General features: G+C 44.1%; 3 protein-coding genes across 4 annotated transcripts; 1 reads left to right on the top strand and 2 right to left on the bottom strand.

Moving 5' to 3' along the window:
• Positions 1-299: 299 nt before the first annotated feature.
• On the bottom strand, positions 300-96,569 carry psmd1 (proteasome 26S subunit, non-ATPase 1). The gene is made up of 25 exons (XM_083648151.1): positions 96,430-96,569; positions 95,967-96,010; positions 94,844-94,917; positions 92,836-93,005; positions 87,502-87,710; positions 86,591-86,734; positions 85,076-85,302; positions 83,760-83,820; positions 83,482-83,610; positions 81,793-81,881; positions 81,600-81,678; positions 81,325-81,498; positions 80,328-80,439; positions 78,954-79,150; positions 76,711-76,806; positions 75,511-75,575; positions 41,683-41,797; positions 36,288-36,404; positions 32,032-32,134; positions 21,486-21,655; positions 17,835-17,927; positions 17,378-17,470; positions 12,345-12,524; positions 7,018-7,180; positions 300-479 (listed from the first exon to the last, which is right to left on the bottom strand). The coding sequence occupies exons 1-24, from the start codon at positions 96,443-96,445 to the stop codon at positions 7,034-7,036; spliced, it is 2,904 nt and encodes a 967-aa protein (XP_083504277.1). The 5' UTR covers positions 96,446-96,569; the 3' UTR covers positions 300-479; positions 7,018-7,033.
• Positions 57,657-69,737, top strand: htr2b (5-hydroxytryptamine (serotonin) receptor 2B, G protein-coupled; the record flags this gene model as incomplete). Its single annotated transcript, XM_083648154.1, has 3 exons — positions 57,657-57,927; positions 65,947-66,147; positions 68,683-69,737. The coding sequence occupies 3 exons, from the start codon at positions 57,657-57,659 to the stop codon at positions 69,627-69,629; spliced, it is 1,419 nt and encodes a 472-aa protein (XP_083504280.1). The 3' UTR covers positions 69,630-69,737.
• A 746-nt stretch (positions 96,570-97,315) lies between the features above and the next one.
• Positions 97,316-102,085, bottom strand: LOC310786838 (uncharacterized protein C2orf72 homolog). Of its 2 annotated transcripts, none has more exons than XM_083648155.1 (3): positions 101,195-102,085; positions 99,778-99,891; positions 97,316-98,325 (listed from the first exon to the last, which is right to left on the bottom strand). In XM_083648155.1, the coding sequence occupies exons 1-3, from the start codon at positions 101,952-101,954 to the stop codon at positions 98,228-98,230; spliced, it is 972 nt and encodes a 323-aa protein (XP_083504281.1). In that variant the 5' UTR covers positions 101,955-102,085; the 3' UTR covers positions 97,316-98,227. The 2 variants fall into 2 exon arrangements, with proteins under 2 accessions (XP_083504281.1, XP_083504282.1); XM_083648156.1 differs by having other exon boundaries at positions 101,472-102,085.
• Positions 102,086-121,896: the final 19,811 nt, after the last annotated feature.

Raw genomic sequence — 121,896 nt, 5'->3', positions numbered from 1 at the left:
TGTATTTATTTTAGTGGCATTTAAGGACAGAATGGTTTCTTTATATGCAATCTAAACCCAAAATCTATTCCTGCTTGCCTGAAGGCAGGTGTGTGGTGTGTTGTTCAGTGTTTCATGCAGACTTTTGATATTCAGTCTCCTGTATCGAGGTGCTGATCCACACAGGCTGTTGCTTTAAGTGCTGAGAATGTAAACCAGTCTAAATGTCTGGGATTAGAGAGAGATTCCTCAATGCCCACCTAGTGAAATATGGCAACTAAAATAAACACACGTGCTCCAGGTCTCTAATATGTCTTTTTTTTATTGTACGGACAGAAAATTATACCATTTTAACAAGAGAATGTAAAACATTCCCTGTCTGACAAAGGAGGGGCCAGGACAGGGAAGGAACGTGTAAAAGAAAGAAAGGGGAGGGGAGGGAGACAGACAGAGGGGAGACATGCTGGGATCTCAGTTCTTCTGATGCCTGGGGACGCCACCTGAGGAGAGGGAAACACTGGTTAGAACTGATGGACTTTACTTGAGCAATCCACACAAAACCCACTCCAATCAGGAAACATCTTCCAAGCACTTAAAGAGGACATGGAACATTTGATCAGATGACTAGTTCATTTTCATTTAGACAAGACAGGACACTGCTTTCAAGTTTGAGATGTACCTAGATTTGCTAGAAAGATGAACATTTCAGTTTATCGCCAGCTAGGGCGCTGCTAGAAGATGTCACTACATGTACTGTAGGTTGACTGTACAGTACAGTGGTAAGAAGGACTTTTTTTTGATTAATCAAAACCAAGTCAGAAACACAACAGCACATATATATATATATATATATATATGCTGTGAGCCTGTTAGAATTCTAAATCCTTACGAGTAACAATTAACTAGCCTTTACTCCACTATACTGTACAGTCAAGCTAGTGATGTCATCAAGCAGCGCCCCTGGCGAAATGTTCATCTTTCTAGCAAGTCTATGATTCTCAAGTGAACGAGCTATATAGGTGTTCAAGTTCAAGTTCAAGTTTATTCATATGTCCCAGAAGGGCACTTTGGGTTGCAGCAGAGCAAAAAACAAAACAGTCAAAAAATCACACAAGGCTCGAAATAAAAACATGAAAACAAAGTGCAGACACAAATAGACCATAAAAACCATAAAAGACCATAAAACCATAAAAACAAAATGGAGACACAATAGACCACGACATAGTGCAAAGTAAGTTCAGTTCAAAAGTGCCAGTGTAGTTTAAAGTGCATTAGAGGCCGATAAGTGCAAATATGATAAGTGCAAAATGCAAGGCAGTCTAAAGGTGCGTTCACACCGACCTATTAAAGTTGGTCGCTGGCGTCGAGTTTACATACAAAGTCAATGCAAACGAGCGATTGAGCGTATATTCGCCTGGGAGAATAATCGCTGGGCGTCCAAGCGGCAGAGACAGAGCGACAGGGAGAAAATACGCTCGTCGCTCAAGATGAAATATTCCAACTCGAGCGAAAATACGCTGGCATCAGTCGCTCGCTGTTCAATGCTGATTGGCTGCTGTGAGAGCGAGTCAAGGATCACTCTGGCTTGGAACAAACCGCTGGTTTATTGTGTGGCAACAAACCGCATTGACAGCCTGACAGCTGACATGAAGTGAAGTCTGTACTACCGGTATGCAGCTCGCATTAGGAGCACGCTGATAGGCTTAGCTTGTAAACAATGACGGTGGCTCGTAGTGGACAAACAGCATGACATTGCGTAACGTTATATCCCCCACATGTCCGTCATTTCGTGTGCCTGTTGATGAGCGATTTAAACAGAGCGACAGAGCGATTCCAAAGGGTTGACTTGAGCGACAGAGCGAAAAATAAATATCTCGGTGTGAACACAGCTTAAGAAGGAGACTTAGCCACACAGCGCTACATATTACAGAAAGAAAATGCTACAATATAACTATTGTATAGGAGAACACAAATAAATAAAAACATCAAATAGATGTTACATTACTGTATATTCTCTTAAGTAGCATTTAAAGCTCGAATCGAAGCAGGCACAAAGGAATTCCTATATCTATTTTTCTTGGCCAAGGGAGCACGAAGACGAAGGCCAGATGGAAGCAGCTCATATTCAGAGCACAGCGGATGGGCATTGTCTGAGCAGATAGCCCTTGCTTTTTTCAGCAACTGCAAGTTGAAAATGTGGTCTAGGCTCCTAAAATGGATTCCGGCTATTTTAGAAGCCGTTTTCACGATTCTCCCTAGGGAGTTCCTATTCTTGATGTCGAGGCTGCCATACCAGCAAGCAATAGAGAAGGTGATCACCGATTCAATGAAGGCGCTGTAGAACAATTTCATCAAGGTCTTGTCTACCTGGAATTTGGCAAGTTTCCGGAGACAAAAAAGGCGCTGCTGACCCTTTTTGCACAGCGACTCTGTGTTTAGATCGAACTTCAACCTGCTATGGTGGCAGGTGGCATTTCTAGGTAAGAAGTTGTAATTAGGCTGTCTGAAACCAGTTTGATACATAAGTTCACTGAATTTGCAACCTTTCTAGGTACCTGGTTATGGATCATTTCCGAGGAACCATACCATGCACACTTTGACCTTCAAGTGTAAGTGGAGTTTGTTTTAACCGTACTTTATTAAATGACAAGCTGTGTCATTGCTTAAGTTACGTTACAAATTTGTTGGTGAAATGCAACGTTCTCGTTAGCTTGGTTTCACGCTTTCAATTTGAAGGCCGAAACGGGAAATGGTTTGAGTAGATTGAATTGACACTGGTCTGTCAATTCTATCAATTCACACATACCATTTCCCTTCTTCGCATTCAAATTAAAAGCGTAACAATGAAACATTCGCCTGTGAAGCCTCGACCTGTTTGGATTATAATAACATTAGAGAAAACAGCCATCAGCCATGCAGTTTTATACTAATTTATTGCGAGGAGTCCCGCACACTGTCAATTACTTGCAGTTAGGTAACTAGATGATATTAAGCTTCCTTGCATTACAGACAACCTATGTAAATGTCAAGACTTGAAAGCAGCGTCCTGTCCTGTCTGAGGTGAAATGCAAATGACCTCGAGTCATGATCAAATGTCTCATGTCCTCTATGTTATTTAATGAATGCCCTTTCAGCACCATGAGTACCATGAATCTGCAGTGTGAGAACACTGTAAACGCATTATTAGACCCTTGACACAGCTGGCTGCTTTAAAGAGGAACATACAGTAAGTCAGATTTTTGCTGCCTCATATAGCACAAAATTACCATCTGCAAAGATCAATATCAACCACTAAACAATTACTTGGCCAGTTACTGAGATTTCCGGCAGTTAAAATCATTGTCTGACCCAGACTCCTTGAAGAACACATGCACCAGTTGAATGGAGCCCTGCCTCTTTAAAACCGATGTGCATTCAGCTGATTTTGAACAAATCAAATAATACAAATAATGAATTTAACTGAACAATTTAGGGATGCACGATATTGTATTTTTTTTATATCCGATATGCCGATGTTTTCCAACTCGTTTGCCTGATTGTCGGTGCCGAAATGTGCACATCTTTCCCACCTTATGCCTACTCTTATTGTGATGGCCCACTGGCAGGTGCAGACATAAATATAATGCTTTTCAAAATGCCCCAAGGACATGGCGTCAAGCATGTAGTCACGCACCGAGCATGTGGGTATATTATAGCGTCATTTTATCGGACTGTCATATCAGCAGAAATATTAATTTCAGGCCGATTTTTCATTTGAAAGCCTTTATCGGCCAACACTGATGACATGCCGACATCATCGTGCATCCATAAAACAATTTGCCACTTATGTTATGAGCAGTAAACAGAGCTGCACCCTTTGACCTTTCAACAACAACATGGTCATTCTCCCCACTTGGCCAACCTGCTGCCTTCTTCCACCAGTACAATTTGCAGACGCATACAGAGCTAATCCATGAAATGAGCTTTACTATGATCTCCGCCATTGTTGAATTTGTCGCACTGCACTTGAACCTCATAAAGGGATGACATACTGTGTAAAGAAGCCCTAATTTGGTGGCCGACACCTCATCTGTCTCATCACACGTACCAGCGAGTTCCTACATGGGAGGCAGACTGCAGCCAATCCAAACAAACACAACAACGAGCCAGGAATGGTTGAGTATCTGGCGTCATTGAGTGTACAGTGAGGAGGTTTGTCCTCTGAGCTAGCGTTCAGCGATGGCAGTGATGTTTACATTCCTCAGTTAGTGATGAGTGAAACTAGGTTAGACTTGATGTGTACATTCCTCAGTTAGTGATGAGTGAAACTAGGTTAGGCCTAATGTTTACATTCCTGAGTGAGACTAGGTTAGACTTGATGTTTACATTCCTCAGTTAGTGATGAGTGAAACTAGGTTAGGCCTAATGTTTACATTCCTGTTAGTGATGAGTGAGACTAGGTTAGACTTGATGTTTACATTCCTCAGTTAGTGATGATGAGTGAAACTAGGTTAGGCCTAATGTTTACATTCCTGTTAGTGATGAGTGAGACTAGGTTAGACTTGATGTTTACATTCCTCAGTTAGTGATGATGAGTGAAACTAGGTTAGGCCTAATGTTTACATTCCTCAGTTAGTGATGAGTGAAACTAGGTTAGGCTGCTGCTTGATGTGTACATTCCTCAGTTAGTGATGAGTGAAACTAGGTTAGACTTGATGTGTACATTCCTCAGTTAGTGATGAGTGAAACTAGGTTAGGCCTAATGTTTACATTCCTGTTAGTGATGAGTGAGACTAGGTTAGACTTGATGTTTACATTCCTCAGTTAGTGATGAGTGAAACTAGGTTAGGCCTAATGTTTACATTCCTGTTAGTGATGAGTGAGACTAGGTTAGACTTGATGTTTACATTCCTCAGTTAGTGATGATGAGTGAAACTAGGTTAGGCCTAATGTTTACATTCCTCAGTTAGTGATGAGTGAAACTAGGTTAGGCTGCTGCTTGATGTGTACATTCCTCAGTTAGTGATGAGTGAAACTAGGTTAGACTTGATGTGTACATTCCTCAGTTAGTGATGAGTGAAACTAGGTTAGGCCTAATGTTTACATTCCTGTTAGTGATGAGTGAGACTAGGTTAGACTTGATGTGTACATTCCTCAGTTAGTGATGAGTGAAACTAGGTTAGACTTGATGTGTACATTCCTCAGTTAGTGATGAGTGAAACTAGGTTAGGCCTAATGTTTACATTCCTGTTAGTGATGAGTGAGACTAGGTTAGGCTTGATGTTTACATTCCTCAGTTAGTGATGAGTGAAAATAGGTTAGGCTTGATGTTTACATTCCTCAGTTAGTGATGAGTGAAACTAGGTTAGGCTGCTGCTTGATGTTTACATTCCTCAGTTAGTGATGAGTGAGACTAGGTTAGGCTTGATGTTTACATTCCTCAGTTAGTGATGAGTGAAACTAGGTTAGGCTTGATGTTTACATTCCTCAGTTAGTGATGGGTGAAACTAGGTTAGGCTTGGGAACAACAGCATAGACCAGGGGTTCCCATCTTTTCTATATTCTATCTCCATTTAACTGTATTCAAGCCTAAAATTAGGAGCTGGACTTAAGATATGATTTTAGATAATATAATTCAATACATTTTTTGCAGTCATCCTTTATCGTAGAATTTGCAGTGGAAAGATGAGCAATGAGTGAGGGATGGGATGATGTGTGATAAAGCTCTTATGTCAGGTTCAAATCCATGATGTCACAAGTACATGTCATGTGCACCTCAGTGCTTCTCAAAGTGGGGTCCTTCCAGGGGGTCCCCAGCAAAAAGGGGAATAATTTATTTTCACTTTAATTCTATCCATAAGTAACACAATGACAGAATGTTTCACTATTTTGGTCATGGGTTTCATACACTTTCTGTAATAAAACATCTAAAAGCAAAAATCTTATCAGATGGGGGGCCCTGGGACAAAACCTTATCAAATGGGGGTCCGTGGCCTAATGATGAAAGGCTGGGGCAGGGTTTGTGCGACTGTGGGTAAACGTATCTCAGTGAGGTTTGTGAGACTGTGGGTAAACATACCTCAGTGAGGTTTGTGCGACTGTGGGTAAACGTACCTCAGTGAGGTTTGTGCGACTGTGGGTAAACGTACCTCAGTGAGGTTTGTGCGACTGTGGGTAAACGTACCTCAGTGAGGTTTGTGTGACTGTGGGTAAACGTACCTCAGTGAGGTTTGTGTGACTGTGGGTAAACGTACCTCAGTGAGGTTTGTGTGACTGTGGGTAAACGTACCTCAGTGAGGTTTGTGTGACTGTGGGTAAACTTACCTCAGTGAGGTTTGTGTGACTGTGGGTAAACTTACCTCAGTGAGGTTTGTGAGACTGTGGGTAAACTTACCTCAGTGAGGTTTGTGTGACTGTGGGTAAACATACCTCAGTGAGGTTTGTGTGACTGTGGGTAAACGTACCTCAGTGAGGTTTGTGTGACGGTGGGTAAACATACCTCAGTGAGGTTTGTGTGACTGTGGGTAAACTTACCTCAGTGAGGTTTGTCTGACTGTGGGTAAACTTACCTCAGTGAGGTTTGTGTGACTGTGGGTAAACATACCTCAGTGAGGTTTGTGTGACTGTGGGTAAACTTACCTCAGTGAGGTTTGTGTGACTGTGGGTAAACTTACCTCAGTGAGGTTTGTGTGACTGTGGGTAAACGTACCTCAGTGAGGTTTGTGAGACTGTGGGTAAACATACCTCAGTGAGGTTTGTGAGACTGTGGGTAAACGTACCTCAGTGAGGTTTGTGTGACTGTGGGTAAACGTACCTCAGTGAGGTTTGTGTGACTGTGGGTAAACATACCTCAGTGAGGTTTGTGTGACTGTGGGTAAACGTACCTCAGTGAGGTTTGTGAGACTGTGGGTAAACGTACCTCAGTGAGGTTTGTGTGACTGTGGGTAAACGTACCTCAGTGAGGTTTGTGTGACTGTGGGTAAACGTACCTCAGTGAGGTTTGTGCGACTGTGGGTAAACGTACCTCAGTGAGGTTTGTGTGACTGTGGGTAAACGTACCTCAGTGGCAGTGCTTCTACTCGTCGACATACTCAAAGGGCTCTGGGGGCTCGGGCTCTTGCTCCTCTTCCTCGATCTTGGGGCCGTGAGCTGAGACAGGCTCCACCAGCTCCTCCTCCTCCTCGCTGGTGTCCTTCATGATGATGATGCCCCCGGTGGTCAGCTGGGGACAGACAGGAAAGTCACCAAGAGCACAGAGCCACCGTGTCATGTGCAGCTCTACCAACGCCTGCTTTGAGATGTTGCGTTCCATTTGTATTGAGAACTAGGAATTTACAAGGTCAAAGGTCAGGAACGCCCCTTGTAATCAGACCTCAAAATTTACTTTTTGACTCACCGGCCGGTAGATCCACAAAATCCACTCGCCAAGCATATTTTTTTTACTGTCCAAAATAATAAATAGCATTTTTGTGTCACATATACATATATCCATATATTAGTGTTGTCACGATACAAAGAGTTTACCCTGCAAAACTATACCAGCCAAAGTATCACGATACCAGGTAGTATTATGATAGAGCGGATAAATCTATATATATTTTTTTTGTTTTATGAATGTGCAATGTATTTACCTACACAAATTATAATGTAGGCATGGGCCGGTATGAGACTTCGATGGTATGATAACCTTAGGCAAAGATAACATGGTTTCACAGTCATGGCCCGAAATTAACTTTTTGACTCAGCGGCCAGGTGACGGGTAGATGGAAAAAATCCACCCGCCAGGCATATTCTTTACCGGCCAAAATAATATATTGACTGTTTGTCACATATACATATATCTACGGTTGTCCCGAATACCGTATTTAGAGTGTCGCTGCTTCGGGGAGATCAAATCGATCATAATCATAATCTCCTACAGTCCGGGGAGGGTGTTACAGACAGAGGAACAAACAAACATCAACGCTAGTATAAGAGAGAAGTGGCAGGAGCGCTGCTGGACTCCCTGAAACCACCGGTTCAGCGCTAGTTTGGCGGCCAGTTTCAAAACAAAACGTCACTATGAATGAAGTTTGGCAACATTCAGAAGCTACACTGCGGCCAACTTCAGTTAGATGTTCATATTGTTACTACTGCGAGGAGCCGATGGCTGTACCCGGTCGGCATTTAACGTTAGTGTTTTCTCACTGTCAGTAGGGTTGACAGATACTAGCTAGTCCGACTGGTCACACAGCCAGCGCTCTCAGTCCTCGCTGCTCGTTAAATATTTCCAAATAGTATATTTTGATAAACTGGTCTCTCACACACACACACACACACACACACACACACACACAAAAGGGAGCAAGTGGGCAATCTCTGTTCTGTTTACATTTTTGTCCCACTGATGATGTCATAGGCATTGTTTATTACTTCCGTCATATTTGTGTCTCATTAAATCAGTAGCAGACACAGTGCTGTCTAACTTCCATCTGTGGACATGTTGCTATCGTGTTTGTATGCACAAAATACCACAAAATGTGTTGTTATCAACTGTTATTGCTAACAATGCTAGCCTGGCTAGAGCTAAGCCTGGCTGGTTTCCCATCTGTGTTACTGGAATGCGGTCAACTCAGGTGCGGTGTGACTCAACTGGTAGATTCCTAGCTCCCAATACAAATGGAATGCGCCATAACTCTGGTTTAAAAATACCCCCGCTCCCAAGTCAATGGAACAAGCTGCTCTCTCTCGCAATTGTTTAAATCTCACCCGCTCTCCACTGTCAACATGGGACTGCTGCTTATGCAATAGTTGGAAAAACTGAACCAAGCATTGGCGGAGGGATGGAGTCTGGGTAAACTAGTGAGCAGGCTTAGTGAAAGTGCCGTTTTGTTTAATTGCAAGTAAAAGGCAAAAAAAACAAACAGTTTAATGTGCTTAGGTGATGATGGCAGTTTGGCCTGAGGGTAAGATGATATTGAAGTAGTTCAGCTCCAGTGAAATGTGATTGACAGGTACTTCATATGAATTAAAAGTGTCCCATCTACTTTTAATAGACCTCTTGTGAATAGGGGTGGGAATCGCTGAGTAGCTCACGATACGATATCGTCACGATACTTGGCCCTCGATAACGATATATCACGATACTGCGATACTGCGATACTGCGATATATTGGAAGACGATACATCACGATACCTGTGTAACAAGTGAAAAAAATACCTCTGAAGGCAAAAAATCATGTATTATGCATTTATTAGCAGAATTGACATGAACTCTCTGAGTTCACTCACTCACTCATACCATTTTCGATACCACGGAGGAAAAGTTACACATTAAGTCTTTTTATTATTACTATTAAAACAAGAAAACCTATATAACCTACCTACCTACCTATATAATTTCTAAAAGTAGATATTAATGATCAAACATTTCCATTCATGTAGCCTACAATAGTTATGTTTTTGTTTCAACTACAAACATAAATAAAGTCAACTTGAAACTATGTTTCAACTACCACACACAGCATAATATTTTATCCTGTTTATTAAAAAAAAATAAAAAAAAATAAATAAAAAAAATAAACATATCGATACTTGGCGCCAGTGTATCGATAACGTATCGCGGGTGGAAATATCGCGATAACGTGGGTATCGATATTTTGTCCCACCCCTACTTGTGAACAGAAGTGAACAGATTTAAGGATAAAGCTTGTGAACTCTCTCACTTATTAACCACATCTATGAATGGAAAAAAGACAACAGAAGAAGAAGAAGAAGAAGAAGAAGACAATTGTGGCACTTGAAACAATAAGCCAGACAGTGTTGATCAAAGAATCAAACTAGGGATGCACGATATATCGGCAATCATATCGGTATCGGCCAGTATCGGCCGATTTTTTAACATATCGGTCATATCGGTATCGGTCAGATGTTGCAATGTTAATATCGGTTATCATTATCAGCCAAATTCTTCACATTGATATGAAATAATGCAGTAAATCTATGATTTATGGGCTTTCCCAAAGGCTTTGCAAATAAAGAAATGCATAACTTTTTCAAATTCAGTGTTAACATGTGTTTTTCAGTATGTACAAAATGTGATGATCATAAAAATGTGGTTTTATACAGATCATATCGACATCGGTAAATATCGGTTATCGGCCATAACAGCAATGTTTATATCGGTTATCGGCATCGGCCAAAATTTTCATATCGGTGCATCCCTAAATCAAACAGAGGAGCGACTCCTCTTTTATAGGTCCGGGATGAGTGCAGTGCACATCTCCTTACTATTTACTGTGGAAAACTTGACAGCAGGACCGGAATGGGCCAGTTTATAGGCCTGAGGAGTGGGGAGTGTGTGTGTGTGGGGAGTGTGTGTGTGTGTGTGTGTGTGTGTGTGTGTGTGTGTGGAGAGTGTGTGTGGTGACAGAGGTAGATGTCCAGCAGAGGCAAGAATCAACCGAGAGTGAGAGAGAGGCTGAAAGATTGATTTCAAAGTTAAAATGCCCCGTTGGATATTTTACACCGAGTTATTTGTCTATTTGGTGTTGTCATTTACTCACTTTCCCTCAACCTGCCTCGTCTACTTCTACTTACGCAATGATTTCCTACATTTCCCAGAATGACTTTCAACGACCCCCCCCCCCCCCCCCCCCCAAGAGAAAGCTTGTTAAGTTGCTGCATTCAGCTGTGGGTTAAAGTCCATGTGTGGATGAAGTGAGCAAAAGCAACAGTAAGAGCAAGAAAGCCCCCAGTGGATAAAATGTGAGTTGTCCCTTATGCCAGGATCAGAACATGCAATATTTGTGTCTTTCACAATGTCACCATGTGAGACAGGAGAGTGGCAACGCTACAAGTCTGATACCGACCAGGACTGCCGACTAGTGTCACACAGAAAGGAGGTAGGAACAACATACAAGTCCATTTTCTCACGCAGTGAAAAACAAATTTGTAACTGATAAACTCACGGAGCGAAAAGAGGACTGACCGTGCACGGGCAGACAAGACAGACAGCACAGCGCTACAGCAGCACCATGCCGAAAGTGAGAAATATATAGGCTACAAAATCTATCAATACCCGGTCTATTGTAACCTACAATGTAATAGATTTTGTAGCCTATATTTCACGCATTGCCTGTATGCTGCTCAGTGCCCTCAGCAGCTCTTCACAGCAGCCTACAGCATCTCTCCCTCTCCTCACACGCAGGAACCAGGAGTGAGTTACTATGGTTACTGGGGATGCTCTGTCTCTCTGCCCCCCCGAAAACAAGCCACACTTCAAGCTGAAGTCAAAAGGCAGTCCTGGAACACCTCGTAGGAGCAGATGGAGCAAACAGACTGGCATGCTAGACCTTTCCTCGGGGTGGTCTTTGATGATGTCGCACTACAAGACGTAAAGACGCCTGTTCGTCATTCTCCGACCTTCATATTCGGGCCCGACGCTGTAACTGTGTCGGCCGCGACCAAACCGTTTTAATATCGGGTTGAGTTTGTGTAGTTTGAGCCCGGCATGAGTCAGAACACATCTTACTGCCGCATTGCATTCTGGTCCATTGAGGCATCTACAATGATTTCTCCGTGTATGATTGATTGTTGTATGATTGTTGCATGTTGGTGCAAAATGACGGCTCAAGACAGAAGAACCTGTTCTTTGATTCTGAGGGACTGACACCAACATCTGGTGCTTACTGTTGATGTTTATGATCGCTGGAATCGTTGCTGCTATCAAACTCCATTCCTGCTGTAAATATCTTCACATGACCTGATGTTGTCTTTTTGGTCAGTTATTCGAAGGAAAAAGAAAAATACATCACCAGTGTTTTAGGGTGGAAGAGTCACTGACTCAGAGTTGCATAGTAGGGTCCTTCAAATGTACTATTTTTTTTTAACATATTAAAGTCATATTCTTGAAGACTAGAACTTCTAGATGAACTGTGCTCTTTTAATTGTTATTATTGCACCATAACTAAAAACACAAGCCTGTTTTGCTGCAAGGTTTACAAAAAATTAAAATGTTAAAAAAATGTTTAGGGCTTTCAAGTACATCTAAAACTCATTTTTAGCTCTTACAAAAATGATATTTCTTGTATCAAGAGCTCTGTGAGAGCTAAAAGATACTTTGAAATGCAAAAACAGAAGAAGAAATGGAAAAATGTGTTTAAGTTTGAAGGGCCCTAAAATAAAAAGCCAAACAGTACTTATTACCGTAGTTGTTGTTTTAGTTACTTTTGACTTTGTTATCTGTAAAGCATTAGAAATAAAATCACACTATTGTGATTGATCTGAATTTTGGTTGGAATGTCCTTTGTTATTCTGTAGAACACATTACGACAAATTACTTTGGAAAGTTCTCCTCCTAAATAATGTTGCCTTGAGACAGACAGCAGGACAGAGGTGTGACTTACCGGTTTGAAGGGCTGATATCGGCAGGTGTCGGGCATGCTGAGGACCTTGAGCTGTGCAGGCAGCACCCTGGCCGGGTTCTCCAGCAGCTGGGAGCTGGGCTCTGGCTCCTTCTTCTTCTCCTTCTCTTTCTCCTTCTCCTCATCCTTCTTCTCCTTCTCCTTCTCAGCCTCCTGGACCTCCTGCCACAGCAAACCCACAGGCCATCAGCATGCACTGCATCAGGCTCATTCTTTCTGACGCATTAGCTTTCCCCACACTCGTTTTTGTACCGTTCTTGCAACTTGCCAACATTAGGTTGTGAAACATAGGGAGATTTTCTGGGGTTTGGGCAAAATCATCCATTCAGATATATTGAGGTCAGAGGTCAAGGGACCCCTTTGAAAATAGTTTTTCCCCTGGCAAAAATTCTGCCTAACTTTGGAGTATTCCTTAGCCCCCTTCCTGACATGGTTGGTACCAATGGATGCCTTAGGCCAGTGGTTCTCAAATGGGGGCCCGGGGACCCCAAGGGGTCTGTGGCACTTTGCCAGGGGGTCTGCGAAAAGTTTTCAGTTGAATAAAAAAATATATACCGGTATATATATTTTTTGCAAAAGCTTCATAGTTCAACGAAACTACTTTATGCTTTATCTAAAATGGTTCATGGATTACATTCTAATCTAACAAACCTATAAATTGAAAAGTCAAGCACGTTACCGTGGAAACAATTAAGCTTAGCCCAAAATCACAAATCAGAATGAGGGGGTCTGGTATATTTTCCATCTTGTAAGGGGGTCCAAAAACATTTGAGAACCTCTGCCTTAGGCCATGTAGTTTCATGTGATAGATACTTTACTTAGGCCATGTAGTTTCATGTGATAGATACTTTACTTAGGCCATGTAGTTTCATGTGATAGATACTTTACTTAGGCCATGTAGTTTCATGTGATAGCAGATACTTTACTTAGGCCATGTAGTTTCATGTGATAGCAGATACTTTACTTAGGCCATGTAGTTTCATGTGATAGATACTTTACTTAGGCCATGTAGTTTCATGTGATAGCAGATACTTTACTTAGGCCATGTAGTTTCATGTGATAGCAGATACTTTACTTAGGCCATGTAGTTTCATGTGATAGCAGATACTTTACTTAGGCCATGTAGTTTCATGTGATAGCAGATACTTTACTTAGGCCATGTAGTTTCATGTGATAGCAGATACTTTACTTAGGCCATGTAGTTTCATGTGATAGCAGATACTTTACTTAGGCCATGTAGTTTCATGTGATAGCAGATACTTTACTTGGGCCATGTAGTTTCATGTGATAGCAGATACTTTACTTAGGCCATGTAGTTTCATGTGATAGCAGATACTTTACTTAGGCCATGTAGTTTCATGTGATAGCAGATACTTTACTTAGGCCATGTAGTTTCATGTGATAGCAGGTATTTTACTTAGGCCATGTAGTTTCATGTGATAGATACTTTACTTAGGCCATGTAGTTTCATGTGATAGATACTTTACTTAGGCCATGTAGTTTCATGTGATAGCAGATACTTTACTTAGGCCATGTAGTTTCATGTGATAGCAGATACTTTACTTAGGCCATGTAGTTTCATGTGATAGCAGATACTTTACTTAGGCCATGTAGTTTCATGTGATAGATACTTTACTTAGGCCATGTAGTTTCATGTGATAGCAGATACTTTACTTAGGCCATGTAGTTTCATGTGATAGATACCTTACTTAGGCCATGTAGTTTCATGTGATAGCAGATACTTTACTTAGGCCATGTAGTTTCATGTGATAGATACTTTACTTAGGCCATGTAGTTTCATGTGATAGATACTTTACTTCGGCCATGTAGTTTCATGTGATAGATACTTTACTTAGGCCATGTAGTTTCATGTGATAGATACTTTACTTAGGCCATGTAGTTCCATGTGATAGAGGATACTTTACTTAGGCCATGTAGTTTCATGTGATAGCAGATACTTTACTTAGGCCATGTAGTTTCATGTGATAGCAGATACTTTACTCAATTTAAAAGAGCCATTTGATTGAAATCGGGAGATTAATGAGATAAATTACCAATCAGGAGCACAGCAGGAGAAATGGTTAAAATAGGGAGACTCCCGTGCAAATCAGGAGTGTTAGCAGGTACTGTATGTTCTTGTCCTTGTTGAGTTTTGGTGTGATTGTCATTTACTTTCTGTAGTCAAATTAATTTCTGTCATTGTTTATCATCTGGATTTTTGTTCCCATCTTTTGCTGTTATGTTTTTATAGGTTTCTTTCACTCACAGAGTTTATTACTTTTTCCCTTTCTCTTGCTTTTTAAAGGGTTTTGTCATTTGTATGGTATCTGCAAATAAACATTTAAAAAGTATAAGTTCTATTCAGAGTTAAGGAAACCTGCGTCTCATTCACAGCGATGAGGAGTTTCACCCAAAGCACTTATTATTCCAAAGGTATTTTTCCATTATACAGTACATGTGAGATTCTTAGTTAAGTTATGAGTAATAATAACTATAGTTCTTCTCCCTGTTGTGATCCACTCCTTTCGTGTGCTGGCGCCCTTGGTGGCAGGTGATTTGTGGGGCTATCGAGCGGACGCTGGGAATGGCGGACGGGCGATAAACAAAGCGCTGAAGGACAAAAGGCGCCAAGGGAGCCGGCCATAAAGAAATACTCGTTTTAAATTTCCAAGAGGAGCCAACGACATCATCCTCTGGAGATGCTCGGGAACACGAGCAGTCCGACCATCACCTCTCCCCGTGCTCCCTCCCTCCCTTTTGGATGAGTGGATTCTGTAGGTGCAAGAGCGGTGATGGAATCTCTATTTGGCCAGGCCAGTCTGGCTGTTTGGGACAAGGTGAGGGCTTTGATTCCTGCACAGACTCTGTGCTGAAAGAGCTGCTCGCCCTGACTATATGTGCGTTATTGAAGACCATCTGACTGTATGTATTTAAAGGTCGATAGTACTTATGTTGGCTATCGGCAGCCTCAATGTTTTGGTACATTCAATAGTGCCTTTGTTGCCATTTCTCAATCTGTGTGTGTGTTTGGGATGTGAGAGTTGGAGTGTTAAAGGTGTGAGTTCTCCTTGGGGATGATTATATTGCCATATTAATACACATATCAGCGTATTAATCTCTAAAAATAATATTTTTGCTTCCATTTAGTGACTTTGAAAGAACTTTGTAACAGTTTTGAAAAGTGGTTTAAAAAGGTATTACGATGATGACCTGTATTGCTATTATTATTGCCAGTTATTGTTTCTTGGTCTTTACTTGACAATTCTTCATATTCTCATAATAACCTACTGCTTGCCACCAATTTCATATTGGATATATTTAAAATATGTTATTTTTTTTAATATTGTATATTGCATCATATAGATATTTACATATATAGTGTATTTTTCTTACATTGGAAAACATTTCTTCCCAAAAATATTTTGCTTCATGCCATCTTCAAAACTGTTATTTCTTTTGCACACCCCAATATTGCTGTAATTCATACTTTTCCTGTCCATACATACATTCGACTTAACATGTTCGAATGATAACACCGTATACATGTACAGTATATGAACCCCATTGCTATATTGCTTATATTCCAATTTTCTGTTCCTACTCCAATTTTGCTTTATCCTATAACTATTAGCAGCTGCAACAACCCAATTTCACCAAAATATGGCCCCTTTTCCTTATCCCCACCCCTTTCCCTTAACACGCGCCCCCCCCCCCCCCCCCCCCCCCCCCCACACACACACACACACCCCCTAGCAAGTCTCCCTACCCACTAGTGATGCGCGGGTCACCCAGAACCCACCGGGTCCCGCGGGCTGGGCCGCCCCGCAGGCGGGCTGGGTTGGCAAATTATGAAAATATCACGGGTGCGGGCGGGGCAGGCTCAGAACATGACAAAGCAACATTATTAAATAATTTAGAGCAGTAAAAAACGCAGAGTAATAAACCTTAAAGACGTGAACTCTCTCTCACACGTAGGTACACACAATCAGACAGACTCCTGCTGCACTCTCTATAGCCTACATGGAGTAAAGAAACGCTTCAATGAGGTAGCCTATGTGCTCTCAAAACAAACATTTTGGAAGGATTATTCGCTGTAATTATTATTTGAAGTGTCCATAAAACTAATGCCACCGCAGATTTTCTGTTGTGGACTCGACTGTGACCTATTTGTCAAATTTACTGCAACGTGAGTAGGCTGTGAACAATTGAGAGCGCATGAGGTAATTAAAAGAAATCAGACAGCGAGTCTGGCCGTATCTGCAAGCCGTGTGCACACCTGCTGCTGCACTACTACGTTTAGTAGCCTACTACTGCAACATGGCCAATTGAGAGCGCATGAGGTAATTAAAAGAAATGGGGAAGAATAAGAACTGTTTCTGTAGCCTGCCTAGTCTACCTCTATACCTGCTACCTCCATTTTAAACACTGCGGTCACGCCATCCGCACTTTGGGGAAGCGTAGTCGCGCTATCTGAAGACCATGGATTAATTGAAGAAAGACCGACATGAAAGCAGCCGCACAACTCATCCAGAGCAGTAGGCTACAACTGTTGTCGCGCAGGCAGCATGTGAGTGTCTGTGTGTGTGTGTGTGTGTGTGTGAGAGAGAGAGAGGGGAGAGAGACAGAGTTATTAGCTACTTTGCACACCTTGGAAGCTCTGCTGTGCTCCTCCTGAGTCTGGAGACATATTACATTAAATTGGCCGTTGCGGGCTGCTGGGTTGGGCTGGGTTTGGAATTTTCAGATATTTTAACGGGCTGGGCGGGGCGGGCTGGCTCCTATGACGGGTTGGGTTGGGGCGGGCCTTAAAAAACCCTGACCCGCGCATCACTACTACCCACCCCTCAACTCCTGACTCTCTAAGACTTATTGTGAGTATATCCACATCGTCTTTAAACCAATGTCGGCATCCTTTTGAGTCTAGAAACCCCTTCAATATGGAATCCTTAAAAATAATCTAGTAAATCAAATTGGGGAGTGGCCAATGCGAGGGAGGGAAGGGTGTTTCCACTCACCACTTCCATCTTCTCCTCCTCCTTCTCTTTCTTTTCCTTCTCCTTCTCCTTCTTCTTGGCTTTGGCTGTGATGGAGAGAACGGCGGTGGAGACCTGCCATGCGGGGAGAGAGATGTTTCCACAATGAAAGACACCACCAGAGACACTCAGGCCTTCTAAAAACAGTGCTTAAAATGTACGAAACTAACCAACCACAAAATAGCCGCTGCTCAATGCTTTGTGCTTTCATTACATTCTCCACATGCATGTGGGATTTGTGAAATTAACCAACTGAGAAAATAAAGCAGGGACGCTAAAATAATAAACATAAGAGGCGAGAAAGCCTCACAGGGAGCATTCAAAATTATTCACAAATCGATATGAAGGGGGACAGGCTTCGACCTCAGTAAAAACCTCAGTGAAAGGAAAACAAAGCTGAACGTTTGATGCGTGTGTCGGCACCTCCTTCGGCTCTCACCTTCTCCTTCTCCTTCTCCTTGGGCACCTCCAGGGCTGGGGGGTAGGCGAAGGTGGAGGGCTTACAGTTGGAGCGGTACTGCACCTTGGGCATCTGGACAGAGAGGTAGAGGGAGGCTCAAGATACATGTTGTTATGCTGCCTGTCTGACCCATGTCTTGGCTAGGTCTAACATGTAAAAGAGGTTTTGATCTCAATGTGACTTCCTAGTTAAATAAAGGTTAATAAAGGTATATATATATATATATATATATATATAAATGGCATACATCATTTTTTTAGTTTTTAAAATGTGCTTGTTGTCATCAATTTAGACGGCAGAATTGTGTGTGACATTATCCTCAAATTCCCATATAATGACCATATGATTCCATTGAAAGGCAATGAACAATATTGAATTGACATTGAATTATCACCCAGCTCTACCTCTAACTTAACTTAACTATTTCTACCTCACTCATAGGTGAGTAGGTGGTCCTTCAATATGTCCTGAGGGCGCATCAGAATGCATTAGCATTCACACTACAAAAGATGTGTGGCCAAATGCATCACAGACCACCTCGGCCAGTGGTTTGCGTGATTGGATCACAATGCGTCTTTGGTGGTTGTTTACACTTATAGAGCTGTCCACTTGTGATCCGATCACCCAAGACACTTTCCATGACCACTGGCCATAAGGGGAGCGTGGGCAAACACAACACATTGCTTAAAGTCAGTGTAAAGAAAAAAATAAATGCATTTTGAGTTTGTCACACCACAGAAATGTGTTATTAACCACCCAGCCAAATTTGAACGAAAAATGTCGCCAAGTATATTAAAGTAGGTTTCAAAATCATGAAAAAAACAACAGCACTATTATCTGCTCTGAAACTCTGGGGGCGTGTCCGCTTAAGTGTCCCCAGAATTTAATTTGCACTGGCTTGAATGTAATTTTAATGATATAAAAGGCTTTTAAGACAACTGATAAAAGGTAATGAGCAGGATTTTCTGATGAGAAATTATTTTCTAAGCCAATGCTTCCCAATCAAGTACCCACTGTCCCTGTCCAGACAGTTGATCCAGTCAAGGGCTTAAAAGTTTGATTGGCTGAACAGTAGAATCAGATCTACCAAACAGGGCTGGAATGAAAGTATGGAGCCTTTAATTGGATCAGATGAGATAAGATGGAAGATAAGAAGAACAACAAGAAGAAGAAGATGGTAGATTGAAGAGGGTACTACTCCAGGTTTGGGTTGGAGATGTGGCAGTAGCTTAGATATGAGCAAAAGGTTGCTGGTTGAAATCCCCAGAAAGGCTGTGGAATGTGGCGGCTGCTTAGAAGAGTGCTCAGTGGTAAATTGTACCAGGCAGCTCCCTCCCTGTGTCAATTTGAACTGAGAATGAAGCAGGCTGATTCTGACAAAAAGTGTGTCCTCTGTCAACCTTCCCTGGTTAACACATTCACTGCCAACAACGTGTAAACACGTTTTCAGAATCCAGCTGTTGACTGCCAACAACGTGTAAACACGTTCTTGGCATCGATTTTTTTTTTTTAACGGGGGGTTGTGCATCTAACCCTTTTACATATCTTATATAAGTATTGGACGTGTACAACGTGTACAACCCATTCCACCGACCCACTAAGTGGTGACAGTGCTTTCCTGACTAGAGGAAGGCAAGCAAAAAGCAGTGTGACTGAAGCCATTCTCATGAAGGTGGATTGGCGAAGGCGCTTTCATTTCGCGCTGATTGCTGGCGGTGCGGGATTGCAGATTTGCATAGTGGATTGCGGGTGGGACACACTTTGAAACACGCAGCATAAATATGACCAGAATCGCAAAAGCTTCATCAAAGCCCTCAACCAAAACTCCAAGAAGCAAGCGAGTCTAACCAGACTTCCTCAAAGAGCGGCCGCACAGACAGGCTCACACCCGCACAGCAGCAGCAAAGCAAACTGGTGACAAGCGGGGACTGCCCCCTAGTCCGACACCAAATTGGAAACAAATCCCATTCTAAAAGGCTTTTAGAATGGGATTTTCAACCCATTCTTTTTTGTTTCTTTTTCGCTATAATTTAGAGTAATTTAATTTCTATTCAGAAATTTATTTGAGAGGTCGAGAGTATGAGAAAGTGCATTTGCAAAGGTAGGAAAGTGCTTGTGACATGGCGCTGCAGCCAAAAAGAACGCCCACAGGAGGGAGGAGTTGAGCAGAGGGAAGTTTACTGCTGTTATGGAGGAAATTACTGTTCAAAACTATTGTTTAGGTCTTACTGATGCCAAAAATGAATGGTTAAAGTGACAGTTCTATCGAATTTCACAAAAAGCCGTTTATCTCTGAATATTTTTTCTGACGCTAAAACCATGCTGTATTCAACTGCTAATGCTTACATAACTACTAACTCTACAAACTAACTCTTTTAGACAGAGAAAGTACACATTCTATTAGTACTTTTGAGATATTGTATGTTCACAAACTCCAAGCAGAAAATAATCCTCGGCTCTTGTAAAATGAGCCACAATCCTCAAAAAACGGCTTGGCAGAAGCTACCTACAGCAAAAAAAAACGGCTGGCAGTCAATGTGTTAAAAGTAAAAGTAAAAGTAAAAAAAAAAAAAAAAAATCCAGCCCCAGCAGCACAAGATGCTTTCTGTTTAGTGTGCCTTTTATAATCATCACAACAGTGCTCTGAACGTAAACAACTCGACCATCTCTGCAGTGCAACAAAGCAGCACTCCAGCAGCACAGTAAGTCACTTTTCATTTCCTATCACTTCATAACTCAGTCAGGGGCAGAATGGGAGAGCTGCGAGCCTTTGAAGTGGCTCCCTGGCTGTTAGTGTGTGTGTGTGTGTGTCTGTTAGTGTGTGTGTCTGTTAGTGTCTGTTAGTGTGTGTGTGTGTGTGTGTGTGTGTGTGTGTGTTAGTGTGTGTGTCTGTCTGTTAGTGTGTGTGTCTGTTAGTGTCTGTTAGTGTGTGTGTGTGTGTGTGTGTGTGTGTGTGTGTTAGTGTGTGTGTCTGTCTGTTAGTGTGTGTGTCTGTTAGTGTCTGTTAGTGTGTGTCCCTGCTGTCAGGTGCTGCTGATTCAGAGAGTAACATAAGAGGTAATTCCCAGCTAACGTCCCTCTGTTGCCCTGGGGGTCAGCGTGACATATTGGGGGGGAGGCGGCCAGGACGGCCTGTTTGTGGACAGACAGACATGGCTCCTACAAAGGCAGTGAACTAAATATTTTGCCGACCAGCCACGGCGGCACGTGCATCCTAACATTTAGCAGCCACTTTCAACATTTCACCCGTCAACTGTGTTTTTAGACAAACTTACCAGTCACAGGGAACATTTAACTCAATCTGTCTTCGCGATCATTTTCCAATCTGGTTCCTACACATTTTTCCATTTCAATATTTCAGTTTTCCCCAGGCCGTACTCTCTCAAAAAAGGGTTGAATATTTTAGTCTGCTTTCAATATGACATATGCAGCTGGGTAATATGGCTATCACAACATATAAAATCACAGTGGGTTTACAGCTTCATAACATATTGTAATCAAGATAAGATACCACTTTATTAATCCCCTTGGGGAAATTTGGGTACATCAAGACTGAACAATTTTCCCATTAATTTTGTGCAATTCTCACATTTTTTAAGACTTGGGAATATAGGAACCCTGCTCATGTACCTTGAGGTCCTTGTTGAGGCCGATGATGGCAGTGGGCGTGAAGGCCAGCGACAGGAAGTGGGAGAGGGGGAACCAGAACCAGAACTGGGTGAAGACCAGCAGGCCCACCACCGACGGCATGTGGGTGTGTCCCGTCCTGGACTGCAGGGATATGGTCACGTTACGGCCACCTGGATGGAGCACAAGGGGACAGAGAGGGCTTCAGTCTTCTGGGGAATCAACAGAAGATCTAACCGTTTCATATCGGCAAAGGCCATCACTGCAATATGACTGTCTCAAGGTTCCTACACTATCTTCCCATCTCCTTAGAAAATTTCCATACTTTTCCCAGACAACCAGTTGACAGGATTTGGAGGATGTGGTTGGTGTTCGATATGATGTACATGGATAGAGCAGGGAAATGTGAGTCCTCCGCCAAGGCCAATAGTCCAGTCTGCTCTGCACATGTGCAAGAACAACCAATATACAAGTCTGGGAAGCGGCTCCGCTCCAAAATGTAATGGGTTCATCCTTGGCCCATGCTATATATACCCTAACTACCCTTCCACCAAGTTTCATGGAAATCGGCCCAGTACTTTTTCCCCGTTATCAAATACATGACCTCCTTGGCAGAGGTAACAATGGCTCTGTGTCAATCAGGCCTCTGATTGGCTGTACTTCCTCCACTGCCTAGCTGGATAACTTATAACGTTAGCTGGAACTAATGTTACTCCCATGTGCAGAGTTACTTCATGAACGTCAAACTTGATCCACTGTAAACGTGAGTGAGCAAGTTTTAAATTAACTGTCTCTTTATTGAATGTTCCACATACTGTAGTTCATGGTACAGTACCAGTAAAAATTATTCTTGGCAGATAAATTCTCTCTTTCTTAATTAAGTGTCCCTACTTTTTAAGACAGGGTAATAAGTTAACGACTAACTAGTTAGTGACTAACTTTTCCTCCCGTCAGGTGAAAAGAACGCCCGGGACAGCTTGGCAGGGGGAACTGCTGAAGTACAATTGGGGAGAAAACAACTCGGAGACGAAGAGTCATAAGATGATGGAGTAGGAAGCGAATGAGTGTCACCACCCAGAGGAGGTCATCTTTTGGCCTAAGTCAGTCCGATCTGTCTTCAGCCACGGCCAGGATTCAAATTGCCGGGAGATGTTGGCAGGTCGGCAGAGGGATGTGTCAAACCCAGGAATCCATTGTCCACAACTTCCTGCCTTTCAGTTGAGCTCTAATAAAGAATAGGCTCTGCTCATTAGATGTGAGCTAGCACAAAGGAGATGAGATAATAGATCTATATGACACGAGCTGTGTCAACTGTTCCTAAGAGCCTGTAATAGAACTAATCCACGCCTTTTCTCAGCAGTGCTGGCAGCAGTGACACAGTGACGGTATTCATATAGAGCAGGGCTTCTCTTCTCAACCTCTTGTAACTTAAGGCCCACTTCTGACTGTTAAAACAGTTCAGCGAACACCTTCTCAGATCAATGAAAGAGTGAAAAAAATAATTGAAATGATCCATTTTAATTGGAAGTTTTTGATCTATATACTTTTTAGATATAAAAAATAAATAACTAGCTGTAATCACACTTTTTTATTTTTTATTTGTATTCATCTATTTGGTAATACCACTGGCCTCTGTGGCCCACTACACTGTGCTCTGAGGCCCACCAGGGGGCCACGACCCAGTGGTTGAGAATAGCTGATATAGTACATCAGTGGTTGTATTAGCATTAATCAGTAATGGTACAGAAAGCATATCGCCTCTTTCCTAGAACTAATTGGTTGACGACTCTAGCAGCCACTTTGGCAGGCGACCATTCATCTATGGGATAGTAGCCTAAAACATAATGAAACAAAAAAACATGCTGGGAAGGACCGGTGCCGGTGGTGACCATGACTGATGAGTTTCGGGATATACCGGCCACGGGTCTTTTCTTTTCCTTGACTTGTTTTCTGATTATAGACCACAACTGCCTGCAAAATCCATCAGAACAACTCAAAATGAATTGTCTGTTTTTACAACATAGCTGATAAACACAGCTTATCCATAGTATTAGTGTGATGTTGATCTACAAGACAGAAGTGCTTAGTATCCCACAGACATTTTGGTGAAAAGTCTGTTACTATCTCAGCTTGCATTCGTCTCTCATTCCATGTGAAGTCACAACGTGGAGCTTTGGGCTAGCTGTAACATTGTCCGGGCTTTAGCCGTTATTAGTTGCCTTCATACAGTAGGTTTGCAGGAGAAGAAACAAGGGGGAAATGTCGCTTAAACTGTGATTTTGCAATGGTGCTGATGTGAAAGAAGGAAGTGTGGAGATGTCTGTACACAGCTCGATGAGGAGACCTTAGTCTCATGTGGTCAGACCCAACGTCTTACGTCAGCACGCTTCAGCAACACAGGGTCTGAATCACAAGTCAGCACCAATAGTATCGGGGCAGAAGTCCGGCGTTCTGCGTAGATTGGTGCATCGTTTGAAATGTACCATCTACAAGTTGCGTCACGCAAATAAGGAGGTCTGTGGTTGGTCAATTCACATGCCTGTCAAGCATGTTAGGGTTAATACTCCTGTCAGTGCCCCTGACCAAGGCACTGGCAAAAGAACTGGAGTTGGTCCCCGGGCGCTGCACTGCAGGTGCCCACTGCTCCTATAGTTCTAGGAAGGTTCCTAGTAGAGGATGGGTCAAATGCAGAGGATGAATTTCCCCATGGGGATAAATAAAGGATAACTTAACTTAACATTTTGTTTTGGACTTAGGGGGCGGTCCTGAACCACTTTTTAAGAGTTGTGCAAGCAGACATATCTATCTATGGCTGGCTGCTGCGAGACCAGGGAGACCATGACACCAACACTGCTGGGGTTAGGGTTTGATTCCTGCTGGGGCCACTTGTGCCAAAAATGTATGTTTTCATAGTACGGCAAATTGCTTTGGATAAAGGAGTCCACCAAATGGCAAATTGTGTCCCATCTTTGTACGTGTCTCAGAGAGGCTGATGGAGGGGATGTGATGAGACAGGGGTCAGGGGTCAGGGGTCAAGGGCTGGGCTGTGTCAACAGACATGCCTCGGCCCTTCTGGGACCAACAGCAGGGAGGACAGGCAGAAAGGGGAAGACCAAGGGAGTGGGAGGAAGACAATGCAGGAGGCAACAGGGGGGGGACTCTGACATGTCTATGGAAAATACAAGCCAAATGTCACTGAAAACAGCAGGTTACTAAGGAGTAGCCCATCCAGCTGACAGTAACGTCCAAATCCAAAGGAAACCGGTCCAAAATGAAAATTAGCGCAGACAATAGTGGTTAAATCATGTGGTTTTCTTGCTTTGCGCCCACTCTTCTTGTCTGAGGTCACTGAAATGATGTATGACCAGGGGGTCACTCGATGCCTTAGCCGGACATCTGAAACGGCATGTACCCCATATCCCCGTCCAATAGATGTACTGGTGGCCAGGGTGAGTCACACGGCCTGCTGGGTGCTTAGGAGTCTCTTAAAGCCTTGAGATGAGGTTGAGAGCACTTGACTGGTGGCTTATCCCCCCCATCCACTGTTTTTGCCAACTCTTAGTTTGGCAGGCCAATTTTCATTCCAGGGAGTTGGTGAGGGGGGTGGAAGGAGGGGCCAGCAATGATTCCTCGAAGGTGTTATGTGACTACATCAACAAGCAGCCTGCTTGTTGTGGTGCTTTAAAAAGACCAAAGCACCAAAATACCAGAGATCAGAAAGACGAAGGCAACAGAATCGCATCGATCAGGAAGACAGAACAGAGTTTTCTTGGAACAACTGGCAGAGAAACCACAAAAGAAAAAGAAATGATGGTCCAAGAGCGAACAAGCTAATTCATGCAGCGTAAGAATGAATGAGGGAACGTCTGGAAAGAGGGAGCGAGGATGTAGATGTGGTTGAGAGAGAACGAAGACGTGGACACAGAGAGAGCGAGAGAGACAGACTGACTGTGAGAGAGAGAGAAAGAAGACGTGGACACAGAGAGAGCGAGAGAGACAGACTGACTGTGAGAGAGAGAGAAAGAAGACGTGGACACAGAGAGAGCGAGAGAGACAGACTGACTGTGAGAGAGAGAATGAAGACGTGGACACAGAGAGAGCGAGAGAGACAGACTGACTGAGAGAAAGAAGACGTAGAGAGCGAGAGAGACAGACTGACAGAGAGAAAGAAGACGTGGAGACAGAGAGAGCGAGAGAGACAGACAGAGAGAGAGAGAACGAAGACGTGGACACAGAGAGAGCGAGAGAGACAGACTGTGAGAGAGAGAAAGAAGATGTGGACACAGAGAGAGAGCGAGAGAGACATACTGACTGTGAGAGAGAGAGAACGAAGACGTGGAGACGGAGATAGCGAGAGAGACTGACTGACAGAGAGAAAGAAGACGTGGACACAGAGAGCGAGAGAGACAGAATGACAGAGAGAGAGAGAAATAAGACGTGGATATGGAGTGTGAGAGAGCGAGAGACACAGACTGGCTTTGGGGCCGAAATTCAGGGTAATGGGCACCGAGATGATGAAAGTGAGCTGTAATGGCTTCTGCCTGTCACATTAAATACAATTACCTCTTCTGCACCCCAAAAATCCCCTCACCACTTATAAGAACCAAAATACTAATACATCCACACTGCAAGGCAGGGCACGTTCAAGTCTCACATGCACTGGGCCTGCACCCAGGACGGGTTTGTGTTTGAGAGGGCCTGCCCTGCACCCAGGATGACTCCCAGGGAAAGACTGCCCTCTCGCAGATCTCTCCATCTCCATTGACAACACCACTGTACTTCCCTCCCAAACAGCTAAGAACCTTGGGGTGATCCTTGACAACCAGCTGTCTTGCTCAGCCAACATAGCTGCGACAGCACGCTCCTGTAGGTTCTCCCTCTACAACATCCGCAAAATCCGTCCCTTTCTCACAAGAGAAGCGACTCAACTCCTGGTCCAGTCACTTATCATCTCCCGCCTGGACTACTGCAACGTGCTCCTGGCTGGCCTACCTGCCGCCGACATCCGACCGCTTCAGCTCATTCAGAACGCTGCAGCCTGTCTGGTATTCAACCAACCCAAATTCTCTCATGTCACTCCCCTCTTCCAGGACCTCCACTGGCTTCCCATCTCGGCTCGCATCAAATTCAAGACACTGGTACTGGCCTACAGGGCAGTACACCAGTCAGCTCCCCTGTACCTGCAATCTATGGTCAGGTTCCAAACCTCTCACCACTCCCTTCGCTCCTCCACCAGTGCAGGTCTCCTCGCCCCTCCTTCACTACGGGGGCTCAAAAGTCGCTCATCCCGATCGCGACTCTTCTCGTCCCTGGCACCTCAATGGTGGAACGAGCTTCCACCTTCGGTCAGCACGGCTGAATCACTGCCGATCTTTCGGAAAAGACTAAAGACACACCTTTTCAGGCTCCATCTGGGCCCTTCTTGATCTAACTTCTTTCTCTCTCTTTCTAAAAAAAAAAAAAAAAAAAAACTACTAACCTAAACTTGTACCACTGTTCCTTCAGAATTTGTAGTTGTCATAGACTGTGCTCCATAGTTGATTGCTCTATTGCTGACAAAAATGTATTATTGTAAGTTGCTTTGGATAAAAGTGTCTGCCAAATGACGTAATGTAATGTAATGTAATGACATGGGTTTGTGTTTGAGAGGGCCTGCACCCAGGAGGACATGGGTTTGTGTTTGAGAGCTGTGTTTGACAGCAATATCAAATTGATATTACAGAGGGAATTATGACCGGTTTAAGTTCCTAACAGCTTGTTGTAATACATAATTAAAACTACTAATGCCAATTTTTTTTTTTTTTTCAAATCATATTTAAATTAACACATTCACTGCCAGCCGTTTTTTTTTTTACTGTAGGTAGCTTCTGCCAAAGGTTTTTTTTGAGGATTCTGGCTCATCTTACAAGAGCCGAGGATTATTTTCTGCTTGGACTTTGTGAACACAAAATATCTAAAAAGTACCGGTACTAATAGAATGTGTGCTTTCTCTGTCTAAAAGAGTTAGTTTGTAGAGTTAGTAGTTATGTAGATATTAGCCGTTGAGTACAGCATGGTTTCAGCGTCTGAGACAGAAAGCTGAGATAATCGCAGTTTTGTGAAATTCAATCAAACAGTCACTTTAACCATTTATTTTTGGCATCAGTAACACATCAGACATCTAAACAATATAGTTCTGAACAGTAATTTCCTCCATATCAGCACCCGCACCCCCTCTCCTTCAAACTCCTCCCTCCGTGGGCGTGTCTCTGGTGGCTTTCAGCAGCGTTTGTCACAAGCGAGTTTCTCCTGCCTGTCTGAGCAGCCTCCCTCCCTGGCGGCCCCCTCGTCGGCGAGTCTGGATGGGGCTTGCTCGTTTCTTGGGTTTTCGATTGAGAGCTTTGATGAAGCTTTGTGCGATTCTAGGCTTTATGCTGCGTGTTTCAAAGTGTGTTTTGCACCCGGTCTATTTTTGGAATCCCCCACCGTTGTGCGCCACCGTTGTGCACCAGCGTGAACGCGTTTTCGCCTACAGTATGAGAATGAGGCTCGTTCGTTTCTGGGTTTTCGGTTGAGCTCAGCTGGAATGAAGCTGCGTGCGATTCTGGCCTTTCTGCTGGTGTTTCAAAGTGTGTTTCACCCATAATCCATTATGCAAATTTGCAATCCCCCACCGCCAGCACCCAGCGCGAAAGCGAAAGCGTTTTCGCCCCATCCATTTTCATGAGAATGGTTTCCTCATGCTGCTGTTTTTGCTTGGCTTTCAATAGTCTGGAGAGCACTGTCGCCACTTAGTGGGTCGGTGGAATGGATTGTACACGTTCGGTGGCTCCCATATTATAATAGGAGATGTAAAAGGGTTAGATCAACGTCCCACCGTCAATTTTTTTTTTTTTTTTTTTTTGACGAGTTAACTCGTCATTGGCAGTCAACCGTTGGATTTTTTTTGACGAGTTAACTCGTCATTGGCAGTGAACGTGTTAATATACAACTATCAATTTCCTAATAATTTGAATTGTGGACCCACTCAATTACATACTTTTACATTTTCATGTGAAAATTATTGAAACAAAATTCAGCACATTTAGAGAGCTAGCATAAATTTAGTATTTATTTTCTTTATTGTTGGATATATATAGGGCTGTCAAACGATTAATTTTATTAATCGCGATTAATCTTGCGATTAACTATAGTTAATCGCAAGATTAATCGATAATTGTATCACATGTTTAAAATGCCATTATTTTGCATTTCAAAGCATTTTGAATTAGATATTAATTATTCTTACCAGTGTGTCGTGATTGGGAATCAAATGAATGCAAATAAATGTACTTTGTGATCTTGAATTTTAGATTTGGAATGTAGACAGGAGGTAACAATGTCTACAAAATATATCTAGAACCGATACTTCCGGCAGCGGCGCTGTGGAGCAGTCGAACCCCAATATTACACAGCCGAAGAAGGCTGTGTCTGAGCTAAAAACGTTGGCACTTCCATGTGAATAATGGCTCGGTATTGGAAACTGTGTATTGATAACGTGTATATCGCGTGAAGCCATTGGAGCCGTTACAGGACCCGCGCATCCGATACTCTGAAGGAAGAATGAGTGATGAGTCTCGCGCTAGCTAACTGGCCGCTAGCTACTTTTAGGTGATCGCTCGCCTCAAACTCGATGTACTTCGGTGATATTTTAATTCCGTTTTACACAAGGTGCAAACTACGGCTCTTGACTTGTCCACTGTGCCATTTGGGGAGTTTTTTTTAAGTAAAACGAGCCATTTAGAAGCGTATTGCTGTCGTTCTCTTCCATGCCTCCTGCACATGCAGGAGACAGGAAACCGAACGGCTTGACTACAAGTACGGGTGCGACGAAGGGACAAAATAGCGGCATGCGATAAAAAAATAAATAACGTGTATGGTCGGCCGCATTAACGCGCGATTAACGCGTTAACGCTGACAGCCTATATACATTATTTATATATATATATATATATATATATATATATATATATATATATATATATATAGTGAAAATTTGACAAGAAAAACTTTCAGCCCTAGTCAAAACATGTCAAAAACACTTTGGTAGAGGTGCAAATACTGCAGATAGGCTTTAGTTTGGGTAAATTGCAACACCTGATAGTGTATTTAGACAGCAGTGTGTAAACATACGAGGAGGGATTGCTGGTTTCTTTCTGGCTTTAGCACACAGGCCTCTATGTTAGCGCTAGAGAATGGTCTTCTGCGCTCGCCTGCATTTAGGGTTTGTGTATACTCGTGTGTTTGAGTGTGTGCTCTCTCTCTATGTGTGTGAGTGTGCTCTCTCTCTCTCTCTCTATGTGTGTGAGTGTGCTCTCTCTCTCTCTCTCTCTCTATGTGTGTGAGTGTGCTCTCTCTCTCTCTCTATGTGTGTGAGTGTGCTCTCTCTCTCTCTCTCTATGTGCGTCTCCCAACCAAACTCTCTGAGACCTCACACACTCAAACGCTGTATGCTCGTGTCCACAAACACAAGCGCACAGACACACAAACACAGAGGCTATGGGACAAACAGTAATCACCAGGGGGAGAGCGAGCTAAGAGCAGAGTGGAGCTAAGCCAGGGCCGCCAGGCACTAATGCACCTTAGCATGATGTGTTCCAGAGACACACAGACACACAGGGTGGTCAGCTGCAGAGCGCTCTCCTCTGTTTGAGCAGCTCAGATCACTTCAAGGCACACGCAGAAACCTCACAACCTGTGTGAGCTTCAGAGCACCTCACTTACATTACACACAGAAAAACCTCACAACCTGTGTTAGCTTCAGAGCACCTCACTTACATTACACACAGAAAAACCTCACAACCTGTGTTAGCTTCAGAGCACCTCACTTACATTACACACAGAAAAACCTCACAACCTGTGTTAGCTTCAGAGCACCTCACTTACATTACACACAGAAAAACCTCACAACCTGTGTTAGCTTCAGAGCACCTCACTTACATTACACACAGAAAAACCTCACAACCTGTGTTAGCTTCAGAGCACCTCACTTACATTACACACAGAAAAACCTCACAACCTGTGTTAGCTTCAGAGCACCTCACTTACATTACACACAGAAAAACCTCACAACCTGTGTTAGCTTCAGAGCACCTCACTTACATTACACACGGGCTAATTACGAGTTTGTGTCTTCACCTACTCTCCCGAGGAGGAAATACATGATCGCACATCTGTGGGGTGAAGGCACAGGTACGGCTGGGCAATACAGACAAAATCAAATATTACTATATTTGTGACCCACTACCACGATAATGTGATGATATTTTGGGGATTGAGTATTGGTGCTTTCAGATATTTACCCCATGAGAGAAATTTGAGAAGCAAGCATTAGTATGATAATATTTACATGGAGAATGCCACACTCAAGCCCCTGGAGGATTTTCAGGCAATTCTCCTTCCCGTTCACTTGCAAATTAGATTTCTTATTTTTTGTAATTGTTTTTATATGTGTAAATAAAGAAATGAACAAACAAACATTCACTGTTACAGTCAAATAAGTTCAGAAAACTGTACAACTGTCACAGATAATGGTAACACAGCTTTTAAGACCATGAAAAACCACATTAAAACTATTATACCACAATATTACAATAACCAAAATCCCAGAGAATCTCTAGTCTGATATCACAATATCGATATAACTCGCAGAACACGGGCAAGCAGGAGAGAACGCCTGGAACAAGTGTGGGTTCGATCTCTTGCTCAATGACACTTTGACACGGACAGAGCCCATTGAGGAGGTCAAACCTGTGTCTTTCCAGTTATGGGAGCATATCTTTAAGCACCAGGTAGGGTAACTCTATAGATGGCTTTCACGGAATTGTATGAGGCCATGGTTTACCGTGATTTTACAACAGCTAAGAGGTGTTGACGGCACGGCGAGCTTTTGAAATCTAGCTTATTTCCTGTCCGCTATTGTATTAGCAAACACTGCAACAGGAAGTAAGCTAGGGCCAATTTACAATGTTTATGTTGTCAAGTTAAAACAGTCTATAAACGGGTAGTCTCGCTAGCCAGCCTCTCTTCCCTTCCGTCAGAGAGTCTGGCACCGTAGAAACAGGCAACAGGGATCAGCCCGCCCCTGCTCTAAAGCTGCTCTCCCATTCGAGCGGCTGTTTCGGTGGCAGCAGGATATCCGCTCCCCCGCTTGCAAGCTCTCACGCTCTGTTCATTGGCTCCGACCATGTCAGTCAGAGCGGCTTCCGCTCCCATGTGTGTCGCTGTAATGCTCCCGCCGAACGCTAACTAGCTAGCGTAGAAAGCTAACGGCAGAAACCTACAGGCTAACTCGTTGCTACACGCTGAAAATGGCAAGTTTTGAAGCAAATTTGGATTGTGCAAGTTCCACCCCGAAACTATTTTCCAAGGGCACTAACGCTAAGCACCGCCCAAGACGAGGATGATTGGCTAACCCAAACAGAGCATTTTTTTCGCAATCCCACAATGGAAACCTGCGACGCCAGACTCTCTGACGGAAGGGAAGAGAGGCTGGCTAGCGAGACTAATAAACGGGTAGACAGACACTGACCTGCGTCGAGGACACCCTGTGCCAAGATGGCTCCGAACTTGGCCATGACGTCGTCATGCTTGTCGTTGATCACCTTTGAGTAAAGCTGCCTGAACTGGTTCACCTGAAACAAAGGGGGGGCGGGGGTATGTTAAAGCAGTGGTTCTCAAATGGGGGTCCGGAGACCCCCAGGAGTCCGTGGCACTTTGCAAGGGGGGCCGCAAAAAGCTTTCAGGATCTCTTTTTTTTGTGTGTGCAAAAGCTTCGTTGTTCAACGAAAACATTTTATGCTTTAAATCTAAAATGGCTCATGGATTACATTCTAATCTAACAAACCTATCAATTTAAAAGTCAAGCACGTTACCATGGGAACAAGCTTAGCCCAAAATCACAAATCAGAATGAGGGGGGGGGTCCCCGGTATATTTTCTATCTTGTAAAGGCTCCTTGGCTGAAAAACATTTGAGAACCTCTGTGAAAAAGCCCCAACCTGTAACTGCTGGTTTAACACACTCACTAGATGTGTTTCCATGTCTTGAGTCACTGGATCAAAGACATTTAAAAAATAAATAAAAAAAATAAAAGTAAGAATACTGTAAGAACATGGGATAGGCATTTAATTTCCCCCGCCCAAATTGAATAGTGACATGAAGAGTCCAATGGAGTTGTCGAAAGTAATGCTTTTTATACGTAGCCACAAAATATCTCAAAATGTAGTAACATGTCCCAAGTGATGCTCTAATCCTATTGAAAACAACACAGAAAGCCCATAACCTGATTTTTGAGTTGACGTCCTGTGAAGGAACACGAGCATCTTGGCAGTGGAAAACACTCTAGGCAGGTGTGGAGGCAGCAGGAAAGGGAAGGTACGGTTTGGCATCAAGTCTGAAACACTTCTCGTTCCTCTGCCACCATGAGTGGATCTTGGTTGGATGCACGGATAATTTAAGCAAAGTCCTATCTTGTTTCACACTGTATCCAGGGTGCAGTGGCCCTCGTCAAAAACAAATTGCTGGTGGCTTGTGCAGCTTTTTCTGTCTACAAGTTGCAAAGTTGTAAAAGTTCAACTCTGTCAAGAATTGATGTGAATGTACTTTACTGTATCTAGCAAAATAGACCACATGCCTTTGTGCTAACCAAACACTGGTTATATTCTATAGGCATCCCTCAGATCGGTGCATCTGAAAAAAATAAAAAAAAATAACTAAACGTGGAAAATGTTTTGCGGCTCTGATTTAGCTAGCATGCTAACATGATTTAAGCACCACGCACACACTTAGGATTAACATCAAGCCATACAGAATGGGGGGCGATATGAGCAGTGCTTGAGGGATGATAAAGATTTGCCAACTCTGCTTTATGCTTGAGAATGGTAAATTAGCAATAGCTCGTTAAATCTCCACAACCCCCATTTATTAATAAATCTATCAAATAGTTACAGTACAAATGGTTAAAAGACTATGCGTATATGGTTACAAACAAGCAGCCTTTCAGTCTAAGCAGGAGAAAGGTAATTTAAACTCTTGAGGGTGGTTTATACAAGCCAGTGCCACCCACCTGCAAGGATTAGTTATGCTTTTGACTTCACAAAAACTCATTCCTGGTATACTCCACTACAAATCTTCAGCGTGGCTTAATGAGCTAGTAGCTGCAATTAACGACCGAGTGTCATTTCAATCTTACAAACGGAGTGAAGAGGGTGTGTGTGAGGAAGAAAATTAGCTTGTTTACAAAACGGCTCTCTCAAATCAAGCAATCTGATTGGCTCACAGCTGTGGTATATTTAGCATATACCACAGTAAATATACCACAGTTAGAGCCACTCACTGCCCTGAACACTGTGTGAACTTCATTCAGCCTCATTTATTCGCTCTCATTATGGGAGAGTTGATAGGAAGGTGAGCTGTTTGGGTAGCAGGTCCAAACAGTGATTTAAGACTATTTTTTTTTTAAATAATAATAATAATAATAACAATAATAACAACAACAACAACAACAACAACAACAACAATAATGATTATTATTTTCATATTTCCATACTTTGTAAGCGTTTGATAAAAGCAATAGATCACTTGAGACCGTGATATATGCTTATTATACCACACCTAAGGGCGTTTTCGCCCGACGTGGCATAGAGCATACCACAGCCTGTCATGATCTATAGCTTAATGCTTCTTTGCCTACATGTGCTGCTGTGTGAAAATAAAAAGCAGAAAAGGTCCAGGTGGTGGGTGGTTGCCAACACTGCAGCAAAGTGTACATAAACAGGCTATGATGCTATGCACGCCCACACACTGGCCCACGCCATTCTCATTAACACTCACATCAAGAGTGCAGTGTACAAGTGTCAAGGCAGAGCTGGACATGACACAGACTGAGGCTTTCAAGTAAACAGTCATGGCTGTAACAGCGTTTGAAGAAACAGCTCCTCCTGCACAGTCTTGCATAGCGCCTTGAGCTTAAAGGACTGTTGCTGTGTGAAAACGTGTCTGGCGTTTCTTATCGCTCTATGACAAGGTGCGTGGGCCGCTAAGGCCGTGTGCGTGCAGTTAGGCCTGGGCTAGTCATGCTCCTCTCTTCATGACACACATTTCTTTCTTTCTTTCCTTCTGTCGTCAGAACTCTGATACTTTCTGCTTTTAGTCTAAGGCCCAATCCCAATTACTATCTTAACCCTCAATCTTAACCCTCAGACTCAAAAATGCGCACTCCCGCGAAGTGCTAGTGCTGTCCCGATTCTCACTTTGTTTAATTAAGGGTCGAGTTTGAGCGTGATACGGCCCTCAGTTTTAAGATTTTCCAGTACCACCCTTGGCGGTGAGTGCGATCCCAGAATCCCTTGCGTGTCATCAGCTAGATCCATTCAGATGGAAGATGGCGGCGAACGGAGGAAAAAAGTAGCCCGACAAAGTTAAGTATTTCCTTGTTAATAGCAATGTAAAAATTACGATAACCATTGTATTAGCTTAGTTTAATGTCATTTTATGGATTTCCGTTTTGGAATCCTAACAACAATGTTGTTGCTAACGAGTGGGTGCTAGAATGACCATGCTTTCCGACGTGAGGGCTGGCTTGACTGCAGTGTTTAACTGCAGTCAAGCCAGCCCTCGGTCATTCTAGCCCCACTTGTTTTGTGGTGCGTTGCATTACACGTAGGCTGTATCTTGATTAAAAACAACTCAACAACGACATTACCACCGAGAATTATGGCATTTCGTAACAACGTTAACAATGTTATAATATAATAATAATAATATGGCTTGACCGCACCAGCACGGCTAGTCGGCTACTGACTATCAATAGTTAGCAACAACAATTGTTGTTAGGATTCCAAAACGGAAATCCATAAAATGACATTAAACTAAGCTAATACAATGGTTATCGTAATTTCTACATCTATATTATTAAGGAAATATTTGTATGGATGCTTTTTTCCTCTCCTTTTGAATTGACAGACTGGACGAAGCTTTGGCATACTGCTGCCCCCCACAGTCTGAAGACGTATCTGCCTTTAAGGGCTGTCCCATTTTAAAGTCGCAAGATAGCCCTTAACACTTAGTTTTGAGGGCTACTAAGATTGAGGGTTGAGCTTGAGGGTTAAGATTGAGGGTTAAGAAAAGAATTGGGATTGGGCCTAAGTCTCCCCCCTTCATCTTTTCCTTCTTGACTCAGCATACGTCCTGGTGTTTGGAGGCTGAGGCATCCTTTCCCAGAGTCCCTGATACATGTTATTTCACAGAGAGTCCCAACAGGCCACCAAGACAAAATACAGGCCACTATACCCTGGACACAGAGCCTCTTTAGAAACAACTTCACATTTAAAGGGAAAATACCTGTTGTTTTATAGGGCTAATCTAGACCCAGGCTTTGAGCTAGGCTGTTACTATTCCATCAATGCCATTCCATCAATGCCCTAAAGTGACATGGCACCCACTTTAGGGCAGGTGACTTCATAAATCAAGTGACATGGCACCCACTTTAGGGCAGGTGACTTCATAAATCAAGTGACATGGCACCCACTTTAGGGCAGGTGACTTCATAAATCAAGTGACATGGCACCCACTTTAGGGCAGGTGACTTCATAAATCAAGTGACATGGCACCCACTTTAGGGCATGTGACTTCATAAATCAAGTGGCATGGCACCCACTTTAGGGCAGGTGACTTCATAAATCAAGTTACATGGCACCCACTTTAGGGCAGGTGACTTCATAAATCAAGTTACATGGCACCCACTTTAGGGCATGTGACTTCATAAATCAAGTTACATGGCACCCACTTTAGGGCAGGTGACTTCCGTCTGTTGGATCATGATGAGGGCGGAGGCGATGAGGGCACCCTGCCTCACGTAGTTCACTGGGTCGTTGGTCATGGGCTCCAGCAGGTTGATGGCTTCCTGTGGATGTGAAGAGAGGGTATTAACCCTAACATACATGTTTTTCACAGGAGTATTACATTACATACATTACGTCATTTGGCAGACGCTTTTATCCAAAGCGACTTACAATAACACATTTTGTCAGCAATAGAGCAATGCAACACAGTCTATGACAGCTACAACTTCTGAAGGAACAGTGGTACAAGTTTAGTTTAGGTTAGGAGTTGTTTTTTTAAGAGAGAAAGAAGTTAGTTCAAGAAGGGCCCAGGTGGAGCCTGAAAAGGTGTGTCTTTAGTCTTTTCCGAAAGATCGGCAGTGATTCGGCCGTCCTGACCGAAGGTGTAAGCTTGCTCCACCATTGAGGTGCCAGGGACGAGAAGAGTCACGATCGGGATGAGCGACTTTTGACCCCCCGAAGTAAAGGAGGGGCGAGGAGACCTGCACTGGTGGAGGAGCGAAGGGAACGGTGAGAGATTTGGAACCTGACCATAGATTGTAAGTACAGAGGAGCTGTCTGGTGTACTGCCCTGTAGGCCAGTACCAGTGTCTTGAATTTGATGCGAGCCGAGATGGGAAGCCAGTGGAGGTCCCGGAAGAGGGGAGTGACATGAGATAATTTGGGTTGGTTGAATACCAGACGGGCTGCAGCGTTCTGAATGAGCTGAACCGGTCGGATGTCAGCGGCAGGCCAGGAGCACGTTGCAGTAGTCCAGGCGGGAGATGAAGTGACTGGACCAGGAGTTGAGTCGCTTCCCTCGTGAGAAAGGGACGGATTTTGCGAAGTTGTAGAGGGAGAACCTACAGGAGTGTGCTGTCGCAGCTATGTTGGCCGAGCAAGACAGCTGGTTGTCAAGGATCACCCCAAGGTTCTTAGCTGTTTGGGAGGGAAGCAGAGTAGTATTAACCCCAACACACACGTTTTTGACAGTGGGGGAAACCAGAGCACCCGGTGGAAAACCACACAAACACGGGGAGAACATGCAAACTCCATAGAGAAAGGCCTTTTCTGACGACCTCAACTGGGCTGCAGGCACTGAAGACATGGGGATGGGGACACACCCTCAGTGCCCACACAACCTCCCAGGCGGGAATCGAACCCAGGACCTTCTTGCTGTGAGGCGACAGTGCTAACCACTGAGCTGCTATGCTGTCCTCTAAGCAGCAGGTCCTTGAAGCTGAAGAGGATAAACAGAGTGCTCTCAGAGGACGCTCACAGTACTCTCTCCAGTGTTTACATGAGAACTCTCCTGAAGACCACGCGGGGGGTATGGGGATGGGAGGAAGGTAGGGGGTGGGGCTGGGCGATATGGCCTCTAAAGAATATCGCGAAGACACTGTGACGTTGACTTTTATGTGTGTGTGTGTGTGTGGGGGGGGGGGGGGGTCACACTAGCCACTTGGCACAGAGATTTAGATTCCAAGCAAGACTGGGCAGAGTTGTGCGACAGGACTAAATGTCAGTTGTGAGGGTAAAACATGAGGCCCTGCAATGACTTCAGATCTTTATCGGAGGTGCTTAACCAGAAAGCATGTTGGCTTGACAGAGCAGGTCTAAAAGCCCCGGTGGACGATAAACAGACAAGAATTTATCAAAGATCAAATAAAGGTAATTTTATTAACAGGTGACCAGTTTGGAAAAAAGGTTTGTCAGAGAGGAAAGGGGTGAGCGATAAACCGTCTCGTGACTGTTGTCACAACAAGAGGGTCTACAGAGAGAGAGGCATCTTCTCTGCTCTGCTGTGGGGAATGATCTTCCAAGACCAAGCAGTCTTCAGTCTCCTCCCTGTGAATGAAGAGGCGAGTGTGGACCGCCTCCCTCCTCTCCCCCCCTCACACCACCACGGTTCCTCCGCTCTCTCTTGTTCTGGGCTGCTGTGTGGTAACGAGCGTAACCCACACCGGCAGGCTCACAGAGGGAGGCGAGCAAAGAGAAACAAACATGGCCGATGACACTGGAGGTAAAATAAACCGTGTTTCGCCGGTGCTCTCGGCTCAGCCAACAGCGACGTACCGGGATGATGCGTCTGAGCGTTAAAGCCAACACCGGCCGACCACATCCTGTTCCTGATTGGCTGTCGGGGAGTTTAATTGGGGGTATTTACTGTCAGGCCCAATCAGGCGGGCAGGTTCAAGCCGACCGTGGGCGATTTGGATCCTCTTGCTGTACGCTTCAGTCTGAGTGGAGTTTTACAGTCGTTTTTATTCATGAGTTAGAAACGGCTGGCCAGAACATTCTATAAACAAATGGAACTGGGTAGAACACAGCACGCCACATTTTCCATTTTAATACAGATTTATAAAACCGTATCAAATCACAGTATTTTGATACGTAGAAATTTAACAGGTTCACATGAGGCTGCTTCTTGTATAACATTAGACATAACATATTGAACATATTTTCCATCCAATTGAGCTCACAATTGTGAGCTGTACTTAAGATTTACATGATGGCACAAAATCAGCACACACGAGGCGTGTCAAAACACCTTCCTCTGTCGGGTTTTTTTTTTTTTTTTTTTCTCCGTGCAACGGAACAGAACAGAACAGAACAGAGCCACGAGTCCAATCAAAATATTCAAAGCCACAGGTGTATAAATGATGGGAGGGGAATGCGCTCCCCTCTGTAATAGGTGACCCACTTCTCTTGCCACAACCTTATTAATGACTTTCCCTGAAGGGTCTAATGTGCTGGGGGTCTGAAGGGTCTAATGTGCTGGAGGTCTGAAGGTCTATATGTGCTGGAGGTCTGAAGGGTCTATATGTGCTGGAGGTCTGAAGGGTCTATATGTGCTGGAGGTCTGAAGGGTCTATATGTGCTGGAGGTCTGAAGGGTCTAATGTGCTGGAGGTCTGAAGGTCTATATGTGCTGGAGGTCTGAAGGGTCTATATGTGCTGGAGGTCTGAAGGGTCTATATGTGCTGGAGGTCTGAAGGGTCTATATGTGCTGGAGGTCTGAAGGGTCTATATGTGCTGGAGGTCTGAAGGGTCTATATGTGCTGGAGGTCTGAATGGTCTAATGTGCTGGAGGTCTGGGTGTGGAAAAAGCGAGTTGTGAAGCTTTGGAGCTGATCACCTTCCCAGGCTGGCTTGGCCCGATGGAGTCGGAGACATTCTCTCTCTCAGGGTGTAATGAGCCATGACTGTGCTTGGACTGTGCCACCTGAGAGTGATCAAACCCACATCGTTACACAACTCAGGAACTGGCAGCAGCCGCGACTTCTGTCCTTGGGACTTCAATGAGCCCAGCTTCCATGACAGGGTACAAGCTTGGTGACTGTGTGCCAAATTGGACCGTTTAACCGGCAAATCTCACGAGTTTCCCACAATTAATTCAGTTTGTCTGCGCTGAACCTCCATGCAGTTAAAGCAAATGGAATTAAGTTCGGAGTAAAATAGCAGCTGGGTGTCCGGGTAGTGCAGCGGTAGATTCCCTGGCCACCAACACGAAGGTCACAGGTTCGAACCCCCAGCTTGGCCGGGCGTCCATACAGGCACAATTGGCCGTGTCGACGGGTGGGAAACTGGGTTAAGGGTATGTGTCCTGGATGTCGCACTAGCACCTCCTCTGGTCGGTCGGAGCGCCTGCTGGGGGAATAGCGTAATCCTCCAACGTGCTACGTCCTGCCGGTGAAACTCCTTGCCCGTCAGGTGAAAAGAAGCGGCTGGCGACTGCACATGTATCGGAGGAAGTGCTAAGTCTACAACTCTCCACAGATTGGCAGAGGGGGTGGAGCAATGGACCGGCCACCCTAAGCAGGGAATTGGCCAAAGTACAATTGGGGTCAAGATGAGACAAGTGGCATGGCAGCCTAACCGCTGTGCCATCATGTGGGACAGTTACAGCAGGATGTGTTTCACAAAACAAGCTTCACCAAAGAGCATTTGTCCTGGTGGCATCATTAGCTGTGACAACAGAACACAACAAGGGTTGCCCAGCAACCTCTGTGAAGCCTGAATCAGGTGAATGTGTCCTTGGGTCACCTCAGATCATCTTTACAGAAGAGTTATCAGCTGGCCGTATGAAAGAAGAACCCTGCGTGCAGCATGCGTCATCTCTGCATCACTGACGCACGTTACAACCAAGAGATGAGCAAGAAAGCACAGAGGATACACGAGGACACTAGGACAGCAGGGACAGTCCTGCGTTTGTGGTTGGAACTAGAGATACTGCATCACAGACATACTGTATATGCCTCTGCCAACAAGTGAACAGCAGTCTACTTGCATGTCTGTGCAGACTCATACAAGCCAGGGTTCACATCTAACTTTTCTACTCAACTGGTGGCACTGGGGCGACCAACTTCTTCAGTTGGTCATCGCACAGCACATGATTTGGCCGAACCGTTTACAAGAATACCGGTGTATTCTTGTATTGTCTTATATTGTCAATATATAGGCTAATAAAGGATCCCATTACCTGGATGGCTGGAGAATTATTTAATGTACTAAATTTGAAATGCCCCATTTGTCAAACAAACAACTAACCTGTATCCATAGTAATAACCAAGTACTTTGTGTCAAAGATAAAACTGTTGATTTTTCGGTACTCACAAATCAGGAACCGGTAGCAATTTAGCACTGGTTCTCGATACCCATCCCCTAGTCTTATGTGGACCAAATCACATGAAATCATCTAATTTAAGTTCAAATATTACTTCAAATGTTTCATTTCAGGAATGTTCTCATTTCATAAGCAAAGGTTGCTTGTTATCATCAATGTAGACAGCAGAAGTGTGTATCAAGATATCACAACATCATGGTGGTATCCTATGAATCCACTGAAAGACGATATATGATCATATTGAAATGTAGCCGGTGGGGACTTGAGAGATGACTGCTTCCTGCTTATGGTTGATGAGTATACTTTTTAATTCTGTACACTCCTGAGTGAACAATGGTTTAAATTGCTGCTCTCATTTGGCTCAATTGGCTACTAAATGCACTTTTATCCAGCACTCTTTAATGTAATTCTTTACTTTCTAATGCAATTTTTACTTGTGTAATTGTTATATTCAGTTTTTACCGTTGTTGACCATACGTGCTATTATGTTGCTGTCTCTTTTTTAACCCTGTCCACTTGCTGCTGTAGCACTGTAATTTCCCCTTGTGGGACAAATAAAGGATTATCTTATCTTATCCCATTGATACCTGATGCAGCATTTGCGTGTACAGTATATCCCTCATTTGTGTGCGTATCCCTTTAAGACCGCGAACCGTTAAAGGGATACACACACAAATGCTGCATCAGGTATCAATGGGTTAAAGGAAGCAGGGGGGAGGGAGGTGGAGGCTTCACCTTGTTGCCCGTCCCGGCACAGCAGATGCCCAGAGCCATGGCAGCTCCACAGCGTACATGAGGGTTGTAGCTCTCTGACAGCAGGGACACCACACTGGGACACTGCTCGGGGGTCCTGAACACAGACACAGAGAGAGAGAAAGAACGTGGGGAGAGACAAGAGGAGAGTGATTAGCACTGGAAGAAGTCATGGTGAAACACCCGAGGACCAGCGCACATGGGCCTATCAGCTACAACAATCCATCACGCAATCATGATGAAGAATTCAATAAGACAAATGTGTCAGTCATCGATACCTTTGATCATGACAGAAATGTGTTCTTCTCTTATGATGTATTACAGAAATCTGACAGAATCAACGTAACCCACTGATCTTGGCATCAAGATGAATTTTTAATAAATCATAACTTTGCCTTGGATTTGGTCACAAGTACATAATATTAATTAACTCATTGAGTGCCAGCCACTTTTGGAGAACGGACGCTCCCAGTGCCAGAGTTTCAGAGCGTTTTCAGTGATTTCTCGAGGCCCACAGAATATTGTGTGATATTACTATGTAAACACTGAACACGCACAAAGAACGATGAGACTCTATTCTATCATCTGCAAAAAAAAGTTTATTGATCCCATTTTCCGTTCTTTAGTTATGAGCCGGAGAAGATAGCTTGATTCATCCAAAAATAGCAATTTTTTTCTAGAAGCTGAGATAATTGGCCTTTTGTGAAATTAATCATTTCAAGCACATCACTGACTCTGAAGCTAATCTTTTCTAATGTAGTCACACCTCAAAAATAATTTCCTTCAATAAAACAGTTTAGGCCAGGGAATTTTGTTTGGCAGAATAATATTTTTAGCTACAACCAGCAGCGCTGGCCCCTGCGTGCGCTGCTGGTTGCAGCTTCTTGCTGGTTTTGATTTGCTGCTGGTGGGTATCGGATATTCTGGCTTGCGTTTGTCAATCCTGTCCTGCTGCCTGGGTCTGTCTGGGTGTTGTGTGTGTGCTGCTCTGCGTGCCCCCTCCCCCCCCCCCCGCCCCGCCCCGCCTCGCCTCGCCTCAACTGCACACTCCTCCTCCTGTCTGTGGTGGCTCTCTGCTGAGTTTGCTGTGCGCACAGTGAAGGGTGCGGAACAGCCAGGCTTTTTTACAGCGTTCCGCGTGTGTTTGTCACCGGCAACGATGCTTCCAGTTGAGAATAATAACTCCACGGTGTGGATGTGCAGATGTGCTGTCGCAACCGACACAGAGCGGCTCAATTGTGGGAGCAGATTGGCTGCTGCAGGCACAGCTGCAGTAACGTGCTTCAGCATATCGATGCATACGGATGCGATGCGATTTCCGTTTCCATAACGACTTCTTCTTTGTTTTTTCCTTGCCTTTCTGTTATGTGGAGAGCACTGTCGCCACCTAAGGGTTCTGTAAAATAGGTTATAGACATCCAATAGCTACAATAGTTGTACCAGAGATGTATCAGGGATTGATCCACGTCCCACCGTCAAAAAACGCAATTGACGACAACCGTCGTCATTGGCACTCTACGTCAGTATTTGAATTGACGACAGCTGTCGTCATTGGCATTCAATGAGTTAAGGGCCCTTGTCCCCACCGCCACAATACAACTGAAAGCTCCACATACATTAAGTGATGGATGATCTGATTTGCTCCCAATAACGTAAAGTGCTTTTTAAGGCCTAGAGAGCAAAGTGCCACCTTGAGTACAAGCCAGTAAGCATCATCATTCTAGTTCTCTTGGCCTGACGATGAAGGGGGATGCCTGTCTGGGCTCAGATTCTCAGTAGAGTTGGTTGGTTCAAATGGAAAGGAGTTCTTTATAGGTCTGTATAGTTCTTTATTGCATTATGGCATTTCTGTGAAGGGTGCAAGAGTGAGAGACAGGGAGAGAGTGAGAGACAGGGAGAGTGAGAGACAGGGAGAGAGTGAGAGACAGGGAGAGAGTGAGAGACAGGGAGAGTGAGAGACAGGGAGAGAGTGAGAGACAGGGAGAGAGTGAGAGACAGGGAGAGTGAGAGACAGGGAGAGAGTGAGAGACAGGGAGAGTGAGAGACAGGGAGAGAGTGAGAGACAGGGAGAGAGTGAGAGACAGGGAGAGTGAGAGACAGGGAGAGAGTGAGAGACAGGGAGAGAGTGAGAGACAGGGAGAGAGTGAGAGACAGGGAGAGAGTGAGAGACAGGGAGAGAGGGAGAGAGTGAGAGACCCCAAGAAAGAGCGGTACTGGATGTGGCCATGCCAATAACGCCTCATTGAATAGAGAGAGAGAGAGAGAGAGAGAGAGAGAGAGATAGAGAGACAGAGAGAGAGAGAGAGAGAGAGAGAGAGAGAGAGAGAGAGAGAGAGAGAGCATGGGTATGAAATAAGGGGCTGTGAGTGTTGGCTCTGACATCTCTCCATGGCTTGTTGCATGCTGGGGTGCTGCTGAGGAAGAGGGAGAAGAGGAGACGACCCTGAGCCAAAGCATTTTGCTAGATTGAAATCTTTGGCCCGAGATATAATTACAAAGCGCAGTTGTGTGATTTATTTTAATCTCTGGTATAAATAGTTATTTCTCTGCTGACTGAAGTGAACATTGAGCCAAGACAATTACAATGTCTACGGTTACGGTAGGGGAGGTCTGCCCAAAAAAAGACGTGAAAAAAAAAAAAAAAAAAAGAAATAAAACTGTCAACATGTGTGGATTATAACAGTGAAGAAATCTGCACATGAAAGGGACATGGAAACATTAGGGCTGAAAGATATTTACAAGAAAATGGTATTGCAATTACTGCAATACATATCACATTTTTCTTGTCATACATTTTTATTAGAACTTCAAAATTGAGTAAAGTGATTTGAAAGGTGAATTTTCGCTAATATTGTTACTTGATTCATGGATCAAAAACCTTGTTCAGAAATCCATTTTTGGACGCCCCCTCTCTCCTAAGCAATTAATTGCAGCCTCTGCGATTTGGAAGTCCTTATTACAATTTCTTTCCTTTAGCTTAATTGTTCAGCTCTAGTAGCTATGAATGTAACTAGAAACACACACTCATTGCTTCACGTGCTCATTTCTAGCACGCTCCGCGTGAGTCGAGCGATTGTGCGCTGTGCGGAACCCCTCCTTATTATAGTAGTAGTGACATGTCTTAATGTCTCTTTGCATGTTCAGATGATGGAGTTCATAGTGATTTCATAGTGATTTCATAGTGCTCCACTGCTCCGTGAGAAGTTCAAAGCTTGGGATATTTGTTTATAACCTAACCCTGCTTTAGACTTCTCCACAACCTTATCCCTGATGTGTCTGGTGAGTTTGATCAGTAATGTTCTCTAACAAACCTCTGAGGCCTTCACAGAACAGGTGTATTTATACGGAGATTTAATTGCACACAGGAAGACTCTATTGACTATTTATGTGACTTCTTAAGGCAAATGGTTGCACTGGATTTTAATTATGGGTTTCACAGTAACGGGGGGTGAATACATATGCACTTGACACTTTTAAGATTTTTATTCGTGAATAATTTTGAAAACCATGAAATCCCCCCCCCCCCCCATCCCTCCACACTTAAAAATTATGCACCATTTTGTGTTTGTCTATCACATAAACCCCCCCAATAAAATACATCTAAATTTGTGGTTGTAACGTGAAAAGATTTGGAAAAGTTCAAGGGGGGTGAATACTTATTCAAGGCACTGTATATACAACCATATTTTCATTGACTGGATCAAAGTACTGCCAAACTGCGCTGGTTTTATGAGAATATATATATTTTTTTTTATGCCATCTCCCTTCCGCTCCTTTGACTACTAACGTTACAGCCACTCCTTCCTGCCTGCCTGGTTTGTTTACATCCGGGCATTAGAGGAGGGGCTACCGTGGTGGCTGCTAAAGAAGCAACAGCTCCCGCCCACATTATTTCTTCTTATTATTATTTAATTATTCGTTTAAACGACTAGTATTTAGTCGTTTATTTGATTTGATTTATTTGACTATTTATTTGACTAGTGAGGGAGTGGGCGTTGGCCCGGGCAGCGTGATTATGGCCGTTCCTCCGTCCCTTCCTACCACCAAACAGACTGAATGTTAACAGACTGCATGATAACAGACTGCATGTTAACAGACTGCATGATAACACACTGCATAACAGACTGCATGATAACAGACTGCATGTTAACAGACTGCATGTTAACAGACTGCATGATAACAGACTGCATGTTAACAGACTGCATGATAACAGACTGCATGATAACAGACTGCATGATAACAGACTGCATGATAACAGACTGCATGATAACAGACTGCATGACAACAGACTGCATGTTAACAGACTGCATGATAACAGACTGCATGTTAACAGACTGCATGATAACAGACTGCATGATAACAGACTGCATGATAACAGACTGCATGATAACAGACTGCATGATAACAGACTGCATGACAACAGACTGCATGTTAACAGACTGCATGATAACAGACTGCATGATAACAGACTGCATGTTAACAGACTGCATGATAACAGACTGCATGATAACAGACTGCATGACAACAGACTGCATGTTAACAGACTGCATGATAACAGACTGCATGTTAACAGACTACATAACAGACTGCATGATAACAGACTGCATGTTAACAGACTACATAACAGACTGCATGTTAACAGACTGCATGTTAACAGACTGCATGTTAACAGACTGCATGATAACAGACTGCATGATAACAGACTGCATGTTAACAGACTGCATGATAACAGATTGCATGATAACAGACTGCATGATAACAGACTGCATGATAACAGACTGCATGATAACAGACTGCATGTTAACAGACTGCATGTTAACAGACTGCATGATAACAGACTGCATGATAACAGACTGCATGTTAACAGACTGCATGATAACAGACTGCATGATAACAGACTGCATGACAACAGACTGCATGTTAACAGACTGCATGATAACAGACTGCATGTTAACACCTTAAGTGCCATAGCCGAAATAATTCGTCTTACATAATCCAACGCTTAAGTGCCAGAGCCGAGTTTACTCGTCTTACATAAACATTTTTTTTTTTTTGACGCTGGGACATCAATCAACAACTTTTACATCTTCGAGATCACTATTGGAGCAAGATAATGTGTATAATCTATTTTACCGACCCACTAAGTGTTGACAGTGCTCCCCCAGACGACCGAAATCAAAGAAAAAACTGCCGCGGGACCAAGCCGTTCAAGGAAATGCCGTGGCGATTTTACAGTAATCCACTTGTCTTGCCTGAGAGCGGCCGCGCACCGGCAGCAGCACACAGAGAGCGGAGAGCGATTTGCAAAATAGATCATAGGTGAAACACACTTTGAAACACCTCAGAAAGGCCATAATCAACATCTGCCCATCGCCCACGCATTCCCCGGCCCATCTTGACTCGCACAAGGAGCGTCCGCACGCAGGCAAGCAGGCAGGCAGGCACACAGGCAGGCAGCAGCAAAAGCGCTTCTGACACGCCCGCTGTACAGCCAGGAGGAAGGAGGAGAAGACACACGGAGGGAGGAGTTTGAATGAGAGGGGTGTTTCCTGTTGTTATGGAGGAAATTACTGTTCAAAACTATTGTTTAGAATGTCTGACGGTCTTACTGATGCCAAAAATGAATGGTTAAAGTGACTGTTTCACAAAAAGCCATTTATCTCTGAATAAATTTCCAGACGCTGAAACCATGCTGTACTCAACGGCTAATATCTACATAACTACTAACTCTGCAAACTAACTCTTTTAGACAGAGAAAGCACACATTCTATTAGTTATTTTTAGATGATTGGTGTTCATGAATTCTTAACAGAAAAGAATCCTCGGCTGTTGCTAAAATGAGCCAGAATCGTCAAAAACACCCCTGGCACAACTTACCTACAGGAATGAAAACATGGCTGGCATTCAATGTGTTAACAGACTGCATGTTAACAGACTGCATGATAACAGACTGCATGATAACAGACTGCATGATAACAGACTGCATGTTAACAGACTGCATGATAACAGACTGCATGATAACAGACTGCATGACAACAGACTGCATGTTAACAGACTGCATGATAACAGACTGCATGTTAACAGACTACATAACAGACTGCATGATAACAGACTGCATGATAACAGACTGCATGATAACAGACTGCATGATAACAGACTGCATGTTAACAGACTGCATGATAACAGATTGCATGATAACACACTGCATAACAGACTGCATGTTAACAGACTGCATGATTACAGACTGCATGATAACAGACTGCATGACAACAGACTGCATGATAACAGACTGCATGTTAACAGACTGCATGTTAACAGACTGCATGATTACAGACTGCATGATAACACACTGCATAACAGACTGCATGATTACAGACTGCATGATAACAGACTGCATGTTAACAGACTGCATGTTAACAGACTGCATGATAACAGACTGCATGATAACAGACTGCATGTTAACAGACTGCATGTTAACAGACTGCATGTTAACAGACTGCATGATAACAGACTGCATGTTAACAGACTGCATGATAACAGACTGCATGTTAACAGACTGCATGATAACAGACTGCATGTTAACAGACAGCATGATAACAGACTGCATGATAACAGACTGCATGTTAACAGACTGCATGTTAACAGACTGCATGTTAACAGACTGCATGTTAACAGACTGCATGATAACAGACTGCATGTTACCAGACTGCATGATAACAGACTGCATGACAACAGACTGCATGTTAACAGACTGCATGATAACAGACTGCATGATAACAGACTGCATGTTAACAGACTGCATGTTAACAGACTGCATGATAACAGACTGCATGTTAACAGACTGCATGATAACAGACTGCATGTTACCAGACTGCATGATAACAGACTGCATGACAACAGACTGCATGTTAACAGACTGCATGATAACAGACTGCATGTTAACAGACTGCATGATAACAGACTACATAACAGACTGCATGACAACAGACTGCATGATAACAGACTGCATGATAACAGACTGCATGTTAACAGACTGCATGATAACAGACTGCATGTTACCAGACTGCATGTTAACAGACTGCATGATAACAGACTGCATGATAACAGACTGCATGATAACAGACTGCATGATAACAGACTACATGATAACAGACTGCATGACAACAGACTGCATGATAACAGACTGCATGATAACAGACTGCATGTTAACAGACTGCATGATAACAGACTGCATGATAACAGACTGCATGATAACAGACTGCATGATAACAGACTGCATGATGACAGACTGCATGATAACATACTGCATGATAACAGACTGCATGTTACCAGACTGCATGATGAAGCTGCCCTCCAGCTACAAAAGCAGAATGATATGTCCAAGTGCTGCCAAGGTGAGGAGGACTGTATCCAATTATTAGGCACTCGAGCACTGAACAGTTTCAAGTGAACTTAATGGGTCTGAATGAGACGGTCCTGAAGTGCAACCAAAAAAGCAAAATAATCAAAGCTGTGTTGTTGCTTGCACTTCAGTCAGGATCAGGATCAGACACACACACACACACACACACACACACACACACACACACACGTCTGGCCTGGGTGACTCAGGCTAATGTAGAAGCCAGTCATGTTAAGTTCAGGTCACGTGATGAAGAAGCCATGGACCCTGGCAGCGCCATCTTCATTTGAGGTGAAGCAAAACGGTCCTGACAAGTTGAGGCTGGAAAGCCAGATCAGTGTGACAAGACATGAGGGAAATGTGAAAAAGACTCCATTACCGCAATATGCAGCATTACAATTGTTGGACACGTATAACTGCATACAGCAGTGATTCCCAAACTGTGGGCCGTGGAGGTACTGCAGGTGGCCCCACTGGCCCACGAGTGGTCTGCAAACACTCGCAATTTTCGCGGGGAATCAAATGGCTGCACCAGGGTCAAAGCTACATTGGAGATCCTGTTATGAGAAGAAAGTAGAAGACATAAGGCATCCGTGGTACCAAGCATAATGTGCTAGCTTGTTGGGAAGGGGGCTAAATAATGCTTCAAACATAGGTAGAATTTGGGTGAGGGAAAACTATTTCAAAGGGGTCCCTTGACCTCAGCTCAATTGATCTGAATGTACCCACCAGTCTCCCCTTTACAGATAAGGTAGCATTTTTCACAGCCTAAATAGCATTAATAACTTGTGGATTGATTTCTTCTGTTGCTGCTCATCACATTTTGTCTCAACTAATGTGTTGCAATGCATGCAAATACTTCTGATGAATAAGGCAGGGAGAAAATGTTGGCAATCTGCTTTTGGGCATTTTGCCGAAATGCTTTTTGTACGTGGATGATTATTAATTTCCCTCATGCCCAAGTTCACATGCTGTTAATGAAATAAAAATATATATAATCTAAAAAACATATAGGGAAATAGATGATCTTAGTCTGATGTGTTGATCAGAGTTGTGATTAAAAGCGTTGGGTGGGCCCCGGAAGATTTTCACATTTCAAACATTCTGAAGTTTGGGAAGCCCTGGCTGGCATACAGCATTGTGTTGATTTGAAAGCACAGGAAGAGAAGGAGAACAGAGCAGGCATGATGGGGTGAGGTAGGGCAGTGTATCTGCTGCCTTGTGAAAAGCAGTGTTGATAAGACCAGCAATGCCTGACTGATGAGCAGATTGTTGAGACAGATTACTTAGCAGCTTCACATTTTCCAGAAAGGTTTGGCCTGCCTGAAATGGTTACTGGGAGTGAATCAGTCGTGTTGTAATCGCAAGTCGTCCCAAAAAACATAAAATAACAGCAGATAAACCAACCCACCGGTCCAGAAAGCAGATCCAGTCAGCAGCACAAATCTCTCTTCAAGGTTCGCTTTGCCACAAACTCAGAAAAACGTCACACTGAGGCCAACTCTCCCAGAAACAAGAGGCCTCACTGCTTTGCTCCTTATATAAAGAACAAGCTCATTGATCTGATGGAGCAAAGAGTTCAGGGGGAGAAACCATCTCGCTGCACAGCAACTCTTTGTCATTGTTAACTTGGCTGCACAAAGGAGGCAGAGATATATGTATGAAGAGGAAGGCTAATTATTGCCAGTGCAAATACATCAAGACCGTTACGCAAATCAGCTTTTCCAAATAGAAACCGTTAGTTTCACACAGCACAGCCTTGCTTTCAGGCCAGTAGATAAGAGTGTTGCAGAGCATTGGCAGAACTCCTCTTGCTCCCAGGCTTCAGCGGTGGTGTTAGATATATTTTTTTTGTCCATCAAGCAATCATCAAATAATCAATACTTTTATCATTATTATTGTGAGGTCTCTAGACCATAGTTCAAGCAGAAGGCCATTCGTGCATAATCTAATCCGATCACCCCTGACGTCAATCAAGTTCTAGTATGACGTGGTCAGTCAAATCTTAGTATGACGTCCGTAATGACGTCAGATATGACGTCAGTTAATTAAAAAACGATAAACGATTTCAGACGGCAGCCCGTCTTTATTGTCACACGAACACACTACAACACATGCATGCGGCCACTACACACACTCATGCTGACGGTGGCCGGTGAAATATGTCCTCTGCATTTGACCCATCCAGGGTTGTCCTTTTCCTCCAGGGGGCAGGCCAGGAGCAGTGGTCGCTATTTCTTTCCAGCGCCCGGGGACCTTCATTGGACCATCATTGGACCAACTTCAGATGTTGTCGTCACTGGTCGGATGACGATCTTCTGCATGTTTTTAGTGGGGGGTTATGTACGGAGGAACCCCCTGGGGGGTACGGGGAGAACATGCAAACTCCACACAGAAAGGCCCTTTCGACGAGATAGCCCACCTGGGCAGTAGGCACTGAAGATATGGGGGGGTCACAACTCCAGCGCCCACAGCGTCCCCGGTGGGAATCGAACCCAGGACCTTCGAGCTGTGAGGCGACAGCGCTTACCACTGCACCACCGTACCCCCGTAATTCTCATATATATAGCAAGGGTTCTACGTCACCTCTCTCTCTCTGGCCGATCATAACAGCAGCAGCTTCACAGCAGTCCATCTCCCTTGAGCCCTCCTCCGGAGCGTTGTTTTGCCCCACCCACCTCCCCAGTCCGCCACCAATGAGTCGTGACTCCTGATCCCCCACGGGGGGGGGATCTCCTAGCCTAAGCAGATGCCCTCCTCTTGCCTCAAGAGCAGCGCCACTGGCTAATGGAGTCATGCGCCAAAGTATTTGCCATGCATGCCGATTGCTAAATAAAGTTTGTTAAATCTTACCGACTGGCCTCTCATGATTGAAATAAAATAAAATAAAAAGGAGTTGGCCATCTATTATTTATTTTCATATCATCCTCTGAATCATCATTCAGAATATAATTTGAAAGAGATGTAACACTCTTGTTTAGGGATGGTGCCGATCCGATCCAATATCGGTATCGGGTGCCGATATTGGCACTAATTCACAGATCGGAAATGGGGGGGGGGGGGGGGGGTATTGTTGCAATTCCAGCACTGGCCATAATTTGCCCATGTACTGTATAACAGTATCCTTCTTTGCCTTGTATATTTTCTTAATTATGTCTGCTTTTTGCAAGGTATATTTAAAAAGAAAATCTTTAATTGGCCAAATCTTTGCCTATACTGTATATTCAAGAAAAATATTGGTATCGGCATAATATCGGTATCGGCAGAGATCCAAATTCAGGTATCGGAATCGGATTGGAAGTGAACAAATGTGGATTGGTGCATCCCTACTCTTGTTTCTAATATTCTCTTTCTTGCCTAACCCCACTCCCCCTCTGCCACACCCCGCTGTGCCTCGCCCCAACCACGCCCCAACCATGCGTAGCGTGTGCGTCCAAACATAACGCACACGGGTAGCGTGTGCGTCCAAACATGACGCACATGGGTAGCGTGTCCGACGCACACAAGCACGTGACAAAACCTCATCACAGCGGGAGTGAGAACGTGTTGTTCAGATACATACAGATTTTGTTTATTAGGGAATAAATTGTTAATTTTGTTATGCTATGTTAAACTATTAATCATTATTTAAATATGCAAAATGAGAATTTAAAAGAAGGTCAATATGATATGATTAAAACATGATCATTCCTGCACAGTGCTCCATTGCAATTATTTCTGAACTGATATCAGCGTTTGATGCTCTATAAGGGAAACCCTTGAATAGAAAGAATAGTGACAGTGGCACAGGCCATGGGAAGCTCAGCTCAGCTCACTGTTGCCAGGTTACCAAAAGCCATCTAAAGGTGACAGTTATTATCCAACATAAAAGAAACACACAGACGCACCAACAGAGCCTGAGAAATGAAGCAAACGCCTGCAACAGTCTTTTGAAATGTGATCTTAAGCGTTTCCATAAAAAAATAAAGCAATAACAGAGACATCGGGGAGGTGATGTACAAGAAAGCATAATACATTGTAGATTCAAGAACTGAACTTCCCATTTGGAAAACAAAAAAAGGATTTTGATCTCTTCCACAAGGCTCTTGAGCAGGAACACTGAACTGAAGCCTTAAAGCTGTAGTGACGTGCTGCCTCTGACCCCAGGGAAACGCATCTACTTGCTACAATCACAAAGAGAAAGTACACATTTCTTACAGAAACACTTTGTCGTTCACATGTGCTAAATAATAACATGTCCTCAAACATCTCAACAAGGCACCAAGCTGAAACACATGGCTTTGTTTGGTAAATGTCTGGCTGTATCATTCGTCGCATGTATCGTGGCTAGACAGTGATGATGTCAACAAAGCTGCTACTGGGGATTGGTTCTATCCAGCCCCTCTGTGTGCGGGTCCAAAGCAATGCCCTGGGAAGCAACAGGCACACAGAGAGCTAAGTGGAAGAAGCAGGACTAACAGCAAAGCTAAACAGATTATACATGCATTTTGCCACCTGAAAATGTGAGTGTTACTGACGTACAGTACGAGCGCTGCAACAGAGCAGATCTGATTAGCTTGCTTCCTGTCCATTATACGCCAGACGTCCAAATGCGCGCTGAAGAGCACCTGGACAATGTTGGCCTGCGGCCTCGTGGGATAACAGCTGAGCAGCGGGATATATTTGCCACAACACAATGGCTCTCATGCTATATTGCTTAATTATATTACTAGTTAGTTACATTACTAGTTATATTACTAGAGAGAGAGCGAGACAGACAGTGAGAAAGACGGGAGGGCGATCAGACCAGAGTCAGAGAGAGACCAACGGAGAGCGGGAGAGAGAGACCGAGAGAGAAAGCGAGAGGAGAGGGGGAGAGAGAGCTGGCACGCAGCTGCTCCTGGATAGCAGGTTAATTTCACACAGAGCAGCCTGAGAGATGTGTATTCCCAGTAACTAGTAGCAATAATAACAATATACCAATGGCCAAATACTTACCCATACTAATGATAATAGCTAGGCTACTACCCATATTAATACAACAGTGCATCTTTCCACAAAGCTCCCATGTTTAAGGTACCTCAGTTTAAGGTAGATTTCGAACAGATAAAAAATAGTGCGATTAATCGCGATTAACTATGGACAATCATGCGATTAATCCCGATTAAATATTTTAATCGATTGACAGCCCTAGTATATATAATATAAATATCGGCCGAAATATTGATATGGGAATCTTTTTACTTCCTAATATCGGTATCTGGCCTCAAAAATCCAGTATCGGTCGGGCTCTAGATTAGGGAGCATGTTTCAGCTGAAACATCCGGGGTGTGGACTGTTCTTTACAGATAGAAGTCATGTCGGGCGGGGCACACAGGTCGGGGGCGCGGCACACATGTCGGGGGCGCGGCACACATGTCGGGGGCGGGGCACACAGGTCGGGGGCGCGGCACACATGTCGGGGGCGGGGCACACAGGTCGGGGGCGGGGCACACATGTCGGGGGCGGGGCACACAGGTCGGGGGCGGGGCACACAGGTCGGGGGCGGGGCACACATGTCGGGGGCGGGGCACACAGGTCGGGGGCGGGGCACACATGTCGGGGGCGGGGCACACAGGTCGGGGGCGGGGAACACAGGTCGGGGGCGGGGCACACAGGTCGGGGGCGGGGAACACATGTCGGGGGCGGGGCACACAGGTCGGGGGCGGGGCACACAGGTCGGGGGCGGGGAACACATGTCGGGGGCGGGGCACACAGGTCGGGGGCGGGGCACACAGGTCGGGGGCGGGGAACACATGTCGGGGGCGGGGCACACATGTCGGGGGCGGGGCACACAGGTCGGGGGCGGGGCACACAGGTCGGGGGCGGGGCACACATGTCGGGGGCGGGGCACACAGGTCGGGGGCGGGGCACACAGGTCGGGGGCGGGGCACACATGTCGGGGGCGGGGCACACAGGTCGGGGGCGGGGCACACAGGTCGGGGGCGGGGAACACATGTCGGGGGCGGGGCACACAGGTCGGGGGCGGGGCACACAGGTCCAGAAACATAATTCTCACATTTTGCTCGTACATGTAAAGAGAAGAATTAATCATCATGTGGAAGTGCACAGTCCAGGAACAGCATGTGTCCACTTTGTTTGATGGCTCGCCTCTCTGCTTTGAAGGAATCCTACCAGAGCAACACATGATGACTGCTGTTAAAGGAACACTCCGCCCATTTTCAACCAGCTTTGTATCATTAGAACATCAGTAGTATATCAAAAAAGTGTAAACGGTTTTGAAGTCTGTCATTTAATTTGACAGTTATTGAGTGTTAAAGTGTGGACCAGTGACATCACTGGTCCACACTAACTCAAATTAATAACTCATTAACTCAAATCAACTCTCAATAACTGTCAAACTGTTCATCATTCATCTAGTTTGACAGTTATTGAGAGTTGATTTGAGTTAATGAGTTATTAATTTGCGTTAGTGTGGACCAGTGATGTCACTGGTCCACACTTTAACACTCAATAACTGTCAAATTAAATGACAGACTTCAAAACAGTTTACAGTTTTCTGATATACTACTGATGTTCTAATGATACAAAGCTGGTTGAAAATGGGCAGAGTGTTCCTTTAAGTCTGGACTGCAAAAGAATCAACACAAAACACTCACATTTTCAGCAATCATCATCTATTTGACTGCGTTGGAATGTGTTGCTCAGCCTGAGAAGAACGTGAGCTTATGAAGCTTATGAAGCCAAAGACAAAAGGAAAGCTGTGGAAATGGGACATTTTGGAGCCCCCTACCACACAGAAGGCTTCCCCCACCCACCCATTCACAACCCCCCCTCACACCACCTCCTGCCTCAGCTGGAGGAGAGAACAGAAAGTGACAAATATAAACAGTCTATGTTGAAGGAAATTACCTCCCACAACCGCTGGCATGTGGCCAGCTCAAAGACATTCATCTGTTTTGTCCTGAGCTCGACTCATGCATGGGCAAGGCAGGCAGGGAGGGAGGGAGGGGACAGCGAGGCAGAGAAGGAAGGAGGGAGGGAGGGAGGGAGGGAAGGAGAGAGGGAAGGGAGAGCTAGCGAGCCGGGAGAGAGCACGAGCCCATCAGAGGCTGTGAGTGAGACGAGAGGCAGTGAGCGGGAATGTGAGTGAGAGAGAGAGAGAGAGAGAGAGAGAGAGAGAGGGAGAGAGAGAGAGAGAGAGAGAGAGCAGATGGAGGAACATGTGAAAGTTCTAAACCTGTGATCATGGTAGGTGATGCGAGTCCAGAAGACCGGGGGTCTTTCCAGCACCGGGGAGCAAAGCACATTTCACGCCATGGACTACATGAGTCGGACAGATTTAAGTTGTGCCTCTGAGGGAGGGCATTCCGTGACATGTTCTTATTTGGGGAGGGTGTAAATATAAAAACGTGGCATGGGACGTGGAAAAAAAAGGCAACGCTCTGAAGAGGTGTGAGCCGAGGGTTCAAGCACGCTCGGCCATGAGCAGCACAGTTCGCCCTGCGCACAATTTACGCTTTAATTCCCGCGGAGGTGAGGATGCACTGTCAAACTGCAGATAGATGTCATCTTAAGGAGCAGGTAAGAAACTTTTTTTTTTTCCAAAAGCAAAAACAAAACAAAAACACTCAAATGTTTAAATGAAATACAGAAAAGTGTTAAAATGTTAAGCACTTTGATGTTTTTGATTGATTATGTATTTATTTAATTTTGTGTCATCCGTCTCACAGACACACAAGTGTATACATTTTTGTAGACTTTGTTTATATTAAAGGAATGACCTTCAGCTTCATCCAAGTACTTCTTGGTATTTATTTTTAGAATATTTTTCTGACATGGTGGATACATTGGATTTGTTTTTATCACAATTACAGTTATGAATTTGAGTAATAATAATAACAATAAAAAAAAAATCCTAAATACTGTTTGTATTAGTAGACGACATGGTATAAAATACTGTCCAAAGAATTCCATGCCCTCTGCATTATTTATTTTCACAAGTGTATTTTCCAAAATGTCTAACAGTACAGCAGAGCAATATAGCAAAGAAAACATGCAAGCTGCGACAGCTTCCCTGGTTGATTTCTTGGCCATGGTCTGGAAGCATACAGGAACATCGCTCTTCATGTGTTAGCATGCATGTCTGTGATGATTAGCACAGCACACTCAGACTCATTAGAGATAAGGGGATAACGAGGCATCACTGTTTCCTTTACAGACCTTTTGTTGTCCGGAGTGGCTGAACAGGATGACAAGACTACCGCCTGCCTGTGCTGCTGCTCGCCTGTGAAACGGACTCCTGCTGAAACGCAGTACATCTCGCTGTGGAAGTACTAACCGTTTGGATTATTCCCTGCTTTTGAGACAGACACATTAAAAAAATAAAAAATTTTGAGCAGTGGATCTCTTACTGGTCTCGACGCGACCCTTTTGGCTTGTACACTGCAGCAGGGATGCGGCACCCGGTGCGCTGAGCCCAAGCCGTGTGCTGGCCCGGCCCGCGGGGACCCGGTGACCATGCTGACCGAGCCTCTGGAGGCAGCCAGAGCAGAGCCTCCGCAGCAGCAGCAGCATGTCTCAGCCAGTGGCGGCTCCGCTGGTGCCCAGCAGCAGCGGCTCGGGGCCAGGGGAGCAGGGCTCCGGGCTCCAGCTGCAGTGGGCCGCCCTGCTCATCATCATGGTCATCATACCCACCATCGGAGGCAACATCCTGGTCATCCTCGCCGTGTCCCTGGAGAGGAAGCTGCAGAACGCCACAAACTACTTCCTGATGTCACTGGCCATGGCCGATCTGCTGGTGGGACTCCTGGTGATGCCCATCGCCCTCGTCACTGTTCTCTACAGTAAGTTGACGTACGAGGACGGACCTCGTCTTGGAGCACCTAACCCTCTGAGATATAAACCAGTACAACAGTAACAGCATCAACGACAGTCTACTGGTAGGAGGAAAGGGCTCATCATCGCTCAATGCCCAGATCACACTTCCCAGCCTTCATTCTAACTAGAAATATCACAGACTTCGTGCGTTCGTTTCCAGCGCGCCGCTTAACTGCGCGGAGCGCGTGCCCGTGGAACCCCTCCGCCTTATTCTAGTCGTGCCCGTGGAACCCCTCCGCCTTATTCTAGTCGTGCCCGTGGAACCCCTCCGCCTTATTCTAGTCGTGCCCGTGGAACCCCTCCGCCTTATTCTAGTCGTGCCCGTGGAACCCCTCCGCCTTATTCTAGTCGTGCCCGTGGAACCCCTCCGCCTTATTCTAGTCGTGCCCGTGGAACCCCTCCGCCTTATTCTAGTCGTGCCCGTGGAACCCCTCCGCCTTATTCTAGTCGTGCCCGTGGAACCCCTCCGCCTTATTCTAGTCGTGCCCGTGGAACCCCTCCGCCTTATTCTAGTCGTGCCCGTGGAACCCCTCCGCCTTATTCTAGTCGTGCCCGTGGAACCCCTCCGCCTTATTCTAGTCGTGCCCGTGGAACCCCTCCGCCTTATTCTAGTCGTGCCCGTGGAACCCCTCCGCCTTATTCTAGTCGTGCCCGTGGAACCCCTCCGCCTTATTCTAGTCGTGAGATAAATGTGTCCAAACATGATTACGAAGTGATGGATGTTGTTGCCCTTGTGTGTGCAATCAATTAGGTCTGAATTGCACCAGACCAGTTAGAACAGTCCAGAACAACTTTGAGCTGAACTGAGCATGCCATGTCCAGTACATGCACATGACAAGTCTCATTGCTTTTGAGGGAAAATGCAGCTGATGAAGATTTTACTTTGAAAACTGTATTTAACCTTTGTGTGTCTGGCTGATCCACAACGAAACGATAGGCTGAGAGATTTATGGGCAGCGGAGGAGTTCAAAAGAGGACATGAGGAACACTGGATACAATCTCCAGTCCATCTGTAAACATAATTATGCCAGATGAAATATAACAAGAGATAGTGGACAATAAGCAAGCTACTTCCTCTGGCAGTGCTCTTGCAGCAGACAGTGGCACAGCTATGCCTCAGCTACTGGTCTTGACCATCATGATGACCCACTCCCTCCGGTCTCTTTGCGAACATCATCAAAGCACCCAAATCTGATCTGCTCCAACTTGTTCACTTTAGACACAGGAATGGGCAAAATAATAAAGTCAATAAAGAGTAAATACAGCTGGGGAAGAGGAACAATAGCCATCAGTCTCAATGTTCTGAGGCAACAATTAAATGAAGCTCCTTCGATACAGAGCTACAGCCTAGCTTATTATTTCTAATTAATTGTATCGGAATTGAAAAAACATGAAATAAACTGAAATAAAAACAAAAACTAAGCTTTACAAAAAACCGATAACTAACTGAAACGGTATTGTGCGTTTACAAGACTAACTAAAATTAAATTAAAGAGAAAATGTCCTTAGTTTCAGTCTTTGTCAGTTTACAGTATTTCATACATAATAAGCCTAGTATTTTGAGTGGAGATAAAATCTATTTTCCTAGATCTATCATCTTTTGTGACCCTTTTGAATCTCACCCCTGACAAACACCCCATATTACAAAAAAATAGGAAAGGGGTAAAAAAGACTAAAACTAACACTGAAACTAATAAAAACTATAAACTAAAACTAAGCATTTTCAAAAAATAAAAAATAAACTAAACGATCAAACCCACCTTAAAAACTAATGAAAACTAAACTGAAATTGGAAACAAAAAGTCAAAACGAATAAAAATAAAAACAAATGAAAAAATGAAAAACGATTGAGACCTGGAGGAGTATGATCTCATGTCTGGCTTCTGACAAAACATCCACTTTCTTTGCAAAAGAAGAACCATGTGTGCCAGAGTCTAAAAGACACGACAACAAGGCAAACTCAGGCTGCTTCACTTGATGGCATCTTAATGCACTCAGATCAGAGGAAAGGGTACGGAGCGCAGAGAGAGAGGATAAACAAGTCAAGACCATGATGCGGACATGTTCAATCTGGCCCTAACATCTATCCCCCCCGTCAGTCACAATGCTGTCCAGATTCACAACAAAGCATTGCTGTCAAAATGTTTCCAATGGCCACAGCTGACAGGGCTAAACATCATCATCATGTGAATGCCTTTAGCCTAGATATGAGGAGAGGTGAAAGGTCACAACAGTGCGACTGTAAAAGAAAACCACCGTTTTAAACATTACATTTAGGGGTGAGAGGTAGAATATTGATGTTCGTTGATCACTATCGCAAATATTTGAAAGTGATTATACTGTACCCTTCAAATCCCAATACTGGCATAGAGACACTGCGGAGTGAGTCATCATTCAGAAACCACGCCCAAAACGGGGGGAAACAACCCCCCCCCCCCCCCCCCCAATCCTGGCGTTCTCCTATGTTGCGTGCATGGTCGCGTGTTGCACACAAAGATCATATATACGGAAGTTGAACACTCCAACTTACTTCCTTAATAATAATACATTTTATTTATATAGCGCTTTTCAAGACATTCAAAGTCACTTTACAGATTAAGATTAGTAACATTATTACTAGTTTGAAAAGTAATAAAGACACACTTCAATATTATACAATACATATACATTTGTTGTTATATGTACAGGAATTACCAGCAAGACAAACAACACACCACAACGCAAAAAGGGTGCCATAGCAACCAAAGAACGGCTAGATCCACATTTTTCTTCTCGCCGATTCTCAATGGCTTGCTTGTTTTGCTCGGGAGTACAACCATTTTTTTATTGCCGATTTCTTTCATTTGTTGTCTGCGCAGCCCCACCACACAACAGCTTTTAGCTATGTTTAATTCAAGGGAAATGATGCTGGGGTATGGAAGTGAATGGAGAGCTTTCCCCCGTGATGGGCGTGGCCCATTGCATGCAGTGTCTCTATTAACCCTCTCCAAGGAGACACAGTGCCAGGCAGCAGGGTGAGGAGCGGAGGGAGAGGTCTTAGCGACATAAACACTCACGTACACTACAGTGTGTCATACTTCACTCCGCTACATCACTTCACAACACGCTCAGGCTGCTGCAATGAAGCACAGCAGACACACTGTACAGGTTTAACACACTGGCAATATGAGCACACTGGCTGTATAATATCACACTGCTCTAATGAGTTAGCAAACAAACACTGCTCTGATCCACAAGAAAACTACTACTGTAGCACATTAGCCTGGCAAGCTAATTTCAAGGCTGCAAAAGGATTCAATATTCATGACGAGGGGTTGAGCTCGATCTGTTTAGAGCAGAGGTTCTCAAATGTTTTTCAGCCAAAGACCCCTTACAAGATAGAAAATATACCGGGGACCCACTCTTTCTGATTTGTGATTTTGGGCTAAGCTTAATTGTAACGTGCTTGACTTTTTTAATTGATGGGTTTGTTAGATTAGAATGTATAGATTTATTAGATTAGGATGTAATCCACGAACAATTTTAGATTTAAAGCATACAATATCTTCGTTGGACTATGAAGCTTTTGCAACAAAAAAGAGTTGACCCCCATTTGAGAAGCACTGGTTTCGAGGAGACAACGCTTGAAAAGGAAAGCTCCCACAGTAAAACATATGAAGTATGTTCCCACATCTGCCGGGCAGATGATTCACCCTTCCAGGCAACACCTTGACAAATTAAATGGCCCCACTGTTTAAAAGATGTCAACCTCCACTATTAGTGTAGCACTGAAATGGCTAATGCAAGAACCATTAAGCAGAGTTATTTCAACGGACTTGGGTTGTTCTCCAAAATGCCATATTTGCGAAGCAAATAGTAGTTATACTGTGGAGTGTGGACTAGGGCTGTCACTTTTCATTCGAAATTCGAATGCAACTTCGAATGTGGGGGGAGGGGTTCGTTTTCGAAATGTAATTTGAATGTTCGAATTTTTATTTATTTTTTTATTATTAATTTTTTTTTTTTTTTTTTTTTTTTTTTTTTTTTTTTATGAACCAAAATTAACCAACTGCTGCTTGCTGGTAATGTTAATCCCATGTCAGAAAAAGTCTCCAGATTTGTCGCGTTAGTCTCTTCTGAGAAAGATTGTCTCCAGGGTCTGAAAAGTTGTCTCGAGTTGGATGCAGCCAAGTTTGTGAGGCAGTGTTGTGACTGTGAGCGTCCAAGCTAACACGTCGGGCTGATGCCCGGTGGCCTGCAGTGGGTTGCACCAGCTGTGCGTAAGTTGAAACGTAAGCTAGTTTGAACGTAAAGTCTCACTAAAGGTCCTTGCACATAGAGTCCGTTTTTTCGTCCGAAATTGACGCACGAAAAAAATAAAAATACGACCTCATTTGTGTCAATCATCATTGACACACCGAGTCCGACAATTACGTCCGTCATTTAAGTTTTCGGACGAGGTTCGATTTTCTGCGTTTTTCCGCATCCATGAAATCGTTTTGACAGGTGTTTGACCACTCAAGAGCTGCCGTAGTGTTGCTATTCACAATGAAAAATGGCGTCTGAGAAGTTAATTCAGTTCGTCTCCCAGCACAAAGCATTTTATGACAAAGCAGGAATACAGAGATTCGGAATTAAAAGACAGAATGTGCCGGGTGATTGCAGACCAGCTTGGAATGCGGGACGCGGTGTGTGTGTGTGTGTGTGTGTGTGTGTGTGTGTGTGTGTGTGTGTGTGTGTATGGGGAAGGGGGGGGGGGGAGGAGAGAGACAGAGAGCCACACTACACACTGCCAGTTGTGGATCAATAGGATCGCGGTAGTTTTCTTTTCGTTGCGAATCTTCGCAACGAATATTGGATAATTAACGCATCGGACTCAGTGTGCAAGGTATCTGTGCGTGACGTGTTTTTTTCGGATGACGGATTAAAAAAACGCAGCGAACAATTCGGACTCTGTGTGCAAGAACCTTTAGTCCGAGTTTACGCACTACTAAAAATATTTGGGTTGCACCAAGTGAAATAGTTACAACGTAGGCATAAGTTAGAACTTAAAATTTACACCTACGTCTTACTAGGTGTAAAGTCCTCCGTAAAATAGCAGTCGGCACGGATTGCAACTTGGCACCGTGGCGCATCGTTGTTTTGCGTCCGCAACGCGCTCTCCGTGATAAATTACACCCTTTGATATTTATGACTCACGCTTTTGTTTCCCACAAGCTGCAGCACTGCATACAAATTAAAATAACCGCAACAATTTAGTGAGGCAGGATGGTGGTATAGCCTACAATACTGATGAAGAGCTCACAGATAAACGTTAACAGTAATATGAACCTAAACGAACGTTACTCAATAACGTTCTCATTTGATTACGGTAGTGTTGATGAAATATGAAAGCACTAATTTGCGGTGGGCAACATGTCCTGTTTTCACTCCACATAAAACAACCGTAAATAAACACCGTTTCCACCGTGCTTTTCACTGATTGGTCACAGATACTGTACACGTCATTGTCTGCGACACTATTTTGGTTAGTATGGACTTTAGGGTCTACTAGTTAAGATGTACCTTACGTCTCCGTGGTGCAACCAAACAAAGACACAACTTTAGTGTCAAACTAACTAGTTTGAACGTAGCAGTTAGTGTGGACTTTACACCCTAACTTAAGACAGAACTTACGTTCAGCTGGTGCAACAGGCTGCTGGACTGAAAAAAAAAAAAAAAAAAAAAAAAATTTTTTTTTTTTTTTTTTTTTAATTAACCAAAAAACTTCGAATATATTCGAACGAATTTCGGGCAATTAAAGTTCGTTCGAATTTTATTTTGGGGAAAAAGTGACAGCCCTAGTGTGGACTGAATGAAAATTTAGTTTTTTCAACAAGGGACCTAACCTGGCAGTGCACTTTCTCCACCGATTATTCTCTAAGGAGAGAGTGGGGGTGGCAGTTGTTCATTCATTGTGATTATATAGAGGCAAAGTGAACGTCACTTCCTGCTTTTCTCCCTGTACCAGCGCTGGAAAAAATATGAATGGCGGTGAACAGAGAATAACGTTACTTTTTTGATCCCGTTTGAATTGTGCCACCGGGGGATGCCAACGTTAATTTGGTCAATTTAAAACATAACTTTGCATGTCTACCAGCAAAGCTGAAGACAGGCGGCGACATGCCACGAGCTTCCACGAGCTATGCAGTTTGTATACGAAACTAACCCTTACGCTTCAGTTCGACGACAAACGGCGACTTTCTTGACATGCAAAGTTATGTTTCAAATGGACAAAATGAACGTTGGCACCCCGTGGCACAATTCAAATGGGATCAAAAAAGTAATGTTATTCTCCGTTCACCGCCATTCATATTTTTTCTACCGCGGGTACAGGGAGAAAACAGGAAGTGACGTTTCACTTTGGCTCTCTATTCTACCAAAAATGCTGATATGAAAATAGGCCAGGTGATTGTATGCCGGGGCAACTGCAGCGATTCATTTCCTTACTAGCTTTTACTATAGTTTTGCTATGTGGTTTATTATGTCCTATTTGTCATTGCTGTGACTTTCTACATATATCCATCTACCTATAGCAAGGTTAGAGTTCAATTTTCAACTGAGACATATCTGTGCCAGCAGGTGTACATAACACACTTGTACTGCTTTTTTTTGCTAATGAACTGAGCCCATCCATTTTACAATAAGCTCATATTTTAATAAGCTCAAGCTTAGCAGTGTTCCTCCACTTCAAACCTGAGAAAAATCAGTTGGACTTCTCTCCACCTAATCTTGTCCTCATGAACTCTCACCACAGCAATTACACTTCCATTTCCATGTATGGAAACTTAAAAGTAGATTTGCAGAATGTCAGGGCTTCCCCCCAAAAACATCATGTAGAAATGAACTGACGAGCAACTAACGAAATCACACAAACTGTCACAAAGTAATAAAGGGGATGACCGTTATCAACCCTAAACAATAATACATTCATATCATGGGTAAATAAAACGATAGTAGTAGGAATTGCCATGTAAGGCATCGTCTTGATCGGTGTCATCCTTGTGTAAACAGACTGACATCGACAGCCCTGGGTGGAACATTTATCGGCTGGTATTTGGTGGAACAAGAACGTTTTCTAAAGCAACAATAATGACTGTAATGGTCGTAACATTGAAAGGAAAGCAATTAATGAGACCGCCTTTTCAACTGCTTCTGTCCCAAGTCCAAAACCAGGACTCTTCTTAGAAACACTGACTTCATTCTGTGTTGATTTGTAAGAAGTGTCAAGTAGACAGATGTGATTCAAGATTCAAGATTCAAGATTCAAGATTTTTATTGTCACTCCATGGTACAAGTATCACGTGTGAAATTCTTGTGCTGTGGACTCCGTTTACAACATAGTGCAAATACAACAGGGCATATGAGTGCAAAAACAACAAGAGACACAACAACCATAGGTGCACATGTCATGTGCATACTTTAGACGGCAATGACAAAGGGTCCACAACAATGTGCTCGCTCAATGAATTTCCCCTGAAAATGTCTGTGAAATGTGGCTTCAAAGAAAATTGCATAAAATAATATGACTAACAATGGTCTTTTGCAATGTTAATGGGTAACGGGACAAAAGCCAGACCAATTACTTGCCAATTTCATGCCTGGAAGCGAAAATAAACACTTCTGTTGAGCACGGTCTCCAGCACATCTACATAAAGAGCTTTTAGCTCCATAAACAGTCATCAGAGAACCCCATATTTCCAGTACATTCATTCCTCTCTGAGATAAACAAACACTAATCTTTACACGAGTGCTACTTCTAATCCCTGGCCATCGTGGGCAGTGTGTGAGACAAAGGTCTTTCTGGAATTAAACACCCAACAAGTGCATTCAAGAAATCACTAATGGACGTTCCATCAGGAGGAGAGATAAGTGATCTAAGAAAGCCTGTTAAAACATTGTCCTGTAATGGTGGGTCTGTTATCCTGTCTTACTGGAGTCATTTCCTTCTCGTCTTTTCTCTTTAGATTCTGGGTGGCCTCTTCCGGAGTTCCTCTGCCCCATCTGGCTGTTCCTGGACGTGCTCTTCTCCACGGCGTCCATCATGCACCTGTGTGCCATCTCACTGGACCGCTACATCGCCATCAAGAAGCCCATCCAACACAGCCAGTACAAATCCAGGTCCAAAGCCATGGTCAAGATAGCACTTGTGTGGCTCATATCCATTGGTAAGCATATTCAATCCAGATTTTCTACTAACACTTACTTACTCACAACTACTTTGCACTAGTCTTCCATGGCCTTCAAGTTCATCACTGCAAGTTCGATAAGGTTTGCTTTGAGTTAGATCCATGGCAGACCTGGTTTATAGACTCAAAAATACAAGCCGGATGCAATAAAAGCAGATACTATATAAACAGCTACAGTGGATGGGGGTGGGGGTGGAGGTGGAGGGGGGCTATGACTGTAGTACCACACACTCATCACAGTGCATCCCAGAGATGTTACTGGAGATGTGGTGAGGGATGACCTGGTTAATGTTCCTCTTCACAGCTTGCCCAGGCTGAGGCCACTGTGGCTGGCTGGCGCAGCACAGAATTCACCCTCTAGTTTCACTTTTTGATAGCTAACTAGATATGTAAAAAAGAAAAAAAGAAAAAAAAGAGCGCCTCCAAATAATGCTTAGTTAATCAATCAACAGTTAATCAACAACTAGAAGATCAAGCTAGTTCAAAAAGCAATAGAACAATATTACAGCCCTGCTCCATCGGGCGTCAGGCATTGAAGGAAGGATTCCTTTACCAGTACTGAAAGATGCTCCACTGCTTGCACTGCGTTGCATCCGATGGCTGCTTCCAAGCGAAATAATCACGGAGGTTCAATTCTCAATTGCTGATGCACACATTCTTTCTCAATGGAATAAGGTGAACCGATTGTTTTCTGGTGAATCGATTCAGAAGTTAACGCACTCTGTGGAGCAGGGAGAACCTCCACGCTGATGGCAACGCAACAACGCACACCAAACAAGCCGCAGTAGAAAAAAAAGAAGTCTGTAGCACTGTATACATTTCCACAATGTTATGGATAATAGCCTTGTTTTACTAGAGACCTTCCAGAGAAAAGTGCAAGAGAAGAACACTCTTCAAAACAAAGATTGAAACTAACACCACCAGAGTTTTCACAATGAGGTGCGAGAGATGACCCAAACTGTCAGGACTAAGAAAGCCAAGAGTCTGCGCAGCAGATCATGGAAAGGAGTTACTAGGTGAAAGGGGGTTTACTGTTTTAAGGATGTCTTGGCCTGCTCTCTTGTCTGTATACAAGATCAACTTGCTAGACCACTGGAATCTTCATCAGAATGTAAAGCATTCACACGAGGGTGGGTCTTCTGCTGGTTTATCTTACCGACACAGTGCTGGCTGCTGTGAGAATGACCTTCCCTGCATTTATCCTGCCTACAGTAACAATGTATTAGCACCAAGGTGCACCGTTCAAGATCTGCACAGTAACAATGTATTAGCAGATCTGCACAGCAACAATGTATTAGCACTGAGGTCTGCACAGTAACAATGTATTAGCATAGAGATCTGCACAGTAACAATGTATTAGCATTGAGATCTGCACAGTAACAATGTATTAGCACTGAGATCTGCACAGTAACAATGTATTAGCATTGAGATCTGCACAGCAACAATGTATTAGCAACAAGGTGCACTGTTCAAGATCTGCACAGTAACCATGTATTAGCACTGAGATCTGCACAGTAACAATGTATTAGCAACAAGGTGCACTGTTCAAGATCTGCACAGTAACCATGTATTAGCACTGAGATCTGCACAGTAACAATGTATTAGCACTGAGATCTGCACAGTAACAATGTATTAGCATTGAGGTCTGCACAGTACCAATGTATTAGCAACAAGGTGCACTGTTCAAGATCTGCACAGTAACAATGTATTAGCATTGAGATCTGCACAGTAACAATGTATTAGCACCAAGGTGCACTGTTCAAGATCTGCACAGTAACCATGTATTAGCATTGAGATCTGCACAGAACTTTAGCTTTCCAGTAGGAAATTAAATTAAAGAGGCCCTTGAGCTCATCAACTTAATCAGCCCAGAGTGAGTGGTTTCATGGCCACCACTTTTCACACAGCAGTGTGGAATTTTGGCAGAATTGATCGTGGAATCATTGCTAGCTGCACAGCGCTCAGAGCTCTCAGATAAGCACAGCCTTAGTATGGGGCTTGTTTGGTCTGCTTTCATCTGAGCTTCATTCCCTGAGCAAAAGCAGAAGATGGGATGGAGGGAGCAGCACTTAAACACGGCTGACAGCATGTTGGTCACTTTAAAGAGGGATTATGGTGAAGCCATGGATGATTACATGACTTGATTTTTCAAACACAAAGGAAATCCTGCAATGAGACTTTCCATTTGATTCCAGACGCCATCTCTTTGAATTGCAGCCTTATGTAAAAAGAAGAAGAAAAGAAAAAAAGCTTGAAGCTTTATTCAATTACTCCAATGGTAACTATAAAACAAAAAGGTGAATATAGGAATCTAATTTCTGATGACAATAGCAGTGCAACAGACTGCCTGGGGAAACTAGGTATTCATACAAATCAAAATCCAAAACAAAACTATTCCAATGTCAAAAGCAGGAGTGAAATACATGAAGCCAGGGCAAGTTTCCCAGTTTATCCACACAAAAAAGTGATATTTGCCATCGCCAATTCTAATGAGACTGTTCTTGTCATTTACAGGCATAGCAATCCCCATTCCCATTAAGGGTCTGAGAAACTCCCATCTGCCCAACAACACCACCTTCAACGGCAACCACACGTGTCTGCTGAAAACAGACAGCTTTCACGAGTTCATCATGTTCGGCTCCTTGGCAGCATTCTTCATCCCTCTGACCATCATGCTGGTCATCTACCTGCTCACCATCCAGGTGCTGCGCAAAAAGGTTTACCTGCTCAGGTCCAGGGTGTCCACAGTCTCCACCATCTTCCAGAGGGAGCAGACTGTGGACGCCCCGCCGGTTGAGAAACTGACTATGCTGGAGAGCAGAGTTCCCCGGACGCAAGGAACTCCAAATGCACTCGCAATGAACCCCATCACAGGAGACATGGTCATGCCCTTTCGCAGGATGTCCACCATGGGCAAGAAGTCCATGCAGAACCTCAGCAACGAGCAGCGCGCCTCCAAGGTGCTAGGCATAGTCTTCCTCCTGTTTGTGGTCATGTGGTGCCCCTTCTTCATCACCAACATCACCTCTGTGCTATGTGCGAGCTGCGACGTCAACGTCGTCGCTCGCCTAATGGAGATCTTTGTTTGGGTCGGCTACGTGTCGTCGGGTATCAACCCGTTGGTCTACACCCTGTTCAACAAGACGTTCCGCGAGGCGTTCGCACGCTACATCACCTGCAACTACAGCAGCACTGCCAGCGAGGGGCCGGGGAGGCACCCGGGGGGCGCGTCAAACGGGGGGCGGGGCGTGACACGGATTACTTTCCGCTCTTCCGTGGCGGAGAACTCCAAACTGTTCATGAAGCGCGGGATGAAGAACGGCATCGGAGCGGTGAGCTACCAAAGCCCGCTGAGGTGCCGGCAGGCGCCCACGCAGTCCTCCGGCAAGGTGGTGCTAGACACACTGCTGCTGACGGAGAACGAGGACTGTAAGCAGGAGGAGCACGTCAGCTATGTGTAGAGCTGACAGCGCACACAAAACCACCAGAGTTATGGTATAAACTGAACATCTCTTTTACAAAAGGCACAGGCAGGCCACGTATACATTGTGAATTCTCACAGACACCAAGGAGCAGTTCTGTTCATAGTTTACCTAGAGACAGTTTACTCTGAGGGGGGAGGAGGAGGGGAGGGGGGGCAAAAGGAACGGCAAAGACCAGATGCGAGTTTTCAAATGACAAGACATTTAACTGAGGCAAACTGCAGCAACACAAACCCTCAGTGAGGTCAAAGCTGACAAAGCTCAGGTTGGATTTTGTCCTTAAGGAGGCAAGCGGACAAAAATGTAAAGAATGAAGACATATGACCATCTGGAAACTTTTGGTGGATACAAATATTCCTACGCTAACCCTGCCCGTCACCTAGGGGCTGCACTCTAGGATTGTCAAAAGTAATGTTATCGATACTTATCGAAGACATTTGAAATACATTTGGATACAATACTCATTTGCAACAGTATCAAAACCAGCAGTGCTTTCTCTGAATGAAAAATCAAACGTTATTTCTCTGCCTCCACTAGCCACACACACACACACACACACACACACACACACACACACACACACACAATGGCTTCCCCAGTCTGTCCGGTTTGGATGCATTGTCCCCTGGCCCAATCAGAAGGCTCGACCAGACGGATTCAAATCATTCCGTCAATAATAATCCACTAACGCCCGGTGCACACCTACTTGACCTCTTTCGTGTGTAGACGCCTGCTGTCGCTGCTGCCCATTCATTTTGTATTGGATGCGTCGCCACATATCCCCAGCACGCTTTGGCGGACGGCAGCGAGAGCGAGAGGAGGGGCCAGTTTGAAATCGACCAATTGGAAGACGGAAATACAGCAAGACAGTCCAATCGAGCTGCAGCACCAAGAGACCAGCAGGCACCAGCAGGCGTCTACACGCGAAAAACATCGCTGTACTCTGCACGGGGCGTAACTCTAGCACGGCTCGTCATTGGTGGGTATTTTTGCTTCATCGAGCTAAAAGTATCCTGAGCAGCAGCAGGGGTCATCTGCTGTGTAAGTTTTGAATGAGTTTGATCAGGCCTACATTACGGAGACTGTGTCTGTGTCTGGTGTCATCCACCTGTCTGGTTTGTGTTGTCGGATATGAAAGGCACTAGTGTGGGTCTCTGTGCTGCAGAGGTCAGGAGGTGATGTGATGTTTCACATGCTTGTGCAGTATAAGCTCACTCCCCTCAATCAAAAAAGAGCAAATCCAGACTGTGTTTGACACCTGTCAATCAAAAATGCCTTGTTTGATCTAAGACGGCTTTAAAATATTGTTTTCATGTTAAATTATATTTTAACGTACAAACAATATAAGAAAAATATTGAAAATTATCCCCCCCTCGTGGAATGGTATGGCATATTGATAGACATTTTGGTATCATGACAGCCCTATTGCACTCGCAAAATGATACCCATTATAACTGCAAAACCTTTGGGCAGTGCTTCTACAAAAGCATGTGTATTACTGCTTGAAGTTTTGGAAATGTCAATGGTCTGGTGTTACAAAAATACTGCAGTATTTATTCAGTTGAAATACTGTATATATGTAATGCAAGGAAGACAAACTCCGGAGCAAATGGAAAGCTGAATGTTTTCAATAAAATGTACACAGAGTTTCTGTGTTGCTGAACTGTGGGCTTGGCTGAAAGGAAACTGCATTTACTATGTGATTGTAGACTTCCAAGAACACAGGCTCCACAAAATACTTCACATGTCTGTTTTTCTAAACCATTTGGAGCCATTGTTTTTCATGTTTAATACCTTGTTCTGCTGCTTCAATTTCAACAGTGACTTATGTCCCTTTGATGAACTACAAATGACTATGACAAAAGTAACATAAGAGCCAAGATAAACACAGTGTAAACCAGACAGTCTCAGAAGATGACTCAGCAAACAGCTCAAAAAGTGACTTCAAACGAGAGAAGAAAATGTCATTATCAGCGTAATTAGTGGACATTACAAAGTGCTATCAAAACAAAGCGTGGCCTAGTCACGAGTTTCCTGGTGAGACAGTGGACGCTTCCATGACACCTCCCTCTCTGTTTCCAGCTGCCGGTTGCCTGTTTCCGCCCAGGACCGTTCATAGTGAAAGAGACTGAAAATAATCATAATCATTGTTGTGACTTTGACACCTATGTCTTGTAATGGAGCCCCCAGCACAATAATTTCACACGTGCATAATTGTACAACGGAGTGACAATATCTTGAATCTTGAAAGAGAGAGACCACTAAAGCTCCGTTCAATGACCAAATAATAAGAGTTCCGGTTTGGACGTTTATCCTTCAAAACAAAAGCGGCCGCTATGCAACCACATACTATTTTTAGCAATTTCGGCTAAAATAAGCCGATACAGCACGAGTGAATTGACATTCACCTCAGCTAAATGTTCCCACTCTTTGACAGCTGCGCGCACGTCCTTGCTGATGAATTTTTTTTAAACAGGAAGTCGACAACCGGCAACCGCTGAGAATCATGGGAAACGTAAGTCCAGGAATAAGGTGAATAGCTTTAAATGAGTTTGCAGGGAAGTTGCGGTGTCATGACAGTGACCTCACCAGCAAAGGCTTCCAGTCTATGTTGATGATTATGATGATATAATATGCATTTTGCAGTGCTGATAGCAGAAAGTCAAATGAAATGGCTGATAGCACAACGGGCTAACAACATGTTTCGTTGGTTCACCATCAGCCAGGGTAGGAATTTCATCATCTTAGGGGCGTGGCCATTTTTTTCCGGTCTTGCGTGGGACCCTTACTGCTAGAGTAGCGTGTTACCTTGTGTTATTTTTGCTCAGCCACACCTCCCCATGTACATCTACTACGCCCCCACCCCCCAAAAAAGGGGGGGGGGGGCAATCAGAAAGCCTAGATTAAAGCGGTCCACACTGTATATACACTAACAACTATTTTAACACAACTCCGTGTTCATGAACAGAAACTGTTGATTTAGTAAGAATAACGAAGACATTAGGACTCCCACTGGAGAGACACTTGTTTTTCCAAGTGCAGGTGTGTGTGAGAGAGAGAGAGTGAGAGAGAGAGTGAAAGAGTGAGAGAGAGAGAGAGTGAGGTAGGGGGTGTCCACAGAGCCATGCGGGTGGGACGAGGGAGAAGAGCAGCGTAGCGGAATTGTTGCCGTTCAGAAGCCTCTCTAAACACAGGAAGAGTTTATCTAGCGGCCAATTGATCACGCAGAATATCACAGAGCCTTTTTTGGGCTTAAAATGGAGTCGGGAGGACGCCCTGCTGTTGTTGCACTTGAGCCAGACGCTGCTCTGCTGCCTGATGAGTAACATGCACGTCTGCGTGTGAGTGATGAGTAACATGCACGTCTGTGTGTGAGTGATGAGTAACATGCACGTCTGTGTGTGAGTGATGAGTAACATGCACGTCTGCGTGTGAGTGATGAGTAACATGCACGTCTGCGTGTGAGTGATGAGTAACATGCACGTCTGTGTGTGAGTGATGAGTAACATGCACGTCTGTGTGTGAGTGATGAGTAACATGCACGTCTGTGTGTGAGTGATGAGTAACATGCACGTCTGTGTGTGAGTGATGAGTAACATGCACGTCTGCGTGTGAGTGATGAGTAACATGCACGTCTGTGTGTGAGTGATGAGTAACATGCACGTCTGTGTGTGAGTGATGAGTAACATGCACGTCTGTGTGTGAGTGATGAGTAACATGCACGTCTGTGTGTGAGTGATGAGTAACATGCACGTCTGTGTGTGAGTGATGAGTAACATGCACGTCTGTGTGTGAGTGATGAGTAACATGCACGTCTGCGTGTGAGTGATGAGTAACATGCACGTCTGTGTGTGAGTGATGAGTAACATGCACGTCTGCGTGATGAGTAACATGCACGTCTGCGTGTGAGTGATGAGTAACATGCACGTCTGCGTGTGAGTGATGAGTAACATGCACGTCTGCGTGTGAGTGATGAGTAACATGCACGTCTGTGTGTGAGTGATGAGTAACATGCACGTCTGCGTGTGAGTGATGAGTAACATGCACGTCTGTGTGTGAGTGATGAGTAACATGCACGTCTGCGTGTGAGTGATGAGTAACATGCACGTCTGCGTGCACGTCTGCGTGTGAGTGACAAGTGGCCAAAATCGGCAACAGAACAAAATGTATCATGACTGAGAAGGACAAGGAAGAGCAGCTTCCGTTGACAAGAGGAATATCTTTCGTGTCATGTCACCAATCTTGTCTATTCAGATCAAAAGTCAACATAAAGACATACAGTATGTAGGGGTGTGGTCGGGACAACAGAAGCACGTAGGACATGGAGTGAGGCAAACAGAACATAGGACATGGAGTGAGGCAAACAGAACATAGGACATGGGGAAAGCTGTGGCTCGAAAAACAAAGCGTATTGGGCCCACAGTGTGGATAGGTGCATTAGGTGTGTATCATTCATTAGCAGGGGGCTCTCTCTCATTCATTATGAATGAATCAACGTACATTTCATTTCCTTCTACCAGACCGTCTGGCCTTAAGCTTTCACACAGTGTTTTTGCAGTGGGCGGAAGTTGGGCGGGTCTACTTGCATTGACAGACATCTCCTTCAGCCAATCGGCGTTGGATCCAGTCAAGCCCAAATCCACTCGGCAGAACGGCAAAAACACATTTTCCACTGATGCATACTCCTGTACTTGTTTAATTGTTGTTATTGAGTCTATTTCTGCAATAACTGCACTGTATGCTATGGCTGTTTAAACTCGACGAACGTTGACGTTACTCCTCGAGGCGGACAGGCAAGGAGGCGGCCATTATTGTTTTCCTAGCGGCGTTCCCAATTGGCCGGTTACGATGTCAACTACGAGGTGGTTCGCTGATCGTCTAGAACGCTTTGCAATTTCTGCAAATACCCTTCCCAGGGCGTGAGGCCAGATGGTCTGGTAGAACGAAATGAAAATGTGAGTTCACGTCGACCGGCTGGTTTACCAGGCTAGGGTAGGCTTAAGGCACATCACATACAATACTGTGCTTTAGGGGCACACATTCACTGAGGGGAGGAGGAAACCATTTTACAGAGATCATATATCCCTCTCTGACAATTGCACATAATTATTCAACAGAACTACCGATTAAACACTAGACGAATCAAAACAAAGCGGATCAAAGTGTGTTATGGGTGCTTTTCAAGCTTTTTCTCAGACTTTACAGCAGCAGCCAATCAACCGCCCTCAAGGACCTGCTTCAAAGTCCTTCAGGGGGAAAACAGATCTTGTGCTCTGGGTGGAATCAATGCAGTCTTTGTGTGTTCGTTTAGGGGAGAATTAAATAGTGGAGGTTTGGCTAAGCCTTGAGGCTCTGAGCAGAGATTAGGCCTGCACAATTTATCACACAATTACTATTAATTGCGATAAGGATTTTGGCTTCCCAAGATCATGAAAACAAGAAAATCTAAAGCAATGCTGACCTCATTTTTGTAAATCCAGCGCAACCCTGCGAGGGAAAACCTCGCCCAAAGCCCAAACACGCTGTGGTGCGTGTTGTTTCAGCTCGACTTGAAAAAAGAGAGCCGGCGTGTTTGTCCATATATTTTTAAACCTTCCTTGATAGACGATGGGTGAATGTACCTACTGACTGTAAAAGCGCTATATAAATGCAGGCCATTTAAGATGACAGTTAAAAGAAACCCCCCCCCCCAAATCATTTTCAATAAGTTCAATAAATGCATGGTGTTCGCAAAATCAAAGTGTAATGGTGTTAAATAATCGTGATCTCAATATTGATCAAAAATAATAGTGATTATCATTTTGACCAGCATAACGGTGCAGCCGTAGCAGAGAGGCCAGTCATGCAGTCTGGACCTTACCTGAACATGATGAAGCCGATGGACTCCACGGCAGCCCTTCTGACGTCGTCATTCACGTCGCTCACCTGCCAGGTAAACAAACGAAGCAATCACTTAACCAAAGGTGACTCCACACTCAGCAAGTCAGCAAGTCCCACCATGAAGCTTTTGTGGTTTCAACCAGGTTGCTCACAGTACTATGAGGCATCTGCTGCACTAGCACAGCAGTTATCAGCTTGAGTTTGCATAAGCTGCCATCTACAGGACACCAAGCTCAACCACATTCACTAGGATGTGACACTTCAACCTCATAGAGTATATTGTATTAGCACATGTAGGCACTGAAAGCACACTGACTGAATGACATGAAGGTCATTCATTTTGAAAGCATGTTCATTCTGAATTGCTGTGTGACAAACCTGTTTTCTCCTCTGCAGGTGTGTGTGGATATATTTCTCCTACTTACTGAATGTTGTGTGGCCTAAATAATAAGTTCATTTACAAGGTTCAAAAATAAAATTTGCTTTACAGGAGAAAGTAGTAGAGCTAATGAATGTGGCTTCAGTAGCTCTACCACTGCTTCCAAAGAAAAAGGGCAACAGATGTGCTGTGGAAAAGATACGATTTTACGAGCATGTTGCAGGTTTATTTGTCTCGTGAATTTACATTTTGGGCTCATAATTAGTATGAAAATACCACCAATTATTATTATTCATTTTATTTATTTTTAACAGAAAAAGGTGGCATTCTAAATGGGCGTTCAACACCTGTGACATCACAGAGCCATTTCAGGAACAGTGACCAGCTCCTTTACAAAAATTAATCCAGATGCAGATGTCTGATTTTAAATTATTATCATTTTAAATCCCACTGCTATAAACCCCTCCCACATATGAATGCAACTACAAATATTGTGCTTGTTGTGTGCACAGTAGCGCAGTCACCTTATTATAGTAGTGAGGTGTGGTCTCCAACCTGCAACATGCTCTTTAAATTATAACGCAACTGTAATACAATAATATGCTTTGCTCGCAAAAAAAAGCAAAACCAATAATGATGATTAACGATTGTGATCACAATATTCAACATCTTCCAATTATAACTGCAGCTATAGATGTGCAGCTCCGTCACATGGTGTCTGTTTCATCAGCAGCGTGTTCCGCCAGCCTTCACGTCAGAAAAGCGTTGTGTTTTGAATAGGACTAAACAGGAAGTACTCACAGCGACATGCAGCAGGCGTCGGATGGCCTTGTTGTTCCCGGAGCCACAGTAGGCCATGCCCACCGTGTACATTCCAGAGCGCCGCAGGATGGGGTCCTACAGCAGACGAGACAGACAGTGAGGGGAAGCAGAGCCTTCAGACATGGCGTCTGCACGCACAAGTACCATCAACATCGTCGGGAGTCATTTTCCATAATGCAGCTGTTTTAGAAGGATTCCTGGCACAGACTACAGAGGAAGAGGCTCGCATTGGACATGGGAGCGCACACGCACGCAAGCCGAGAATGCATGAGTACATGCAGGACTCCGTGTGTCAAGCTTCGGAACTGCACATGCCAACTGTGAGATTTAGTGTGTGATGGGCTGACAAGATATACACGGAGAAGATCTTTCTTCCCCACTTCCTTTTCATGCCAAGTGAATCAAGTCAAAGCAGACAGTAAGGTCCCCTGTCTGTCTGTCTGTCTGTGCACTATATATAGTCATGTTGTGCCTGTAGTGTGTGACTCAGTCCATATGAATTGTGTTACTACGCCAGAAACAGAATCATCATGACAGCCACTTCCTGACGTATCAAGATAATGGCCACTCACTATTCCCCATGTAGTGTTCATCATAATGAACTATATGGTTCACTCACTCACTCCCTCCTCACCGGCATCACCTCCCGTTCCCTCCATAGACTCCAGATGGTCCAAAACTCAGCCGCCCGCCTGCTCACTCACACATCACCCCTGTCCTCCACTCTCTCCACTGGCTCCCCGTCAAGCAACGCATCGACTTCAAATTACTCCTCCTCACCTTCAAAGCCCTCCACAGCCTACCCCCCCCCTACCTGACTGACCTCCTCATCCCCCATCGCCGCTCCCGTACACTCCGATCCTCTTCTACTGCCACCCTCATCGTCCCCCCATCCAGACTCAAAACCTTTGGTGACCGTGCTTTCTCCCGCGCCGCACCCCGACTTTGGAACTCCCTCCCCCAGACCGTCCGAGACTCTCCCTCACTCCCCACTTTCAAAACCCAACTTAAAACCTATCTGTTCTCCCAAGCTTACAACCTCCCCTACCCCTGACCACCTCCTCCATACCATCACCCTCCGCCCCCCCATCCCCCACCTGCCCCTCCCTCCTGTTCTCTTCCTCTCCTTTGCTTCTCCATACAACCTCCCCCCTCCTCCCTCTCCTGCTTTCTTCAAATGTTCAAATGTTATCTTTATTCTGTATATTCTTGTTACTGTGTGTTAGCTAGAATCAGCTAGACATACTTTCTGTGAAGCCCTCTGAGACATGCTTGTGAATTAGGGCTATATAAATAAACTTGACTTGACTTGACTAACCTTGCCCTGAACTGCCACTGGTATTTGTAACTGTTCCCTGTAACTGTTGCCTGTTACCTGTTTCTGTTCCCTGTTGCTTGTCTTTTGTTTCTCTGTTAAGCGTCTTTGGGTCTTGAAAAGCGCTTTATAAAATAAATGAATTATTATTATTATTAGTGTTCATCATAATGAACTATATGGTTCACTCACTCACTATTCCCCATGTAGTGTTCATCATAATGAACTATATGGTTCACTCACTCACTATTCCCCATGTAGTGTTCATCATAATGAACTATATGGTTCACTCACTCACTATTCCCCATGTAGTGTTCATCATTATGAACTATATGGTTCACTCATTCACTATTCCCCATGTAGTGTTCATCATAATGAACTACGGTATATGGTTCACTCACTCACTATTCACCATGTAGTGTTCATCATAATGAACTATATGGTTCACTCACTCACTATTCCCCATGTAGTGTTCATCATAATGAACTATATGGTTCACTCACTCACTATTCCCTATGTAGTGTTCATCATAATGAACTATATGGTTCACTCATTCACTATTCCCTATGTAGTGTTCATCATAATGAACTATATGGTTCACTCATTCACAATTCCCTATGTAGTGTTCATCATAATGAACTATATGGGGAATGATCAAACACGCTTCGGACACTACCTCACTCTTCTTCTTTGGTAAACACGACCAGCAGTCGGGAACAGTTGGGAATTTGGACACTAGTACAAAATGCCAACACACTATATAGAGTCCACTATTTCTGTCATAGGGACCGGTTTGGAACAGGGCTAATATCTCTTACACTTCAAGATGGCTGCCATACGTTTTGCTGTTGTAGTCATGGAAATGAGCGTGGTTTCTCTGAGTGGTTTTCTCTTGTGCCAGCCTCACCTTGTCTCTGCAGAGGCTCTCGATGAGGGCGTCGGCCTCCTCCATGCGTGCGTACATGACCATAGCGATGCCCACGGCCAGGCCGCGCAGGATCTTCTCGTGCTGCGTCTCCTGGGCATAGCCCACCATGTCCTCGATGGCCTGGGCCGACTTCGAGCCCAGCATGACCAGGCCCAGGGCCAGCCCCGCTGCCTCGCCTGGGGACACACAAGAGCTTATGACCAAAGAACACAAACTAGTGTGAAAGAAAACATTTTGGTTAACCGCACCGCGGATTTATGTCTCCGCCATTAGTTCATTCTTGAGTCCAAATCGCCATTTGAGTCAAATTGGAAGAAATTCCTTCAAGGTGCTCCTGAGATGTTGCGTTACAGAGCTTGGAAATTGGGTGTGTGAGGTCACAGTGACCTTGAACTTTGACCTTTAACCATCAAAATCGAATCAGTTCATCCTTGAGTCCAAGTCGATGTTTGAGGCAAATTTGATGAAATTCCGTCAAGGCGTTCCTCAGATATCGCGTTAACGAACATCGGACGGACGGACGCGGACAACCCGGATCCATAATGCCTCCGCCTGGCTATCACCGGCGGAGGCATAATAAAGGCAAAGCTTTACCAAAAAAGTAACTACCGTAAGTGAAGCTGTACAAAACTAACTTTAGTTTTCATCTTTATTTCATACATAAGCCTAGTATTTTGGGTGGATTGTGGTTAATGACAAAAAACACATTGACTGAAACACATTTTCTATAGTTGTATTTTGTGAATGGTTGTTCATCGGTCATCTGTCCTAAGTGAATAATTTTTTGTTTAATGGTCTGATGTTTTGTTAAGTTTTTAAACTCTTGAAAACGCCACTAAATGCAGAGTGTTTGTGTTTAGAGCTGTGAATCTTCACTGGCCTCACCATTCCATTACCATTCATCTGTCAACGATTTGATTCGATTCAACGATGCATCTCGATACAGCTCCAAGTATCAAATCCTCAATTTTCTGTATTATTACTGCACATGGCTACTTTTTCATCAATTAATACAAGCAGTCAGATAAATATCAAGTCCCTTTTTTATTTAGAAAGTGCTTTAAAATCTGAATGTCAACAGACATTTAAACATAAACGATTCAACGATTCATCTGTCAACGATTCGATTCGATTCACACGTCCGCATCGCGATGCATCGATTATACGATTAATTTTGACACCGCTAGTGTGCGTGCGTGCGCGTGTTTTACACATCCCTATGTACCGTAATGTTATGTATTGGCATTTATGGCTAGAAGCAGTGGTTAACAACTCTGCAATTCAGAAGCATATTGTTTTGCATGGGAATGCATTTAGTGGTGTCTCAAGTGAAATGTGCAGGCCTATACGCACCAGTAACAGCATCATCCTGGTACAAGTTGGACTTCAGCAGGTCATAAACATCCTGTCTGGCTGTTCCCAGAGCAGCCAATCCCAGGCCCAGGGCACCACCATGACGGACGATCTGTGGAACAGAAGGAGAGCAGCACAACATGAGAGACGGAAAGATACATTTGACAACTTTGACTTGCAAAACTGCTTGAAAGTGCTTCTAGCCCCCCTGGGGAGGCCCGCCTCCCACTTTGAAAACCTCTGAATTAGGTCATAAATGACAGATGAAATGGCCAACAGTCATAGCACTACCCACAAGAGCCAGCAGGTCACACACACAAACAGTGATCACATGCTCCAACGGGTATCTGCAATTAGTGATAGCACTACCCACAGCATCCAGCAGGTGGCACACACACACACACACAGACAAGACAGACAGACAGACAGACAGAGACAGACTGAGTGACAGAGGCAGCATGCTCCAACGGGTATCAGAACCAACGGGTATCAGAACTAGGGCTGTGAATCTTCACTGGCCTCACGATTCGATTCGATTACGATTCAGAGGGCTACGATTCGATTCGATTACGATTATTGATGCATCTTAAATCGATGCATCCCTTTTTTTCCCAAACATGATTTATTTTTTCTCACTTTCTTTTTTCTCACTGTGTGGCTACTTTTACAATAAAAGTGCATTTAGAATTGCATTGTATTATGATCCATAATTAAAATAAACAACTGCATGTACTTCCATTATATTTTATTTGATTATAAAAATAATAATAATAATAATAATAATAATAATAATAATAATCGATGCACCTGTCTTTATGATCCCTTCCTCTATAACGCTAGGATTTGGCAAGTCTTGCCAGTTCCTTTAAAGATTTCCTAGAACTATGACATCAGCAATCATTTTGTTAAAGGCACATGTTTCCACATGTCATCTTTAAATGTAGCATTCCAGCATGTAGCATTCCAGCATTCAAAGCAAACGTGTCAAACGACTCACATCATTGCTGGCGTTCTTCAGCTGGCTGAGCAGGTAGTCGATGATGTCACCGCCATGGTTGGCATGGATGAGTCCCAGAGCGTACAGGCCGCCTCCTTCCTGGTAGGCGGAGCCAGGGGACGTGTCTTTCGGCAGGTAGGTCGCCATTAACTGGAGTGCTTCTTTCTCATGGCCCTAAAACAACAAAGCAATTTATAAAGCAAGTTAAAATAGAGACCATCTGTAATACAACACACTTTACCTTTTGGATTTGCATACAACACAAAACCAAATACCTTGTGGATGACACCCAGACTAGCTGTGGCTGTGAACTTGGCCCAGTTGGTGGCTCTCGCTAGCCACTCTAAGTTTTCTCTGTAAGTAAACACAAACTATGTGGTTGACCAAGTACATTTCTGGAGTGGAATGTTTTGTTCTGCCTCTGCCATGAAATACAGACAGAACACTCCATGTTTGACTTGTATTTACCTGAGGAACTGGTCGCTTGTGGTTCCCGTGTGCATGAAAGAGTTGGCTATGACCGTGGCTGTGTGGCACACTGAATTTCGGACCGCATCCTGCAGGGAACCAAAACAAAAAGCTCTGGCAGAAGCTCTGGCAGCAAATAAACGGACTTTGCTTGTCTGTTAACACATTGAGTGCCACAGCGCTTCAGTAAAATTGTCTGGAGCCTGTGCCAGATTCACTTCCATTCAGTTGAAAACAGCTATAGAATTTTTTCTATTAGGGCTATATTGACAGGGCTGGACTTTAATGAAACATTGGACACTCATGCTTCTTCCAAAGAAGAAATTTTGTTTCTAGACAGTTCCATTATGAAATGACAGCCTCTGAAACAAGAGCACTTTCAAGGGTTTTCTGCTGTTTGTTTTTTTTACTTTTCAAGATATAGTGACTTTTATGAATACTTTTTGCACTCTAATTTCGAGCACATTCACTGACTCTGGCTGGTGTTTTCTGATGTGGTGGTGTGGTTCTGTGCAGCCTGCGTGACCCACCCCCCTCTCCCCCCTCCCCCCCCCTCCACCTCTGAGCTGCGGGCTCCTCCCCACACGCACACAGTTTGTTTTCTCACAGACTCCGTTTTTGCCCCGGACGGATCCCAGCGCGCAACAAGGAAATGCCAAACGCGACTGAACGAAAAGGTTTGGCCGTTCGGCTTCGGGTGCTGGCTTTCTGGCAGGGAATCGTGTGGAGAAACTATATGCAGATAGATAGAAGCAGAAGAGCTCAGTTGTGGGCACGGATGCAGCCGAGCCAACTGTCCGCTGCAGACAGAGCAATCTATACGGCTCTGGCTGAAGCATGCATCGGTTTCCCCTTTGATCACGTCTTTCCCTGCTTTCTCCTGCACAAAGTAAAGGATCTGAGGTGGGTGAGTGTCGATGTTTAAGGTGGCGCCGTGTGATCCCTTGAAGGGATTCATGCTCACTGGCTAGGTACGACCTTAAACAGCAGAATTATGGAATAATATGAATTATGATTTTAGGACGTCCACAGACGTCCTTGGCACTCCTCGTTACTTTTTTTTAGGACGTCCACAGACGTCCTTGGCACTCAATGTGTTAACACACAATCCACAATTCATCCAAGCATGTAAACACTGGCTTATTAATATGTTCTTGGCCAGCTTGACTTGTTGGTGGAAACTAGGTTTCTGGAACATTCAGGAACTCAACTTAACAGCTTATTGTACCGCAGTGTTCACAAATATTACAACTGTTGACAAACCTTGTTAAGGTCCTTACACATCAAGAGCGATGTGAATATAAAACACAAAATTGCGATGCGAGTTTTGACCCACGTGTCAATCACAGCCACGGGATGTCTACACGTTGGAAGAGAATTTCTGAAAAAATGCATTGACTGATATAGGTTCGGAAAATATTATTGACGTGCAAATGAATCGCACGAAAAAAGCGCTCCCGATGTGTAAGGACCTTTAAAGTGCAAATTATGTTAGCAGGTTGAAAAGTGAATAAATAGGCTTCTTGACTGTAGAACACAGCTAGGCTATAAAACACATGAAAAATAGAAAGTCTTAATGATATATCTTTTTGTTTTAAGTTTCAATTCCATTTCTTCTTGTCAAATGATAGTTTGTAATAACACCAGGATGGAAGCCCAGTTTATGAAATCCACGCTAGCCTCTGTTACCTTTGTGTTTTTGAGTATCATTAGGTCTGTGTTGTTGTTTCGGATAAGGAACTGCAAGTGCAGCTCGATCGCCATCTCCCCACTGAGGATTCTGATCATCTTGGCGTTCTGGTCTTTAGGTTCGTCCTTCTAGAACACAGAGAAATCACATGATGGGTTGGGCAGCACCAAATGAAAAGGTGCTTCTAGAACACAGAGAAATCACATGATGGGTTGGGCAGCACCAATTGAAAAGGTGCTTCAGTAGAAAACTGTGTAGAAATAATCAAAGAGCTTACAGTTTCTGCCGGCTTCCCAGCAGGGGAGCTGCCAGGCTTGTCTTCTGTCTCCATTGCATCACTGCAACAAACAAAAAACACATTTCTACATCTTCAAAGTTGAACCAATTCATCACAGGTCATCAGCTCAATAACTCAAATCAGGATGGGCAGAGTTTTGCTTCGTAGCCTGTGGTTTCTTATTCTTTCTTATTCTATTTGGTTATATTATACATGGCTTTATTTTGTATTTGCATTAGAGCTGCAACGATTAATCGATTAGTCGATCGACAGAAAATTAATCGACAACTATTTTGATAATCGATTAATCGTTTTGAGTACAATTTTAAGAGAAAAGGTCTAAATTCTCTGATTCCAGCTTCGTAAATGTGAATATTTTCTGGTTTCTTTACTCCTGTATGACAGTAAACTGATATTATCTTTGAGTTGTGGACAAAACAAGACATTTGAGGGCGTCATCTTGGGCTTTGGGAAACACTGATCGTCATTTGCCACCATTTTCTGTCATTTTATAGACCAAACAACTAATCGATTAATCGAGAAAAGAATCGACAGATTAATCGATTATGAAAATAATCGTTAGTTGCAGCCCTAATTTGCATGCGGTACAAACTGCGGTAGAGCCCTCCCTGCTACTAGCGGTGCAAGACTCAAGCCTGCGATGCAGAGGAGGCGATGGTTAAAAGAGGATATGTTCAATATTGCAGTTTATATCCAAAGTGTAGCCGGCTTCTAGTTGGTGTGCGCGATGAGGAGTTGAAGTGAGAGTGGTCGGCATGATGAAACGAGGGGGAGAGTCACTATTTACGAGCGGGCGGCGTGATTGATTAAAGGAGTCGCTATTTACGTACGTGAATAATATGGCATCATAACCCTGACAGTCAAACAACTGTCAAATCAAGTGGAGCTCTGGATGATACCTGAATTTCCGAGCTGTAATTCCAGCCTGAACGACCGTTCAATTCACTTTTTACAGGTCGGAACCCATTTTTTCTGGCGGTCCGAGTTGTCTTGAACGAGGTATAACAGTAGGATTTGATGGTAGGAGGAAACCGGAGCACCCGGAGGAAACCCACACGAACATGGGGAGAACATGCTTTGAAGTTGTTAGGTAAGATACATCGTATAAGCCCATTAGGGTTTCTCGTCTCTACCTGCACAATCATTTTATCCACTTATTTCCTTTTACTATGTGCAAATAAATTAACTAAAACTAAAAAAAACTAAAACACGGACCAGGGTTTGAACCTTCTTGCCATGAGGCAACAGTGCTGATCCATCGTGCCGTCCCACTTCACCTTTTCCCCCCCACCCACCTGTCTTTGTCTGCCGTGGGCACGGTGCCTGTGTTGGTGGAGCCGGGCACAGCGGGGATGGGCGTGCCCACAGTGCGCAGATTCTGGATGACAGAGGAGAGGAACTGCTGGCTGGCGCTCTCATACAGGTCGAAGCAGATCTGGTAGGCCATCAGCAGGTTGTCCTCCTTCACCAGCTTCTCCAGGATGTCGCTCACAGCCTGCGGGTCGTCCAGGAAGATCAGACACTGGAGAGGAGGAGGGAGGAGAGGAGGTGGGAGAGGGATGTCACACAATGTTGGTCAAAATGCCCAGGCAATAAACCTAAGATCTAGCATCTCATCCTCCGCGCACAAAACGTATTTTTGAGCATATTTAATCAGCAAAAAATAAATGTAATATCATCAAACCAATACTATAATAATCAGTCTCTATATAAGGACCTTATTTCTAGCTGCCATGATGCCTGTTGGGTGCTTCTTCCACTTCCGGTGTAATAGACTGTTTTACAGTAGGGATGGGCATCGAATTTCGAATTTTCGAATAATCGTTGTTATTATCAAGGTCGACTTTTATTATTGAAAGTCGAAATTCGTTTATTGGAAGAAATTTTTTTTTTTTTTTTTTTGTGTGTGTGTGAGTGAAATGTTGCATTGTCTCCCCTGATTCTAAGTATAGTCGAATCGCTTGGTTTGAGCAAGTAAAACAATTTTTATAAGCAACCTCTCCCTCTTCATGGGATTTCATCCGCCATTCATTTTTCCATAAACCTTGCTTAAAATGCTTATAAAAATTGTTTTACTTGCTCAAACCAAGCGATTCGACTATACTTAGAATCAGGGGAGACAATGCAACATTTAACTCACAAAAAAAAAAATATATATATATATATATATATTGATTTTTTTTTTTTTTACATTTTTAATTTTTTTACATTTTTTTTATTTATTTTCGAATTTCGATTAAAAGTCGACTTTGGCCAGCGAATTTCGAATAGTGTTTTTGCTAAAAATGCCCATCCCTATTTTACAGTCTATGGTTTTAACTTGACAAAAAAAACATCTATGAGGATTTTAACGCAGAGCCATTCTGCTCTACAGCCGTGTCGTTCGGGTGCTGGGATAATGTAATGCATTGTGGGTAGTCGGCTACTGTGGCTAATGCTAGCGGCTAGCGTAATAGTTACTTTACATGGCAGTAAAATGCCACTGAATGACCAAATTGATTTACTAACTTTTAACCATTTCGAGTAACACTGTTTCCATACGGACCCCCAGCGTTGGTTAGTTGTTTATAACGTGACTATATTTATAACTTTTATAACGTACTCCAGTTTCCGGTTTATAATTCGGGTCTGCAGCCAAGTATAACAAAGGAAATGGCGAGCTGCAACAATAAGTCACGTTAAACCGGACCTTGTTCCCACAATTATTTTTTACAGTGGGGCATTCAAAAATAAGGTGGATAAAGAAGTGTGAGGTAAAGTATAAGAGTCAGGGAGATGATGCAGAAAGGGTGTTGTGGTGTGATGGTTACCTGGCAGACGTTGATGAAGTCAGGCTTGTCTAAGTTCATGTAGAGCTTGACGAGCACCCGCAGCACCTCGTTACGGAACTTCTTGTTCTGCATCAGGGACATGCACACCTTCAGGCTGTAGGCCAGAAGGCCACTCACATCCGTCTGCACAAGAGGAGAACAAAACACAATCATTATTGCTTTGTTTTATGACAAGGAATGACCTTGAAAAAGGGCAGAGTAACTGCTAAGTACTCAGATTGAGACTCAAATGATCATTATAACAGAAATAGAGTAATCGCTGCAACATAATATACTGAAAAAATATCAACGCCAACAGTTTTGTTTTTGCTCCCATTTTTAACGAGTTGTATAAAAGATCCAAGTCTTTTTCTATGCACAGAAAAGGCTAATTTCTCTCAATTGTTGTTCACAAATGTGTTAGTGAGCATTTCTCCTTTGCCAAGATAATCCCTCCACCTGACAGGTGTGGCATATTAAGATGCTCAATAAACAGCATGATTATTGCACAGGTGTGCCTTGGGCTGGACACAATAAAAGGCCACTCTAAAATGTGCCATTTTATCACACAAAACAATGACAGATGTTGCAAGTTGTGAGGGAGCGTGCAACTGACATGCTGACTGCAGGAATCTCCACCAGAGCTGTTGCACATTAATTGAATGTTCATTTCACTACCATAAGCTGTCTCCAATGTGTTATGCTGCCATCAAATGGAACTTATGAGTTCATGGTAGCGGCATGCATATGATGTGTTGTTTACGGCATGGGAAGTTGTGTACACGATATTGTGAATTCGGAGCATTCCGAAAAATTTTATGAACATTCAATTTACACGCAACAGCTCTGGTGGACAGTCGTGCAGTCAGCATGCCAATCAACCATGAAGTGGTAACAGCAGGCCAACTGACCGATTCCAGGATGGTCTTCTCAAAGATGTCGAGGCGCCGGGTCTCCAAGGCGATGCCTATGGCCTGCTTGTACTTGTGGTCGTCAAGGCAACGCAGGAACATCTTGTTGACGATGCCCTCCAAGCGCGGGTCGATGCTCTTCTTCTCCTCATCCTCCGGCAGCTCGGCGTTCTCCACCCGCAGCTTGGTGTAGTGGTCGATGCATTTGGCTAGCAACAACAAACAAAAATGGCAGCTTGGTGTGGTGGTCGATGCATTTGGCTAGCAACAACAAACAAAAATGGCAGCTTGGTGTGGTGGTCGATGTTTTTAGCTAGCAACAACAAACAAAAATGGCAGCTTGGTGTGGTGGTCGATGCATTTGGCTAGCAACAACAAACAAAAATGGCAGCTTGGTGTGGTGGTCGATGCATTTGGCTAGCAACAACAAACAAAAATGGCAGCTTGGTGTGGTGGTCGATGCATTTGGCTAGCAACAACAAACAAACATGGCAGCTTGGTTTGGTGGTCGATGTTTTTAGCTAGCAACAACAAACAAAAATGGCAGCTTGGTGTGGTGGTCGATGTTTTTAGCTAGCAAGAACAAACAAAAATGGCAGCTTGGTGTGGTGGTCGATGCATTTGGCTAGCAACAACAAACAAAAATGGCAGCTTGGTGTGGTGGTCGATGCATTTGGCTAGCAACAACAAACAAAAATGGCAGCTTGGTGTGGTGGTCGATGTTTTTAGCTAGCAACAACGAACAAACATGGCAGCTTGGTTTGGTGGTCGATGCATTTGGCTAGCAACAACAAACAAAAATGGCAGCTTGGTGTGGTGGTCGATGCATTTGGCTAGCAACAACAAACAAAAATGGCAGCTTGGTGTGGTGGTCGATGCATTTGGCTAGCAACAACAAACAAAAATGGCAGCTTGGTGTGGTGGTCGATACATTTGGCTAGCAACAACAAACAAACATTGCAGCTTGGTTTGGTGGTCGATGTTTTTAGCTAGCAACAACAAACAAAAATGGCAGCTTGGTGTGGTGGTCGATGTTTTTAGCTAGCAACAACGAACAAACATGGCAGCTTGGTGTGGTGGTCGATGCATTTGGCTAGCAACCACGAACAAAAATGGCAGCTTGGTGTTGTGGTCGATGCATTTGGCTAGCAACAACAAACAAACATGGCAGCTTGGTTTGGTGGTCGATGTTTTTAGCTAGCAACAACAAACAAAAATGGCAGCTTGGTGTGGTGGTCGATGTTTTTAGATAGCAACAACAAACAAAAATGGCAGCTTGGTTTGGTGGTCTATGCATTTGGCTAGCAACAACAAACAAACATGGCAGCTTGGTTTGGTGGTCGATGTTTTTAGCTAGCAACAACAAACAAAAATGGCAGCTTGGTGTGGTGGTCGATGTTTTTAGCTAGCAACAACAAACAAAAATGGCAGCTTGGTGTGGTGGTCGATGTTTTTAGCTAGCAACAACGAACAAACATGGCAGCTTGGTGTGGTGGTCGATGCATTTGACTAGCAACAACGAACAAAAATGGCAGCTTGGTGTGGTGGTCGATGCATTTGGCTAGCAACAACAAACAAACATGGCAGCTTGGTTTGGTGGTCGATGTTTTTAGCTAGCAACAACAAACAAAAATGGCAGCTTGGTGTGGTGGTCGATGTTTTTAGCTAGCAACAACAAACAAAAATGGCAGCTTGGTGTGGTGGTCGATGTTTTTAGCTAGCAACAACGAACAAACATGGCAGCTTGGTGTGGTGGTCGATGCATTTGACTAGCAACAACGAACAAAAATGGCAGCTTGGTGTGGTGGTCGATGCATTTGGCTAGCAACAACAAACAAACATGGCAGCTTGGTTTGGTGGTCGATGTTTTTAGCTAGCAACAACAAACAAAAATGGCAGCTTGGTGTGGTGGTCGATGTTTTTAGCTAGCAACAACGAACAAAAATGGCAGCTTGGTTTGGTGGTCGATGCATTTGGCTAGCAACAACAAACAAACATGGCAGCTTGGTTTGGTGGTCGATGTTTTTAGCTAGCAACAACAAACAAAAATGGCAGCTTGGTGTGGTGGTCGATGTTTTTAGCTAGCAACAACAAACAAAAATGGCAGCTTGGTGTGGTGGTCGATGTTTTTAGCTAGCAACAACGAACAAACATGGCAGCTTGGTGTGGTGGTCGATGCATTTGGCTAGCAACAACAAACAAAAATGGCAGCTTGGTGTGGTGGTCGATGTTTTTAGCTAGCAACAACAAACAAAAATGGCAGCTTGGTGTGGTGGTCGATGTTTTTAGCTAGCAACAACAAACAAAAATGGCAGCTTGGTGTGGTGGTCGATGTTTTTAGTTAGCAACAACAAACAAAAATGGCAGCTTGGTGTGGTGGTCGATGTTTTTAGCTAGCAACAACAAACAAACATGGCAGCTTGGTGTGGTGGTCGATGCATTTGGCTAGCAACAACAAACAAAAATGGCAGCTTGGTGTGGTGGTCGATGTTTTTAGCTAGCAACAACAAACAAACATGGCAGCTTGGTGTGGTGGTCGATGCATTTGGCTAGCAACAACAAACAAAAATGGCAGCTTGGTGTGGTGGTCGATGTTTTTAGCTAGCAACAACGAACAAACATGGCAGCTTGGTGTGGTGGTCGATGCATTTGGCTAGCAACAACAAACAAACATGGCAGCTTGGTTTGGTGGTCGATGTTTTTAGCTAGCAACAACAAACAAAAATGGCAGCTTGGTGTGGTGGTCGATGCATTTGGCTAGCAACAACAAACAAACATGGCAGCTTGGTTTGGTGGTCGATGTTTTTAGCTAGCAACAACAAACAAAAATGGCAGCTTGGTGTGGTGGTCGATGTTTTTAGCTAGCAACAACAAACAAAAATGGCAGCTTGGTGTGGTGGTCGATGTTTTTAGCTAGCAACAACGAACAAACATGGCAGCTTGGTGTGGTGGTCGATGCATTTGACTAGCAACAACGAACAAAAATGGCAGCTTGGTGTGGTGGTCGATGCATTTGGCTAGCAACAACAAACAAACATGGCAGCTTGGTTTGGTGGTCGATGTTTTTAGCTAGCAACAACAAACAAAAATGGCAGCTTGGTGTGGTGGTCGATGTTTTTAGCTAGCAACAACGAACAAAAATGGCAGCTTGGTTTGGTGGTCGATGCATTTGGCTAGCAACAACAAACAAACATGGCAGCTTGGTTTGGTGGTCGATGTTTTTAGCTAGCAACAACAAACAAAAATGGCAGCTTGGTGTGGTGGTCGATGTTTTTAGCTAGCAACAACAAACAAAAATGGCAGCTTGGTGTGGTGGTCGATGTTTTTAGCTAGCAACAACGAACAAACATGGCAGCTTGGTGTGGTGGTCGATGCATTTGGCTAGCAACAACAAACAAAAATGGCAGCTTGGTGTGGTGGTCGATGTTTTTAGCTAGCAACAACAAACAAAAATGGCAGCTTGGTGTGGTGGTCGATGTTTTTAGCTAGCAACAACAAACAAAAATGGCAGCTTGGTGTGGTGGTCGATGTTTTTAGTTAGCAACAACAAACAAAAATGGCAGCTTGGTGTGGTGGTCGATGTTTTTAGCTAGCAACAACAAACAAACATGGCAGCTTGGTGTGGTGGTCGATGCATTTGGCTAGCAACAACAAACAAAAATGGCAGCTTGGTGTGGTGGTCGATGTTTTTAGCTAGCAACAACAAACAAACATGGCAGCTTGGTGTGGTGGTCGATGCATTTGGCTAGCAACAACAAACAAAAATGGCAGCTTGGTGTGGTGGTCGATGTTTTTAGCTAGCAACAACGAACAAACATGGCAGCTTGGTGTGGTGGTCGATGCATTTGGCTAGCAACAACAAACAAAAATGGCAGCTTGGTGTGGTGGTCGATGTTTTTAGCTAGCAACAACAAACAAACATGGCAGCTTGGTGTGGTGGTCGATGCATTTGGCTAGCAACAACAAACAAAAATGGCAGCTTGGTGTGGTGGTCGATGCATTTGGCTAGCAACAACAAACAAAAATGGCAGCTTGGTGTAGTGGTCGATGTTTTTAGCTAGCAACAACAAACAAAAGGGGATGAAAAGAAGTGCTGTATTTCACTCCTGAATGTCATTATGCAGTTCAAATCAACTTCAGAAATTTCATCAATTTCACCGCTGGGTTTATCCAATTCAAATACCTGGGTTAGTTTACATGCTGAAGTGGAGACACTTCGTCTTATTTCAAATTAAAGGGGACCTATTATGCTTTTACATATTTTGTGTCATATATACTGTTACAATGTTGGATGTTCATATTAAACTAGAGATGGCGAGAATGATTGTTTTTCCTGAGCGACAACCAACGCTCATTAACCGACAAGATTAAAACGTACTATTTATAGCCTAATGCATTCCCCTGCCTGGCGAAGTTGCCTGGCGAAGTTGGCGCAACACTTCACTGATAGTATAATCGGTTAACATTGAAATGGTCGGTTATCAGTTAAACGGTTATCGGTTGACACCCCTATATTAAACCTGGCCAAAGTTTCAAATAATGAGGTAAACATATGTGAAAGTTATCCCCATTAGCAAAAATCACAGGACTTCAACTGCTCTGAACGAGAGGTTACAAGAGTTGAAGGAGAACACAGGGTCTAGGTGAGGTCAGATAGACCCTGATGACCTTATATCGGCCATTGCTCCAGCAGCCCCCTGGCACTGTTCAACCATACCAGCCTTGAGTGTGTGATGTTAAATGTCACTCTCACCAGAAGTGACAGGCCGTACTTGTTACAAAAAATGTGTGTGACAGTTCGCACACACACATATATAATTAGTATATGTGTGTGTGCGAACTGTCACAGTTTTAAAGTGTGTGTATATATATATATAGAGTATATACATATATACATAAAACCATGCAGCTACTTCTGCTCTTACTCACAATTTCAAAATAAAGTGATAGTGTAGTTTTAGAGATGTTAACATTTTGATTGACACTAGTCTCCCACTCTTTTCCACAGTAGTTTCTGCCGTCAGCTAAAGAGTCAAACGGACAGACAGAAAGGGGCTGAACTGAGGGCCTCCATGAAGGGACAGTATAAGATAAATAAGGAGTCTCTTGAACTGTGAATGATCCAAAGCTACTCTAGTGGAGTCCCAGAATAAAATAATAATAAAATATAGAACTGGAAATTAGCACAAAAGGTCAGCTTTAAGGCTTTTAACCAAAACTGCTAAGGGTCAGAGGAGCAGCATCAACACAAAGCGGTCACATCTAAAAAAAGAAGCTCTAGGCAAGGAAAGAAGTCAGGTAAACAAGTTGAAGTGTTTTTGTTTGATCGCTCACCAATGATCGTCTCCACATACTCAGAGTCATCTGTGACAATGAAGAGATCTCCAGCACCCAGAGCGTAGTTCAGGGATTCCTCAAAGGCTCCGAGGTGGTAGAAGACCTTAGAGGCCACCAGGGCGGCAAATTCTCTGCTCTGAAACGTCTCATCCTCATACAAGACCTCGCTGTGAGGAGACAGGAAGCAGTTTCATGAGATTGTCAAAACAGAAACTGGTGAAAGACTTTGTGACATTCTATTGATCAGAGGGGAGGAAATGTACGTTTTGCCTTCCCACAGACACGGGTCAGACGGCGGGTTCAGCCACAGAGCAGCTAGCAGTGTCCTGCTTAAGAAACCTTCCACTTCAACATCACACCCTCTGCAGACTGTTCCTTTGCCTTCATCACCACCCTCCACTGCAACTGCTTCATCCCCAAGGCAATTACCCTCTTAAACAAGCCGTCCTAACTTTACACACCTGTGAGCTTTACTACACGGGAAGATCCTTGTGATTTTGTTTTGTACTACAAACTAGGACTACTGCCCCACTGTACACCAAATACCCCCCTCACCTCTGTTACGTTCTGTACACCAAATACCCCCCTCACCTCTGTTACGTTCTGTACACCAAATACCGCCCTCACCTCTGTTACGTTCTGTACACCAAATACCCCCCTCACCTCTGTTACGTTCTGTACACCAAATACCCCCCTCACCTCTGTTACGTTCTGTACACCAAATAGCCCCCTCACCTCTGTTACGTTCTGTACACCAAATACCCCCCTCACCTCTGTTACGTTCTGTACACCAAATAGCCCCCTCACCTCTGTTACGTTCTGTACACCAAATACCCCCCTCACCTCTGTTACGTTCTGTACACCAAATACCCCCCTCACCTCTGTTACGTTCTGTACACCAAATACCCCCTCACCTCTGTTACGTTCTGTACACCAAATACCCCCCTCACCTCTCTTACGTTCTGTACACCAAATAGCCCCCTCACCTCTGTTACGTTCTGTACACCAAATACCCCCCTCACCTCTGTTACGTTCTGTACACCAAATAGCCCCCTCACCTCTGTTACGTTCTGTACACCAAATACCCCCCTCACCTCTGTTACGTTCTGTACACCAAATACCCCCCTCACCTCTGTTACGTTCTGTACACCAAATACCCCCCTCACCTCTGTTACGTTCTGTACACCAAATACCCCGCTCACCTCTGTTACATTAGGCCCTGCTATGTTTTTGTCCTGCATCTAGCACAGGGGTGGGCAAAAGTTTTTTTCAGAGGGCCATACTGTCACATAAAGTAAGCGAACGGCCACACATTGGACATCATACATGCCAACACTGATAGGATTTACTAACATAATTTTGCCTTTTATTGAGTTTTTGGGGGTTGTTTTGATTTTCTTTGAGGACATTGGGGGCCGTATTGAGATGGTCCAGGGGCCGGGTCCGGCCCTGGGGCCGCATTTTGCCCATGTATTATCTAGCACAGTGATACTCAACTTGCGGCGCGCGATAGGGCGCAGAGTGGCCCCCGACCATTCTCTAATTCACAATGAAAACTAACGTGAAATAAAGTTTGACTGAGCTCCAGCTAAATTGTCAAATACCGCTGTCTGCTCGCCACCCAGGCACCTATATCTACTTAACTTAACTATCCTGTGTGCACAAAATTGTCAGACTAAACTCCGGCTGACACCCCAAAAACCTACAATCCGCTACAGACAAATTCATATCAATGTTTGTATATTACTGGCCCCTGGCCTCCTATCATTTTATAAAAGTAGCCCCCGGGCAAAGCAAGTTGAGTATCCGTGATGTAGCATGTCAAGCCTCTTTTGTAATGTGTCGTCACTTATGAACAGAGTCCAATTCGTTGAGCTACCATGAATAAAAGTGATTATCTCTCCCTAAGGTAGACAGTTAGGGGCAAAATAGGAGGAACAAATCAGGGACCTTCAGCTACTGCTGCCTGATTTAATATTGACACAGTCTCACCAAAAGCACTTACATTTTGTCTACTGATCCCGAAATCTCAGCCCAGAAGTCGTTGACAATGGCATCTAGCTTGTGCAAAGCAAACTCCTGCAAGTGAACAAAGAGATGTTGCATAGATATCATTTTGAATGCATTGAACTGTCCTGTTGAATACTACAGACAATGATAATGTGTTATTACATGAAAGCCAGGTCAGTTTATTCAATATTCACCATAGGTTGCAGTCATGAAACATGCTTGTCAAATTAGGTGTTATTTTTTACAGGGATGTAGCACTAAAGATACACAACCTGTCCCAAACTGAATGCAACAGTCAACGTAAATGCTGCTTGCATTGCCTTCCTGAAACATAGTGCAATAAAGATGGCAGCCTCTTGGGTTGATGTCATTGCTCATCCTGCACTGCAAATCACAACACTGAGTGTTCCGTTCTATGGAGAAAACTTACACCACACCACACCAAACCAAACTACATTCAGAAATCTGGCAATTGGATATGCCCTGCGTATGGGCAATGTACATACCCAGTAAACATGACTTACGGTACAACGTCTATGGGTACAACCTTTCAGGAATCAGCAGGAGCCACACACTTCAAGTTGGCATAATTCCAGTAGATCAATCAGCAGTTAACTTCATTTAGTAGACTTTTGAATACTTGGTGAACCAGTTCTAAAAGTTTAAATAGTATTTCAAATAAGTGCTGCTTGGTGGATCATATGTATGCCGAATTTACCAGTGGTCCCTGATGGTACGTAAAAGCTATAACTTCAAGCCATGTGAGCTCATTAAATCACCAGATTGCTGAACCGAGTTTGCCATGACGTTCTCTCCATACGGCAGAGAGCTGGCACCTATCAAGCTGAGCTGGCACCTATCAAGCTATCAGGGCATCGTCTTGTGTGGCATTTCAAGTTCAAGTTCAAGTTCAAGTATATTTATTGTCATTGTTAAATTGCTCCAACAACGAGATATAGACAAGCATCTCCCTGAGACGTACAGTGAAACACCAAGGTAAAGTGCATCAGCCCAAATAATAAATACATACAATAAATAAATACATTATTCTATAAAGGCATCAGAGTTAGTGACTGTTCAGTAGTGCATGTAAACAATTTATTCACACTGGGTCTTACCTTGAGCTGGGGCTCCTCCTCATCGAGGAGTGAAATAATTCCAGCTGAAAGGGAACAAGTTAAGACGTTTAGCTTCTTGTTGTCGTCATAATTGTGTTGCAATATCATAACACTCATGTTAAGTTATCAAACTCTCAAGTAACGTTAGCCTCAACTGTCACTTCAACAGATTTGAGAGCTGAATGACAGTGCAGTGATCAAGTCTAGCAGTTAGCTAGCATTAGCTTAACGTTACTAGACCCCTTTAAACTAGCTAGTAATTAAGATACATTAACCAAAATCAACACCTAACGTCCATGACACATTACAAGGTGTTACTTATTTCTGAAATCCCATCACATACTCATTGTTTATCAACGGTTAAAAACTGACAACTGCTAGCTGTGTGACTCAGCTAAATCAATGGCGGCTAACATTGCGTTAACCTAAAGCTGGCCAAATAAACACATTATCCACCGCTTACCGGCAGATGTTATCATGATTGGGTCTCTATTCTCTCCTCAACTCCACGTTCCCGGTTCGACCTAGTAAATTCCGTGTGATTTTAGGAGAAAAACAACAGAAAGCACAGAGAAATATACAAGTGTGTGCAACACAACGCAGCCGCTGTGAGCTTTTTGTCCAATAACGCACGTCCCCTTCAAGGGACCTGCGATTTAGGCGACCTATTTTGTGCCAGATGGAAAATAATAAAATAATATATTATACTAGCCCCCTGCATCCTCGCTGCTGATCCAACAGTACTATTTCGAATAGATACATGCAAGTTTCCATATTACTGAACCGAAATTATAGACATACATTACATAAACATGTCCGTTTATGAACAGGTTTCTCTCCAAAGCCGACATTCCATGAATCCGTTATTTTGCCTGTGCTTTCTGTGCAGCCCACAGGGGGGGCTAAAACAACCCAAATACTAGGCAGCTGTTTTTTTGAAGGGCCCATATTTTGCTACTATAATTATGATTTTATTGTTGTCCTCCTCTAGAGTAGCTTTGCATGATTCATAGTTTTTAAAAAAATCATTGTTTATCTTGTACTGGCTCTCACGGGCCCCCTTCAGTTCACCAAAATGTATTCTAATGCACAATTTCAGAATTTGGAAAGTAGTTTTTTGTATTGAATAGGCCTATTGAATGCTTAGGAAATAGTAGGTATTCCACCCTAGCCTTGCTGTAGAATGGCACCCTGAGAAAGCTGACCCTGAACCTTGCCAAATCCAAAGCAGACTGTAATGAACATGTTTCTTTCACCACCCTTTTCTCCATGACATTTATAACACATTGATGCTCACTCAAACAAGTTGAAAAGAGTTGTGTTTATTTCCACATTTATATGAACACAGTACACAGCCTAGTCACCTACACAAGATCATAGTTAAAGTGTTCCGTTTCCATTCCAGGTAGGCTTTATTAGTGTTAATACTGGTCATCTAAGGCACAATATTCACATTCATAGTCTACCTTCTTATGCTTCACATTTAAGCATTGCACTTTTTGAATGGTAGGTTTGATCTAATATCTACTATAAGCAGTCTATTCCAACCCTGAACTGACCAAACGGAAGAGATAAGAGTTTAAATAAGAAATGCATGTATTGTCCTTAACTGCATGTCTATGCCAACATATAGGCCTACTTTGATTATATGTAGTGTGATTACATTGAAATTGATTCGACTAAACCTTTCATGATTAGTGAGCTACTATAAATGGCTCGATATTGACTTGGGTAAACTCCTCTGTGGCCATCATAGTGCATCTAAGCCAGTGTTTCAGTCAGCAACAGGTTGCATTGCCTGCAGATTCTGCCTGAGGACAAGTTTCATGTAGACTGTACAGTGAGAATATGGAACAGTGTGTGACGATGTGGCGACAGGCAGTATGAATCTTCAGCACCACATGTTGTGTAAGGCCAGCTTGTGACTCAACAGTGAAAACACTGTCCACAGTGTGCCCCCCCCCCCCCCCCCCCGAAAGAATCAAAATATGCATGTATTTGTGTTATTTGCCTAATTTATGTGCACCCATTTCATTTCAGCTCAGTATTTAGGGTCTCTACTGTGTTTTGCTGCCATGCCAGATTATCTCCTCCCTGTGCTTCACCAAGGGCAGTCAAGACAGAGAAGTGAGCTGAACATAGAAACTTTTTGTAGCCTGACACACATCATTTTTTCATTTTAATCGGATAATTTATTCTCGTCTGGCCCAAAGCAGCAAACCAAGGCGGGTTGGTTCAGCCGCAGGTTACGTGTCACAATATCAACTGTCCCTTCCAGCTGTTTCCCCGTCCACATGAGGTCCAACGGACAGAGAATGGGTTTTCAGAGGGATCCCTTCCTCCATACTTCCTGTGTCACCTGAAAAACAATCAGAGCACTGTTACGTTACGCCTTCTGTCTGCGGTTAGGTTTCATGTGGAGAATACTGTAAGAACATACAGTCTGACTGTAGCAGAATACTGTAAGAACATACAGTCTGACTGTAGCAGAATACTGTAAGAACATACAGTCTGACTGTAGCAGAATACTGTAAGAACATACAGTCTGACTGCATCAGGGTTCAGGTGTTTCCTAGCCCCATAACGTGACGCTGCTTTACTGTACTCCGAGATATTCTCGTACAGCAGTCATCGTCACACAGCGTTCGAATCCTCAATAGGTGGAAAATGCTGTTAAAAAAGCTCTCCTACTCGTATCCGACCTCCGATTGCAGATCCGAAGATATGATCATCCGCCTAGTGAAGCCAGTACGGTAATTTAGCCGGAACACCGGCGCTGTTGAAATGATCCTGCTTGCGTGAAACAACCATTTAGAAGCAGTCTTTGCACAGGCTGTGCCGTATTGAGGACAGGAGAAGTGCCGACAGGAACCTTGGGAGTTTGAGTATGTCATGACATGTTTTGCTTCCCCATGATAGTGAGATCAAAAACACCCTGCTGTAAATTCAGCGCAGGCTGTGCAACGCCTGCTTCTAAACGGTTGTTTCACACAAGCAGTATCATTTTAACAGCGCCGGTGACAAAGTGATGTTTACAACAAAGTAGCAAAAGGGAGTTACATTGTTTCTTAGATACTGTATTACCTCAGGTCCAGCACCTGCCTTGAATAGAGTGACCATTCAAGCATGTCTTGTGCCTGCAATGCATGCTGGTCTTTTGAGGCTACTGGAGAAATTTATCTCTCTCCTCCTGTATGATGGATTTCTCCCCGTGTGACTGTTGAACATCGGTGCAAAATGGCCGCTCTAGAAAGAAGCCGTCACTCTTTCACTTTGAGAGACTGACACCAAAACCTGATGTTTAACGTTGGATGTTTTTAGATCAGGCATGTCCAAAGTCCGGCCCGGGGGGCCAATTGCGGCCCCTCGGCTTGTCTCTCAAAATATACTATGTGGCCATCCACAGATGACATCACAATCATACGCTTTGTAGACAAGCACCAAGTAGGAACTATGCAGGCCGAACTCATGTTTTCAGACGGTAAACAAAATCCTTCAAGTTTTTTTTATAACCCATATAATGCGAAAAGCAGCCGCCCCCCCCGGTATTTTCACATGATCTAATCTGGCCCCCATTCAAAAAAGTTTGGACACCCCTGTTTTAGATGGATGCGGTTGTAGCCACACTGGACCTATTTCAAAGTGATGTCATGCCATCCACATGTGGTCAGTTATACAGCACCAAACAATAATATGGGCCTACAAGTGCAAGATACATGGCCAATATCTATCTAATGGGATAGAAAAAGAGTCGTGGAAACGCCAGGGTCCCAGCTCAGACAGACAGACAGAGGTTGGATGGTGTGGCTACCTCGTTGCCTGCTGGCTGCAGTGCTGCTGGCCTGGCTCGCGGCGCCTCTCCTCCCAGGCCAGGGCAAACATTGGAATGGCCAGAAAAGCGGGTTCCCTCCATCCCTGCTATTATCTGAAAAGGCAATAACAGGCGTTTAGCACTTTGGCAGCGTATCTAAGGACCAGATTGTTTCATCAATGCTGCTTTTGTTCAGAGGGCCATTGAAGCCTGGAGCATAAATGTCTGGTCTTGTGAGTGCCATGGACTGACCTACATAAAAGAGCACCCTGCTAAGCCTTGATGGTGCATACAATACTAGGGTATTGTACTACAAGTACAAGCAAATAATCACTCTGATATTTGTATATTATTCCTATAGGGACCTATTGTGCATCGGTGATACTCAGCGAGTTTACAGCGGCCATTTTGCTCTTTACGGTAGGCTATTGTTTTCTCCTATGAGTGAGAAATTATCACTGCAATATCACAATAACGAGAATGACATTATTCTCCTACTTCAGAGTATTTTTGTTTTCCACTGGTATCACAATAATATTCCTTAACAGACATTTCCATTTCCTCTTCTCTTCTGATTGCTGGTTTGTCTGTTGACTGTAGAATGTTTTGGATGTGTGTGAAACCTTTCACAATTTCCTTCATGCACCAATATCTTCAACCACAGGCAAACCACCAGGCAGCAGACACGGCGTCTGGTGCCTGGTGGTTGCCTGTGGTTGAAGATAATCTGGTTTTGCTGGCAAGCCTCCGCCCTGCTGACGTGTCTGACTAAAACACAGTCACTACTCAATCCCTGGCAGTTCCAGGCATTAGAATTGCTGTCCCTTAAAACAGAGTGGGGACCCTGGGGTAGTAATGAGTTACAAGTAACACGTTTTTTTTTAAAGGAACAAGTACTTTTCATGTTCCTTTTTTAAAACTGTACTTCTACTGTGAGCCAGTAATCTACTTTCTACTTCTCTATACTCTGGGACAGATAGGTAAAGAGAAGGGTAGGTAGGGAAGACCGGGGTAGGAAAGGTTGTATCAACAAGTGCTGTTTGTTTTTGCACTAGCCCGCACATTATCATCTTTTTAAAGGGAATAATAGTACGTTTACTTGAGTAGCCTATAGATGTTCAGTACTTTACCCACCCCCGCATTATTAAAAGGCATTGGATCTGATCTGTGCTGTTGCCTGTAAGCCTGATTTGAAACCACTTCTGATCTGGGGTATGGGTGAATGGGTCACATAGCCTGGAATGGGTTACAGGTATTGTTGACTGACATGTGGTAGGCTACAACATCTCTAGGCCTACCTTACATGTTGTATTGATGTTTGTAGTGTATTTTTTTGTGTGAACCCCAATAAGTAGGCTAGTTGTGGGGATTCTAATAAACAATTAAAACTTAAAAATGTAGACAGTTGGTATTACACCTGCTGTTTGAGAGGCGTACAAGACTTTGCAGGCGTGTTTCTTGATGGCGAGCATCTTTGCCTCTGTCTTTGGAATGAAGCTGCCCACCCAGATCGCCTCTGGTGCGTGTTGGCGGAACACGGAGCGGATCACACGCTCCAGCATCTGCGCGCAGTGACGCGTCTCTGCGCTCTCCAGTCCGGCGCATATTAAACCAAGCAGGGCTGGCCGTGCGCTACTGCTGCTTGCGCGTTTCGTGCGCGCCCTCACGTCCTTGAGGATCTCTTTCACACACACCTCGTTTGAACTTCCATTGAGCAGAAACTCCTGCCTGAAGAGGAAGATGATGAGAGGAGAGTCTATTGTTCGCTTCACGCTGGAGGTGTTTGTGCTCGACGTGGCGGTCCTTGGAGTCGTTGATCCACAGTTTGGCTCGGCTCTCGAGCCCAAATCCTTGGGCCTCGTAGGCAGAGGTAGCTCACTCATTTGGACAGCAGCTCCGCCTCCACCGTCCTTTTCACTCGCCGTGTCGCCGTGGCTGCTGGGAGGAGATGCGGCGTGGAGCTCCAGCCCGTTAAACATGTCGCGGATCAACTCCCGCAATACCCCGTCTCCTGCCTCGCCCTTCTCGGTCTTCTCCTGCGGCTGCTGCTGCTGCCCCTCGCTTCTGGAACAAACATCACTGACCAAGTAGATCCTCTCTCTACCTCCGATCTGAGCGAGGAGTGTCTGAAAGTCCCTCTCCTCTGCGGGCAGCGTGTCCTCCAGGCCTGCTGCCATCGTCCCCGCGCTGCGCAATCACAGCTGCACGGACACAGTCTATATTATGATCATAGGCCTTAAACAACCTAACGTTACTAGACTTCTTTTTTTTAGCCGTCGGGATGACAGCTCCTCGCGACCTAGCGCCTTTCCTGTCTGACCGGTACAGGGGGGGAGAAAAAACTTCTCTGTCCGTGGGAGAGACACCAGGAGGGAGGGGCTAGAGCTCAGGATGTCTTCCTATTGGCTGCTGCGTTTGATAGGCAGGGTCATCTGGAGCTAGGGAGCAGCACACACATGCAGGAAACACTGGGCCATTTACAAGATAATGAAGTTAATATTTAATGTAATACATAATATTACCTATCTACAGACTGATGTTTTTTTTTGTATATATAATTTCAAGTCCATGCACAGAATAGCACCACAACCACAATGATTTCAAGAAGACTGCATCCACTCATTGTGATTGTTCTCTCTCCATGTAGGGGTCCTATAGGTTCTACATGATATCAGAGAGATGGGCGGTGGATGATGAAATGTCAGGGTGCAGAGTTCACTCTCTTTATTCTCAATATCTGCATTGAGAAGAGTCCTGTCTTCTCTCCCAGGTTGTAGATGCCCGGCTTCTCAATGAAAAGGGGGGGGAGGGGGACACAAAAGAGAGGAAAAATCATAAGCCTCAACTTTTACTTGTGCACCACCTCACTACTTTACACGATAGTTAAATTAGCTTCAGTATAATGCAGACCTAGTGAGAATGGCGTTCACCCTAAAACCCAGTGCCACATCTCCGTCTACGAAGCTCCTGTGACGCTAATCCCTTAAGCCAGCCATTCCTCTTCCTCCATTTCAATGTGCTGTCAATCAGACATTCCAGTGAGTTCAAGCATTGAAATTTAACTCACATAAGTTCACAAGCACTGAGCTGGAGAGAGAGAGAGAGAGAGAGTGTGTGTGTGTGTGTGTGTGTGTGTGTGTGTGGCAGGTCTATGTGTGTGTGTGTGTGTGTGTGTGTGTGTGTGATTGCCTTATTGTTTACTGATGAATGACTGATAGAGCTGCCAAAACTAATAGGCAGAGGGTTCTTCAGCCTTTGACCTTTAGACTGGCTGAACATTGGTTGTTTGGCCGGCGTGTTTCTCCTCTGTCAAGATTTACGTCATTGACTCACAAAACTTCACTTCAAGTCGTTTGGCTTTTCTTTGCACAGAATCTATTGCTTAGCGTCATTTCATTCAAACGGAAGGTCATATTTCACATCTCCCACATGGCTTAGGCTACTACTAAAGAAATGGGATCATGCTTTTGTTGATTGATTTGTTGATTTTGTTGATTCGTTCACATACTGACCTGTCTGTGCAGGGAAAGGAGCAGCTGGGGGTCGAGAAACTCTACTGGACCAGCCAGAAAGACACGCAGACCTAAGCGAACTGAAAAATTAAAGTTTCGTTCACATAATGTATTTGATCATATCCCAAAAAGCAAGCCAACAACAACAACAACAACAACAGCTGACCTTAATGTGGAATATTTGCATGTGCCATCATTGTTGCAAATTTATGGGCAATAAACGTCTTGTCAGTTTATCTTAAGCTCTGGGCCAAATAGTAGGTGCAAACACGGTCAGATCAATATATATTAATTATCAATATTTGGCTGATATTGGCCTTTTATCAAACTAGAAATCTGCTCGATTAGTAGGCTCGCCCGCTGTGCGAGCTCGCTAGCTCGGCCGCTAGTCTGCTTTGCCCGTTCTGCAGCTCGTCCGCTGCGCAGGCTCGCATACGCAGCTCGGCTGCTGCGTGGCCTTGCCTGCTCTATTGGCACAACTGCTCAACTTCGCATCACTGATGACATCATGGAGTGCTCAAGTGACGTCACTCAGTGCACAATTGCCCAACTTCGGCCTCGCCCGCAGCTCGGCTGCTGCGTGAGCCTCGTCTGCTCTATTGGCACAATTGCTCAACTTCGCATCATCGAGTGTTTGAGTGACATCACTGATGATGTCATAGACATTGTGACATCATCAGTGACATCACAATTACAGTGACATCACTGATGATGTCATAGACATTGTGACATCGTCAGTGGGACACAAATTGAAACAGAGACACAGAGCCCACTTACTCCCTTTTATTCATGATGATGATGATGAGGATATTGTATATCATCATGTTGTCCACCTAGTTATGATGGAGCTTCCTCACTGCCCACAGCTACATCAAAACTCTGTCAAACCTGTAATTAGCCTTTTATTTTATTTGCACATATTTTTTTTCCATTTTACGTGTTAAACAATCACAATGTTTTTGTGTGAATTCTTCTTTGAACTCAGTAGTAGTCCTGTAGTTTCCATAACATTAAACAAAAGTGGTGTGGGTCATATCAAGGACCCCTAATTCAGTCCACATTAGGTCCACGGACCCCCACATGATGTGATTTTGTCTCTTGACCCAAATATGAGAATATTTTTTGTTGTTAGATATGATTTTATCTATAATGCCATAACTATCTGCATTGTATATAGATAACAGTGAAACAAAACAATCATTATCTGTTAATTTCTTGTAAATTAAAGAATACTCAAGTTTAACAATTCATACATTTTCTGGGGACCCCCTGGAACCCCCCCCCAATGATCCCTGGTGGTCCCCGGACCCCATGTTGAGAACCACTGGTCTAGACATGGCCATGAATGTTGTTTCAGAGGCTTTTTCAGGCTGACGAGACTATAATTCTGGGGGAAAGACTGGTATATATTTTTTTATATTTTCTTCTTCATAAAAAGTCAAAAATTTAAAGCTACTGAATTTTGGCACAAAATGACAGCTATAGGCAGTAATACTAACATAAAAGTATCACATCAGCCTTCAAAAACACATATCTGTTGACCCAGTATAGTTGCAAATAATGTATACTGTAGTATTTCTTGTAACCAACAGAGGGTGCCAGAGGGGTGGGGATTAGGGTAGTTCAGATCGTTAGCTGCCAATCACACAAAGTCGACTGAACTCATTTTCAAATCCTTTCTCTCTCCCTCCCATTGTGTTTCCCTGAGTGGCTACAGCAGCACATTCTCCAGTGTTGTGGAGATTGTATAGGGTAAATTATTGAATTATTAAAATTATCAAAGTGTTGATCAGAGGGTTGTTTGTCCACTCACACAGCTGATATGGCTCATATTCAATAGTTAAAAACTACAGTAAATAAAAGTGTTAAATGAACTAACACTGGAATAGCCTGTCTCTGAACTGTAATCCCTCAAGCTGTTGCCCACTTATAGACAAAAGCTGAAGCAAGAGAAGGTGACACAGAGAACAGTCCAAGTTTGGTCCAGGGAGGCAATACAGACTCTGCAGGGCTGTTTTGCCTGTACCGATTGGCCGTTTTTCACACAGGACCACTCCCTTGAACAGTCAGTCACAGCAGTGACGGCATATATTCAATATTGTGAGAGCAATATAATACCAACAAAGACAGTTAAGTGCCACCCAAATGACAAACCATGGCTCACTGCTCAACTGAAAAGGGCAATCCAGGCTAAGCGCAGAGCCTTCGCTACTGGGCACAGAGCAGAGGGAAGAGCTGTGCAAATGAAATTAAAGAGGGCGATAGCAAGCCAAAGGTCACTACAAGGAACGGGTGGAGGCCATGTTTCAAACTGGCAATGTGAGGCAGGCCTGGCAAGGACTCTCTGTCCTCACAGGGAAAGCTTCAACCAAAAGAACCACACAGTGGAGTGAAGGAGAGGAGGCAGCATTTGTCACCGACCTCAACTCCTTCTATTGTCGGTTTGACACTCAGGACTTCAGTGCAACAACAGAGGAGCTGAGGAGTGAACTCCAGAGGGCGGAGCCAGCCAGTCTCCCTCACGGAGGAGGAGGTGAGGAAGGGCCTGAGGAGGCTCAATCCATCTAAGGCCCCGGGACCTGATCTCATTAAAGGGAGGGTGGTGAAGGAATGCTCAGATGAGCTAGCTAGCGTGTTCTGCCATCTATTCAACCGCTCTCTCCGGGAGAACACTATCCCCACACTGTGGAAGCGCTCTGAGATCAGACCTATCCCCAAGACTAAACATCCTGTAGAGCTGAACGACTATCGACCTGTGGCTCTTACATCGGTCTTGGTTAAATGCCTGGAAAGACTGGTGCTGCCCCACCTCCTTTCACAAGTAAGCCCCTCCCTCGATCCGCTGCAGTTCGCCTACCAGCAAAACCGCTCAGTGGAGGACGCGGTGACGACTGTATTGCACACCACCTACAGTCACTTAGAAAAGCCGGGTGCATACACCAGGATCCTGCTCATGGATTTTTCATCTGCATTCAACTGCAGGCAGCCCCACATTCTCTGTGCCAAACTGCAAGAGCTCCAGGTGGATGCACACATGATCCTCTGGATACTGGACTTCCTCCTTGAAAGGGAGCAGTTTGTCAAAGTCAACAGCTCCACCTCTCCTGTCGTGCTCATATCCACCGGCGCCCCCCAGGGGACAGTATTTTCACCATTCCTGTTTGCCCTGTATACCAACAGTCTGAGGGGCTCGGATGGTTTGAGCTTGGCGGTGAAGTTCGCAGATGACACTGCATTAGTTGACACTTCCAACAGTCACGCCCATTTTGAGGAGGAAGCAAACAATCTGCACCAGTGGTGTGAGGAGCACTTTCTCCAGATAAACGTGAGAAAAACAAAAGAGCTCCTCATAGACTTCCGGAGAAAGGCCGATCATGTCCCACAGCTGAAACTCAATGGAGAGGTTGTGGAGAGGGTTAGCAGCTACAAGTAGCCTACCTCGGGACCACCATTGACAGCCGGCTGACCTTCAATGACAACACACAAATCATCTTCAAAAAGTGCCAGCAACGGACCTACCTTCTACGAAGGCTGAGGCACCTGAACGTAGCCCCTCCCATCCTCCGCAGCTTTTATATTTGCCACATAGAGAGCCTCCTCACCTTCTCTTTTCTGGCCTGGTACGAGGGTCTCTCAGAGGCCAATAAGGCCAAACTGAGGAGGGTGATTAGCCTGGGGTCCAAGCTCTGCGGGGCGCAATGCTCACCCCTCCAACGGCTTTATGACCAGAGGGCAGTGTTGGGGGTAACTCATTACAAAAGTAACATATTACATGTAATATATTACTTTTAGCAGTAACTCAGTAATATAACTTATTACTTATAGGATTTCAGTAATATTATACCAGTTACTTTGTCAAGTAACTCAAGTTACAAATTGAGTTACATTTTATTAAATCAAAGCAAATATTTAAAAAAGATACAATCATTTCCTAATCAAACTGTGTGTTTTTATGCAAATAACCACTATAGATGACAATAACAAAGGAAAAGAATAACATTTAGAATTTTGGATTGTTTACACTGACTTCAAGTTGGTTGAATTTTTTTTTTGGGATGGTTCCGGGGCGGCGGTGTCATTCTGCTGCTGCTGTTGTTTTGGTAAAAGTAATGCAAAAGTAATGTAATAAGTAACGAGTTACTCTACACAGAAAGTAATATTGTAAAGTAACTTATTACTTTCAAATGAAAGTAACTAGTAATATGTAGTATATTACATTTTGAAAGTAACTTGCCCAACACTGCCAGAGGGCGGTGAAGAAAGCAAGTCAGATCGCGAGGGACTCAACTCATAACCTCAGCACTTGCTTTCAGATCCTGCCCTCTGGTAGGAGATATGCTGCCCCTATATTTAAAACTAACAGGGGGAGGGCCAGCTTCATCATTCCCTCTGCTATTAATTAAGCTTCTGGCATACTCTTCGCGCCCAGCCAAGCGCATAGGGCGCACGGCGATTATGACGACATCGCACGGGGCGTGTCGGGGGGCGAGGCCTGAGCGCAGCGCGGCGCGTCCATGGAGATTTTTCTATCAGCGCGTCGGTTTTGCTGCCTGTGCCTGAGATCTCCGTGGTAGGCTATCAGCGGATATCTGCTGTGATTGAGTCCTCACCGTCGTAAAGTCGCCTTCAAAGCATGCTGTTAGATTATAACGAACTAGTTGTGTGGCTTAGCCTTCCCAAATGTGGAGGGGTCGTTTTTTATAATTTAATACATAGAATTGGGAACGTTACATTCAATTTCATTCAGACTGCCTGGAGCCTGGAGCTGCGCACTGAGTATGTTCTGTTTTGGCAAACATAGCCCCTGCTAACCCCCCCGCCCCCCCTCCATCAGGAAAACCTGGCCCTGTTGTGTGCTACCCCCCCCCCCCCCTTTTTACAACTTGCCTTAAAATAACCTTAGATTTCCATACGTTCACCTCTTAATTCATGCAAAAAAAGGGATAGCGCTGTTTTTTTTGACGTGGGGTTATATGAGGTACTTGCCGAGGGTGTAGGCACATGCAATACAATGCAGCCGGCATGGTCCCAAATGGAGACCTCTCTGGTGCTGTGGATAGAGTCACCAGCAAAACATGTAAAGGAAAAAAGCTCCCATACTACTCACCGTAATCCAAGTCTCCACAAGCCCTTGTGCCAAGTTGACATCATTGTTTTTAGCTAAAAAATCCAAACTATCTCTTTAACTGAGTTATTAATGGAGACCCCATTAAAACCCATAAACACTGCTGCTTAGTGCTTTACTCCTTACTTTCTAATTGAATGTCAAATTCAGGGAGACAGGAACTTCAGAATAACTCGTTCATAACTGTAAACCATGTGCAAAAGGCCTAACATATCCCATAATTGCGAGTGTTTCCACAAACCAACCCACAAATAAATTATTGATACTATACTTTTTCCAAAGCTATGCATTTTAGTGGACAATCTTATTATAATTTGAGAAGTGTATGTGTGCGTGTGTGCGTGCGTCCGGCTGTGCCGTTTTACGTGCGATCAGGCTGAAACTTACAGGAGCTGGATTTTTTAATTAGGTGATTGCCCTGATTACCTAATGATGTGATGTCATCAGTGATGTCAGTGATGATGTCATCAGTGATGTCATCCTTCCTGGCTGAGGCTGATAAGTTCAGTGATGATGTGATGTCATCAGTGATGATGTCATGTTCCAGACCAGGGGGGGCCTAACTCACAGGGGGGTCCCCACGGGTCCCCTACTTAATTTAATTAGCAATTAAGGACATTTCAGAGACAAAATGCTGGTTGGCTTAGTTCCAAGCGTCATCAGTGATGAGAATTTGGGCAAATGTGCACTGCGCATGCCAATAGAACAGGCGCAAGCAGCAACCAAGTTGTGGGCGAGGCCATGCAGCGGCCAAGCTCCGTATGCATTTTCAGGGCAGGTGAGGCCGCTAGCGAGCCGCGTAAATCTGGTTCCATGACCATATTTTGATTTGCGAGTGAATACCAGTCAGTGGCACCCCCCCCCCCCCCAAAAGCGTAATCTCCACAGCACCTCCCACAAACTAGTTCCCACGGCGATGGCACAACCTGTGGTTTTGTTTGGTGACAGAAGACCTCTCAGAGAAGGCAGAGCAGCGGCAGTTAAAATCTGTGAAGACAATTTTGGAGCAACGTCCTGCTGGGGGTCCTGGACGGAGCTGTCTCCCACACTTCTCCGTCCTCGCCTGTCACCTGTTGTGTTGGGCCAGACTGTGGACACAAAACACTGTTACTGTATTGTAGCGATGTGGGGTTGTCAGTAAACATGTGATTGTCTGAGTGTTGGGTTGGTTCGCTGGGGATGCTGTAGAGGGTGTCCCACCGCACTTGAACGCGGCTGGGAATAGTGTAACGCACCTGAAGGAGACATGGAGTCATGTGGGGTGGCTAGCTCGCTGGGGATTGGTTGAGCGGGACGCGGCCATTTTGTGAGCGGGGAAATGTGCGTGTGTTGTCAGTCTGAAGATACGAGGGAACTGGACAGGTGTGTGTAGCTAGGAGCTGAGTGTGTTAGCTAGGAGCGTAGCCAAGCGTGGCTAAGCGCTGGAAGCTGTGTGTTGTGAACGGAATAAAGCCTGCAGACCAAGTACTCGCCTCTTCTGTTCCTTCATTAATAATCCAGGAAGCGGATTATTACATTGGTGTCAGAGTGTAACTACGAACTTTGCCGCTCGCCTCGTGCGGTAGCATGAAAAGAGAGGAACGGAGAGACGGACTGTTGCTGCTCGCCGCGAGGTTCCAGCCAGCTGCAAGCTAATTGGGCTGGATTTCCCTCAAGTAGGTCGGCTTGAGTGCTACAGTTGGCGTGTGAGAAGGGGCAAGGAGGAGCGGAGAAGAAGTGGAAATTAACGCCTTGGAGGATCGGCCAGGCGTGGGCGGCTAGCTGTGTCTGCTAGCTGCTAAAAGGTTAGCTGTGTCTGCTAACTGCTAAGAGGTTAGCTGTGTCTGCTAACTGGTACGAGACTAGCTGTGTCTGCTAGCTGCTACGAGGTTAGCTGTGTCTGCTAACTGTTACAATCACCACGTGCGATGGTGCGCGACGGAGAATGGCCGTTGCTGAACGGGGAGAAGGAGCTTGTGCTGGCTCCCCTTATACTGACGTTCGGCTCGATGCTGGCGGGCATGGAAGCCCGGGTGTTGAAGGAGGTCGGACGGCTGTTGGAAGCTACGCCTGCCTGGGCAGAGGAGCTGATGAGGGTGCTACGAGATGTCACACAGCGTGTGGACTTGCTGAGCGCGGTGGTGGCGCAGCGTGGAGAACGGTCGGAGGAGCCACAAGAGAGACGGTGTTGGACATGCAAAGAGCCTGGGCATCTGGCGAGGTGGTGTCACAGCATTCCTTCGGGGCAAACCAGGTACGCGGAGCAACGGTACTGGGGGCGCCCGGGGGTCTGCTGGTCATGCGGTGCGTTTGGACATATAGCCAGGGGTTGTCATGAGGCTATCGGAGACCGGAGGACAGCGGGAGAAGAGAGACGTGCCGGCGGCGGGCAGGTGAGACTCTGTTGGGGTTGCCGTTCACCTGAGCACTTAGCCAGAGAGTGCACGGAGACTTTGAGGAATGGAGGAGACACGCAGCCGGAGCAACAGGCAGCGGAGCAGCGGATCAGTGCAGAGCCGGTTATTCAGGTCAAGAGAGCATGGGCTGTGTGTCCAGATGGACGGGTGTTGCTAACGCCGGAGGAGCCTAGCTGCTCTGCAACCCCCAGGGTAGAGGACATCATCTGCAACGCTGTTACAGTCGGGAGAGCAACACTCGTGTCTCCGGGTGAGCGAGAGGGGTCAACGCCGGAGGAGCCAGCCCAACCTGACTGCTCCACACCCCCCACGGTTGCTGCGAAGGAGGCCGAGGTGGAGATCGCGGCCGGTTGTGGTACCCCCGCTGACCTGAACACGCCGCCCCCTGGGGGAGGGGGACGGGAGGACGAGCGCGTGCGAGAGGTGGAGGAAGAGGAGTACTGTTCAGATGTGGACCTGGAGGATGACGACATGGACATCACGGATGTCGACGTGGATGAGTGGAGACGCAGGCAGGTGGAGGACGCGGACATCAGTCAGCTGCTCGCGTGTGTGGCGATCGGACACCGGCCCCCTGTGGAGGAGACGCGCATGTTTTCCGGTACAACGAAGGGACTGTGGAACATGTTCACCGACCTGCGTCTGAGTAAAGAGGGGCTGTTGGAGAGGACAGGGCATGGGATAACGGGGGTCCAGAAGGTTGTACCCAGCCACCTGCGGGTATTAGTGTTACGGTGGGCTCACAGGGGATGGGGACTGGGTCATCAGGGGGCTCAGGAGACGCTCCGCAGTGTTCGGAAACATTTCTATTGGAACCAACACAAGGAGGATGTGCGGGGCTATTGCCGTGCATGTGGTGTCTGTAGAGCACAAGGGGGGGCTGAGGAGAGTTGCCCTGCGGAGGACTGAACCTGCTGGGGGGGTGAGTGGGACTAGTGGGCTTCTGGTGGTGGTTGCATTGCCTGTTAAAAAAAAAAAAAAAAAAAATGTATGTGAGGGGTTGAACTGAATGGGGATGTGGGGTGTTTTGTGTTGTTGTTGTGTTGCATGTTTACTGTGCCACTTGGGACAAGTGTTTGTGTAAAAGGGGGGGCTGTGTAGCGATGTGGGGTTGTCAGTAAACATGTGATTGTCTGAGTGTTGGGTTGGTTCGCTGGGGATGCTGTAGAGGGTGTCCCACCGCACTTGAACGCGGCTGGGAATAGTGTAACGCACCTGAAGGAGACATGGAGTCATGTGGGGTGGCTAGCTCGCTGGGGATTGGTTGAGCGGGACGTGGCCATTTTGTGAGCGGGGAAATGTGCGTGTGTTGTCAGTCTGAAGATACGAGGGAACTGGACAGGTGTGTGTAGCTAGGAGCTGAGTGTGTTAGCTAGGAGCGTAGCCAAGCGTGGCTAAGCGCTGGAAGCTGTGTGTTGTGAACGGAATAAAGCCTGCAGACCAAGTACTCGCCTCTTCTGTTCCTTCATTAATAATCCAGGAAGCGGATTATTACAGTATTATGAATTTTGCATAAAAATGTAGGGCAACGCATTCAATTACAGGCTATTAATTTTGTAATGTACTGTAATCATTACAGTACATTACATCATTAACATTACAGTGTATTCTGTAATGTTGAAATAATATCCAACAAAAATGGTTGCTTTTTTACTGGGTTAAGGTTTGTTGAGATTATGTTGTTATTTAGCCTACAGTGTATTAGGCAGAGTATGTTTGCATAGCTATGTGAATATTGTATAATAAAAACTACTATAATAAAAGTACATCTGTATGTCTGTCTGACTGACTGACTGTCTGTCTGTCTCTGTCTGTCTGTCCGCGTATCTCGAGAACCGTTCGTCAGTTTCTCAAGCCAGACTGTCTCTTCTACATTCTGCGAATGCACCATAAACAGTCTGTAATTATGTGTAATTCACACAGAACATGGACAAAGGAAGTTGACTTGGAAAAAAACGCTTCAGAGGAAGTTCAAACTGATGCAGGTGATTGGAGAAATACAAGCGGACGTCGCGCCTCTAACCCTAACCCTATCGAATGGGAGAGCATGATGTGTGAATTAATTTGTTTGAAATTTACATTGAGATTGTACACGTACAATGCCATGTTTTAAACATATTCTGCCGATGTTTTGTTTCAAATTTAGGCTACTTACATAGCTTGGTTTTCAGACAAAATGCAGTTGTGTTTTATAGAAGCAGACAGAAGCAGGTGTGATGATCACCTGCTGAGGAGGAGTTGTGCAGGAGTGGTGGCCTGTCAGATGTGGAGGCTGGTCTCCTGTCTGACCCCGTTTCCTCCGCTGAAGCAGCCGCCCTGCAATCTGAAACATGTCTGGTAAGGTGTGACCCAACAGACTGCCTAGAGCAGGAGATGTGATCCCATACACTGCCTACAGCCAGCCAAACTGGGTCACCAATCCTATTGTTAGCTGTCACATGGAGATATTTTCTTGAAACATGAGTGAGTTGAAAATGTCAACTTTTTTTAAAATGAAAAACAAAGCAATACATTGACAAAGAGCAGATGGTAAATTATATATGATTTTAGTTTGTGGTGTTTAGTGTGTTTAGGGTAAACAGTCAGCTGAATGACTTAAAAATCCACCCTTGCACTCTTACATTGTTAAACATTTTCAGTGTGATGTTCAATGCATTCCCGGAGCTAATTTGTTATGAAGAGTTGTAATTTCCTTTTTTGGTGTACCCACTTTCCCTCAACCTGCCTCTGATTACAATGAGTGATGTCATGTTTCCCAGAATTAAATAAAATCAATCAAACTGCATTGTAGCTGCACTGGAATCTAATAATATAACTATGTTTGGTCAATTATCTATAGGAATAAGGGGGGGGGGGGGAAGCACCAAACAACAAAATGGTCCAGAGATGCTATAGGAACATCAGCTGTTTTTCCAACAGCAGTGTTTTAGCACAGTTGTTTTCTTTATGTTGACACTGGATCATCATCACAATTTAAAAAGCTCTTTCATATTTCTCATACGGACATCAAACAACAGCCATTACATCCTTGGAAGAATGTGAACAATAATGTCATAACATCATGCCTCAGTAATAATGTCATAACATCATGCCTCAGTAATAATGTCATAACATCATGCCTCAGTAATAATGTCATAACATCATGCCTCAGTAATAATGTCATAACATCATGCCTCAGTAACAGTATGGTGGAGCGATGTCGCACACAGCACAATTCAATCTAGTCTCTTAACAGTGTTTGAGGGTTTTTAACGGAGCAGATTCCTTACCGTTAAAGACGCTTCCCAGCAACAATAAGAAAAGCAAACCAGCAGCACAGCTTCTGAACAGACGATTGTGACAACATGTGTTCGTGGCCATGGTGAGCAGAGATGTAATGCAGCACTGGAGAACGTGTGTGATGGGATAGAAGATCACTGTGCACCACTTCCATACAAAGCACAATAGACCACGTCAGCAATAACAGCTATTAGATTTCAGGCAGCTTTTGTGTCTGTTCTGTCCTCACAGGAGAAATCCCCGCACAGGCTCTGACCTGAGGGTGGATACAACAATACCGTATGAAATGTATTTTCAATAGCCTACTTTCATTTGATAAATTAAATTGCACAGTAAGTACAGGGTACCAAATCTGTACTTACAGGGTAAGTAAAAGGTACCACACCTGTACTTACATGGTGAAGTATGGGTACAAGATGTGAATTTACCCTGTAAGTGCAGGCCAGCGTACCAAATCTGTACTTACAGGGTAAGTATGGGCTACCAAATCTGTACTTACAGGGTAAGTATGGGGTACCAAATCTGTACTTACAGGGTAAGTATGGGGTACCACACCTGTACTTACAGGGTAATTACGGGGGACCACACCCTGTACAGGGTAAGTACAGGCCAGGGTACCACACCTATCCTTACAGGGTAAGTACAGGGTACCACACCTATCCTTACAGGGTAAGTACAGGGTACCACACCTATCCTTACAGGGTAAGTACAGGGTACCACACCTGTACAGTGTCAGCAGTGTCAATTGCTCCCTACTTACATAGTAACTAGAGGGGTGCCGTAAGTACGGAGGAATTGACACTGATTTAGAATGCAGACCGCACCCCTGGCTGTTGTTACTATGTAAGTACAGGGGAATTGACACTGCTTTAGAATACAGCCTTCACCCCAGTTGTTACTATGTAAGTACAGGGGAATTGCACTGCTTTAGAATACAGCCTGCGCCCCTGTAGTAACTACATAACTACGAGCAGTTCTAAAGCAGTGTCAATTCCCCTGTACTTACATAGTAACTACAGTGTAACAACAGTACCCTGTACTTACCCTGTAAGTACAGATTTGGTACCCTGTACTTACAGGGTAAATTCACTTCTCGTACCCCGTAATTACCCTGTAAGTACCCTGTAAGTACATATTTGGTACCCTGTGCTTACAGGGTAAATTCACTTCTTGTACCCTGTAAGTACAGGTGTGGTACCCAGTACTTACCATGTAAGTACAGATTTGGTACCCTGTACTTTCCATGGTACTTTCAGGGTAATTTCACATATTGTACCCCGTACTTACCCTGTAAGTACAGATTTGGTACCCTGTGCAAATTCACTTCTTGTACCTCGTACTTACCCTGTAACTACAGGTGTGGTACCCCGTACTTACCCTGTAAGTACAGATTTGGTAGCCTGGGTAAACCCATCCCCCACGCAGTGTTGGGGGTAACTCATTACAAAAGTAACATATTACATGTAATATATTACTTTTAGCAGTAACTCAGTAATATAACTTATTACTTATAGGATTTCAGTAATATTATACCAGTTACTTTGTCAAGTAACTCAAGTTACAAATTGAGTTACATTTTATTAAATCAAAGCACATATTTAAAAAAGATACAATCATTTCCTAATCAAACTGTGTGTTTTTATGCAAATAAGCACTATGACAATAACAAAGGAAATTTGAAATTATTTTTCGGGATGTTTCCGGGGCGGCGATGTCATTCTGCTGCTGCTGTTGTTTTGGTAAAAGTAATGCAAAAGTAGTGTAATAAGTAACGAGTTACTCTACACAGAAAGTAATACTGTAAAGTAACTTATTACTTTCAAATGAAAGTAACTAGTAATATGTAGTATATTACATTTTCAAAGTAACTTGCCCAACACTGCCCCCACGTGACCTGCTCTCAGACCTGTTCTCAGTCACTATGGTCTGGTCCCCCGCCTGTGCTAAACGATTTCCTGCGGTTGTTGGGCCCCCCCCGATAGACCGCTCCATTACGCAACCGTCATCCAACCAGCTTTGTGCACAGAGCACATGCGCAGTGCAGCAGATGGCGTCATCGCTCTGCGACCTTTGTTGTTAGCAAGCGAGCTAACACTTTTCATTTCAGTACTGCTAGCACGCAAATGGTTACAACCAGCTACAAGAAGAGAGAACATCGCGTGACGGTGGTCAGGGAATGAAAGAGGAACAGGACAACTGTCTACACGGACCCAAACCTCGATCCCTGCTGCAGATGGCCGCAGATCTGGAGAGATATTTGTGGCTGTGAAGAACAGTCATCATCTATACAGCTGCTGCCAACCTGATGAGGAAACAGGCGTGCTTGTTATGCTGGACACTGAATGCCAGACTGCAGACTTCATCCTCCAGTGCTGTTCGCCTCAGGACTTGAAGGCCTAACGTTGTACCATGGACTGTATACATTCTGTGCTAATAATGCTAGCATGCTAACATCCTTTTCACACACACACACTGAATATACCGAAATGCTAGATTTGATCATGGACTTAACGCTAATGTTAATCAAAAACGCCCGCAGTCATAACGGTAAGGTGTGTTTGACCTAATTGAAATATTAACGTTAATGCCCTCACATTTCAGCGTGGTTACAGATAAACCTATTTAACGCTAGCTAGCTACAGTAGATTTTTGGAGGCGTTAATGTGAATGTCATGACGTAGTGAGCGTAGTATTATACTGTATATTATACATAATCCAGATGTAACCTAGCTATAGCTAGACGTTAAGAGGTTAGCGTGAATGCGACTGAGACCTGACATTACTGGCTTGATATCATATTCCAGATGCAACCTAGCTAGATAAGCTCCACACTGCTGTATGAGTAGCTACAATCAAATGTATCAAGCCTTGATATCATATTCCAGATCCAACCTAGCTAGCTAGATGTTAAGAGGTAGGAATATACCGAAATGCTAGACTTGATCGTGGACTTAATGTTAATCAAAAACGGCCACACTCATAACGTTAATGCCCTCACATTTCAGCGTGGTTACAGATAAACCTATTTAACGCTAGCTAGCTACATTACTGGCTTGATATCATATTCCAGATGCAACCTAGCTAGATAAGCTCCACACGGCTGTATGAGTAGCTACAATCAAATGTATCAAGCCGATATCATATTCCAGATCCAACCTAGCTAGCTAGATGTTAAGAGGTAGGAATATACCGAAATGCTAGACTTGATCGTGGACTTAATGTTAATCAAAAACGGCCACACTCATAACGTTAAGGTGTGTTTGACCTAGCTAGAAATATTAACGTTAATGCCCTCACATTTCAGCGTGGTTACAGATAAACCTATTTAACGCTAGCTAGCTACATTACTGGCTTGATATCATATTCCAGATGCAACCTAGCTAGATAAGCTCCACACGGCTGTATGAGTAGCTACAATCAAATGTATCAAGCCTTGATATCATATTCCAGATCCAACCTAGCTAGCTAGATGTTAAGAGGTAGGAATATACCGAAATGCTAGACTTGATCGTGGACTTAATGTTAATCAAAAACGGCCACACTCATAACGTTAAGGTGTGTTTGACCTAGCTAGAAATATTAACGTTAATGCCCTCACATTTCAGCGTGGTTACAGATAAACCTATTTAACGCTAGCTAGCTACATTACTGGCTTGATATCATATTCCAGATGCAACCTAGCTAGATAAGCTCCACACGGCTGTATGAGTAGCTACAATCAAATGTATCAAGCCGATATCATATTCCAGATCCAACCTAGCTAGCTAGATGTTAAGAGGTAGGAATATACCGAAATGCTAGACTTGATCGTGGACTTAATGTTAATCAAAAACGGCCACACTCATAACGTTAAGGTGTGTTTGACCTAGCTAGAAATATTAACGTTAATGCCCTCACATTTCAGCGTGGTTACAGATAAACCTATTTAACGCTAGCTAGCTACATTACTGGCTTGATATCATATTCCAGATGCAACCTAGCTAGATAAGCTCCACACGGCTGTATGAGTAGCTACAATCAAATGTATCAAGCCTTGATATCATATTCCAACGTGAATTCAGCTGAGGGGTTCGCTCCAGAACGAGACTGTTGCGTTCAATATTTGTACACGTTACTGTGCAGTAGTTAGTGCAGGCTAGTTAATTGTTGGAAGTAAGGTTTTTGAATTCTGTATATTATACATAATCCAGATGTAACCTAGCTATAGCTAGACGTTAAGAGGTTAGCGTGAATGCGACTGAGACCTGACATTACTGAAGTGAATACAAGTGACCTATATTTTTCAATCCTGTCTTTGAATAAAAGTTGTACATTGTGTTATACTTGAAAACCATGTCTTTGCTCCCTTATGTGTTCACAATTACAACAAATCTGTATGGTTTATCTGTTGGCATTAAACCGTGGTATTTCCTTGGGTGATATTCCATATTTGTCATTAAACCTAGCTGTTCACATAAATTTGCAATGATGATCGACCACGTGAGATATCACAAGTAGCCTACTTTTATTAAAAAATAAAATGCAAAGAGAGGTTTCCTTCTCTAACTATTGGTGCGTTCACAAAATATTTACACGAGATTTTTTTTATAAATAATAATCAATAACGTGGATAATGATGACATCTGCAGCTGCTGGACGAGAGACAGAAGAAACTACGAACGAAGATTGGAGCAGAGGACATGACTACAGAGAAACTTAACCGACCAGCACTCTGCTTCAATCAATGAATGCTTATAAATAAACCATACACATGAGAATTACCGTTAACGTTACAGCATTTAATAACATAAATATGGTGATATCTGGTGGTCTGAAATTACTCTCTATCTACAGTAGGGTAACTGGCTCCTATTGTGTCTTATTATTGTAACGTTTGAATCAGCGTTTCATAACTATAATAGCCTAATGTTACTGTAGCCTGGATGACGTCAGCTAATGCTACCCAGCCTTCCAGCGTTTATCTTCCATAATGCATTAAATCATAATCACAATGCGAAGACATTAGCTGATCACCACAGAGCTGCACAGACAAGTTTATCAGATAATTTCGCCGTAAAATGTGTCCAGGTGATCAGCTCTGAAGCCCCGGCTTGTATGGTCCGCTAAAATCCGATTTCGATATAGGTGTTATTTTGATCAATATTGTATAGCTGGCTAGACAGAGGAGTTTATCTGGAATCAGTGTGACAAGATCCCTGCTGCTAGCTTGTCTGCCTTTCTGTGTCAGAGTATCTAGCTACATTATCTGCATTACATGCTACACCATGCAAATATATTTCGATATAATTCAAACAATTAGCCCACTGTACTACTGGACTGTGTATTGCTGTGAATAAGTTAGATTTGATTGTGTAAAGTGTTACATGTTATATTTTTAACTGAGCTTTGCAGAATTACCTCAACACAATTGTGTTGTGTATCAGCTTTAAATATCCAATATATACAGCATTAAACAAACGACCAGCAGCATTCAAATGTGCAAAAACGTTATATTTATTGAAATGTGGTGATCTCATGTCACATTACATAATGTTATGCCCAAATGGTCTACTGCCCAGAAGCGTCACTTTACATGTTTGGTAGGGAATTATTTTAATTATGTTAAACCAGCGTTTATCTTCCATAATGCATTAAATCATAATCACAATGCTATGAAGACATTAGCTGATCACCACAGAGCAGCACAGACAAGTTTATCAGATAATTTCGCCATAAAATGTGTCCAGGTGATCAGCTCTGAAGCCCTGGCTTGTATGGTCCGCTAAAATCCGATTTCGATAACGCTAGGTGTTATTTTGATCAACAGACCTCAACCTCAACAGCTGTTTTCACTTGAATTTCCTCACGTAGTTGCATAGCCATATAGCTAGCCAGCTAGTAGCTAGCTCGGGAGCTATGCTTTAGAGAGGCCAAATGCTAACGGCTAGGTAGTGCTAAGCCGCTGCAGCTGTTACACGTCATTGACAAAGACGCACTCTCTGATTGGCCGATCACGGCAGGACTGATGTTGGCAGTCACGCCGTCACTCATTGGCTGCGGGGTGGCTGCGGGTCTGCGCGGGTCTTTCAATCGCCCCAGAAATCGTTGTGAATGGCCCGGAGTCTAGACGCTAGTGACTGGGAACTGAGAGAGCAGGTCACGTGGTGGCTGGGTTTACCTAGGCTACAGATTTGGTACCCTGTACTTACAGGGTAAATTAACTTATTGTACCCTGTAAGTACAGTAGGCTAGGCTATACCATGAATGTAGAATAAGCAGATCCAGGATCTGTCCCTTGATCTGGTTTGGTTTAACCAGATAATTGCCATCTAGCTAGATTCTAGCTAACTGATACCACGAATGTAGTTCTCAACTCGTTAAGTGGATCCAGGTTTTTCTAATCAAGTTGAGAGCGCGTGCACATGAAAATGCCCGTGCACAGGAGCTCGTGCCCGCAAAAGAGGTGTGGTTTTTAACAACTAGCCAATCACAATGCAATATGGACTGCTCCAGCTTTTACAGCACCAGTCATGCTATTTCCTCATTCATTCAAAGCGCAAATCGTGCAGCTTTACTATGTATGTCAGAATCAAAATTCACGTTGGATATTATTAGTCTGTTCCCGAATGACTGTCTAAAGTTACCGCTTTTATTCACATCAGTCATTTCTTTGAAGAGCAGTTTCTGCCTCCACATCTCTACAGCAGCTAAATTCACCCTCTCAATAAACTCAATAAAACCTGGATGTCTTTTTTGCGAGTGGAAGTAATGTGTAATCTATCTGTCTAAATTTCCAAAATCCGTGGGCATTTTTAGACCATTTAGGCTCAATGAATAATAATAATCTCATGATGTGTTTGGTCGCACTGATGGAATAATTCCTATAGGCTAATAGGCTATCAATAAAAAAATAATTATAATAAAATAAAAAAAGGCTGCTGAACTGAATCGACACGGTACGTGCGGGCATAGATTTCATTTATTAAAAATAGCCTATTTTGTGGTCACATATAGGCTATTGGCAGCAGAGTCCCATATCTCCATATTTCATACAAGGACTATGCTGCAAATAATATGAAGTTCAATCACATCATACAGGCCAAAAGCAACACAGTTGCAGCTGCAAATTGCAGGAGTAGCCTAGATATGAATAATCTGTGTGCAGGCGATCCCATATTAAATTGCTTAGATCATACATGGGCAACATATGTGTGGCCCGCAATGTGTGGCCCGCGATGCAATTGCATTTTTTTTATTTTTTTTTAACAGTGCACCTGAACGCAACATGCAAGATACCTGCTGAATAAGTGTCCAAATGTTCATGTCATTCTGGCCAATACTCTTCTGTTATAGCATTTCAGTCTGGAATATGGAATATCTTTCAATAATATTTATGACTAAAAGGCTAAAAGTAATCTCATGTGTAAGAAATGACTGTTCTACATTGAAGTAGAAATTTAAATAATTAACTTGTTGGTTTTGGATTTATTTAGCTTCTAGAGTGCATTTTTGTTCTTGTGTGACCCTCAACACAGGCTTTGAGAATCCCAGGCCACTTACTGATACTTAAATGCTTAAATTAACACTCATATTCTGGTTTATTTCAAGAAAAACATTTCGGCTAGTGGAAATTCGAATTGGCTGGTAACTTTAAAATCTAGCAGCCATATTGGCAGGTGGTGAAAAAAGTTAATTTCAAGCCCTGCAGGGAGAGCAGGTGGTGACATAGGAGTGAGTGAGAAAAGGATCAAAAATTGGTGGTTAAGACTGAATAATGACATCACAACTGTTAATTTAAAATGAGTGATTCCTCTAAACCTGGCTTCAA

The sequence above is a fragment of the Poromitra crassiceps genome, assembly GCF_964638095.1.
Source record: "Poromitra crassiceps genome assembly, chromosome: 12".
Lineage (NCBI taxonomy): Eukaryota > Metazoa > Chordata > Actinopteri > Beryciformes > Melamphaidae > Poromitra > Poromitra crassiceps.
This window is presented reverse-complemented; position numbering and strand designations above follow the sequence as displayed.

Coding starts and splice junctions, on each gene's coding strand:
- psmd1 (XM_083648151.1), bottom strand. Junction 94,918..95,966: donor AGGAGGAGCCCCAGCTCAAG/GTAAGACCCAGT, acceptor GTTCACTTGCAG/GAGTTTGCTTTGCACAAGCT. Junction 21,656..32,031: donor ACAGGGTGTCCTCGACGCAG/GTCAGTGTCTGT, acceptor TGCTCCATCCAG/GTGGCCGTAACGTGACCATA.
- LOC310786838 (XM_083648155.1), bottom strand. CDS start 101,954: ATGGCAGCAGGCCTGGAGGACACGCTGCCCGCAGAGGAGAGGGACTTT. Junction 99,892..101,194: donor GTACGCCTCTCAAACAGCAG/GTGTAATACCAA, acceptor TTGCCTTTTCAG/ATAATAGCAGGGATGGAGGG. Junction 98,326..99,777: donor TGCAGCCAGCAGGCAACGAG/GTAGCCACACCA, acceptor ATTGTTTTTCAG/GTGACACAGGAAGTATGGAG.